Raw genomic sequence first — 144179 nt, 5'->3', positions numbered from 1 at the left:
CGGAAATTAGAGGCTCTAGATTTGACCCTTGCCGACCTTCTGCTTACTTACAATATATCTAAGCATGGGACCGAGCCTGGTCGCTTCTTTTTTACTTCTCCCCTTCATCAGAGGATATGCACGAACCTCCCTTCATCCGAAAAGAAATGGAAAGAAAGGATGGTTGTAGTTAAAGGAAAATGGTTCGTGTCCCAATCAATTGCGCTCCCTATCTCGCGCAAATTCGGGAAATTAGGTATAGAATATTTAACCTCCCTTCATACCAAGTGTTCTGGCTGCTTTCCTTGCCAAGTCTTAATATTTCGTCGTATTTATAAGTTTCTTGGTGTTTTTTCAGCTACATTCCCATCCTCCGCAGCAAGGAACAGACTTTCTTTTCTTGAGGAACGAGTCTGGAGTGACCCCTCGCCTATCGAGGACCTGCTAACTTCTTCAAACCTCAAGGACATTGCCTCCAGTGCCGTTGCTGCAGACCTCATGGATCTGTCTCTACCATCCTTTGACAGTTTCTCCATGACTGAGGAGGAGATACAGAGGGCTGAGGCTTTAAAAAAGAAAGCCGAAGATGCCCAACCCTTGGTCGTCATTGGATCAACTGAGGATGAAGTGGAGATTGAGGAACCACCATTGAAGAAATCTCGCCTCAACCCCTCATCCTCTGGCAACGGCAAGCTCCCTTCTAAAAGCAGAGGGAAAAAGGCTGGAGAGGCCGAACCTGAAGATGAAGTCAGGGCCTTTGTCTTGGCTGAGACTGGGGCTCCTTGGACTCCTTCCTTCACCAGGGCTGACAGGTCAGTCCTGCACTCAGGGGATTCTGTGATTACAGACCCTTCAGCTGCACTGGCGGTGGCTCGAGGGATGTGGCTCCCAAAGGACGAGGAAGCCATCAGCCAAATGGGGTTGGAGCAACTACTCCCCTCTGCCCCAGTCCGGGCCATAGAGGTTCGCATTGCTCCTTCAGCATTAAGTTACTCTTGCTTGCTTATGTTTCTCTTTATGCTTATATTTGCTTCCCTGTTAAACAGAGTCTATACCACACCATGGCCCTCTACGCCACTGCTGAAGCTCAATCCCTCTCCATCAAGAAGTTGGAGAATGATCTTGACAATGCAGAGAAGAGAGCCACTACTGCCTCTACCAATCTGAAGATAGCTTCTGAAGCCAAGGATGAGTACAAGAGGCAGTTGTCGGCCTCTGAGGCTAAGGTGGATTCTCTTCAGGCCGAGGTTCAACGCCTGACCGAGGCTCTTACTACTTGCTTCAAGGCGGGGAAGCAAATGCAGGGGCGCTACTCTTGTCTGGCGCACCTGGCTAGTGCTAAAGCGTTCCGGTCTGGCTACAATCAGGGCTCAGGCCCTAAGACGATGGATCCGGATGCTTTTGACAAGAAAGTGGGGGTGCACTTCCTATACGATGAAGGGCCAGAGGCTTTGGAAGCTGAAATCCGCTTTGCCGAGATGGTGAAGGCGCACCTGAAGGGTACTCCTAGCTCCCCTGCTCCTGCGGCTTCAACTGCTCCTACCTCAAGTCCTAATGTAGTGGATGCTTTTGAATCTACTCCCTTCGATCCGAAGAGGAAGTAGAGCCATGTATTTTGTTTTTATGAACAGCCTGTTTTGGGATAATGAATATAATTTTTCGTTTTAGGCTTTGCCTGACTTGTTTTTGCTGTATGCTCTTGATACTGTTCATATTTATCTGTCTGGTAATGTGTTTAAACACTAAACATTGTCTTTATGTTTCGGATTTATGCTATCCGTGAAAACGCAAGGATTGTGGGAAGAAGGAGATCATTTTAATAGTTTAGTTGATATCGCAGGATGATTCATATGGACAATGATTTAACTGTTAAATGAACCCTCCTTGCCTTTTACTTGCCTGTGGTAGACGTATACATACTCTTTCCTTCTCATGTGTTCCTGATGTGAGGTGGAGTATGATGAACTTATGATATATCCGCATCCACAGGGTTTTAAACACTTGGAGTTTGGTGGAAAGAGTCTTGATCCGGGTACCAGAGGTCTAAAGCGAATTACTCCTCGGCACTGAGTGCGGAGGACTAGTACTGAATAGGTCACTTAGGGTCCGAAGCTGTCTCGGATACTTAGGATCCGAGGCGAATTATCCATTCCCTGGCGTGGAGCCGGAAGGGGGGTTTCGCCGAGCCGAACACTTAGGGTCCGAGGTGAAATTTCGCCGAGCAGAACACTTAGGGTCAGATGTGAAATTTTCGCCGAGTCGAACACTTCGGGTCCGAGGTGAGATTTTTGCTGAGCCAAATACACAGGGTCTGAAGCGAATGACCTACTCTCCGGCGCTGAGCCTGAGGGGAGGTTTAAATGAATCACTCCCCGGCGCTGAGCCAGAGGGGAGGTTTTGCCGAGCCAGAGGGGAGGTTTTGCCGAGCCAGAGGGGAAGTTTTGCCGAGCCGGACACTTAGGGTCCGAGGCGAGAGAACTACTCCCCGGTGCTGAGCCTGAGGGGAGGTTGTGTCGAACCGGACACTTAAGGTCCGAGGCGAATGAATTACTCCCCGGCGCTGAGCCTGAGGGGAGGTTTTGCCGAGCCGGACACTTAAGGTCCGAGGCGAATGAATTACTCCCCGGCGCTGAGCCTGAGGGGAGGTCGTGCCGAACCGGACACTTAAGGTCCGAGGCGAATGAATTACTCCCCGGCGCTGAGCCTGAGGGGAGGTTGTGCCGAACCGGACACTTAAGGTCCGAGGCGAATGAATTACCCCCCGGCGCTGAGCCTAAGGGGAGGTTGTGCCGAACCGGACACTTAAGGTCCGAGGCGAATGAATTACTCCCCGGCGCTGAGCCTGAGAGGAGGTTTGTTTTATATTTTTCCTCAAACCACTTATCATGAGGCCGAGGACTCAAAAATGATAGGAGGCCAAGAAAGCGAGTAACAGTGGCTGTGAAGTTTTCCAAGTGTTGACTTTAGAGACCTGCCTCCACTGATACTCCCTTCTTGGCAACCAAATGTTGTGGACCACGCATATATGAACCGCATTTCTTTTCTATTTCTATTCGATGTGGGACATAAACTAAATTTTTTTGTCGATGTGGGATAGAAAGGTTTAAGCACAGGCCATAACTCATGTTTTGTTGCTTTGTGCTGGTCAAAAAATCAGACGAATTTTTGTTTTGTGTCAAAAAATCAAACGAATGCCATGCATAGTATGGCCCCCCATTTTTATAAAAAGAAACAAAAATAGAGGAAAGTGATACTGAATATAGAAGCAAAATAAAGAAAAGCTTGGCTGACTGTGGATATACACAGCTTTATTTGTGAAGAAGTTGTAGCAAAATGGACAAACTTAACTAATGGAAATACCTTTTCAGGTGTATTGCGTTCCAAGGACGCGCAATGGGACGTCCGCCAGTTTCGGCCAAACGATATGCTCCTTTCCCTACTACTTCGGTAACCCTGTAGGGGCCGGTCCAATTAGGTTCCAGTTTCTTTACATGAGCTGTCTCCTGCTTCAAAACCCAATCGCCTACCACAAAGCTCCTGAATCTGACGCGTTTGTTGTAACTGTTACACACCTGTTGTTGGTATGCCGCGAGACGAATTGTTGCTGCATCTCTCCTTTCGTCCACCAAATCAAGGCTATGTTCGAGTTGTTGCTCATTGTTCCCCTCCAGTACCAAAGATGTCCGAAGGGTTGGGATTATGGACTCGGTAGGAATGACAGCTTCGGATCCATATGCCATAGCAAATGGGCTTTCTCCCGTGGGTCGCCTTGGAGTGGTTCGATAGGCCCAAAGCACTTGAGGGAGATTCTCGTACCACTTTGTCTTCAACTTCTCTAACTTTTTCTTTAAGCACCCGAATATCGTGCGATTAGTTATTTCAGCTTGCCCATTGCCTTGTGGATGACTAACTGCAGCCAATTTTTGCAGGATTCCATGTTCGCCAAAGAATTTCCTTGTACTTCTGTTATCGAGGTTCTTACCATTGTCCATTACAATGACTTTTGGTACCCCAAACCGGCAAATAATGTTGCTCCAAATAATGTGCAAAATTTCGCCCAACCAATAATGATTGAGAAAAATAAAACAACTCACTCAAAAACAATAAAAATAAATAAGAACAGTGTGTAGAGAAGCGTAGAATTGCTTGATCCTTTATTGGAGGTCTTAGCCTCTATTTATATACAAAAGATTGTAAAATTATGGTAGGACTCGCGTTGCTTGCCCTCCAATTCTTTCTATATAACCATTCTTTTCTAATAGAGTTCTTTCCATTGTCGAATCTACCATACATAGAAATTGCCTTGTACAGAACTTCCTATCCGAATTTTCCTTCTACAGTAAATCCTTCAAATGGTAGGATTTGTGCATTCTTGGGCTGAATATATTTTGATCCGGCTGGGCTTGGGTAACAGGCCGGATGTTAAATACTCATACGCTGGGCTGACGACAAGCTGGGCTGATGACTTCTTGATTCGGCTTTGATGGAAGTTGGAGGATAAATAACAATGGTCTTGGGCTGTAAATACCCTCAATTTGGGCTTGAGCATGATGGGCCTTATATGTCCTTGGAATGTAGATATGGGTAGTGGTGACGTGTGCGCTTTTTATTGGAGGGAGTTTTTTTCCCTCCACAATTTCGATGTGGGACAAGTTACTGAACTAGCTTAGTAATTGTCCTAATCAAATACATTGATTTTTGGGAGTAAAATGCTAAGAACATTTGTCCCCACTTAAGCTTAGACCTATTGGTGCATCCTCGGACTCTGGAGGTCCTGAGCAGCAAATTCCTCGGTAGTTGTGTATGATTTAGAAGTTTTGTTGTTATCTTCGGACTCTTAGGATCCGAAGTGTGGGGTTCCTTGGCTATGAGCCTGAGAGGATTTTCATTGTATTGGACACTTAAGGTTCTAAGCATGCAGTTCTTGGACACGTAGGTCCAAAGATTCAAAAGTGGGAGAAGGCTAAGGAAAAGAGTAACAATAACCTGGTCAGATTCCCAAGCGTTTGTTTAGGGTCCTATATTTCACTAAACTCTATCCTTAGCGTTATCTTCTAGTAACATCTGCTTATATTAACCAACCCCACTTCTTGTATCCTTTTGATGTGGGACAACTTGCCTAAGAAACTTTAGGCAAATTGGGATAAATTCGAGATTGGTATCCTCATAATTTGAAGATTCTCCAAAAGGTGGGCTCACGAAAGAGATTCCCCTAATATATAGGTCTCTGATTGAGAGACTTTACTTAAAGATCCATTTATCAGGGGACTTCTTCCGTGGCGATCAACAGTCATAGGGTAACATCATATATTGTATTCCCTTTTCTTGTTTATTTTTGATGTGGGATAATTTTTCATGGGTTTTAAACTATTGGGCTGGGTACTAGGGCCCATAAAAAGTATTTGCCCCCTTTTGGATTTATACGTATTGCCAAAGCCCAATAGTAAAACATCCACAAAGAGTATTTGCCCCTATTTGGGTTTAGACATGTTGGTCTGTCATTGGCCTCTTGAGATCCGAGGTGTTGTATTCCTCTGCTATTCACTTGAGAAGAATTTATTGATGATACCTTTGGACAATTGGGGTCCGAGGTGGATTATTCCTCAACTATTCGCCTGAGAGGACTTTATTGATACCTTCGGACACTTGGGGTTTGAGGTGAGTTATTCCTCAGCTATTTGCCTGAGAGGATTTTATTGATACCTTCGGACACTTGGGGTCCGAGGTAAGTTATTCCTCGGCTCTTTGCCTGAGAAGATTTTATTAATACCTTCGGACACTTGGGGTCCGAGGTAAGTTATTCCTCAGTTATTTGCCTGAGAGGACTTTATTGATACCTTCGGACACTTAGAGTCTGAGGAGAGTTATTCCTCGACTATGTGATATGCCGCTGAAGAACACTCTGTTAATTATATATTCTCAGGGCCGAAACTTTAAAAAGAGGAAGAGACCAAGAAAAAGAGTCACCGAGACTGTGTAACTTTCCATACATGTGACTAGAAATCTTTTTGTCTCTGAGACTCGTTTTCTAGCACTTATTGATAATATGATATAATTATATTAACTACACATTCTTTTTGTACTTACTCGATGTGGGACAAAAGTAGTGTTTACATTTTGGGCCAGGAACTCTGGGCTTAAAAAAGAGAGAATTATTGCAAAGAATGCCCGCTGGTACTATTAATTACCAACGGGCCCTCTTTGCAATGCACTCAACTACTTTCACTGTTCCTTATATAAAGGAAAGCTTGGAGCTATGTCCAACTGATGTGGGACCGTAACCACATACACGCTTTGGACTAAAAATATTTGATCTTTATGTCAAAAAATGAGGGAAAATATTGCAAAAAGTGTCCTTTGGATACATGGCTTAAAGTGCATATTTGAATTTCCAATGGGCACTCGTTGCAATATACATTCATGTTAAAGTATGCCCCTATATAAAAGGACTTGTAGAATAATAATTTACCGATGTGGGACAAAGTTACAACTAAAAAGCCAAAAAATATAGTTTCTTTTGTCGTAATATCAATAGTAGGGTCGTTATATCTATAGTAGGGTATATGTGTTGCCCCTTATGACGGAAAAAAAAACTATTAAGCAGTAACCCACATCAACATCTAAGTCACATGTGACCGTTGGGAACATAGATCTATTGATCATTCGTGTATCTATCATACTTCCACATCATGAGTTTAGACAAAAAGTTGTATAGATTAATAAGAATCTTTTATTATGTGGGTCGTAAGCAACCATACTTGTAGAAAGATAAATTGACTATATTATCTAATGATAGTACCTTTGAGGTGTATTGCATTCCATGGGCGTGCAATTGTACGCCCATCAGCTTCGGCTAGTCAGTAAGCTCATTTCCCTACCACCTCTGTGACTCTGTAGGGTCCGGTCCAATTGAGTTATAGCTTCTTTACGTGTGTTGTTTCTTGCTTCAGCACCCAATCTCCTACCATGAAGCTTCTGAACCTAACTTGCTTATTGTAGTTGTTTCGCAATTGCTATTGGTATGAAGCGAGCCAAATAGCTACGGCATCTCTTTTTTCTTCTAAGAGGCCAAGGCTATGCTTGAGCTATGTATCGTTATTTCCTTCGAGCAACAGATGTGTCTGAAGAGTGGGGATTGCTGATTCCGTGGGGATGACAGCTTCAGACCCATAAGCCAATGCAAAGGGGCATTCCCCCTTTGGTCGGCATGGGGTGGTTCGGTATACCGAAAGTACCTCGAGCAATTTCTCATACCACTTTGATTTAAGCTTCTCTAACCTTTTCTTCAAACAACCGAAGATAGTTCGGTTAGTTATTTCAGCTTGCCCATTCCCTTGGGGATGACTAACCGCAACCAATTTATGCTTGATCCTATGCTCGGCGAAGAACTTTCTGGTGCTTCTGTTGTCCAAGTTCTTACCGTTGTCTAATCTGATAACCTTTGGCACTCCGAATTGGCAGATTATATTGTTCCGTATAAAACTTTTCACTTGCTTATATGTCACGCTTGAGTAAGCCTCTGCCTCTACCCATTTTGTAAAGTAATCCGTGGCTAGTAACACGTACTCCTTTTGCTCTACAACTTTGGGCAAAGGTCCGACCATATCAATCCCCCATTGTGTGAATGACCATAGATTCGCCATCGCGTGCAAATCTTTAGCAGGTTGATGTTTCATTAGGCCATGTCACTGGCACTGGTCGCAACTCCTGGCGTATTTTTTAGCGTTCCGAGCCAGATATGGCCAGAAATAACCTTGAGTTAAGACCTTATGCGCTAGAGACCTGCCGCCAGAGTGGTTGCCACAATCTCCGTCATGAATTTGCTTTAGTATTACAAGGGCTTCGATAGGGTTTAAGCACTTTAGGTAAGGACCTGAAAATGATTTTCTGTATAATTGATTATTGATAATGAAATATTTAGCTGCAACGAAACTTATTTTCTTCGCCTCGGCTTTCTAGTTCGGAAGAGTTTTGTGCTTGAGGTAAGCTTCTAGTGGATCCATCCAGCATGGTTCTCGTGGAATGTCCGGGATTACCATTACCTCTTGCTGAGGACTCACACTAGGTGCGTCTAAGACATTAATCGGCACTATCCATACCGATGGTGGACGAACGATACAAGCTCCGTTCGTTTCCTTGTATATTGGTGGAGTTGATACACTCCTTCCATTGATGCAGAAGAGCTTTCCTGAATTGGGTATGGTGAAAGAAGATGGTATTGAAATGAGCTGGATCGAGTCGATTCTTTATTTTGCAGGCTTCTCTAGAGAAGACTCCATTGATGTTTTGTTGAATAGGAGTGTTAATTTGGTGGGGAATTCTATTTCAAAGGGAGGTCAGATTTTGTGAAGGAGCCCATTTCAGAGAATGGACTAGAAGGCATATGGGAGAGGTATAATGAAGAAGAGGAGAATGGAACTGAGATGTTGTTGAGTCCTTATGGAGGAAGGTTGAGTGAGACTTCGGAATCCGAAACACCTTTTCCTCACAGAGCTGGGACTATATACAACATTGAGTATGCAGTATTTTGGGTTGAAAAGGGGTCAGATCGAGGCATTGGAAAGGCATATAAGTTGGATCAGAAGTCTTTACGGGTACATGACTCCCTATGTTACCAAGTCTCCAAGAGTTGCATATCTCAACTATAGGGATCTTGACTTGGGAGTGAACAATGTTAAAGGCAACACAAGCAAGTATTTGGGGTCTTAAGTATTTCAAAAGTAACTTCAAGAGATTGGTGTATGTGAAGACAATGGTTGATCCTGCTAATTTCTTCAGGAATGAACAAAGCTTTCCACCATGGGGTAAGAAGAGATAGATCAATCCCTTGGTCTACAAAAAGGTTAGCAACAAATATTTTTTATATATTGTATTGGCATAAATATATAAGGGTTCCAAGGAAAAAAAGGGTGTATGTTCATGTAATTACTGGGGCCAAAAAAAGTCAATGTTTTTTGTTGTTATATGTTATAGTCTGTTTTAAATACCTAATAAAGTTACTGTATGTTTTTGTGTAGTTGTATGTTATGGTCTGCAGCATTGGCCGGGCATGCATTAGACTCAGTAGGCAGTAATGCACAAGCAAATCTCACCATTAACAGTGGCCATGGTGATCTTGAACTATCAAACAAAAAATCTAGCACGTACTTGATTGTCAGATTGAAGGGGCATGCAGCACTGCGCGAGTGCCCCCGTGGTTTATCCGCCAAGAGTGGGTCTGTCTTGGAGGAGTTCCACCGTTATTATAAAATAAAAATAATAATTTATTTATTATTATACTTATTTGGTTAAATTACACAAAAGACCCATCAGGTTTTCAACTTGTACATATAGATAGAAGATAGCCACAATATAACAGAAATGTCCAAATTAACTGTTTGTGGTTAGTGGATTGATATGAATTTACATTTTTGTCCTTAGAGTTAAACTATTTGTTTAATAAAAAAATCTAAATTTTTTTGTGTATTGTTAAAGTTACAATTTTGCCCCTAAGACTCCATCACCAAATTGCAAAAACCACAAAATTATCTACAACAGAACCAATCATAGACCCAAATACAATATCTTTTATTTTTTTATCAAATATAAATACTTTAATTTTAAGGTTAAAAGTGTAAATTTGTATTGATTTTTTTTGGTCAAGCGGTCAATATGGACCTTCGTGTAATATTGCTATAACTTCTATCTACATGTATAGTATCGAAACTTCGTGGGTGGTTTGTGTAATTTGCCCTACTTATTTTTGTTTTCTTGTGTTTGGAACGACATTGTATTTTTTTTTTTTTTTTTAGGGTGAAATGCTCAGCAAAGGAAAGCAATTGTTTCTACCAGAATAGAGAGAGAGGACACATTACATAGAATTAGGCTGGTGGTATAACCCTAAACCTAGCCCAATCACGAAGTCGGCCTAACTTCCCAGTTGTAGCCCAACCCACAAATTTTTCTTGGGTCCCGGTTAAGGCCGTTAAGCTCATGGAACAATTTGCTCCCCGAATTTGGATGCAAAACTCTTTTTGTTTTTGCAGTCAATGCGGAAAAGAACTCGACGCGCTTTTTACTTGCCCATAAAAGTTTTTATCCTCTTTACTTTATGGGTTAGGTAGGGGTGCAAGTTGGGCAGGCCCAATCCAAGATAGAACGTCCAACCTAGGCCCGGTTCAACCCGACCTCAACCAGAATTTATGTTGGGTTTGTCCAGCCCGAATTTAGCCCAGTAACCTGAACCCAACTCTTTTTCTTTTCTTTTCTTTTTTTTTTTCCTTAACCTTTTTAAAAGACTAACAAATATGCAAATCACATTTTTCCTTTTCTAGAAAATTTAATTTTTAATTAATTAATACTCTGTTATTTTTTCTGTTTGAATTTATTTAGCATTGCAAAGGTAATTCATATATCACTTAATCAAGCACATCCTTTTATGTGTATTACAATTGAAATACAAGGAAATAAATTGAAACACTTTTAATGAATAAATTGAAAATCTTTTACGTCCCAGTTTATGTAACTTCAGCAGGTGCTTTTCCAGTGGCCAAGCACCAACACTGAGGGCAATTTTTCAACTTGAAAGAATGAAGAACAACAAATAAAAACATAAATGAGCAAATGTTAATCATATTTCAATTTTGATATTCAACGCAAAAGTGTGAGATTCTCATATTTCATATCTCTACCGAGATCTGAATCTCTGACCCTCTCTTTGAGGAAGGTGGGGTTGTACTAACTGGGCTATTGCCCACTAAATAAGAGTGTGAATTTATTGTGCCAACACACACTGTTTAATACGTTCTGCAGATATAACCCTAATTTCGAATGAATCAGTTTTGATTATTTTAGAGTTTCATCATAATAAACAATTTGAAGGCTGAATTTTGCTTGGATTGTATACAAAACCATGGATTTAAAATTCAGCATCATATGACCTCAGGTGGCGCAATTACCAGGTTCCATGTTTTCAGCAAGCGCACAAAACCCACTTCTTCTCTTGTTCTGGGGAATAAATCTGGAATGCTAAGCAATGGAACAGTAAATTAAACATCGATATGTATATATAAGTGGGAAGAAATATGCGCTGTTAGAAAGTCTTAACAATGTCTAGGACATTGATGAATTATTCTTGAGAAATGTCAACTATATTAGGTAATAATGGGTTCAATTTTCTTGTCCAAATATCACCTTTTTTGCTCATGTATTTAAGAAAATTATTGGTGAAAAAACTTCAAAGCTAAGACTATAAGAATTAAAAGATCCTCTGGCATTATCTGATAGTACGTTAAAATTCAGACCATTGTTTCTCCTCATTTTCTTCAACTCGTGCATGGTTAAAGAATGGATAAATTATAATAATGAAGAACACAGTGTTCAACTTACGTATGCCCTTACCTTGCCAAAAAGCCCCTTAGGAATGACAATGTCTCAATCACTGATGGCGTTAAAATTCAGACCATTGTTTCTCCTTATTTTCTTCAACTCGTGCATGGTTAAAGAATGGATAAATTATAATAATGAAGAACACAGTGTTCAACTTACGTATGCCCTTACCTTGCCAAAAAGACCCTTAGGAATGACAATGTCTCAATCACTGATGGCGTTAAAATTCAAACCATTGTTTCTCCTCATTTTCTTCAACTTGTGCATGGTTAAAGAATGGATAAATTATAATAATGAAGAACACAGTGTTCAACTTACGTATGCCCTTACCTTGCTAAAAAGACCCTTAGGAATGACAATGTCTCAATCACTGATGGCTTTTCAAGCAGCCTAATTGGACCAGAAAGACGTTATCTGGAAAGAAATTTCTATGGCCTGCAGCTTACTTATGGTCTATTGTATAATGAACTTGTTTTTCAAACGTTGTGCAAGGGATGGCAAAGTTTGACACGAGCTATCAATATGACTCGAACACAACACCAGTTAAACAGGTTTGGATTGACCTTAAATGGATTTGGATCATAAACAGGTCAACACAATTAATCGTGTTATGTTTGAGTTGAGGGGTTCAACCCATGTAACCCGTTTATACCCATTTAACTATACGTATTATAAACAAATTTCTATTTAAGTTCTAAAATAACTATCTAAACTTATATCTTATAATTTTTTTTCTTTTTATAGATTAGAGATTATTTAGTAATTTAGTTGGATTGAAACTTATATTTTTCTAGTATTTAATATTTGATAGGGTATTATTAATAATTTAAATAATAAAATATTTGATTTTATTAAACAGATCATTAAACGGGTTACACATGTAACCCATTTATTAAACAGGTCGGGTTAGTGTTGAGGATTCCTGACATGGTTATTAAACGGGTCGTATTCTGGTTAAGTTATTTAGTAAAATACCCTTATATCGACATGACACGATTATGACCTACGAACACGAATTACCGCCCCTACTTGTGATCATTGCCATCATTGCCTTAATCCGAATTGCTTCTCTCCAAACAATTCTATTACTATATATTTTGAGATGTGAATGATGTGAATCAAAAACCAATGTGCACTTACCTTCTCATTTTAATCCCTAAAGAAGTTGCATTTATGGTTTCAATTTGGGGTCACATGATATTGAAAAGTACTAATTAATTAAAAAGATACATAATTTAGGTTTCATATGATCTAAAATGTACTTTATAGTCTCAAACATATGGGTACAGCACGAGTGAGCTAACCCAACAAGATTTTTCACCTGGCAAACTATTTTTGGGTTCAACCCGAAAATGAAGATTGGACTTAGGTTAAGGTGCTTAGAATCCGAGCCCAACCCATACCTCAATTCTAATATTATTTATATACATATATTTTATTTTAGATGTTATTATATGTAATATTCAAATTATAATTTCCTTTTCTTTTCAACTTTCCTTCTTTAAATAGTAATTTATTTTATGTTAAAACTTTGATAATTAATTTCTTAAGAATTTGTTTGTAATTTTTTTTTTTTTTTTTTCCTATTTCACACACACTTGTCTCTTTTGAGAATTGAACCCCTAACCTTCCTTTGAAAAGTAAGAGACTGATACCGCTAAGCCACTGGTCCTTTGATAATTTGTTTGTAATTTTAAAAAAATTCACATTAAGTTTTTAAAATTTGTTGTGTTTAAGAGTAATTTAATCTGTAAATAATTAAATATCACTTTAAATTTTCAATCTAGACTTTGATTATATATATATATATAGAGAGAGAGAGAGAGAGAAATAACCCAAATTAACACGAATTTTTAGTCTAAAATTTTAATCCGAGTTGCAAACTCGAGTTTAAAAATTAAAAAAATGAATAGAGTTCGAATTAAATATTTAAAGTGTAATTAGAATTAACATTTCATATGTTGAATTGGACGTGAATAATGAGTTTAAAAAAGCGTCTTAATCCTTAATTTCTTCATCCTAATAATATAATAACAAATTGGAATACATAACCAAATAATAATAAAAAATAAATAAATAAAAACTAGATATGTCACATGATTGAAATCTATTGTTGACCGATGGCTGTAAATACCTGACCAATTCTCCTCACACACAAAATCAATGAAGAAGTGGTCACATGTTAAATTATGTACCCAATAAAAAATAAAAAATAAAAAAAATTCGTCATGACATGATTAAAATATATTGAATAGAAGATCAATTCTCTTCCTTATACACAAAATCATAAAAAATAGAATAACCTTGAAACTTGAATAATTATCTTAACTTGAAATTTGGAATACTTAATTTTGTCTAAAATATTTTTCCATTTTTTTTATTTTTTATTTTTTATTTTTTATTTTTTATTTTTAGACTATTTCTAAATTGGATATACTACCTTTTATATCATTCCTAAATTATCCTTTTGACATTTACTTTATTATACAAGTGCACAAATTTTGAAAAATATATATATATATTAAAACCTAACATACCCAAGATTTTTGGGATGAAAGGAGTAATAATACTAAAAGAAATAAGAAAATAAAACTAGATGTATCACATGATTAAAATCTATTGTTTGCCGGAGGGTTATAAATAGCAGACCAATTAATAATTCTTCTTATACACAAAATGTATATCATCAAAGAAGTGATGACGAAGCCACCAAGAGCTTCGTTGTTTTCGCTTTTTTATATTGTTTTCTCAATTTCATGGGTAGTTTCTGCTCATAGCCAGGAAGATTTTCTTCAATGCCTCTCTCTTCATTCTCAAAATTCCACATCAATCTCCAAAGTCATTCACACCCAAAACAACTCTTCCTATCTATCCATATTAGATTTCTCCAAACCTAACCTAAGATTCATATCACCAAGTACCCCAAAACCAGTGGCGATTGTCACACCTTTCAATGAGTCTCACATTCAAACAGCCATCTATTGTTCAAAAAAATATGGCATACAGATGAGAGTCCGAAGCGGAGGACATGACTACGAGGGCCTATCTCATGTCTCGGAAGTCCCATTTTTCCTGGTTGATCTCATAAACCTTCGAAAAATCACTATTGACACTGAAAGTAGCACTGCGTGGGTTCAAGCCGGTGCAACCCTAGGTGAAGTCTACCACAACATTGCTCAGAAGAGCAGAACTCTTGCTTTTCCGGCAGGTGTTTGCCCCTGGGTTGGTGTTGGTGGACACATCAGTGGGGGAGGGGATAGCACGCTGTCGCGTAAACACGGCCTTGCTGCAGATAATGTCATTGATGCTCTAATAATCGATGTTAATGGTAGAATTCTTGATAGAGAATCTATGGGGGAAGACCTCTTTTGGGCTATCCGAGGAGGTGGGGGTGCTAGTTTTGGAATCATTCTTGCATGGAAGATAAATTTGGTTGCTGTTCCATCCACTGTGACAGTTTTCACTGTCAGCAGGACCTTGGAACAAAATGCAACCAATCTTGTCCACAGGTGGCAATACATTGCGGACAAAGTTGATGATGACTTATTCATGAGAGTCTTCATAAGAAGTGTGAAGTCTAGTGCTCAAGATGGTGGAAGAACGATACGAGCTTCGTTCGCGTCCCTGTACCTTGGTGGAGTTGATACACTCCTTCCATTGATGCAAAGGAGCTTTCCTGAATTGGGTATGTTGAAAGAAGATTGTATTGAAATGAGCTGGATCGAATCGACCCTTTACTTTGCAGGCTACTCTAGTCGAGACTCCATTGATGTTTTGTTGGACAGGAGTCAGCTTGGCGGGAAATCCTATTTCAAAGGGAAGTCAGATTTTGTGGAGGAACCGATTTCAGAGAATGGACTAGAAGGCATATGGGAGAGGTTTCATGAAGAAGACGAGAATATGGCTGAGATGACGTTGAGTCCTTATGGTGGAAGGATGAGTGAGATTTCGGAATCCAAAACACCTTTCCCTCATAGAGCTGGGAATATATACAACATTCATTATGCAGTGGTTTGGTTTGAAAAAGGGACAGAAGCATGTGAAAGGCATATGAGTTGGATCAGAAGGCTTTACAGTTATATGACTCCATTTGTTACCAAGTCTCCAAGAAGTGCATTTTTCAACTTCAGAGATTTTGACATAGGTGTGGATGATAAAGGCAACACACAAGCAAGCATTTGGGGTGTGAATTATTTCAAGAGTAACTTCGAGAGACTGGTACATGTGAAGACAATGGTTGATCCTGCTAATTTCTTCACCAATGAACAGAGCATTCCACCTTTGTCATCATGGGGAAGAGGAGATGGAATATCCTTGGCTCATCCTGGGTTGTCTGATGCTCTCATTTGTGGTGAGATTTTTTAATCTCCCCAATAATGTTTTGTTTTTTTTTTTTTTTGCTTTTTTTTTTTTTTTTTTCTCGATAACCGTGGTATCGTGGGCTTTGTCCCAACTAATTAACTGGACCCGTGCAAGACGACACCCCACACAAATCGGGTAAAACTCGGACTGTGTTTTGTTAGATATTTTAATGATTTTTTTTGGTAAAATTATGTTCTTTATTTTTGCCAGGAAAGAAAAAAAAAAAAAAAATGTAACAGTGTAGTTCAAATTATCAAAATACCCTTGGGGGAGACAAAATGGCATAGTAGTGAAAAATATGTGTTGTATTGGCATAAATTAGGGTTCCAGGAGAAGATGAAGTATATGTTCATGTAAATTATTGGGGCCAAAGAAAGTATATGTTTGTGTACTTATAATTTATAGTCTGTTTTAGTTACCAAAAAAAAAAAAAGTTACGGCGGTTTGTTTATGTGTTGGTGTAGTTATATGTTATAGTCTGCACAATCCAAAATGGAACGGGATAAGAGTTGGCATTCCACATGCACTTATAAGTCAAGGAACATGTGTCAACTTCAGTAGGCAAATTTTGAACCAGCAATTCGGAGCATGACATCGATATATATATATAAATGACCTTCAACAGTCAAACAAATATCACACTCGGACGCAGAAAAAAATTCAGAGGGGGCTGGCTTGAACACAATAAACTAATATATATATATATATATATTCAAAATACCAGAAAAAAAAAAAAAAAAAAAAAAAAAGAAAAGAAAAGAAAAAAAAGAAAACAACAATAACAACAACAACTTCCATATAATAAATATATGTGTATATATATATAGAGGAGTAATAATATAAGGAAATTAGGACAAAGTTTTAGAGTGAGAGAGAGAAGGAAGGGAGAGAGAGGACGAACAGAGGGAGAAGCTGTATGTACAGCTTTTGTTTTTTCATTCATAAAAGCATTATATATGCATGGCCTTATATAGGCGTCCAGGTAAGCTTTCCAAAGAAGCCACTAAATGCAATCTTCCTTTGTAAAACTAAAATCTTGATGTCATGGATGACAATATACATTGTGGACCCCACTCATTTATTGGATATATACATAACACTCTCCCTTGGGGTTCACAAAATTACATTAAGAATATGCCTCGTTAAAACCTTGCTAAGAAAAATCCAATGGGACAAAACCCTAGCGAAGAAAAAAGAGTACAGTATTCTTATGTATTTGAAAATGGTATTGCATAGATTAAAACTGCCTCATTAAAATCTTGCCAGAAAAACTCAGTGAGACAAAACCTGGACGAAGGAAAAAGAGTACAGTATACCAATTACTCTTCGATCAATTGCTCCCCCTCATTAGATCAACCTTGAAGATCCTTTAGTTGACGCATTCCAATGTTGTGCACCAGCTTCTTGAATGTTGTAGTTGGAAGCGTTTTAGTCAATAGATTTGCTAGATTTTCACATGAACGTACCTTCTAAATATTAATATTGCCCTTTTTTCTAGAGTTCATTGCATAAAAAAAATTTTGGTAAGATGTGCTTGGTCCTGTCACTTTTAATATACCCTTCTTTCATCTGTGCAATGCATGCCGCATTATCTTCATATAATACTGTTGGGCTATCTTTTGTTGATGAGAGACCACATGTTGTTCGAATATGTTGGATCATTGATCTTAACCAAATGCATTCCCTACTTGCCTCATGAATTGCGAGTATCTCAGAATGATTTGAAGAAGTTGCAATCATTGTCTGTTTCATTGATCGCCATGATATAACAATGCCGCCACAGGTAAACACATATCCTGTTTGTGAATAAGCTTTATGTGGGTCAGAAAGATAGCCGGCATCTGCATATACAACTAATGGAGAATTTGGTGCCTTCGAATAAAACAAGCCCATATCAGTTGTGCCACGAAGATATCGCAATATGTGTTTGATTCCATTCCAATGTCTGCGAGTTAGTGCAGAACTGTATCGTGTTAATAAATTGACTGAAAAAATTATGTCAGGTCTTATGCAATTTGTAAGATACAAAAGAGCACCAATCGCACTGAGATAGAGCACTTCAGGACCAAGGAGTTCTTCATCGTCTTCTCGGGGACGAAAATGATCTTTCTTGATGTCAAGTGATCGGACAATCATGGGAGAGTGTAATGGATAGGCTTTATCCATATGAAAACGTCTCAGAATCTTTTTTGTATATGTTAATTGATGGATGAGAATATCGCTCGAAAAATATTCAACCTACAACCCAAGCCAGAATTTTGTCTTTCCGAGATCTTTCATTTTGAATTCTTTCTTTAAATAAGTGGCTGTCTTTTCGATCTCGTCTAATGTTCCCACAAGATTCAGATCATCAACATATACTGTAATAATAACAAAACCAGATTCTGATTTGTTAATAAAAATGCATGGACAAATATGACTGTTCACATACCCTTCTTTGAGTAAGTAATCGCTAAGGCGATTGTAATACCCCTAGTTTTCAAAAGGATAAAATGGGAATGGGAATTTAATTTTCAATTTTGATTTGTATTTCATTTTTTTTTTTTTTTTTTAATAATTGGACTTATTTGTTATTTGTTTAGCTTAATTGTTTTATTTGCTTAATTGGTAATTGTGTTTGTTTAAATTGATTGTAATTGTTTTAATTTAATTTTTGGTTAATTTAAATATTTGATTATTGTTTTAATTTAATTTTTGGTAGCTTATAAAATTATGTGTGTTGTATTTATAGTTTAGGGTTAGGGTTTTATTTCATATAGTAGCCGACATATCATTAGGCTGGATCTAGGATTAGGGTTTCATAGAAGGCTATATATATATAAAGTTATAAGCAGACTTAGGATTAGGGACGGCAATATATATATATATATATATATATATATATATATATATATATATATATATATATTCTTATATGTCTGCAACCCTATTCTCGTAATATCTTAAAAAGGAAAAAACAGAGGCTCTGGAATGTGAAGAGAGATACACAGTGAGGGTCTTGAGAGGTGAATTAAGGGGATTGTGCGTGAGTTGAACCAAGACATAACAAAGGTAGAGAACTGTGATGAGAGGAGGGAACAGTCTTGGAGAATTTAGCAACGGCGTTGAAAGGTTTCGAACCGAAACCTAAAGGCAAGTTTCCTTCTCTCCTTCCTGTAAACTTGTGTTATGTGCATTCTTTATAGTCTCCAGGGACTAATTAAACTTTTAAAAAAATTCATGATTGACGCATAATGTATCAGACTGTAATCAGTTTATGGTTTAAATCACTGAAATTTGGTTCTTGCATAAAACTGTGTTGAGTATGGTTTTAAACTTCTGTAAATTTATTCGTAAGGAGTTTCTTAGGATGGTTTGGACTACAATTTAACACTGAAAACTTTAAAATGAATTGTTGATATATGTTTCAGACTTTAAACTGTTCGTATGCTTAGTTAAACTGAATTTAGTTTTTCTTGCATAAACTGTTGTGTGTAGTTTAAGTTCTTTGTCAATCGGTTCACACTGGAATAAGAGGAGTCTCTAAGGGTTTAAGAACTTTAATTGACCTCTAATAATCTTAAGAAGTCTGGAATAGGATATTGGACGTCGCCGGAAACACAGAAGGTAACCGGACGAAGCAGAAAAGAAGTTAGAGCAGAGGAGAAGGCTCAAAGGAGGAGAGAGGCGGCTCTAGAAGGTGGGAGCCGGCTCCCCCCTTTATAGAGCCGGCTCCAAGGGGTTAGGGAGCCGGCTCTAAGGTAAAAAGAGCCTGCTCTTGATTTTTAGAACAGGCTCCTTTGGTTGGGTCTTGTTTGGGTGCGTTCTGGAATTTGTCTGGGCACTTTTGGGCCATGTTTGGGATTTTAAATGGTTTCAGGGACTGGAATGAAAATTCTAAAAGTAATTTCAAGGGATGTTAAACCATCTAAGTGTATGATTTGGTTCATAGGGCAAATGGAATAAACAGTGTAAAAATAAGCGACTTTGTACGCTGCTAATGGATCGGAAGGACTAAGTTGCTAAGTCTTGTTTTAAAATTTTAACGGATGGTAGCATGGACTTTAAACATGATATTGGGCTATATTGGAGCCACACTTGATAAATTAATGTTTTTATATTCATGGATTTAACCGTAGGAAAGTCCAACGGTGCAGCCTGTTAATGGAAGGAATGGGTTTAATTGCCCAGTTTAATTTCAGCAGTTTAACGGAGTATATATATCTTTATAAATTTTATTATAGTAGCATGCTAGGATCATTTATATATCATGGTTGATCTATGCATACCTTGGATATTAATTAATGAAATACAAATTCTTTTTCAGCGATATATAGATTTGAGCTTGGATAGTAATTGCTGTGATATTAAGCACTATTTTACAATTACTTGGGTTATAGTTTGGACTTAAATTTCTGAACTAATATTTGGGTTCTGTTAATTTAATTGGATGTTGGCTGGGAATTAATTGAAGAAATAACTATATATATATTTTCTATCAATTATATAAATGGATGTTGGATTTTAACTTGGTGAACTATTAAACCTTGTCTTGATTAGTTACGTGGATGGATTCTGGATTGCTAGTTGATGAACTGTTTAAATTATGTATATCAACTATTTAGATTACGTGGATATGATTTGATGAACTGCTTAAAATGTTGCATCATTCAAGGATCATTTGCATTATATGCACCGGCATGGGACGGTGACATATTAGGGGTGGATTAGATCAAACAGCTAAGTCCTACCCCTTCATACATACGGAATAGATTAACTAAAATAGTTAACTCCTACATAGATACATGTCTTGTCAACTAAAACAGTTGAACGACATAACGGTTGTTTGTTTTATCTTTCTGGATTTAGGAAGGAATTTATATATATATTTATGGTACCGTGATATGAGCTTGAGTCTCCTGATCACGGTTAGGGTGCGTATATTGCAAAGGTTGAGTAGCTAGATATAGCAAATGTTCCCTGGTAGGTCTAGGTACTTGGCCGCTGAAAAACGTGTTTTATAGGTCACCTTCTACTCAGGCTGAACTATGTTATAGGCTAGTGAGCATCCTATAGTGTGTATATATATATATAGACTATTGTAGATATTGCCGAGCTATCTAGGATGTATCTGCGTATCGGGTTTATGTACGGATTGTAGTAGATTGGAACTTGCATGTGGGCCTGACCCACTCCTATTTTTCAGGTGTTCGTGAGTACCAGGCTTAGGGTTTGATCATGGTGATGCAGATACAGTCACTCACTCTTCCGACTACATAGGATATTCTTTCTTATTTTGGTTTTGGATTTTGATTCTGTAAATGTTTTACCAGTTGGAATTATTAGGGGTCCACTAGATGGATTCCCGAGTTGTACAGATTTGACGGATTTAAATGTTATTAATTTATTATTTAAGGTTCGAGGATTTTCATTTTAGTTTCTTTCAGCGCATCATTATTTTATTCTTAATTCAGTTTTATTCTTACTTGGTTACATATTGATTGTTTGGTATCCCTCGGATCTGTGCTCGGACTTGATCACCCGTGTCTCTAGAAACGAGGGGTATCACAGTTAGTATCAGAGCACTCTAGGTTCTAGTGTCGTTAGGAGTGTTTTTTGTTAGAAGTCTTCCGCGTTGCGTCTCTTAAAAACTTAGAGCCATATTATTATTCGTTGTACTCTTTTACGGTTCATTAGGAGAAGCTCCTGATGTCAATTATATTCCATAATTATGGAATGGTTGACACTAGAAGGAGGATGGGGTCTGCAGCAACAGCAAATCAGACCGAAGGAGTAGAGGAGTACGTTATCGAGTTCTCTATCAGAAGCAGAACTTGGGATTTAAGGTTTTTTTCCGGTTGGCACTACTTTTAGAAGTATAAGCCAATGAAGGATGTAGGAGTGTGTTTTAGGTCCCCGTATAAAGGGACTAACACGATTTTAGTTTTTCTCATAAAGGAGACAACCGAGGAATAGGAGTCCAAAGAGGATTCTAGTGGAGGAGATTTCAACAAACCCAAGAAAGAGGGTATTAAATGTTGAAAATCAAGGATCACGTGAAAGTGATCTTGTTCGCTAATAGTATAGTGAACGATACTCATAGAGTTGAGGTGGATAGTTAACCTTTCGTGTTACCTTTCAAAGAGGTAGGTAAAGAAACTCTTTAGGGGTTCAGGAATTGGATAGAGTTCTTTTCGGAATAAGGCAATGATTTTATATAACGTTTCGGGAAGTATAGGGATTAGGTTGGGACAGTTTAAGTTGCTTTCTTAAAGTTACATTAGAAGGTTTGCATTCCGTGTATAAGGAGGATGAAGGTTAAGCCTTTGGCATTTGCTGAGACAAATGGAGTTTATTTTGAGCTATGTTTCGAGGTTGGATGATTACCTCCGAAATTGTAGAGTGGAGATTGTGAACCAATCAGGTAAAGTTGATTTCTAAAAGAGACTTTCTTTGCTAGGAGGAACGTTATTTTACATAGATTTTTTTTATTGTGTTTTATTGTTTGTGCTTTAGGTGTTTCATTTTTGTTAATTAGTCAGGATTGGGAATACGGTTTAATTGGGGGCACAAGTGAGTGATCAATCAACTACCGTTTGGAGGAATAACATTAATTACGCTAGGATTTTGGGCATGGGGTCCAAGGATTTGGTAGTATACCTACCCTTAGCCAATTTGGTGAACTTAGATATGCGTAGTTATAGTACGTTTTCAGGATGGGATAAGCAAACCAACAGTTCGAGTCAAATGATATAGATTCATTTGATAAACTGTAACGTCATGATAGTTTATCGGAGAAACTGACTTGGCTGAATTTTTCTCAGAAAATTTTAGACAGGTGTTCCCAAGTCAGCAGGAGGATTTTGTACTGGGTTAAGTACTTATTGGAACGACACCGACTGAGGATAGGATACAGATTAACTATTCATCAGTTTATCCTTCATTTAGAATTTGATTCATGAGGGCATGTCGTTAGGAGAAGTTACTGGGGTTGCATATCATGGGGAAGCAAGTCACTTCATTTGCACAAATAATATGGAATTTTTTTTTAGGTCACAGTTCACAACAAATAGTTGTTGCTCGAAAATTGTTGACGGGTTGGGAATGGAAAGATTTCATATGCATTTGAAGTTAGACAGGAAGTTTAACAGATACTTACTTGAGTTAGAGAAGTAGGATGTCAAAGACTTGAAGGTGAGACGAAACATTTAAATATGGAAGCTGGTGTTACCGGACTAATGATATGGTCGTTCATCTAGATGGACCGTCAGAGATCATTTGATCCTTGCAGCCACTTCTCATGCTGGAGCGGGACTGACAGAGTAGTTTCCACGGATCTAGATGAGAGATTGCTAGTTTTGCACAAGGGTCAGGATCTTGGTCGGGATATTGGTTGCCTGATACAATTAAATCAGCTTCATTTCGTTTAATTTTGGAACTAGTAAGATATCAGTTCCTACGAATAGCACGGATCATGAGACGGCTTAAATGGATTGCTGTGGTGATTCACACTTTGCATTAAGTTACGTCTAGTGGAAGTAATAGGAAGGAGGATGATCTTATCACCCGATATGGTGATTGAACCTTCGGTGATTTTTGCGCAATCCGTTGCATTTTAACATATGGAAATTATAACACCTGCTGTTACCAGGGAAATATAAGTGGTTAACTTAGAATATTTGAGCTGACCCCACAGGAGGTAGTACCTTACTCAGATGAGTTTAAGGTACTGAAGGAAGATTGGTAGTTATCTTTCTGCTTCTAGGAAGGTCGGAGTGACTGAGTTGTAAAATTCATAAATTTTACGGTGCAGTCAACTGGTTATGGTTTGCATCCCGACATACAATGTTAGTTTTGGTGCGGTACGGTAGGGACATGTCCATAACTGTCTCCAAGAGTATCATCTGTTAGTAAGGTGGAAAATTGATACTTGGATATCACTGGAGGTTTTAGTCCTTTCTTATATCGAAATGGGAGTAGGACTAATCAGGAGGGGATGGTTGGTAGAAATTACTGACATTTGTTGGAATTTTAATTCCATATGGTTTAAGAGTAGTGGATAGAGCAAGTTCGCTTGTGGACTACACTTTAGTGGAGTTTACTTTGGCATTTCTTATCAGTTGTACATTGCGCTGATAACTGAGAGTTATAGCATGTGGTTATTCAATATGGAAGATAACCGGTGCTATGTCAAAGGAGCTTTCTGAAGGTGTTGGAGCAACAACTATGCTTCGCATCTCTAGACGGGAAATGGGATCGTGATATTCTATTTAATCATGGCAAATATGCTTAGGATATATATCCTAGGTTGGCATGGGTAATTGAAAGCGTTACTTACCGTTTCAGATATTATCTGTGCTATTGTTGGCACAAGGAGGTTCGTGCGATAATGTTTAGGATTTTCGATAGTCGGGTTGTGTCGATCTCTTACTGGTTGATCCGACATGGAAGCGAGGTTATCTAATAAGACCTTGACTTTATATAAGGATACATTGGAGAACCATGCTCTCTTTTGGTAATGAGTGCTCACGGTTTGGAGGCGACAGTTGGATTTCGTAGCTAGTTGAACTCGTACATGGGAGTTTTCTATCAGGGAAGGGTTGTTTGAGCGGTTTTTCATATCGGAAGCAATGTGTTTTGGAGGAAAGTCAGTTTTATGTATCGCACTGACTCTTCACGGGTTTTGGTTATTGGTTTCGACAGTAGCCTATTGTTTAGCGTTACCAACTTGTTAAGCGCTGGATGCATAGGACTTTTATGTGTTAGTTCTATGGAATTGGAAGGACGAGGGATGGTTACCCTTCGTTAAATATTGGGTAAGATTAGATCGTTACTAGATACAATCTAGCAGTTGCACATTTATGCTATTTCTTAAACATAGGAATCTTGTATATGGTTGGATGTGTTGGAATTTGGGTGGCGCTCATCTAAAGGGGATGTGCCACACGAAAACGGAAATGAATTTTGCAAAGTCATTAATTCAGATTTTTGTGAATTCCGAGGATGGAATTCTTTTGTTAGGGGGAAAGAATGTAATACCCCTAGTTTTCAAAAGGATAAAATGGGAATGGGAATTTAATTTTCAATTTTGATTTGTATTTCATTTTTTTTTTTTTTTTTAATAATTGGACTTATTTGTTATTTGTTTAGCTTAATTGTTTTATTTGCTTAATTGGTAATTGCGTTTGTATAAATTGATTGTAATTGTTTTAATTTAATTTTTGGTTAATTTAAATATTTGATTATTGTTTTAATTTAATTTTGGGTAGCTTATAAAATTATGTGTGTTGTATTTATAGTTTAGGATTAGGGTTTTATTTCATATAGTAGCCGACATATCATTAGGCTGGATCTAGGATTAGGGCTTCATGGAAGGCTATATATATATAAAGTTATAAGCAGACTTAGGATTGGGGACGGCAATATATATATATATATATATATATATATATATATATATATATATATATATATATTCTTATATGTCTGCAACCCTATTCTCGTAATATCTTGAAAAGGAAAAAACAGAGGCTCTGGAATGTGAAGAGAGATACACAGTGAGGGTCTTGAGAGGTGAATTAAGGGGATTGTGCGTGGGTTGAACCAAGACATAACAAAGGTAGAGAACAGTGATGAGAGGAGGGAACAGTCTTGGAGAATTTAGCAACGGCGTTGAAAGGTTTCGAACCGAAACCTAAAGGCAAGTTTCCTTCTCTCCTTCCTGTAAACTTGTGTTATGTGCATTCTTTATAGTCTCCAAGGACTAATTAAACTTTTAAAAAAATTCATGATTGACGCATAATGTATCAGACTGTAATCAGTTTATGGTTTAAATCACTGAAATTTGGTTCTTGCATAAAATTGTGTTGAGTATGGTTTTAAACTTCTGTAAATTTATTCGTAAGGAGTTTTTAGGATGGTTTGGACTACAATTTAACACTGAAAACTTTAAAATGAATTGTTGATATATGTTTCAGACTTTAAACTGTTCGTATGCTTAGTTAAACTGAATTTGGTTTTTCTTACATAAACTGTTATGTGTAGTTTAAGTTCTTTGTCAATCGGTTCACACTGGAATAAGAGGAGTCTCTAGGGGTTTAAGAACTTTAATTGACCTCTAATAATCTTAAGAAGTCTGGAATAGGATATTGGACGTCGCCGGAAACACAGAAGGTAACCGGACGAAACAGAAAAGAAGTTAGAGCAGAGGAGAAGGCTCAAAGGAGGAGAGAGGCGGCTCTAGAAGGTGGGAGCCGGCTCCCCCCTTCGTAGAGCCGGCTCCAAGGGGTTAGGGAGCCGGCTCTAAGGTAAAAAGAGCCTGCTCTTGATTTTTAGAACAGGCTCCTTTGGTTGGGTCTTGTTTGGGTGCATTCTGGAATTTGTCTGGGCACTTTTGGGCCATGTTTGGGATTTTAAATGATTTCAGGGACTGGAATGAAAATTCTAAAAGTAATTTCAAGAGATGTTAAACCATCTAAGTGTATGATTTGGTTCATAGGGCAAATGGAATAAACAGTGTAAAAATAAGCGACTTTGTACGCTGCTAACGGATCGGAAGGACTAAGTTGCTAAGTCTTGTTTTAAAATTTTAACGGATGGTAGCATGGACTTTAAACATGATATTGGGCTATATTGGAGCCACACTTGATAAATTAATGTTTTTATATTCATGGATTTAACCGTAGGAAAGTCCAACGGTGCAGCCTGTTAATGGAAGGAATGGGTTTAATTGCCCAGTTTAATTTCAGCAGTTTAACGGAGTATATATATCTTTATAAATTTTATTATGGTAGCATGCTAGGATCATTTATATATCATGGTTGATCTATGCATACCTTGGATATTAATTAATGAAATACAAATTCTTTTTCTGCGATATATGGATTTGAGCTTGGATAGTAATTGCTGTGATATTAAGCACTATTCTACAATTACTTGGGTTATAGTTTGGACTTAAATTTCTGAACTAATATTTGGGTTCTGTTAATTTAATTGGATGTTGGCTGGGAATTAATTAAAGAAATAACTATATATATATTTTCTGTCAATTATATAAATGAATGCTGGATTTTAACTTGGTGAACTATTAAACCTTGTCTTAATTAGTTACGTGGATGGATTCTGGATTGCTAGTTGATGAACTGTTTAAATTATATATATCAACTATTTGGATTACGTGGATATGATTTGATGAACTGCTTAAAATGTTGCATCTTTCAAGGATCATTTGCATTATATGCACCGGTATGGGACAGTGACATATTAGGGGTGGATTAGATCAAACAGCTAAGTCCTACAAGGATCGAGGGGTATCACAGCGATTATACCACATTCGTCCAGATTGCTTCAATCCATACAAGGATTGTTGTAATTTTATCGAGTACATATTACGTGGTTTTGTTTCAGACATTTTAAATCCCTCTGAGATTTTCATATAAATATCATTATCTAGTAATCCATATAAATATGCTGTAACCACGTCCACTAGATGCATATGCAATCTTTCTATGACTGTCAAATGTATTATGAATCTAAAAATAGGTGCATCAATCACAGGAGAGTATGTTTTCTCATAATCAAAACCAGGTCTCTGTAAGAAACCTTGAGCTACTAGTCGAGCTTTGTATCTCACAATTTCATTTTTCTCATTACGTTTTCGTACAAACACCCATTTGTACCCAACAAGATTAACACCTTCAGGTGTCTGGACTACTGGCCCAAATACTTCACGTTTAGCTAATGAATTTAGCTCTACTTGTATTGCTTCTTTCCATTTTGGCCAATCATTTCTTCGTCAACATTCTTCGACGTTTTGAGGTTCCGGATCCTCATTATCAATATCAAGAGTAACGAGATATAAGAATATGTTGTCGACAACAATTTCATTTCTATTCCATCTCGTTTCATAATTTAATGAGATCTCATCATTTTCAGGTACCTTTGCCTCATCAAGGGCATGTGTCTCATCAAGGGCCACATCATCATCTGTTGCCTTTGTCTCATCAATATTTATTATTTCATCATTTTTAGGTATCTGAGACTCGTCAAAAGCCTCTGCCATATCAAAGGCTATTATCTCAAATTAATCAATAATATCTGTTGCTCCTTTTGTGGCCTCTTCAGGAGTGCCCGTTTTTCTTTGTGATTTCCTCTTACGAGGAGTGGTATCTTTTGCGCCAATTGGTCTGACACGCTTCAGGCGTGTTTTAGATACATTTGCTGCATTACTGACAGACGGTCCCTCAGGGACAGTAATTCGTGCTGGCACATTTGCAGCTAGTATATGTGATTTTATCACTTTCTTTGTATCAATAAATGCATCAGGTAATTGATTTGCAACATTTTGCAAGTGAATAATCCTCTGAACTTCTCATTCACATTGGTTTGTACGATGATCAAAATGAGACAATTCCAGGGCATTCCAAGTAAGATCACGTTGCTGCTGTGCCTTTTCTCCCCTTAATGGTGGGAAAATAGTCTCATCAAAATGACAGTCAACAAATCATGCTTTAAAGATATCACCTGTCAGGGGTTTAAGATATCTAATAATAGATGGAGAATCAAAACCAACATAAATTCCAAGTCTACATTGAGGACCCATTTTAGTGCGTTAGGGTGGTGCAATTGGAACATATACGGCACAACCAAAAACTCGTATGTCGGAGATATTTAGTTGTTGACCAAAAACAAGTTGCAATGGTGAGTACTTATGATAAGCAGTTGGTCGTATACGAACTAGTGATGCAGCATGCAATATAGCATGACCCCAGGCAGAAAAAGGTAATTTTGTTCGCATAAGCAAAGGACGACCAATCAACTGAAGTCTTTTAATAAAAGATTCAGCCATGCCATTTTGAGTATAAGTGTGTGCAACAGGGTGTTCAACATTAATTCCAACTGACATGCAATAATCATCAAAAGCTTGAGAAGAAAATTCAGCGGCATTATCAAGACGGATTGTCTTAATTGGGTAATCAGGAAAGTATGTCCGTAATTTGATGATTTGAGCAAGAAGTTTAGCAAATGCAACATTACGAATAGAAAGCAGACAAACATGTGACCATCTTGTTGAGGCATCAAATTAAGACCATAAAATAGCGAAATGGTCCACATGGTGGATGAATTGGCCCACATATATCCCCATTAATTCGTTGCAAAAATGGGGGAGACTCAACAATAACTTTTGAAGGGGATAGTCTGATAATCAACTTACCTTGTGAGCAGGCGGTGCATAGATGATTATTTGGCAAGATGATTTTTTGATCCTTTAGTGGGTGACCATGTGAATTTTCAATAATTCGATGCATCATTGTACTCCCTAGGTGACCAAGTCGATCATACCAAAATATAAAAAGTTTTGGGTCACAAGATGTTTCATGGATCACATCATTTGACTCAATTGTTCTAATGGTTGTATAGTATAACCCAGAAGAGAAAACATGGAGTTTTTCTAATATCAGCTTCTTGCCTGAGGTAATGGAAGTAATGTAGAGATATTCCACATTTCTTTCATTTGCGGTCTCAATATGATACCCATTGCGACGCAAGTCTTTAAAACTCAACAGATTTCTCCGAGATCTTATAGAATATAAGGCATCATTGATTTGTAATATTGTTCCATGTGGTAAAATGATGTTGGCTCGTCCAGAACCTTCAATCAAGTCGGTGGGACCTGATATGGTACTGACACTGGCGTCTGACAGAATTAAGTGGGAAAAATATTTTTAATCTCGAAGGATTGTATGTATTGTTCCACTATCTGCAAGACATATGTCTTCTCCATTTATATTGGAACTAGTCAGATCCATTCCTATTCATACAAATTTCTTTATCAGAAAAGAAACTTTTATAACAAAATAAACTTTAATACAAACTAGAGGATAAAAACTTTAATACAAGGAAAATAAAAGCATAGTAGACAGAATATGAAAAGAAAATAAGACTAATTGGTGTGGACATTTCCATCACTAATCAGGAAGTTTATCCTTTCATCACGGTTCTCAAAAAAATCTGATACATCCAGATTTGTGATGTTAACTGGCTCATCATTATTAATGAAATTCATTTCCAGATTTGTGGTGTCAACTGGCTCATTATGATCAAGGAAATTCATTTCCTTTTGTTTTCCCTTTTTCTTTCATTGAGGCTTGGTAAAGTTCAGCCAGATGCTTAGGTGTACGACAAATACTTTGCCAATGCCCTGTCATGCCACACCGATAACAAGTATTATCATGTGCCTTGGAAGGTTGACCCACATCCTTCCCTTTTCCCTGTTTTATTTCATAATGATCTCTCCTTTGAGGATATTGTGTGGATCTCTGATTGCGAAAATGTGAGGATTGATATCCTTCAAGATAATAAGAATGATTTCTACCACGACCATATTCATTATTGTGGTAGTTATTTTTGCCACGACCATATTCATTTCTACCACCACGACCACGTCCACGTCCGCATCCACGACCACGGGATGAGGCAACATATGTTTCAGGGATCGGTGTCATTCCAGTTGGACGGACTGGGGGTTTCTCAACAAAAGCTCATTATTTTGCTCTGCCATAAGCAAATATGATATCAGCTCTGAATATTTTTTAAATCTACGCTCTCGATATTGTTGTTGCAAGATTACATTCGAGGCGTGAAATGTGGTGAATGTTTTTTCTAGCAAAAGTTCATCAGTAACAGTATCACTACATAATTTCAATGTAGAGCTGATTTTGAATAGAGCAGAGTTATATTCAGTCACAGTTTTAAAATCTTGCAACCTCAGTTGCAGCCAATCAGCCCTGACCTTTGGGAGGATGACTGTTTTTTAATGATCATATCTTTCTTTCAAATTATTCCACAAACAAAGTGGATCTCTTTCAGTGAGATATTCAGTTTTCAGTTCCTCACTAATATGGCGCCGGAGGAAAATCATGGCATTTGCTTTATCTTGCAATGGTGCATCATTGTTTTCTTTAATCGTGTCTCCAAGGCCCATGGTATCCAAATGGATCTGAGCATCCAGAATCCATGATAAATAATTTTTGCCAGAAATATCCAAAGCCACGAATTCCAGCTTTGTCAGATTTGACATTTTCAGAATAACTAGATGTGACAACAATATAAAAATATAATTCAACATAGTATATAAATAAAATGATATTAAATGAAATAATAACATAATATAAATTATTAAATAACAAAGATGGTAAATCCAGTCATAGTAAATACATTATGAAACAATAAAGACGGTAAAACCAGTCATAAAACATTAAATAATAAAGGTGGTAAGACTGACCACAATTAGTGGATCAGTAAATAATAAAGGTGGTAAAACCGATCATAATATAAGCACATATATTATTTAAGTGAACAAATTTATTTTATGAATAATAATCTATAATTACAATTTTTTTACCCTTTGAAATCAGAAATATTATTTTCTTTAATAAAGCAAACCAACCTAACAATCTATCAAAATTAATTTCACCAAATAGATATATAGTTGGGATAGAAAGAATGAGAGAAAGCTTTTTCTTTAAATCTGAGATGGATGGAGTTCGTGCTGATAACGTATAATAAATATATATATATATATATATATATATATATAGAGAGAGAGAGAGAGAGTAACAGTATAAGAGAAAGTAGGACAAAATTTTAGAGTGAGAGAGAGAAGGAAGGGGGAGAGAGGACGAACAGAGAGAGAAGTTGTACAGATTTGTTTTTTCATTCATCAAAACATTACATATCCATGGCCTAGACGTACGGGTAAGCTTATCAAAGAAGCCACTAAATGCAATCTTCCTTTGTAAGACTAAAATCTTGATGTCATGGATGACACAATACATTGTGGACCCCACTCATTTATTAGATATATACATAACATTCAATTTTAATTGATATTTTTATTAAACTTCTTCATTGTTCCGTTTCAATTAGTTTTTTAGTCAAATAAATTTCAATACATAGTCATCAATTACAACTACCATTTAACAATGTAATCAAGCATGCAATAATTTAGAAGGAATAAACAAGGGTACGTGTTGATTTTAGTTGGTTCTGTTTTTAGAAGAGAAATGGTGGCGCGCGCAAAAAAATAAAAATAAATAAAAAATGAATAATAAAAAAAAAACACCCCGAACTTAACTGATTTTGGCTTCGTTTATATTTAATTTTTCATACCTCTTTGATTGGTAAACTTAGTCTTTATAATTCGTCATCCTCCTTCGAGATCTGATTTTGGCTTCGTTTATATTTAATTTTTCATACCTCTTTGATTGGTAAACTTAGTCTTTATAATTCGTCATCCTCCTTCGAGATCTGATTTTGGCTTCGTTTATATTTAATTTTTCATACCTCTTTGATTGGTAAACTTAGTCTTTATAATTCGTCATCCTCCTTCGAGATGTTGCAATTCTCGAGAGATTTTTTTGAAATCAAATTAGATTCACCCTCTTTTAAATTTAAATTAATCGTTAGTCACATCATCTTATGGTTCTTACTTGCCATCCTAATTTGAATCTAAACTGGTTGGCCTTTTAATTCCAACTGCTTACCCTATCCTTATCATTTAGAAAATTAAGGATTTTATAATTCTTGAGAAGTTGAATTACTGGGACAATTATTTGTTTCATTTTATTAATGAAATATTATATTTTACTCATGTATTTCAGAAGTATATCAAAGAAGGTTTCCATATATATATATATATGGGACAGAAATGTCAATAGCCATCACTATTGACTTATATTTATTTAATTCAATATATTACGACTTCTTCAAAATTTTGTGTAGTCCATAGTAAAATTCAACTAAGCATTAATAATGATGTTACAGAGCATGGAGAACATTTAATTTTATGCACCGCATAAGGCAACAACACAGTTGCTTCGACGTATGCAGGTTTGAATAAAAGATGGATGAGATCATTCATTAAAGAAAAAGTTATCGACTTTAATTTTTTTTTTATTTTTTATTTTTAATCAAATTTCTCAAGTAATGAATACTGAAATTATAGAAACTTCTATATGTACTGTGCAATAGGAAAAACCTCTGAGCTATTACCTTTTACAAATTATCTTTCTGAATTATAGAATAATTCAATTAACAAAATAATTTATTGCAATTAAGGACAAACTCAGATTATTCTACTCTTTCTCATTAAATTTTTCATTTCTTATTAAATTATTTTTATTAATTTTCTCTAATCCAAATATTAATTATACCATTTACATTTTAAAATATATATATACACCATTTACCTTAATTTTATTATTTGTATGAATTTATCATAAAAATGAAAACAAAAAATAGAGTTGTAACTATCATTTTAAAAAATGATTAATTTATTATTAAAACTTTAGTATTTTTAATAAAACTTATTATACTCTGTTTAAACTTTTTTTACCATAAAAAGTACCTTCTCTGTCGTGCAATATATTTATAAAAAATTAATAAATTACTTAAATAAAAAAAATACCTTCTTTTTTATGTAATATATACATTAAAAAATTAAGAAATTGCTTAAATTATTTTTTAAAAATTTACTTCATATTTTTATTTAAATAATTAATTTCATAAATTAAAGGTAAATTTATGCAAATTTAATAAAGAATATGTCATCAGATTAGTATGAATTTTTTCATAATTTATTTTAATAAGAAATATGGATTAAGTATAATTTAATAAGAAATGACATTATGGTCATTTAATGAAAATAACCATGAGAATATTTTACAATTAAATGAGATAATTTAAGAATTATTGAACAAAAAATATAATTTAAATGGATTATTTGCGAAATCAGGTATAGTTCAGGATTTTCTTTTTTCACTTTAACCTATAAGATATGTGATAAACTAAGAATAAACAAAGTAATATATATATATATATATATATATATATATATATATATGAAACAATAGCACCATTTTTGGACAATGACACCCTCCAAGTTTGCAAACTTGAATAATGACACCCCATTCTATAAAAAAAGTTTGAAACATAGCCTTAATTGACATGAAATGTTTAATATGCCTTAAGATATATTTTAATTCCCTCATAAAATGACTAAATTACCCTCTCTTTATCTTTCTATTTCAATCTTATTTTTGCCAAACACATATTCTTGTGTCTCTCTTTCAACCCTCTCATCTCGGTGGTGGCGGCGATGGTTGTGGGTAAAAATGGGTTGTCGGGTGGTCATGTTGCAGTTGTTGTTGTAGCTATTGCAGTTGTAACTATTAACAATTTGAAATTTTAAAAATGTGACAGATTACCACCATGAATGCTTTTTGTTCATTGTGAGAATTTATTGCCAGAACAATATATATATAATTAAAATGCATGTGAACACCTACTCTAATGATTAGTCTCTTGTATAAATTTTTTTAAACCTATTGTGATATATTTATTAATTCAATTTTAATACAACTTCAAACTTTGGTAGTCGATGATGAAAACTCAGCTATCAACAAATCTGTAATATACTCAACTATCAACAAATCATCATATTACAGACCATGGAGAAACTCCATCAGTTTCATATATTTCCACCAAAAAATCATTCTAGCCAGTTGAGCAGCACTTGGAGCTACAGCTTCATGAAAGTTCAAATTTTGCTTTATTATTATTTAAATTTAATAATACGTTTCTTACCCACATATATTTTCACTAAGACTCAAAATCTGACTTCTTTTGTGAAATATGAATATGATACCGTTAAATCACGTTGTTGTTGTTGTGGCTTTTTTTTTTTTTTTTTTTTTTTAAGTTATGAATATGTTGTCCTATCTGAACTACCATGAGCATTTAACATGTTACACAATATGTTTACCACAAATAAAGTTCAAACACCTTTTAGTTCCGTTTTATAAGACAAAGCCAGGCAGCTGAGGTGTGCAAAGACGTACGTACCCAAAGGGACCACAAACCTTAATTATCCAGCAACCGTGATTATGGCCATTTTCAATATCAAGAGGAATGAGTGATCAACATACTATGAGCTTGACCCTGCGGTTAATGTGCATGCGTTGGAAAATGATAATATAAGGCTTTGTTTGGTTGGTAGAATACATAAAAGTGGATGGAAAATGTGATTAATTAGTACAAGAGATAATAAAAATATGTGTGTGTGTGTGTTTGGCTATCGTGAGGTCCCAATGTAGTGGTCTAACCAACGTGGCCAATGTTCCTTTCCATTCTCAAAAACAGCACAAGCCCAACACAATTTATGGACCATTTAGTCGTAGTTTTCAGCCTTCGATCTAGAGGCTTTTCAAGTAGGAATATGATTAAGATATTTGCGCTCCAATAAAATACTCTGGCATTTCACTCCCACTCTTATTATAATAAAATGACAAAAGAGTCCCTCAACTCATATTTTTATGACAAAATCAAAACAAGCGAAGGGAGTGAATCGCTTTTGTGGTGTGTGTTTTCAAGTCCTTATTGTCACGGACTTAGATCTTTCCAAACTCACGTGCGGCCTTAGATACTTTCAAGCCCCTTTGAAGCGCTAAGTCAGCCTACTCGAGTGTGCTAGCTTAGTGGAGACTAAGACTAGACAAGTGTTTTTCTTACTTGAGTGTGTAGGAAGAGATTAGGCAAGTGAGCAAGAGAGTTTGAGAATGTATAGAACTTGTATTGCTTGAGACGAAAAAATTACAACTTAGTTACTTGGTGAGGAGCAAATGAACTCCCACCTCCTATTTATAGGCCCTTCGCCCTTACAAGAACATTATAGATATGTACAAATGTATGGCCTAGAATGAATGTCTAGAATCCTCCAAAGAAATATCTACATAATTCTAGAACTATCTATAATGTATAAGACAAGTCTAGAGAATTCTATACAACTCTAGACAAGTCTAGAAAAGGTTAGACAACTCCACTCTAATCTAGAGAATTTCGGAAAGTTCCATACTTGTGTAGAGAAGTCTAGAAAGCTCCGATCCATGCAGGCTCCATGCCATCTTCTGATGGGCATCCGCGTGGCGCCTGCGTGGCGTAGCCTCTTGGTTGTGGGGCGTGACATTCTCCCCCACCTAAGCTCGCGGCGCCCTCATCGCGTCTTCTTGCTTGAACCGCTGGATATGCTCCGCGAACTACCAAAGTGTATCTTCATGTTCCCAGCTCGCCTCGCTATCTGGCAGGTTCTTCCATTTCACTAAGTACTCTGTATACTTGGGCACACCTCTCCTGCTTATCACACGATCTGCAAGGATGCAATCAACTTCCTTGTCAAAGGATGTGACAATAGCCGTGGGTGCCCTATGCGATATGCCCCGAGTAAGGTCTTCCGTATCTTCATGATAAGGCTTGAGCATGCTAACATGGAAGACAGGATGTATCTTCGACTTGGGTAGAAGCTCCACCATGTAAGAGACCTTGCCTAACCACTTGACAATGGGGAATAGGCATTCGTACCTCCTTACCAGCCCCTTATACACGCTCTGGAAGAACTTAAACTGTTGGGGTAGTAATTTAACCATCACCTGGTCTCCCACTACGTACTCCACCCGCCTTTGCTTGGTGTCGGCCCACTTCTTCATCTTCTTTGCCTCCTTATCAAGATACGCCCTAGCCAAGTCGGACTGCTCATGCCACCTCTTGGCAAATTTGTAGGCCGCCGGACTCTTACCATCGCAAGTCGAAGCAATGGTGTTGGGTGTCATAGGCTGCCGTCCGGTAACAACCTCAAATGAACTGTAATTGGTAGCTTCACTCCGCTGCAAGTTGTAAGAAAACTGTGCCACCCCAAGGAGTTTGGCCCAATCTCGCTGGTTGGCACTCATATAATGCCTCAAATAAAGCTCCAGGAGAGCGTTGATGTGCTCCGTCTGCCCATCTGATTGGGGGTAGAAACTCGTAGAGAAGCTGAGATCCGTCCCCATCTTCTTGAAGAGCCCGTCCAAAATCTACCCGTGAAGCGCGGGTCTCTGTCACTGATAATGTTTTGCGGAACTCCCCAAAGCTTGACCACATGGTCAACAAACTGTTGGTAAAAATATATGCTTAATGTGACTTTTAAGATATAACAACCCTTATACTAATATGTCATGAGATAATTAACAATATGCTAATAAATCATTAATTAAATATGCAAAATAAAGCAATAAAATAATAATAATATGCAAGGAATGAACCTGGACCGAGGCTAGTATTGGATACTATGTCCTTAAGACAGATTCGTCCCGCTATGGTGCTAACGGACTCAGTGACGTCTATCTCCCAGGATACAACGGTTTACATCCACCAGTAGCAGCACTACAAACTCGTGGATACGGCGAACCTCCTCCGTGTAATACTCTCTCTGACTCAAAAATGCATCTATATACTATATAAATGCTGAATTGGGTGTAATCCGAACCAAATGGTTCGGACCAATCTTAATATGGCTCGATGAAATTGGATTAGGATCGAAGTGGCTCGAACCACTTAACCTATGGTTTGAACCCATTTGGGTTGGGTTCCAGTCTAGAGAGGGAGATAGAAGAAAATGAAAATGAATTAATTGTAAATGATCCAAAGGGGGGTATTTATAGAAACAGATATGCCTTTTCAGATTAGGTGTATCTCTTCATTATTGGACACAACCATTGCAATAGGTTATAATAGTTCACATGGTGTCTGTTCACCACCAGACACATCTATTCCAATAGGTTGCAATGGTTCACATGGTGTCTGTTCACCAATAGACACATCCATTCCAATAGGTTGCAATGTGCCTTTTCGAGTGGGTACAACCATGGGTCATGATGGTTCGGAAAAAGGTGTAACCCTTTGAAAAAACTAAAAAGTGGTTTTTTAATTTAAAAAGTGTAACCCTTTAGAAAAACTAAAATATGGTTTTTTAATTTAAAAGGTGTAACCTTTTAGAAAAACTAGAAAGTAGTTTTTTTAATTCAAAAAACCAACCACCCAAAAAAAACCCACTCATTTGTGAAACCCATTTAAATAAGCCCAGCCCAAAATTAGGCCCAATCCAAAATTTCAAAAAAGAATAATCTGGACTTTACAATCAGGCCCAAGCCCAAGCCCAAATCCAAATCCTAAACTCAGCTTATTTAAATTTCAATTTGTTTCAACATTTTTTCCATGTGGGACAAACATTTTCCAAATTTTGCATACCCATTTAGGCTTATCAAAACACCACACTTTGAAGCTAATTTCTCATTCATCCGAAAACGGATTTCAGAAAGTAAATATACCAGGTTCATCTCCTTGCAGAGAGAAACGCGCTTGTCTAGAGATCCGTAAAAAATTATTAGCGGAATCTATTCCAAATCTCATCCAAAGTTTATGTTTTTAATGCCCCCGTTTTCAACAATCCCCCACATGAATGGAAATTTGCATAAAATGCAAAAGATGATCATGCAGACACTATAGAGAGTATAATCGAAAAGATACTGCATCATGATAGGTAGCTTTTGGCTTTGAACCTTCCCTAGTGTATTGCTATCGGATTTACTGGCTAACCAGTGAACACGATGTCTTGAACTGTTCAGCCGTTTGTGTAAACCAAGACAATAACAAACACACAGTAGCTTTCCTCACAAAGTTGGTTCTCATTGTTGTGTTCATTTTGGCCCTGAACAAGTCCTGGTATTCAATGAATGCTCCAGAAAACTTAGCCTTTATAGTTCTCATAGAAGCGGCCCCACTTCACACTCATATAGGTGACTTCTTATTAAGAATATCCTACCATACCCCACTTGAAATTTCAAGGTATAAGAGTCGTTAAAAGCATAGTTTATCCTAATCATCGCTGTAGGTGGCACTGTCTCATCATAGAAATGGGTAGAAGATTTATATCTTCCCAGTGCTTCTGGTGAGTCACTCAGAATTTCTGTTGTCCCTTTGAACTTAGATCTTGGGATCTCCAGTCAACTAGGTTGGGTTTCCATTAAGGTGACTCGTTAGCTTTCGGCTTTAAACCCCATTCCCCTCGATGAACTGTACAATTGCTCTCTAATACAACCTTCAATTTTATATGTGGCCACAAGGTTGTGTTTAGAAATATTACACTCTGCAGAGATTTCTCCAGGTGAGAGCAACTGTATACTTTGTGCCCTAAAATTGCTTATTGTTAGCAATATCATTTTCTTTGGTGGCATAGGTGTAGACTTACTTTGAATTGTCCTCTAGGTGAAGTCTATTGACTTCCCTATTTGATTTATTCAAAGTTTTTAACTTTGAGTTATATTAAGAACATAGAACTACACCTTTAATATAAAAGACATATCCACTATTGGATTTGAAGTCTTTAATATCCCATATCCAGATTGCAATATTGGATTTAGGGTGTATCTCAACTACCCAATTTATTGTTTTTCAGTGATCCGATCCTGGATTGAAAATGTGCAATTAAACACAATTATTAAGTTGCCTTGCAATCTCAACCAATGATATACTTTGGCTAGTATTTATATTTGAGATTTACATCTACAAAAGTTAGCTAGGCTTTTGTTATCATAACTAGTATTATCTCAATCTCACTCTATTGAGAATATACTATATTATCAGATGTTAAATCTTTCATATCAAATATACTAATCAGTATATCATTTATATTTTAAGGCATACAATGACTTACGCATCACATTTATGTCATTGTCTCGGTAGTAGCTTTAATCCATTCAAGGACTTATAAGCTTGCACACTTGACTTTTCAACTGGAACAAATAACTCGGCTCTTCCGCTGGAAAAAGAACTTTTCTAGTTGTTCCATAATATTTTCCTCATAGGAAACAACATACACTATTGTTATAATACTATAAATAATTTTTGGTTCTATCCAAAATTTCTTAGGATTAAGAACCCCACATTTATAAGTATTTCTTATTTGGTGAGGTAACTCATAGCAAATTTTATCTATGGACAATATCCCCCCACAACTTTGGGATAATCTTGAAATTTTATGTATGATATATTTCTTATGATTTTCCAACTCTTGAAATACCATATATTAAATATTTTACCTCATCTACCTTTCCAAAGTTCTATATTCGCTTCTCAACAAGCATATATAACAGTCTCTAGTGCATATGTACTCACTTTATCTCTAGCATATTCTTATAATAATTCACCGACATTACTGTGAATTAATGCTAAAGATATTAATTACAATGGGCTCTAATTAATTATTGCTTTTACATCTTTTATATTTATAAATTGAGTTATTCATGTTTAAGTTCATGTTAAGTCAGTCATATTAACATATTATAACCTTTCATGTGTCACACATCACATAACTCAATCATTTAAGCAAATAATTATCTTATTATTTAAGCTTTGGATACAATCACCACAGAGTGAGCACTCACTTCTCAGCTATCATTACTAGTTAAAAATGAGTTCTTAACTATCATTACTAGCTTAGATTAAGTACACTCTTCTCAAATCTCATTACTAGGTTATGATGAGCACCCACTTTTCAGCTATTACCGCTAGCTTGAAGTTAAGTTTGTTTAGCTATCAATTCTAGTGGTTCATAACTTTAGTACACACTTATCTAAGTAGTCTACCTTGGTAGTAGAGTAATTTGTTTTGAAGAATATTCTTCAAAAACTACTACTTTACAAGTAGTATTATTCTCTCCTACATGAGCAGATATGATGAATAGCTCAAATAGCTTATGGCTAAAATAACTACTCATCACCCTCGTGTTTTTTACTATCAAGTTAAGAGCTAGAACCAACTGACAGTTTTTCATCTTCCTCTTAAGTTCTGTGCACCTCATTAATCATTTTAGCTTATAGCTAAACTACCTTGTTTGCAACTCAGTAACATTTTAGCTTTTAGCTAAATTGTACGTTAGAGCTAACTAGTTTGATTTAGCTTGTCTCAGTGTACTAGCTTAGTGTATCCATAACATTTCCATTAAACTCTTTAGAGTTATCGAAAAATCTTTTCTTATTTAGCCCATTCACAACTATACGTGTCTTAGACACTAGTATAGATCTTGCTCCCTTGACTATTGGAAGAATTGACATACTTAGACTAATCAATTTTTGTCTGTTGTAGTAAATACACAAACCAGTCATGAACTCTACAAAATTAATAATATCACACATTAAATAAGCTATATTGTAAAATTAAATTATTACGTACACTAAGTAATTCAACTACATATCTCAATATTATAATCTCAAATAATAAATTTTTGTAAAAATAATATTGAACTTGCATAACAATATATTTTCATATTATATCACATGATTAATTATATCACATAATTAATTTAAGAAAAAAGATTTGTGGCTCATTTTCCAATAAACATACTAGAAAATTAGGACCAAAAGATATAGACGTTCTAGTCTACAAGAAAATGATATGCACTGATGTTATAACCTATCAAAGGTTTTATGTAACGATTCACTCTATCACATAATATGATATTGTCTACTTTGGGATCAAGCCCGCACAATTTTGTTATTGGGTTTTATCTCAAAAGGCTTCGTACCAATTGGAGATAACACCACTACATAAAATCACTTTACCTTTCCCTTACGTAGGTGGTGAGGGACTGTGCACCTATAACTTGTTCAATGTGATAGCATGTTAGTGCCTCTTGCACCCGTCCACGACACACTCACCTACAAGGTTGTCACATTTTAGGTCCACTCTAACCTTTCATAGGTGTAGGATCTGCAACCTTAAATAAACACCCCCACACTTTTAAGAATTTATAGAAAGGTTTTCAACCTTTCCATAATTCATATGATGTCACATTTCTAAGGTTTCATCTTTGCTTCGTGGCAAATACACATAACGGTATCTTGTGCAACCAATGATAAAAGTAACGAAGTACTTTTTTCCACCTCTAGTTGGTACATGTTTAAGGTAATGTCATATACTTCATAATATCATTTTACAAAATTAAATAATTCAACCAATATTGAATAATTCAATAATCCACTTATATAACATGCTTCAATTTCACATAATATTGAATGCATTAATATTTAACATATTATCATATAATAATGTAAATAACATTATTTTATTATATCTCAACTATTAGTATAATATCTACTTGTTTATATCTTAAATAGAAACATATAATAAAATCTACGCAAGGAAGGATTCTGTCTTAAGATTGTTGGTAAAAATATATGCTTAATGTGACTTTTAAGATATAACAACCCTTATACTAATATGTCATGAGATAATTAACAATATACTAATAAATCATTAATTAAATATGCAAAATAAAGCAATAAAATAATAATAATATGCAAGGAATGAACCTGGACCGAGGCTAGTATTGGATACTATGTCCTTAAGACAGATTCGCCCCGCTATGGTGCTAACGGACTCAGTGACGTCTATCTCCCAGGATACAACGGTTTACATCCACCAGTAGCAGCACTACAAACTCGTGGATACGGCGAACCTCCTCCGTGTAATACTCTCTCTGACTCAAAAATGCATCTATATACTATATAAATGCTGAATTGGGTGTAATCCGAACCAAATGGTTCGGACCAATCTTAATATGGCTCGATGAAATTGGATTAGGATCGAAGTGGTTAACCTATGGTTTGAACCCATTTGGGTTGGGTTCCAGTCTAGAGAGGGAGATAGAAGAAAATGAAAATGAATTAATTGTAAATGATCCAAAGGGGGGTATTTATAGAAACAGATATGCCTTTTCAGATTAGGTGTATCTCTTCATTATTGGACACAACCATTGCAATAGGTTATAATAGTTCACATGGTGTCTGTTCACCACTAGACACATCTATTCCAATAGGTTGCAATGGTTCACATGGTGTCTGTTCACCAATAGACACATCCATTCCAATAGGTTGCAATGTGCCTTTTCGAGTGGGTGCAACCATGGGTCATGATGGTTCGGAAAAAGGTGTAACCCTTTGAAAAAACTAAAAAGTGGTTTTTTAATTTAAAAAGTGTAACCCTTTAGAAAAACTAAAATATGGTTTTTTAATTTAAAAGGTGTAACCTTTTAGAAAAACTAGAAAGTAGTTTTTTTAATTCAAAAAACCAACCACCCAAAAAAAACCCACTCATTTGTGAAACCCATTTAAATAAGCCCAGCCCAAAATTAGGCCCAATCCAAAATTTCAAAAAAGAATAATCTGGACTTTACAATCAGGCCCAAGCCCAAGCCCAAATCCAAATCCTAAACTCAGCTTATTTAAATTTCAATTTGTTTCAACATTTTTTCCATGTGGGACAAACATTTTCCAAATTTTGCATACCCATTTAGGCTTATCAAAACACCACACTTTGGAGCTAATTTCTCATTCATCCGAAAACGGATTTCAGAAAGTAAATATACCAGGTTCATCTCCTTGCAGAGAGAAACGCGCTTGTCTAGAGATCCGTAAAAAATTATTAGCGGAATCTATTCCAAATCTCATCCAAAGTTTATGTTTTTAATGCCCCCGTTTTCAACACAAACAACTCTGCTGCCCTTTCTGCCGTGCAATCTGCTAGTGCGGGTATGAAGGTGGCATACTTCCTGAACCGATCTACCACCACTATAATGCTCCCACAACCCTCTGACTTGGGCAAGCAAGTAATGAAATCCATAGAAATGCTTTCCCATGGTCTCTCTGGAATAAGCAATGGCTCCAGTAGGCCTGCGGGATGCTGTTGCTCAATCTTGTCTTATTGCCACACAAGACAAGTCCTCAAATATGTCTCCACATCGTTGCACATCAGAGGCAAATAATATGAATCTTCAAGGAGTGCTAGTGTGCGCCGCATACCTGGGTGACCAACCCATTTGGTGTCGTGGCACTCCCGTATCAACTCATTTTGCAAGTTGTCCCACCTGGGCACAAAGAGTCGGTCCCCTGTTGTGAGAAGTAAATCATTCCTTAGCCAAAAGCACTGAGTCTTCCCTTTCTTAGCCAGCTGAATAAGGCTTTTGGCTAGAGGATCATGCTGCAACCCCTCCTTGATCCACTCCACAAGAGGGCGCTGGGGCCGACTAATAGCTGCGAGTTTGGCCTTGCGACTAAGTGCATCTGCCACAACATTGGCCTTGCCCGGCTTGTATTCAAAATGATAAGTGAACTCCGCTAGGAAGTCCTGCCATCGAGCTTACTTGGGGCTGAGCTTCTTCTGTGTCTGGAAGTAACTGGTGGCAACACTATCTATCTTGATCACAAATTGTGCCCCGAGCAAGTAGTGCCTCCAAGTACGTAGGCAATAGATGACCGCCGTCATCTCTTTCTCATGTACCGTATAGCGCTGCTCGGTGTCATTAAGCTTACGGCTCTCATAAGCTATGGGGTGTTCTTCCTGCATCAACACACCCCCAATAACAAAGTCCGATGCATCCATGTGCACCTCATATGGCTTGGAGTGGTCGGGCAAACTAAGTACCGGCTCCTCTGTGACTGCCCTCTTCAAGTCATCAAATGCTCCCTGTCATGACTCTGTCCAACTCCAAGCACGCGCCTTCTTGAGAAGGTCTATCAACGGGGCTACTCTCGCCGAATAACCCTTGATAAAGCAGCAGTGGTAGTTGACAAGCCCAAGAAATGAGAGTAGCTCTGTCACCTTAGTGGGCGGCTCCCATTCTTGAATGGCCCTTACTTTTGCCTCATCCATCATCAGCTTGCCATCCCGTATCTTATGCCCTAGGAACAACACCTCCCCTTGGGCAAAGGAGCATTTCTCTGTCTTCACATATAGGTCGTTCTCCCGTAGGACTTAGAAGACCGCTGTAATACCCCGAAATTTTAAAGAGTTTATTTAAATTAATTTTGTGTTAGGTTAATTCTTTAATGTGTAGATTTATTCACCTTTTAATTATATATGTTAAATTATTTAATTAATTTTATTTATTTGTGCATGTATTATTGATTTTTTTTGTTCTATACATTATAATGATCAGTTTAGACATTTTATTGGTTAGGTTTTAGATTAATTAATATTATTTAATTAAAGTATTTAATTTGTATTTAATAATAATAATATTTATAATAATAATAATTATAATAGTTTATTAATAATAAAAATAATTATAATATTTATAATAAATAATAATAGTATTAAATCAATGTAATGATGAAGAAATTAAATCTTAGGATAGGATTTACCTTAGGACATCTTGCTTGACTTGGCTTGCTAGCCTTAAAGCCTTATGGTTGGGAATGTGGTTAATTAAATGCAAAAATAGATATTTGTAATATTTAAATTATATAAGTTATCTATATATAGAAGTTAGCCCTTTAGTTGAGGATGCACATAAGTTGAAGAAGGAAATAATAAAAGTGAGTTCTTGTATAAGACCGAAAGGAAAAGAGAGAAAGAAAGGAGCCTGGACCGGTGTAGGGAATTTACCCGACTACGCACAACCGGCGGATTTATTTTAAATCCATAAGGCAAGTTATTATCTACTTTTCCCCTTTGAGTCCATAAATTATTTATTACATTTATTCGGCTATTTTTTTTGAGGTTAGAAACCATGCTAGGACAATGAAAAATTAATTATTTAATTTATTAAAATAATGAGATATTAATTATTTAAGGGTTAAATAACTTATTATTAGCCTAGGTAATTATTTGAAACTTAGGAAATTGTTATTTAAGGCTTTAGAATTTTTTTTAGAATTTTTGGGCAATTTTCGGAATTTTTCTATATTTTCCGACGACCCTCCGGCGAGTTTTCCGGTCGCCGGCAATGGGGGAGATGACCGGAGTGATCCGGTGTGTTGCGGCGTACTACAGGTTGGTGTGCGAGCACATCCTGGCCCTTGGGAGTGTTAGATTGATCCGGTGCATCGCGGTCCATGTTAGCGCGATACACCCGGATCAATAACCGTTGGATTAGGTGTAAGGTGATAGATGGATCCGGTGTAGCGCGCCTGCAGCAAAGCCCATGCAACCAACGAATCAGGATCCGCCACGTCTGCAGGAGCCTTCAACGCGCGCGTGGGAGCGCGTGCGCGCGCGTGGCTGATGCCAGACGCGCGTGGAGGCGCGTGTAAGCGCGTGCGCGTGAGGAAGCTCTGGGAGGCGCGTGTGGGGTCTCTGCAGCTGCTGGAAAAGTCCAGAATACCCCTAAGGACTGATTTGTAATTTCCAGAGTCTTCGACTTGCATTTTTAGGCGTCGGGTTGGTATTTTCGGGATTAGTGGGACATTAAATTATTATTGTACTACCCGTTAATTATTATTATGTCCGATTACTATTTCTAAATATTAATTGTATCATTTTCAGTACGGGTCGCTATTAAACAGATGTAATTAATTTAATGACATTGTTAAATATTAATTGTGTCATTATTTTATTAAATGGTATTAATGGTTAATGTTCAATTAAATGATTACCTGGTTTTATAAATTGTCCATTATACATTACGGGATTATTTATGTTGTTAATGATATACAAATCATTATTACTATGCTGTGTGCATTTCAGAAGGTAAATGGACTGCTAAATAAATTATGTCGCATTTATATTATATGGATGTGTTGCCATATAGAACCATGTGAGCTGACTAATAAGTTGAGACTCATTTATACCTTATGCATTCGTTGCCATAGACAGATGTGTGGCTGTCGGGGTATGTGGTTTAATATTATTGGCATGTGTTGCCTAATTTATATGCTCAGTATATTCATCAGTGCTTTGAGAAGTGTTATCACTGTATAGTTCGTTATAGTCTGTGTTGTCAGTACCATGCACCATGTATAATAGCTGATTTCCCGGGTAGGGAAAGGCGACACTTAACCACCTAGTGTGAGTCTAAGTGATCACCGTCTATTCTGGTTGAGGTCATGTTATACATTGGATAGTTTCCCTTAGGATGTATACAGATATAGTACTCATCCGGATATAAATGATTAATTTATTTGATTCTCTGATCTGGGTCATAGTAGAGAGGACTTGCTCGTGGGGTTGACCCACCATTGTTGTTATTTCAGGATACGGTCAGTACCCGTTCCAAGGTTGAGGTTAGCAGTGAGGGACCACCATCCGAACTCATCTACTCTTACGATCCAGTTCAGGGTAGAAGTTTTATGTATTTCTTCAGTTTCAGTTTTTATTTACTTTTTACGTTGAACTCTCAGGTTTATATTTAGGGATCCTTGACATAGGATTTCCAAGTTGTAATGGAGTACTGTATTTAAATAAAGGATGGATGGATGTTGTATTATTTAGTGTTCCTTTCCTGTCTAAATTCTTTTATTATCATCATTTTGTATTCCATGCTTGTATATTGCCAATTGTTTTTGATATCCCTCGTTTTTCGTGTATAAGCCTGATCAACTTATGCGTGGAAAATGTGGGGGTGTTACAACCGCCCTCAAGTGCTGCAGGTGCTCCTCTAGAGTGGTGCTATACACAACAATATCATCCAAGTACACCACCACAAAGCGATTCAAATAGGGATAGAAGAGCTTGTTCATCAAAGTACAGAAAGTAGCAGGTGCATTGGTAAGGCCAAATGGCATAACAAGAAACTCATAAGAGCCATACCTTATCACACATGTAGTCTTAGGCTCATCCCTGTCTGCTATCCGCACCTGGTAGTACCCCGAGGGCAAGTCTAGCTTAGTGAAGTAGTGTGCTCCACCAAGCTGATCAAAAAGATCGGCAATGAGAGGGATGGGATACTTGTTTTTTATAGTCACCTTGTTAAGCGCCCGGTAGTCGATGCACATGCGCAAGGACCCGTCCATCTTCCTCTGGAACAGCATCGGTGCGCCATATGCGGCCTTCGAGGGTCGAATATAGCCCGCATCTAACAGCTCCTTGAGTTGCCCCCGCAACTCCTCCAACTCTGGGGTGCCATCCGATAGGGCACCAAAGCAGGGGGTTTAGAACCCGGTTCCAACTCAATCTTATGATCCACCTCTCTCCTGGGTGGAAGCTTCTTGGGCAGCTCCTTAGGCATCATGTCCGTGTACTCGTCTAGCACGGCTCGTATCTCCTTAGGCACCTCTTCTTGTGGGGAAAGGACTAGCTCATCATCGGGCGTCGCCATCAACGTAACAAGATAGCTAGTCTCCCCCTTCTTAAAGCCCTTCTTGAACTGCATAGCTAATAAGGCTTGGGCTTCCAACTTGGCGCCTCGCTCCACCGGCACCATGCATGTTGTGTTGCCTTCCATAATACACATAGTGTTAGCAAAAGGAATGGGAAAAGCTCTCACCTTGTCTAAGAACTCCAAACCAAGGACTAGTTTGAAGTCGTCCATGGGTACAACCGATAGATCTATGTGGCCACCCCACTCGCCAATGCATGCTTGGACGCCATGTGTCATGCCATGTATAGCCTTTGCCGCTGAGTTAACTGCCTTCATGGAGCCCCCTTCTTTGCTATACTTGAGGCCCAACCTCTTGGCCTCATCAAGGCTCACAAAGTTGTGGGATGCACCCGTGTCCACCAAAGCACGTGTGGGTATCCCATTGATGCTCGCCTCTACGAACATTAGCCGCCGCCTTAGGGATTTCAATTTTAGCCTTGATGGCATTAAGAATTTGCAGTGAACCCATCTGCGCCTCCTGTTGCTGTTGTTATTCCTCGTAGTGGTTTGTCATGGTATTGAGGGTCTTCCTCTTAGGGCAATCTCTCACCCAATGTGCCCCGTCACATATGAAGCATGAGCCCTTAGGCTTGGGTGCTCCTTCCTTGTTCTCCCTTCCCTCTTTGCCACCATGGCCACCACCTAGCTTACGAGACCAATCCTTATGAGGTGTAGTGCCCTTGTCTCCCCCACCTTTGCCGGCATACCTCCCCTTGTCCTTGTCTTTGTCTTTTGGCTTGGACGAGGGTTCCTTCTTGGAGCTGAAATCAATAAAGGACTCTGTTTTTGCAATAGTCGTGGCAAGGTCTTGCACGTTACGCCGCCTCAACTTTGTTTTGGCCTACAACTGCAAACCATCCATGAAGAAGAAAAGAGAGTCCTTGTCGGATAGATCCGGGATCTCAAGAGTCAAGTTAGTGAATTCCTTCACATAGTCCCGAATTGACCCAACTTGTTTTAGCCTTCGGAGTCTGCCCCTGGCTTCATCCTCGGCATTCTCAAGATAGAAATGCTTCTTAATTTTCCTCGTGAAATCAGCCCAAGTATCAATAGAGACCGTACATTTGCCCATGTCACCATACTTTTTCCTCCACCTTAGCATGGCATGGTCGGTGAGGTAGAAAGTCGCCTTCCGTATCTTGATGGTCTCATCTGTCATACCCGTAGCCTCAAAGTATTGATCCATGCTGAAGAGGAAGTTCTCCAACTCCCTCGCTACCCGGTTCCCATCATAGTACTTAGGCTTGGGAATATCAACCAGGGGTGCTATTACCCCCGCAGTAGCTGTACCAGACGCCACCGCCCTTTTGCACAATGCCCAGTCCGCTCGCATTTCCTCCATTTGCTCGCGAAAAGTGTCAAGTTCCTGATCAACATAGCCACGTAAGGTGGCAAACTCGCCCAACATAAGTTCTCGAAGTACTTGGAGCTCCTATTGAAAGTCACCACTTAGGGCATTGAGTGACCCTTTGACAGCATTCTGGACCTTAGCGTCCTCCGACTCCAGCCCATCCATGCACTGGTGAGCATCCACAAGCTGCTCAAACACGTTGGCTATGGTCCCCTCCATATTTGCCACACGTGCCTTTAAGCCAGCCATAATGTCCTTCGACCTAGCCCTTGTCCTCACTCCGACTGGAGGGAGATTTGCATCCCTTCCATGTAGTTCCTCCTCTTAGGTGTTACTTAAGTCTGATTGCTCCGCCATAGTCTCCTCCACACAAGGTGTGACGCCTCACGACCTTAGCTCTGATACCAACTGTCACGGACTTGGACCTTTCCAAGCTCACATGCGGCCTTAAACACTTTCAAGCCCCCTTGAAGCGCTAAGTCAGCCTACCCGAGTGTGCTAGCTTAGTGTAGACTAAGGCTAGACAAATGTTTTTCTTACTTGGGTGTGTAGGAATAGATTAGGCAAGTGAGAAATAGAGTTTGAGAATGTATAGAACCTGTATTGCTTGAGAGGAGAAGATTACAACTTGGTTGTTTGGTGAGGAGTAAATGATCTCTCACCTCCTATTTATAGGCCTTTGGCCCTTACAAGAACATTTTAGATATGTACAAATGTGTGGCCTAGAATGAATATCTAGAATCCTCCAAAGAAATATCTACACAATTCTAAAACTATCTACAATGTATAAGATAAGTCTAAAGAATTCTAGAGAATTCTATACAACTTTAAACAAGTCTAGAAAAGGCTAGACAACTCCACACTAATCTAGAGAATTCCGGAAAGTTCTATACTTGTGTAGAGAAGTCTAGAAAGCTCCGGTCCATGCAGGCTCCATGTCATCGTCTGCTGGGCGTCTGCGTGGCGTAGCCTCTTGGTTGCGGGGCGTGACATTACGCTCTTTTATGGTGATCCCTCTCTGAAGATATATCTTTTATATATAGATACAGAGAGAGCATTCACTGATTAGTGGCAACAGAACGTGTGATGATTTTTATTTTATTTTTAATTAAAAATAGAAAACACAGATTTACTCCTCTCATAGGTTTATATTTAATTCATCAATGGTGGTAGAAATTTTGCTTTGAAATCAATTACACACTCCCTTTTTAAGGTGAGGGAGAAAGTTTTCATAACCAGGGACACTCTTTGTTAGATTTGTTAAAGAGAGAGAACAGATGAGAGAATATAAGAAAAAAGATGCAGCAATATGTTTCTGTCACAAGAGGGGCTCTTTTGTCAATTTAATAGGAGTGCTTGTGGAACACGAATTTCCCTTTTAGGTAGGACAGCAAGTTGGGTTGGCCCAACCCAACTCGGTCCCAATCCGATCTCAACCCGAAGTTGGGTTGGGCCGGGCTGTTCCGACCTAATGTCCAAAAAAGTTGGGCTCCCACAATAACCTAAACCTGAATGCAATCTTTTTTTTCCCAGTTTAAAATATCAAAATTTTCAATAATTTTTTTTTTAATCTTATCAAACTATTTAGTATTGTGATTGAAGTATTCAATTATAAATTTAATTGTTTATATATATATAAAAAAAAAAAAAATCTATATAATGCCCCCCTAAACTTTTTAATTTTTAAAATTTTTTCCCTTACTTTTTAGATTCCTTTAATTTCCTTAAAAGATAAATTAAATTTTCTTTCTTCTTTTAGACTCTGATTTTTATTTTTTTTCCTTTAAAAGATCTCTCATTTTTCTTCATTTTTTATTTCCTGCTTCTTAGAATTCTTCTTTTTTCCCCTTGTAGTATGTAACTTTGTTTTCCATCTTCTTATTCTTTTTATCTATTTCTCTTATTTAAATTTAATATTGTAATTTTATGAAGGAAATACATGGTTTTCAAATATGAAGATTTATAACTCTATTCAATGAAAATATTAACAAAAATCATAGTAATTCGACAATGAATTTTTTTTCTTCTTTACCCTTTTCAAGAATCTATATGTCATACGATTATTATTTTTATTTTTTTTTACACTATGCTCCTGAATCAAAATCCTAGCTCGCTCTTCTCTTGTCAGTAAATGATACAAACACTTCACGTATATATAGATACATATATATCAAAGATTTGGAAGTTGGAAAACACACAAAAAAAATAAAATAAAAATAATAATTTGACGTTTTTTAAAATTTTAAATTTTGGGTTGGGTTGGGTTGGGTTCGGGTCAAGCCCGAGCACAACCTGACCACGTCTGGGCTTTGAAAAATTTTAACCTGATTTATGTCCGATTTGTGAATAAAAAAGTCCAAGTCCCAAAAATTCTGGACTAATCTCGAGTTGGGCTGAGTTGACCCGCCCAAGTTGCACCCTTACACTTTCAAGTATCACAAAACAAAGTATATTATATGTTTATAAGAAGAATATTCCACATCTACAAAAAGAATATTAGTAGACAACCCCCACTCATTATTAAAGTACTCATTAAAGTGTTCTGGAACCATAAAATAATCTCATGAAGAAATCTGGCTCCAATTCCATTGAAGAGTTTCAAACAGCCACTTGTATATAATTGACCTGGATTAGGCAAAGTAAGATGAGCTCTCATCAAACAGTGTTATGTGGATAGAGATGTTGATTTGATCTGCAAATTCCAATTTAGCCTTATTGTTGGAAGATGGTAGCTTCACAACGATGCAAAGAAGCTGATTAGAGATAGAAAACAAGAAGAATACTGACAAGCAGAGTCTAGTTTAACAGACACTTTAAGAAGAAGTCCTTTGGTCATGTCCTTTAATGATATGACAAGCCTGTTTCATTTATCATGCCATCTAAATACCAGCAATCTAAAGGGAGAAAAAAAACACAAACACACAGAAATTTAAATAGTATTTATTGATTAATAATTTTATTTATATAGTATTAGAACTTAGAAAAACTGGATGGATAACCTGGAGCAGAATGATAATCGTTCACTGATGTGAATGAAAGAGAAATTTTTTACAAGGGCATGAAATGTCAATACCTATGACTATTGACAATTAAAAGATTCACTAGCCTCCTGTGGAGAAAATTCAAAGAGCCTAGAGCATCTCCAATATGCTATATATAATTAGGCTCTCTGAATTTGTCATATTAATATTTTTCAATAGTTACATCAGCATTTTTCATAACCGCGTCAGTATTTTAAAGTCTCCAAATTTTAGCTATCGGATGTACTCCAATAGTGCATTTTCACTCTCCAAAAATATTAATATTTTAATATTTTTTAAATTTTTAATAAATTTTATTTTTTAACTTTTTCCTAACGGCTATATTTTTAAGACAACTATACCAAACAAAATAAAAAAAAACAATACAATACGACATGAACTTTTAAAAAATAATAATAATACAATACCATTATTTTAAAATCAACTACGAAAAACATAACAACTAGGAAACGTCAATAGGAATATATAATTATTTTTAAAAAAAAATAATTGTGCCAATATAGCCATTAAGACACTGTTTGGGTAAGCTTACCCAAACAGTGCCTAAAATACGGCTATAATGTCATTAGGAATATTTTAAAAAGTAAAGTTAAAAAAAAAAAAAAAAAAACACTTTTCTCTATCATTTTAACTTTTTTTGCCCAAAAAAGCCTTTAAGGCACTATTTATGTCAGTCAAACAGTGCCTTAATGGCTCTTTGGTTCAATTATTATGAGGAATAAAAAAGCAAAAAAAAAAGACCAAAATAACCCAAAAATAGAATTTTTTACTTTTATTTCAGCCAAACATGGCCTTAAAAACAGTGTTGTGGGCTACAACAATTTCCATTAATTTTTTTGGTTTCTTTTTTTTGTTTCTTTTATTTTATTCGAAAAAGTATATATATATATATACAAATCAAAGCTCTTATATATATATATATATATATATATATATATATATATATATATATTATATAAAGGTGCTTTGACCGGTAACATATGAAAATTTTAATTAGTTGGTGGTGACTTATTTTTATATTTTTATGAAAAAAAATAAAAAAAGAGAGAGAAGCAGGTAGAGAGAAAATAATAGGTGGTTCGTACCCACGGTGTAATTTATGGTATGGATCAAACAAAAAATGAATAAAATTTTACAAAACTTCACACGTTATCAACTAAATGACATATCCTTTTGACTCTGCAAAAATAATAATAATAATAATTATAAACAAAAAAAACAATCCTGTTGACTTTTCTCTTTTCAATTTGTCTGTCTACAAGTCCAATTCTCTCTCTAACACCCCTCTTTCCCCGTGTCCTCAATTTTTTTTTTTTATTTTTTTATTTTTTTTTCTCTCTCTCTCTCACTCTACAAGTTGAAAATTATAACGATTATTTAGGTTTTAATTTGAGCGGGATAAGATGGGTATCACTTGTACTCATTATTGATCCTACTCACTTAAATTTAGGTATTCAAATAATTTAATTTTAATTGATAAATTCAGACTGTTTAAGGTTTAGCTTTTAAATTATCACCCCGAACCATATCTCCACCACAAAGATTTGCATCCCCACCAAACGAAGCATCAACATTTAAGACAATTTCTATGACTGAGAAACAACAGAGACACCGTACCACTCAAAAGAGAATCTGACTTGATAGCTTCATGAAACTCATGGAAATAAAAAGCTGCTCTCTCCATTATAGCTACTGGATCACATGAAACACCATTAAACAGCTCCTGATTCCTGCTCTTATTTCCATATTTGCCAAAGAGATAAAAGATGCCAAACTAAATAAATTTGCAGATTCTTGAGCTCCACTCCAAAGACTACTCAACCAGTCCCAACCCACCATAGTCCCACCCCTAATATCTGGCAGGACTAATGCATATAATCTCAAGGAAAATTTGTTACCTCAAGATGAAAATTCATTAAATCTGGTTGACAATATTATGATGTGAAAATGGCATGAAGCGGGGATGCCTGGATCCTTGGTTCAATTCACCCAGGTACTGATCTCAAGATCCAAAGATAGTATAGGTCTGAATAAGGATCTGGATAGACAAAGTAACAAACTGTATTTTGTTGATAGAGATGTAGTTTTTTTTTTTCAATAACCAGGGTGTTCGGGATTTTGCCCCGACTAATTTAAAGGGGGGTGCAAGGCACTCCCACGGATTGGATGAAGTTCGGACTTTGTCCGTAGGCCTAAAGATGTAGATTTGATCTGCAAATTCCATAGATCTTTATTGGTGGAAAGGAAAAGAAGGTATGAAGCTTTACTAAAGATGGTAGCTTCACAATGAAATGTGTATGTTGCAAAGAAGGATTAGAGATGAAAAACAAGAACAATAATGACAGCAGAAACTAGTCTAACAAACACGGTAAGAAGCTGCAATGTAGTCAAGTCCTTAAAATATATGACAATCTTTTGTTTAATGACATAAAAACACGATTTCAGGCAATGTGCAATGTGGCCCACCATAAGCTGCAATGTGGCGATGCAGATTGCTAGCACAATGTGCTGGCCCACCATTAGCCAGCACCACACCATTCCTTACTATCGCATTATTGACTCATTTGCTAACAAAAATCTAATCATACGTACCGGTTGCTCTTAGTTGCCATTGCTTGGGCAATACCAATCCTCTTAATAAACGATTTTTGTCCTTGGTCTCACACAACATATTCAAAGCTTTCAAAATCCCCACAAGATGAATTGGATTTTTGGTGATTAGGGTTTGTAGTGAGAGAATGGGAGTGTGTGAAATTTGCAGAGAGGAAAAGGGCATTTTAGTCATTTTAGTTTTAAAATATTTTATAATAAAATGCATTAAAAAAAATTAGGGATAAAATTGTTTTTTTGCACATTTTTAATGGTGTCATTGATGAAAAAGTCATTTGAAATTTGAGTGACATACTTTTCGAAAGATGTTTCAATGTGACGTTTAGCCAAACCTAAGTGAGTGTCAGTGAAATTAACCTAATTTTAATCCCTTAAGATATCATCTCATATTTTCTAAATGAGATTCAATGATCAACTAAGAAAGAGAAGAGAAGTGTGGGAGGTGGAAGTAACTAAGGACGGTAAAATAGTCATTTTAGTTAATTGATATTTTTTAATAAATAGTATTAAAAAACTAGGGTAAACTTGTCTTTTTGCACAATTTTAACTATGCCAGTGACTTAAAAGTAAAATTGGACTTAAGTGATAGTAATTTTTAAAAGATGTTTCAATATGATATTTGGCCAAACCTAAAGGGGTGCCAGTGAAATTAATCCCTAAAAATAACATAAAATTAAAGGTAAATTACACTAACCTCCCATAAGGTTTGGGCAAATCTGACACAAGTGTCTCCCCCCTCTCCATCAAAACTTATAAAAAAAAAATTAATAAAATGACCAAATTGCCCTTACACTTTTTTTTTTTTTTTTTTTTTTTTTTTTACAATATTTTTTTTAGGAAAGGGTAACAATAGTGGAGAGGAGAGAGAAAGTAATAAGAGAGATGAGATAGAAAATTGATTTTTGTAGATTTTATAATATATTTTGTATAATAAATATGTATTACATGTAAGGGTATAATTGATTTTTTATAGTCTTAAGGAGAAGTCAAAGTAATAAACCTCAAACGTTCCATAAATGTGAAATTTGTCCAAACCTCAAAAAAGATAAGTGTAATTTATCCTAAAATCAACACAAATTTAGTCTCGTTTCTCTAATCTAGTCCAATTTGAAAATAAAATTATGAACGTGAATTTTATCTAAATGCACATGTGGATGTGTGCAATATTGCAAGACCGTTTAATGGCAAAAATTGAATTGTCCCGAAAATTCTATCCAATTTGTTTAGAGCCTTGAAGGGTTTTTTTATTTGCGTTACAAGGAAAATTAAATAACAGAAAAGAAAAATCCAGCCAATTTGACTAGATTGGATACCAACCCAGAGAGCTTGAGCCTTACCAACCTGACCATAACATTGCTCAAGTGAGTTCTTTTTAACATGAGGTTGGATTCAGCCCAAGAGACTGACAACACTGCTTATGGAGTAAGTTTGGCTTGTTGACTCTTCAATCCATCTAAATTGCACTCATAAAAATAGCCTATTTGCATATTTATTTTATACTATTATTAAAAGTATAAAAAGTTTCAATACATTATTGAGTCTCAACAAGTTATTGAATTTCAGTACATTAATAACTAAATAAATAAATATATAAATTAGCATATAAATTTAGCTTGTCCAATTAAACTTCCTTTTCAATTACTATATTTTTATTAACTAAAATTAATAAGTTTTTAATAAATAAGTCCTTTCATATTTGTAAAAAAAAAAAAAAAAAAAAAAAAAAAAAAAAAAAAAAACAGAGAGATATTTTTACAGAGAGTGTGAAATAAATTTGTGAAAGAGACCAAAAGAAAAAAATAGTGCACAAAGTGCAAAAAAATAATAATAATAATAAATAAACCAAAATCTCTTTAAGAGAGGAATGAAAATATAACAAATCAGTTTATCAAGAGCAGTTTTAAATCGTTCCTTCAGATTCTAAGACTCATTTGATTGTTTGGTATTAGTAGGGGTATAGCAATGGCATGGTACTCCTCCAACTAAGTGAGAGAGAGTTACAATTAAAAGAGATACAACAACATTGTTTGTTTTCAATTATAATTACTTATGAACACGTATGATATGAATGATTGATAATTTATTCTATTATAATTACGTATGTGTTTTAACCAATTTTTTATTTTATTCTTAAAACATATGCAAAATTTTAGATTATTATAATTAGGATATGAATAATCATTGGTGCATTAGAAAGTAGTCAAATGCTCCCGTCGTTGGAATATCACCTGTTGCATGTGAAGCAAAACAAACACGTTGTTCGAATTTGAAACCTTGTGATTGCCAAGTTGTCTTATCATAATTGATAATCCACCAAACACATTATGTCACGTTGCAACGTGAAAATGGAATAGAATGGATTGCCAACGTGTCACATTCACTAACATTCGATCACATCAGATAACTCATCCAACTCTATATCTACAAAAACACAACGTCACGCTATAAATACCCTTTTCCAAAGTTGTGAATTTCTTACCATAGTTTGTATCGATTTTTGCAATGGAGGTTGCAAAGAGGACTAAGGCAACCGAAGTAAGGAGGGGCAACGCGCGATAGAAAGAAATCTGTGTCAACGTCCGCCGAGGCTGGTCTAAAGTTTCCAGTTAGCCGTATCGCTCGCTACTTGAAGAAAGGCCGGTTCGCTAAACGAATCGGTACCGAAACTCCGGTATATCCAACTGCTGTTCTGGAGTATCTCACCGCTGAGGTATGTTTAATCACTTTGTTTTTGCTTTTTTGTTCGCGTTTCTCTGTTTTTGTATTTGTTAATGTATTCGAGTTTAGGATAACTTTTCTTTCTATTATTTTTGCAGATTCAAAAAAAAATTATCTGATTCTAGTGTGGATATCCTCTTTTCTCTTTCACATTTTGTTCTGATATAGTATATAGTATCATATTTGTATTTCTCTCGAGAATTGAGTTTTCTCTCTAGACACCCTCTCTCTGTTTATTATTATTATTATTATTATTATTATTATATATATAAATATTTTGATCAAATTAATTAGCTTGTGATTATCTGTATTTGTTCATTGATGGATCTGGTGTACGTGGTTGGTTCGAACAGGTGTTGGAATTGGCGGGAAATGCAGCGAAGGACAAAAAGAGGAATAGGATCAACCCCAAGGCACGTGATGTTGGCTGTTAGGAACGATGAGGAGTTGGAGAAGCTGCTTCAACTGCTTCAAGAGATCACCATTGCCACCCTGTTCTATTGGGGAAGAAATCTTCTCGGAAGCGATCTGCCCCTAAGAAGATACAGCTTTAAGTTTATGCAGGTGATACGTTGAAATGTAATCGCAGCTAATAATTGAAGTTGGGTGATTAAAAGAAAGCCCTGTTTTTGTCTTTTATACAAAAAAGCTTATTATCCCCACTCTAAATAGTTTGTGGAGAAACGTTGGTGCAAAGAATACTAATAATAATAATAAATGAGGATGTAGTGCAACAGGTTCTGCAAAATGAGGATGTAGTGCAATAATAATAATAATAGTAGTTTGTGGAGAAACCGTTGGTGCAAAGAAGAATAATAATAACAATAATAATAGTTTGTGGAGAAACGTTGGTGCAAAGAATAATAATAATAATATATGAGGATGTAGTCCAATAATAATAATAATAATAATAAATGTCAAAATTTATCCTAAATTTTTTTTTCAAAATTTACCGAATACATTATGCTATGTTTGGAGCATTGAATTGATGCTTTATATTTGGAATTCGAAAAAATTTAATTCAAATTTCAAATTAAATTTTCTTCAATTTTAGTAATTTCAAAGTTCATTTTTTATTTTTTTTCCTCTCTAAAAAATGTACTTTATCATGTTCTTTTAAAGTATATAAATCATTCGTTTTTATTATTAGATTTGCTTTGTTTCTTTCTTCTTCTTTTTTATTTGGAAGTTGGATCCTATCCCACAATTTTTTATTGTAGTGAATCTCGGTGATATTTGAAAGCAAAAAAATAAAAAATAAAAACTAAAACAAAACAACTGTATGGGTATGAACTTAGTTACTTATCAAAAAATAAAAAGAGGGTATGAACTTGGTTAAAATTCAAGTTTTCTTAGTCGTTTTCATTGAATTTTTTGTTTTTGGAGAATTGTGGGTATTGATAATGGGGAATTGCATGGTACAAACTAAGAGCTAAATTCCCTACTTTTAGATTAAGGGAGGTAATGAGCTATAAATGAACTGAGGTGTTCATGAACAGCTCGGCTTGGGCTCATTCGTGAAATAAACGAGTCAAGCTTGAGCAATGTTGAGCTCGGCTTGTTAGATTTGTGAATAAGCTCGTATAGTAAAGGCCCATTTTTTTTATTAAAAAAAAAACTCTTATACATAATTGTTTAGCCCATTCCATATAAATTCAGCCCAAACTTACAAATCTTTCATAAGCTCGAACTCCTTTACTCATTGCAAGCCCAAACTCCCACACATTCAATCAAGCCTAACTATTATTAGTGTTCAAATTTTGTAAATATATATATATGATACAACTGAAAACACTATGGATAAGATTAGCTAGTAGAGAAAAGAAAATAAAGGAGATGAGAGGATATAGTTAATGTAATGTCTCGAATTTTTTTAGATTTTTTTTGAATTTTTATTTTAATTAGTTTTCGTGCCTTGTTTTGCATGCCATGCGGGAGCCGAGGGCCGTTTCGGTCATTTTTTTGAGCTAAGGGTTTTAGAAATATATGTTTTATTTATTTTAAGTCAATTAAAAGTGACAATATCATTTTTAGAATTTTTCGAAAGTCGAGATGATTTCCAGACTCTAGAACTTCTCTCGGTTATGCCATTTACATTGAGGGGCATTGTGATCTTTTCACACAATTATATTAGGAAGATATTTTAGGGATTTGTTTGGGAATGCAATGGATGCATAAGGGCATATTAGTAACTTGACCATAAATAAGTATCATTCCAGTGCTTAACAAGTGGCACATTATAGGCCATGGAAAAGAATGCAAGAAAAAGCCACTTCCCCTTTCTTCCCCATTTTCGGCCAACACTTCTTCTCCTTCTATCTTTTCTCTCTCTTTCTCTATGTCTATACATCTATATACATAGATGCCTCAATTGTTTCAAACCTTGATTTGAAGAGGTTAGAGTGAGATTTTGAAAGTGACCAAGAAGGGAAAGTTAGAGAGCTTGGAGAGAGCTTTCATTTGAGACCATTGTTGCTAGGGTTTAAAGGATTACGAATTTTGGGCTACCAAAGAGCTTGTTTGGTTGCACTAATTTGAAGTAAGAATTTCTAATGCTCTAAACTTTGCCTTTCATTGAACATCCTTGTTTGATTTCTCTTAATTTCATTATTGGATGTTAAGTTGTGGATTAGATAGTGATATGTTGATGTGGTGAAAACTTGCTATTATGTGAATAAATGTGTATTATTCTCATGCTAATGAAATGTATGATGTTGTCTTAGTGTAGAATTACATGAAATGTAAATATTAGCATGATTTTGAGATGATATGAAATTATATAATGAGCATGCTTGTATCTACATTATGGTAAATGCCATGGTTGTGTTTAATATCTATGAAATGCCATGCTTGTACCTATTATATGAAGAATGCAATGTTGATGTCATTACCATTGTATAATTAAGAATTAAAGTTGAATTAATGCAATTGAATCATAAGCATGGCATGGTGAGGAATTTGAATGAGATGAGCATTTAAAGATCTTAGAAAAGGCAGAAAAATAGAAATTTATAAATAGACCGAGTATCACGAGCCTGGTGCTAACTCTACCTAGAGGAAACGTGTGCTGGACGTGTAACGTTAGTACTAGGCCCCAAATGATTGTCGGATTTGGAACCAGGGTCAGTATCAATCTCAGCTCGGTAAAGTCGATTAGCGTAGGTTGGAATTGGGTTAAGATCAAGTTTGGAAATGGGTATGCATTGCATTACATTTGCATTCATAATGTGCAAAGTTGTGTCTATGTCATTGTTTGGATTTAAAGGTGGTTTAAATTCCGTAAAATCCAAAATGCATTAACCCGATTTTCTTTTATCCCCAACGTGTGATGTGTGGCTCAAGGGAGTCCAAAGTTAGCGCCTTAGGCATCTTCTATTGAGGCTCCGTGCTCACCCTTTTTATTAACATTTTTCAGGATATAGCAAGGATGTTGCGGACGACGCACCATCCTAGACGTTGATGACAAACCATTTCTTTTGTAAATCTTGTAAACAATGCTAGTAAGGTTGACCACTTTTGTAAAATGACTATAATTTGTTTATTTTTGTAAAGAGCATTGTATTTAAGACCATAGGGTCTCAAACTTGTATCTCTACTCTTTTGTGACTACTTTTGTATGTAAAGGGAGCGTGAGAATGATGAATAGTAATCATTTTAGCATTATTACAAGTTAGAATGCCATGGATGCCTATTTGATTCTATAAATGTTAAATTGATGTTTTAAGGTCGAAGTCTAGACTTCATTCATCTACTTGCTCGTGTGTATAACTATATTTCGGGACGACTTTTAAACTATGAGAATGCACCCAAGTCCCTAAGCAACTTATTTAACCCATACCATAGTTTTGTAGGGGCATTTTACCATTTTTCAGGGCTAGTGTTCGAGCACAGGGCCTTGGCCAAGAATCATTTTCTGCAGGGTGGCCAATGCTCGAGCACAAACTTTTGAGCTCAAGTACAAGGTTGAGCTCGAGCACAAATGGGTTATGCTCAAGCACAAAGTGGCCTAACACTATACTTATGTTAATCCAAACTTCAACTGCCCATTACTTTTTAAATCCAAATGGTGTCGTTCTTAAGCTCAAAGTGAAGGATATTTAGTTAGTTTTCTAATGGTACCAATACCATTATCAGATTCCTACCCTACTGGGAGATATTAATGTTTTAGTGAGACATTATCGAGAAATCAGTTAAATCAAAAGTGCGTATTTGTGGGAAACCAAGTTCATAGCCCTTAGAACTTTTTGGATTATTATATAATGATTTAAATGAATTGAATTTACCTATTTAGACTAGCTTAAAGTCAAATTATCCATATACCTATGTGTGTCCTCGGGTTCGAGCAAGGACCCGGTTAGCGATTTGGATCCTCGGATTTGGGTTCTCGGATTTGGGTCGTTACAATTAACCACTTATCGTGTTTGGTTGATTAATAAAGGAAATGATAGTAATCATGTTTGGGGAAAGAAAGGAAAGGAAAGTATTATAATAAATTTACTGTTATACCCTTTTTCATAGATATTGTTATTATAAAAATAAAGGCAAATTTGGTATTAACAAATTAGTTTCATTAAAAATGCTAGTGTTTCCTTTCCTTTCTTTCCATTTCCTCCTATTTTTTGGAAGAATAACAAAACCAACACATCATATATAGTTTGTTTCCTTTTGAATCCCTCTGTTTCCTTTCTTTTCCTTTAAAAATTCATATCGAGCACAACATTTAATTTCCATCCATTGCCTTTCTTTTCTTTTCCTTTCAATACCCTCTAACCAAACTCAGCCTAAATATATACAGTCACAAAGACACCCTAATCCTTTTCAACACCACCATCGCCTCCTCTCTTGCTACTATAAATATATATAGCCGTAACGACACCCCTAATCCCTTTCAACATAGCATCGCCACTCTCTTGCTAGTCGGCAGTGGTTCTCCAACAGATCTTTCTCTCTCTCTTTGGTAACCATTCTCCAACAAAGATCTATCTCATGTATCTCAATCCCGTTTTAGTGTTGATGGAATTATTATTTCCATTGACTTCTTAAGGAAAATGATCAGAGATCGTAGTCGGCGAAAGAGAGGAGAATGATTTTCTTTTATCTTTGAATATAGTACTATAGAGATTTCTTTGATTTTTTTTTTTTTTTTTTTTGGATTTGAAGGCGAACTCGCTCCCGAGCTTGCCAAAAATCCGGCGAGCGGAGCTTAAGTTTACCTTGACCAAGCTCACTCTAGCTCGAGCCAAGCCCAAACAACCTTCTGGCACTAGCGAGCCGAGCCCGAACAAGTCTCGGCTTGGCTCATTTGCAACCCTGGTGATGGATGGGATTATTTCAGACTCACGGAATGTCTCTGTTAGAGGTCTTCAAATTTTGGATTCAATCCTTATTAGGCGAATGCATCGATTCTAGATGAGTAGTGGGGTTTTTGGGGTTCTATTCAAGCTTGATAATGAGAAGGGTTACGGTCATGTGAGTTGGAGTACCTTGCTTTATTAGCTGGAGAGAATGGTTTCGGGAAGAGATGGAGGAGGTGGATTGAGTTTTACATTTCCATTGTTAGATTCTCGATCTTGGTTAACAATTATCCTATTGAATTTTTCAGGGTCTTGAAGTAGGAGGATCCGTTATCTCCCTTTGTGTTACTCATTGTGATGAAGGCTCTCAATAGGATGATGAGGAATGCTGTGGATCTGAATTTTATTAGAGGATTCAAGGTGGGTTAGGACTCTTCTAGGAAACTAATCTTCAATCTGTTATTTGCTGATGATATCTAAGTTTTTTTAGATAATTAATTAAGATATTTGAGATGTGCTTTGATTTGGTTTCAAGCAGTACGTCTCTGGCTTGAATGTGAATGCGAGGAAGAGTGTTATGGTTCTAATTGGGGAAATCCTTAAGAATTCATCGCTTACTGACATTATTGGGTGCGGTGTTGATTTATTTCCCATTTTGTATCTAGGGTTTCCCTTGGGGGCGCCTTCAAGAAGAGCAGATGGATGGGACCCATGGTGGAAAGGTTTGAAAGGGGGCTGGCAGAGTGGAAAAAACAATATTTGTAAAAAAATAGAAGGGTCACCTTGACAAAGAACACATTGTCGAGTTTACCTACTTATTTCCTCCCTCTTATGTGGCTAGTCTAATTGAGCAGCTTCAGCATAATTTCCTTTGGTGTGGTACAGGGAGGAATTTATGTACCATTTGGTTTGTTGGGAGAAAGGTTCGTAAACCGATTCAGTGGGGAGGTCTGGGATCAAGAGACTAGAGCCTTTAAATAAGGACCTTTTAGGGAAGTGGTTAAGAAGGTTGGTGTGGAGAGACACGAACTTCGGGGGAAAAACTCTTGTACCATTTGGTTTGTTGTGGGTAAGGTTTGTAGACCAATTCAGTTGGGAGGCCTGGGATCAGGAGACTAAAGCCTTTCGGCAAAAACCTTTTGGGGAAGTGGTTAAGGAGATTGGTGTTGAGAGAAACAAACTTTGGAGAGGAGGGTGATTGCTTGCAGATATGAAGAGGAGATCCTGGAAAGGGATGGGTGGTGCTCTTTTGAGGTGACGATACCAAGCAGTGTTGGTGTTTGGAAATTCATTTAAAGGAGTGGGATGAGTTTTCTTAACACATCATATTCAAAGACAATTATGGCAGGGAACTTTTTCGGTTGGAAAGTTGTTTTAGGAAAGGTTTTGACTCTGAATAACCTGAGAAGAAGAAAATTTGTTGTTAATTGTTGATGCTTGTGCAAGAAAAATGAAGAGACAGATGATTATCTTCTATTACATTACCCTTTGGCTCGGGATAGTTGGGGCATGTTTTTTGATTTGTGTGGCGTGCAGTGGGTTACGCCTAGGTCCTCCAAGGGTTTGATTGAGACTTGGAAAGGTTATATAGTGAATGCCCAAGCTCGTGACTTTTGGAGGGTAAGCCTATGTGTTTTTGGTAGTGTTTATGGAGAGAAAGGAATTGGAATAGGTATTATATATATAAATATTTGAATGTGTCATTGATTTGTTGTATTAAGGACTACCACGAATTATTTTTCTAAAGCAAGAATAAAAAGGTGTTAATGAATTATTTAAGGAATAATGTGGAAGCTTTTTAAACTCGACATTAATAATTATTAAGAGACCTATAGATTTTTCAAAAGAATTTGGTGGGGCCAACATATTTTTTTTTTGTAAAACCCACCAAGAATAATTGTTTTTAAAACATAAAAATAAATAAATAATTAAGAATCATAGTAGAGTGTCTTGATTTGTGTCATGTAAAAAAATAAAGGATAATTTTAAAGCAACCGAAGAAATAATAGTCACGAAACCAAGTCAACAAATACACCTTAAAATAGAATAAAACTTAACCAGAATACCATTAACAAGTCTACATCATCAAATCCAAAGGGTTGGCCTAATGGTAAAATCACCTGAACTTGGTTGCTTATTAACACCAAGATTTGGGATTCGATTCCCACAAGGAACTTACGACAAATTGGGACCACGCCTTCGCTGCCATACTCAGCGACTTACCCAGCCCGAGTTCTTGGGTCTTCGAGGATTAGTTATCCCTTATAAAAGGTCTGCTTTATCAGGAACATGGCAACCCGAAACTTTAAAAACCATAATAATGAAAATTTCTACATTTGTTTGATGAAAAATGTGAAAGGAAAAAGGAAAGAGACAAGAACTAGGGGAGAGTTTTTTTTATGATGGGGCCCGCAGCTTCCCATCTTGAATGGATGGTGCATGAAGGTGTGTAGAGAAATGTACCTATATAGCAACGTAACCCGAGCAACCATTGTAGTTGGCATAATGCCGAGTCACGGACTCGATATTAGCAATTAGGTCAAGCATGTCACTGCGGACATTGTAATCTTTCTCAACTGTGAATACAGTGCAAACGGCCATTGTCAAGGGGCGACCATCAGGACAAATATTAGACTAAAACAAGCAGAGTCTACCACCGGCTATATGAAACAAGTAAACAGTGTTGTGAACAGAAAGGTGCATATCCTTCCTTGGAAGACCCCTAACCCGCTCCGAGAACCATTTACGCTTCAACAAGTCATAGGCATAGACACGGTAGCAGTAGAGCACGCCATCCACAACTACTGACATGTCTCTAAAGTACTCATTGCCAAACCATTCATCGAAGATGTCCCACGATCCGGTGTTCAGATTGTAAGAGAATAGAGTTTTTAAATCAGAAGGTTGAAACAGAAGTAAGCGGCTGTTGTTTTCGTCTGAGAGAAGTGCATGAAGGGGCATACAAATGGCATCAGGGGGCGAATAAGTTTAGGCAACAGTTCCCATTTATCTGAGAGGGCATCGAGAACCTCTGCATATGGCTCCTCAATAGATTTTACGCCTCCGAACACATAAATCTTACCGTCGACGACGACAGCGGACGCCTTCAATTGGGGAATGATCATAGAAGGGCCTTCCTTCTAACCTCAGCCGGGCGCATCAACATCAAAATAGAACACATCAGAATTGTATAGAGTGTCCGGGCCGAAACTGGTACGACCACCAGTTGTGTAAATTCGGTTGCCCAAGGCTACTGCAACGAAATGTAGGTTAACCTTGGACAGCATAGTCCTGGTGATAGGAGAGAGGATAGCTCCACAATCTAGACGAGGACAGACGGTAGAAGCTAATGGAGATGAAGAATCCGTTTTTCCATGAAGTCAATGGTATGCCAGTTGAAAAAGAAAGAGTAGACATCACGAGTTATAACACAAAATTTTAAAGACTTGACCTAGTTTGGTGATGATGAACAAGTCTCCCTCTCTAGGGGCATCCAAGACCATCCAGACAGAGCCAGTTGATCATACTCTTTCCTTGTGTGAGGTAGGGGTTTCCAGAAAAGCTTTTTCCCACTCGTCATTCTGTGGCCAAAAAAATAAAAATAAAAAATATTCATCATAAAAAAGAACCGTTGTGCTTAATTTGGATAAGTAGGATGGAAATCAAAGTAAAGATGATGATTGTTATGAAATAATCAATACAGAAAATAAGGATGAAAATATGTGTGCGAGAGAATATATATAGGCATATGGAATCAATCACCTTACTGACAATGCCTGCTGCTTCTCCTGTATCATGCCCTCCCTCTCGCCTTGTATTGGTCCTTCTCACAAATTCTTTCAAACTTTTTACCAGGCTAAACTCGTCTTTATAAACTTTTCAAAACTTAATTTCTTATTAGACAAGAATTCCATAACTCATTCGAAACTAAAAAAGAAATTAATTATAGAGATTAAAAAAAAAAACATGATGTCTAGTTTATTATAGAGATTCATTTGTAAACCATTATTAATGCATATGCAGAAACTAACCTCGACTTGATTTTACTTAACATTGACATGGTACAGTTTTAATATACGTTAAAAAAAACCAGTTACTGTGTTACTGTGTTTGGATATCAAGATAACGTTATTTGAAATTCGGAGGATATCGAATTCCGATGACATACAATGTGAGAGTGAATGGTCGGGCGCAAATCCTCTGCTGTTTATAACCATGCGGTCCCTTGGAATTCACATTCTTGAGGCGTTATTTTGGCCACGTATTTTGTAGTTATAATATAAGAAGTGGGGTCCATTTTAACAATAGAAATGGCTTTTTCCGTTATCCTTAACGGAGAGAACTTTTTATTAAGGGTTCGTTTGGTTAGCGTAAAGTAGGTAGAAAAGAAAAGAAACGGAAAAGAAAATTAATTTTTGGGAGTTTGATTACCTAGAAAGGGAAAAATTTTGGGAAAGTGGGATTCCCACATCGATAAATTTTCCCAAAATATTTCCCCGCATAAAACACAAGAAAGTTTAATTTCTCGCACCAAACTATCATTTTATTTCCAAAATTCCTATTATGCCCAGTTGTTTCTCCATTTTTTTTTTCACTAGTTATTAAATTCAGACTTAGAAAATATTCCAACCACTATTATATATTGGGACACATAATTTGATTATATCCAATACATCGTTACCTAAAATTTCTGGAAATAAATTAATAGTGGAATGGTAGAATATTAAATAATATAACTTTTAATTTTTATCAATATCTCAATAGAAATATAAGGAGAAATTAATTTGAGTCATCATACTATTTATATGACATAACAATTTCACATGGATGGAAATCCATATAATATTTATTTTTTACTATCTATGCAGCTTTGAACTGAATTGAGTTTTATACTGTGTGATTTTTGCAAAGAAAAATTTGCATAGAAGTGGTTCATATTCATAAAAAATATGAAAGGGGACTACTAAATTATGCATAAACCATAAAATTATTATGCGTGAATTATAAAATATGTTACTTTTGCATGACAATTTTTATCCTAGAGTTACATTTAATGTTTCTTCGAGAGGGCTTAAAAAAAGATATATTTAATAATTCAATAAAATATGAATATGTGTTATCATAAATGAACTATATTCTACATATAAATATAAATAATTATTATTGAAAACACAAAATAAAAAAATCTGGCGACTAAAATGCAGTCCTCCTAGTTTTTCTAATTTAAATATGAATAATCCACTATTTTATGATAAAACATGAGTATGTTATGATAAATGAATTATATTCTACATATAAATATAAATAATTATTATTGAAAACAGAAAATAAAAAGAATTTGACAACTAAAATGTAATCCTCCTTAGTTTGTCTAATTTAAATATGAATATAAATAATTATTATTATTATTATTAATCCATTATTTTACTATTTAATTGCTAAAAATTAATATAAATAATTGGGTATAAAGATGATTCATCCAACACAAAATTAATTTATTTTTCAATATTTAAAATCATAAGGGTAGTTTTGGTAAGCAAATCATTTTCTTTTCCTTTTCATGCTATCCAAACTAATAAAATAATATTTTTCCACAACTTTCTTGAAAAAATTTCTTGCTAACCAAATGCATGTAGGAAACTTGATTTTCCTTTCTTTCACTTTACTTTCTTTCACTTTCACTTTCCATCATAAATTTCCGTCTAACCAAACGGACCCTAAGAAAAAAGAAATAACAATTGATGAGTCATCAACACAATCACTAAACAAAACAAAAAGCTAAACTCATCAAACAAAACAAAAATCCCTCTTCTGCCTTTCAAAGAACCCTAAACTCACAAAAAGCCCTTTTTTGCCGTCCAAAGAATCCTAAACTCAAGGAGCGACAGAACCTTGAAATTGGACGCATTAAGGAAGAAAAAGTTCCAATTTTGCAACAAGTGTTATTCAAATCTTTGTTTGTTGTATCAACTTCAGCAACCCACAAACCTTAAATTCAAGTAAGGGTTTCGAACAAAGAGCAACAAAACCATAAAGCAAGATTTTAGCAAAAAAGGTTCAAATTTGCAACAAGATTACAGGTGAGTCCCTTGTAGCATTGTCTATGTTTAATTTCATTTAATCAAATTTAATCAGATTTTTTATGGATATCATAAGCATACAAAGGTGTGTTTGTATGTATATATACTCTAATCTGGTGTAACGTTAAAATCTTGTCATATTAGTTTATCCGTTCTTCTATTTAAAACAAAATTCTAACTGACCCATTTGATCTAGAGAGCAGAGAGCAACAAAACCATAAAAGCAAGATTTTAGGAAAAAATGTTCAAATTTGCAACAAGATTACAGGTGAGTCCCTTGTAACATTGTCTATGTTTAATTTCATTTAATCAAATTTAATCAGATTTTTTATGGATATCATAAGCATACAAAGGTGTGTTCGTATGTATATATACTCTAATCTGGTGAAACCTTAAAATCTTGTCACATTAGTTTATCAGTTCTTATATTTAAAACAAAATTCTAACTGACCCATTTGATCCAGAGAGCAGAGAGCAACAAAACCATAAACCTCATAATCCCTTTCAAAATCCTCTTTAAATTAACATGTGACTGTGTTTCTTTGGATGCTTTTTTTATATGATAAAATTTAACTTTTAATTTCAAATAAAATATAAATAATTTGATCTTTTAAGCTTTTAACTTTTAAGCTTCTAAATTTATTTAAAGTCTTGTTATGATCTCTGTTTTTATAAGTGCAACATCTCATTATGAACTCATAAACTAGGAACATCAAATGGGAAGGATTAAGCATGTGGCCAATAGCGCTGAAAAAAAGGGAAAAAGTGCAGCAAAAGCCAAAGAAGATGAACAAAAAAAAAAAAAAAAAGATGTGGCCAAATGCGGTCTAAAAAGGCAGACTAATGTGTCCAAACGCGATGGAAAAATAATTGTTTTAGATAGTGAAAGTAATTCTGATGATGCTTCATACTCTCCTTCTGCCAGTTCTCCGTCTCAATCATCAAGTAGTACCGATGAGATTGAAGATAGAGCTCATTTAAAGCGTAAAAAGGTTATTTGTCGATCGAGACAGAGTGAGAGTTTGAAAAACAATGTAGGAAGTTCAAAACTGAAGCGGAAAGGAGGAACTACAAGCCATCATGGGCCTTGCTTCTTCAAATTTAGGTATATTTTCAAAACCCTGAATGACAATGAGATCAAATTATTATAAATTTCATGTATTTTGTTATTATTTTAAAAAATTTCTTTTTGTAATGATAAATTATGTTATTGATATATATTTTTTTTATTGAAGTTATTGATTTTATTAATACAAAAATTGATTAGAAAGAAATAGAATAAGAAAATATTGAGACTAAGGTACTGAATATATATTGATTAGAAAGAAATATAATGACTCAATATATGTATATGTATATGTATATACAAGAATGCTTTGAGACTAAGGTACTGAATATATATTAGTATATAAGTATATATATAACATCACCATGTTGAATTAAGTTAGATTTATGTGTGACTATTAGTTTTTCAACACTATGTGAATACCTTATTTTGATGGTGAAGGTGTTGAGTGTGGCAATTAATAATAAACTTTGCCAATTTTTTTCTTTTGACGGTGAAGGTGGTGAGTGTGACAATCAACATTAACTTTGCCCAAAAAATTTCAAAGATATGTTAAATAATCTATACCTAAGTGTATGTTTTCTTAATATTTGAAAAAAAAAAAAAAAAAAAAAAAAAAGAAGAAGAAGAAGAAGAAGAAGATGTGGCTCTTTTCATTATTGCACTTCAGAGGATTTAAAAAAGCACTTACAAAATTGTTTGTGCTGGACTTATTTTGTGGAGTGTGATGTTATCAAGTAATGTTATGAAGATCCTTGGTACTGATTTTAACTTCTTATTTTTTTTATTAAACTTGATTTAATTATATTTTTATGATATCATAAAGCATCAAGATTTACCCGTGCAGCCTGACCCGTATCTTTAACTTTAGACTTTTGAATTTTTTTGTTATTTAACTTATTACCTATATGTTTGACACGAACTTCCTCAATAACTATCTTATACAATTTTTAATTATTGTTCAGACATTCATGTGGACTTTTTCTTATGAGGTTCATGGAGTTATGGGATGGCAAAAGATTATTGGGAAGCTTCAACGTTAGTATAGTGTCATTGTGAAATATTTTTCTATTTTACAGTTGTTTAAACATAATATATATTTTTTCTTAATAGTATTTTACCTCTATGTAACAGTACAGACGAACTACTGCAACTTTTGACCGATCCTTTCAACGAATGTAGGCAAGAGATTTTGAACAACAGCGCTAAACATGGGAGAAAAGTTAAATTTGTACCAGGTTACAAGCTTTAATTTTAGGTGGTGATGAAGCTGGTGTTATGTTAAGGTTTAATTTTTGTCGATAGAATGCCTTTTGTCATGAAAGTTACTCCGTTTTATTTTTGTCCTACCTTGTAACGATGCAGACTTGTATGGGGCTGTTATGTGAATGTTTTGTATAGGTTAGTTTTGTATAAGTTTGGGCTTTGTTTGGATTGTATAGGTTAGTTTTGTAAAAAATTGGGCTCTGTATTTGTATGGTGAATCTGGTGAATCTTTTAAACTAGTTTTCCTAGATTTTGTTGCTCCAATGTGCTTTACAAGTAAATGGTTGCACCCACTATAGTGTTTTTGAGTAGTTTACAATTAATAATGACCTATCAAAATAAATAAATAAATACCTACTAGTGAGGTCTGAAACACACTCTATCCTCTGCATTATTTTGAAGGCCTTTTAGGACTTCAGGTTTATTCATCTGGATTTTACACAACATGGGACATATTTACCTCATTAACATATATCCTTTAGCAAGTCTCTACTATGTTAAATTCTTCTCCATTTTCAGAATTGAAAGCTTTCACGTAAGGCTGTCTTAAACTCTTCTCCGTTTTTAGAACTAAAAGCTTTCACGTAAGGGTTATGTAAAACTGATGTAATTGAATACAAGGACATAGGAAATTAATCTTTTTTGTTTGAAATTATTCTGCAGCTCCATTTGTTATAGCTTGATTAAAGCTAGTTTGATATGTGATATTACTTATACAGCAGGGTGTGAATACTTAGTTGAGAAGGTGAATGTAGTATTTTTTTTACTTCTTTTTTTATTTTTATTTTATGCTTTCTTATTAATATATATATATATATATATATACACACACACACACATAGATATTATTTTTCTCTATTTTCACTTCAAATAAGAACATAACAGTATGGTGAATTCAGATACTTTTATATGGAATTCAGATACACACATAGATATTATTTTTCTCTATTTTCAAAGGACTTCTAACTCCACAATTGCAGTAATATTTTTTCAAACCAACTTCATAGGGGTAAGAATGATTTCTTGAGGTTGAAGATGATCCCATGTGAAATTATTGTACACCTCTTGCCTAAACAGAGAAAGAGAAATGCACTATCAGAGGCCAAAAAAAATACTAAATATTTACCAAACTAATGAAAGGGGCCAAAAAACCCTACAATTATCTAAGATTTCAGATACACTAGAATGTTTAACCAATGTCAATGTCAACTAAAAAATATCATAATTTACATTAACAGATAACAAATGAAAGAATTAAAAATTCTTTAATTTATGTGTGACATTAGTTATTCAGTACTATGTGAATACCTTATTTGGATGGTGAAGGTGATCAGTGTGCCTATTTATTAAACTTCACAATTTTTTTTTTTCTCATAAATATCAAATAATAACTTGTGAAATGTGTAATTGGCGCATACATTTAAAACCTAAAATTTTGGATAACACATTGGTACCTAACGAAGCCAACTCAGTTCAAAAAATCAATTATTGAAGATTTTACATTTACTAGAATGCTTATTAAAGATTATAGAAGAAAACCCTACAATTATCCAAGATTTCAGATACACTAGAATGCTTAACCAATGTCAATTTCAACTAAAAAATATCATAATTTACACTAACAGATGACAAATGAAAGAATTAAAAATTCTTAAATTTATGCGTGACATTAGTTATTCAGCACTGTGTGAATACCTTATTTGGATGGTGAAGGTGATCAGTGTGCCTATTTATTAAACTTTATAATGTTTTTTTTTTTCTCATAAATATCAAATAATTACCTGTGAAATGTGTAATTGGCGCATACATTTAAAACCTAAAATTTTGGATAACACATTGGTACCTAATGAAGCCAACTCAGTTCAAAAAATCAATTATGGAAGATTTTACATTCACCAAAATGCTTATTGAAGATTATAGAAGAAAATCTTACAATTATCCAAGATTTCAGATACACTAGAATGCACAACCAATGTCAATTTCAACAAAAAAATATCATAATTTACACTAACAGATGACAAATGAAAGAATTAAAAATTCTTAAATTTTTGTGTGACATTAGTTATTCAACACTGTGTGAATACCTTATTTGGATGGTGAAGGTGATCAGTGTGCCTATTTATTAAACTTCACAATATATATATATATATATTTTTTCTCATAAATATCAAATAATTACCTGTGCAATGTGTAATTGGCGCATACATTTAAAACCTAAAATTTTGGATAACACATTGGCACCTAATGAAGCCAACTCAGTTCAAAAAATCAATTATGGAAGATTTTACATTCACTAGAATGCTTATTGAAGATTATAGAAGAAAACTCTACAATTATCCAATATTTCAAATACACTAGAATGTTTAACCAATGTCAATTTCAACTAAAAAATATCATAATTTACACTAACAGATGACAAATGAAAGAATTAAAAATTCTTAAATTTATGTGTGACATTAGATATTCAGTACTGTGTTAATACCTTATTTTGATAGTGAACGTGATCAGTGTGCCTATTAATTAAACTTCACAATGTTTTTTTCCTCATAAATATCAAAAAATAACCTGTGAAATGTGTAATTGGCGCATACATTTAAAACCTAAAATTTTAGATAACAAATTGGTACCTAATGAAGCCAACTCAGTTCAAAAAATCAATTATGGAAGATTTTAGATTCACTAAAATGCTTATGGAAGATTATAGAAGAAAATCCTACAATTATCCAAGATTTAAGATTCACTAGAATGCTTAACCAATGTCAATACAGATGATAAATGAAAGAATCATAATTTTTTACTTTTATGTGTGACATAAGTTAGTTAGCACTGTGCCAACACCTTGTTTTAATAGTGAAGGTCATCGGTGTTCTAATTTATGAAATTTTGTAATATTTATTTCCTCATAAATATCAAATAATAACTTGTGAAATGCGTAATTGCCGCATACATTTAATACCAAAATTTTTGGATAACGCATTGGTACCTAATGAAGCCAAGTCAGTTCAAAAAATCAATTATGGAAGATTTTAGATTCCCTACAATGACAGATGACAAATGAAAGAATCGTAAATTAAGTTCTAAACCTACAATGTTCAGTTCAAAACAAAAATTTCACTATATTTTGAACAAATAATGAACAATACTATTAAATGCACAATATTAATAACATGTATTAAGACTTACCAACCATCAAGCATTAATTAGGTCAATTGTAGATACCAGCTCAAGTCCATTGTAGATTTCTTTCCTGTAGATGAAGAGGAGAATCTTATTAAAGAAATCACCAATTTCTGGAAGGAAATCACTGGGTTTTGATTCAAAAAAGGAAATAAGAAAGTAAAAATAGAGGAGGGAGGAATTAGTGTTTTAAATAAAAAAGGAATTTCAAAAGCAATATGTTTTTTATGGAACAAGGAGAGATGAATTAGAGTTTGGATTAAAAAAATTAAAAAAAAATAATGAACAAAACGAAAAGGGAAGGAGGGAAGTAACAAAACCAAAAGGGAAGAAAGGGAAAGTGAAAGTGCAGAAACGCGCGCGGGGGTGTTAACTTATTTCGACTTTCCTTTTTCGTATTTTCTTTCTTCTTTTTTTTTTCTTTTTTTTTTTTTTTTTCTGGTTTACAGTTGGCACGTTAAGTTTACTGTGCCGTTTGTTAACTTTTTTTTCTTGTGCCAAGCCAAACAAGGCATTAGGCACTAAACTGCTGGAGACTGCAGGGTTAGGAATAGCAGAGGATTCGCACCCGAATCTATCGAATGAGGACAAATAGTTCTCTCCTCATGTTTTTTTTCTAATTACAGGAAAAGACACAAAAAAATGTGCAATATTAGAAGAAAAAAAAAATAGTTTTCTTTTATGTAATTCCTTCAACAAATACTGTACCAATACAGTAAATTCAGTAATAGTCTCATAATTATTCAAAATGAATTCTCAATTATCCGGAATCATCAATCTGTAGCTTAACATGAAGACTAAAACTTAATATCAACTCCTTTTCAGAACGGGACATATAATTGAAAATTCATAATCACTAGAAATTATAGAAATAAAATAGTTTTTAACACATGCACACATATATATATATATATATATATATATATATATATATATATATATATATATATATTCTTTTGTCGGAAAAATAGTTTTTAATATAGCATGATTGAAAGTAAATGTATTTTTTAGAAACACTGAAATACATATATAAAGTAAAATACATATTTGATGATAACTAATTTATGAATACATTGAACTAATTAATAACTATTTTTATAACTAATTTAGTGGAAGTCTTCACATCCGACCACAAAAATAAGAATGGAAAATAACAAGAAGACCTTGAAAATGAGGATTTATATCATTAGTTCAATTTTTCAAGTCTTTGGAGAGATATGGAATGATATTTGTAATGTGGATGTAAGTGAACCTTAATTTAAAATGTAAAAGTTACTGGCAATGATTCTCAATAACCAACAATCCTACTGTTTTATGAGGAGCAAAAATATAGCTAGGAGCCCAGGGATTATGAAAGACATGTTAGGGTCTTCTTCAAGCACCTGCAACACCTGTGAAAAAAAATATACAAAAAATAATAATAATAATAATAATAATAATAATAAATAGAACAAAATTTGTAAAACATCTTCTACTCCCATTAATAATCCCTAGCTATACAGACCGATGAAAAACTTCCCACTTAAGAGGAGCACAAATGAAGAAAAGAAATCCGGTCAACACACGTTCTTTTCCTTCTCAGATGATCTATAATTCCTATGTGAAAATTGCTAGAGAGCTTGATTATACGTAACTGTCGTTTACATATCTGGATTTGCCTCCTCCGGTATAACAGTAAGAGTTACCGAACTATCCTTGGCTCTTTTCACAACGGCCTTCAAGGGTTTCCCGACGTTGTCCCCCAGTATTTCAACAATCTGCCATAAACCCAATAATAATGTCAGCAATCAGCATGCATAATCATGCAAGTGGCTTTCAACATATAATGTAGTGAAGCCAAAAGGTTGAAGGCAAAATAGGTTTTCTAGACTAAAACCTCCACTAGTTTAAACAGACAGTCAATGCACCAAGTTTCATTTTTAGCACATCCTTCTGTTTTATGTCTTAATACTATCCAGTGATAATCAATCATGCAATCGGGTAGTTTAATGGGCCCTACTGATATGATGTCGAGCAAACTCCCATTGGAGACCTCTAACGCGGAATTCATATAGTTATATGGAAATCACAAGCCATGTGCACATCATTTCTAAATAGAGAGTATAGATTCAATTAAAAGATGCTCCTCATTGCACCTAGTTGGTGGAAGGAAAAAGTTCTCCGTACCTCCTTAATGCTCCCAACAGGCCTCCCTTCAAATTCAACGACAACATCGCCTGGACGAAATCCAGCACGGTCAGCAGGGGAACCAGGAGTTACCTGGTTAAGGGAAATTATCAAACATTAGTTTGGGAAAGCTGCATCTTTATGAAAAATTTATGACTAACCTTATCTCGTGCATTTCAACATCTATACACATGCATATCAGTTGCAGTTGGTGCATAAATTAGAAATTAATAACAGGAAATTTACTAAAACCAATTTACTATTGAAACAAGGTTCACCTTAAAATGTTGAAATGATAAAATACAGAACATAATTGAATAGAAATGAACCATAGCCAACTATACATTGCTCTTGGGCCATAAACACTTCCCAACACACTTCCACTTATATCCTTGCTACATGTAAGGACTACAAACAGTCTTTTCCCAACTTGGGTTCAGCTACATGAATCCTATTTTTCCATTCTACTCAAAGGCCATAACCTCAATGAAACCATGTGTTATCGTATATTTCCTTACTAATTCTACCCATATTACTTTTGGTCTTTCCTTCCCCCATCATTACCCTCAATGCGAACCTTGTCACTCTTCCTTACTACTGCACGTAATGGACTCCTTTGCATGTATCCACCCACCTTAAATCGATTTTCTCTCATTTCATCTCCAATCTGTGCTACTTCAACCAACCATCCCACAAATGTTTTCATTTCTAATTTAATATTTTTTGTCTTGCCACACATCCATTTCAACATTCATATTTCCGTCATGCACATTTTGTGCATTTGTTATTTCTTAGTCATCCAACGTCTTGCCCACAAAGAATTGTTATTTATAGAACTTCCCTTTCAAGCTTAAAGGAATTTCCCTTGCTACATGCTATATTAAAAATTTTATTGCAAAAAAAAGAAGTAACAATAATTTTCACCAAAAGATGGAAGCTTTAGCATATCCAGCTTGTGTATAGCATGAATTAATGCATGACTTTCCATGAAAAGCCATGGGTTGAAGCTTTGTGACACCAAAACCATTTACCATGCAACTAAGTTAAATTAGCCTCTGTGTATATAAGACTTCTAATGAATACTCTACTCTTCAACTACAACATTTATTGCCACTAATTGTATAACTTGTATCAACAATAAGGAAGTTATCACTAAGACCAACTTTTAACAGCAAACAGCGGCTGCTAAGAATTTCTACCAACAAGCTTGTAGAAACAGGCGGGCAGCTTAGCGGTGATTTCAACCTCTGGCAGCAACAGAAATAGCTGCTGGAAGTCCCCCGTTTGTTTGGTATAGACAGCAAATGGCGAAAGAGATATGAAGCGGGATGGGAATGCATGGTTTTGGGTGGGATTTGCGGGACTAGGAGAGGGAATGACACTTGTCAAATTTGAACAAACCAAACCTATTTTCAGACAATTAAACTTCATTTCCCCAGCCAAAGATGCGCCCGGCGTGAAAACTTGATGTTGGCTTGCAACATATTAACATGTCTGTAGTAATCTGAACCCCCAGCATCTACAAACCAACACCATAACAAAACCTACGAAACTTCAAAAAGAAAAAAATAAAATAAAAATCATGTCACCAACCATAATCAGCAAGAATAAGACTAATACTAGAAGTAAACTCATTTTCAATCATATGTAATATTTTGCAGCAAACCCGGTCTAAATCAGCAGTGCAGGCAAATATTTTCCTACCAAATAATGCACTGCAGCCATTGCCAACAATGCCAAGGAAAATCAGATTCCATTCGACACCAGAATTGATATATATATGTATATATATATATATATAGAGAGAGAGAGAGAGAGAGAGAGAGAGAGAGAGAGGACATACCATTGGCACAAGAATACCTTTGTTGACATCAGGGAATGTGGAATCCTTTTCCTTAAGCTGGGCAACAATCAAATCATTAAGATCAAGCATTTTCAATCCAAGCCAAGGTCGAACAACTCTCCTGCATATAAAATCAGTATCTATCACATGTAACAAAAATGCAAAGATGCCCTCAAATGCATCTGAAATGAGATTGTTGGGTTTAATTCCACAAAACCTTGATTAAAACAAACCATTCTGAATAATAATTGAGCTTAAGTTAGCTTCCTATAGGAAAAGGGAGCATTAAGTCGCAAAAACACCATAGGCTAAATTGCACATATCCGGAGCTTGCAAACCATTCTACAGTCCAAAGTGGCTAGCGGATGGGTTGATTCTTTGCTACCAAAAAGGGGAGGGGTGGGGGAAGGGAGAACATTAAGGACTGGAGTTTCTCTCCCTTCCAGGTAGAGCCCTCGTGGCACAAGCTAAATTTCAGACCCTGGTAATCATTTCATATAATAAGACATCAACTAACTATCCTTTCAGGAAGGCATTTGTAATACAGTCATGATGGAGAAAGAGTTATGATCTTCATGGATGAGCCACATGTGTTCTGCCTCTACTTTAGGAGAAGGGGTAAACGTAGATGAAAATAGGGATTTGATGTGATTAGGTTTTATTTTTATTTGTTTTTGTTACTTGAGTCTTTTGCTCTTGCTTGGAATTTTCGCTTTGATATCAATAGAGGTAGAACAAATAGCACTCTGATACCAATTGATAACAAACCAGAAGGAAAAAAGGGGATGAGATGAGACTAAACGAAAGAGGTGAGAAGACAGACGAATGGGATGAGAAAATAGACTGAAGGGGTAGGCTAGAGAGATTGAGGTATTAAGAAAAGCCACAGAGGGATAGTTTTCGAACTCAAAATATTATTTCAATATTCCAAAGCTAAACTGTCATTATTACATATGAGCCTTTATATAGGCAAAAAACATAAACAAACCCTAAAATATTAAAATACTAAAATAATCCTAAAAATAGAACACTGCCAAAAATTACAAAAATAATTAAAAATAAAACCTAATTACATCAAATCCCTATTTTCATCTATCTTTGTCCCTTCTCCTAAAGTAGAGGCGAAACACGTGTGCCTCATCCATGAAGATCATAACTCATTCTCCATCAATTATCAGGGAACAATTTAATTGATGGAGAACAAGCTATGATTTTCATGAATGGGCTGCACATGTTAAGCCTCTACTTTTGGAGAATGGGCAAAGATAAATGAAACTAGGAATTTATGTAAATTAGGGTTTTTAATTGTGCTATTATTTTTTTGGTAATGTTTAGTTCTAGGTTATTTTAGTATATTCCTATTTTTAGGGTTTTTAGTGTTTGGCAATAATTTTGCCTATTAAGGTTTTTTTAGCTTTGGAATTTAGTGAGTTTGAAAACTCTCCCTCTACGTCTTCTTCTCCCTCGTGTTCTTGCTTTTCTTAATTCCTCAGTCTCTCCATCCTACCGCTTCAATCTATCTTCTTATCCCCTTCGTCTGTCTTCCCATCTCTTTCGTCTAGTCTCATCTCATCTTCTCATTCTCATTCTCATTCTCACTCTCATTCTCATCCCCTTCTTTCCTTCTAGTTCGTCATCAATTGGTAGCGGTGCATTATTTGTTCTACATCAAGTCAACGTCTATCTCTCTACATGTGTATATACGCGCATGTACGTGGAAATTTTTCTAAAGATAACATTGTAAGTGATTCCAAAAAATTGAAGACAAAATCCTGCCTTGCGTTTAATCAAAGATGGAACTAACAAGGAAAAAAAAAAAAAAAAAGACACCTTACAGAATTATCAAGACAATACGAGGGGTCATTGCTTGGCACAATGGTGAAGAGTGAGCACATGGATTCGAGTCTCAAAACAGCTACTTTGTACAAGAATAATATAAAGGGTTACTTATGTTTCCCTTCTCAAAAAAAAAAGGTTACTCATGTTTCCAATCTTCCCTTCTCAGAACGCCACATTTGTGGTCATCATACTCGTACACAGTGTAAAGCACAGAATTACAGACCCAATAGCAATTATGCATACATGAGATCAATAATTGAAATTTATACAGGGTTCTCGAATGGTATAAATAAGCATAATCAATGCATTATTAAAGCGTCCATTGCAAAATTCTTTTCCTTTTTTCTTTTTCTTTCTCTTCTTCTAACACCCCCACCCCCACCCCCCCCCCCCCCCCCCCCCTTTTTTTTTTTTTTTTTTTGAGATTAAAGAAGGAAGAAATAATAGAGGCGCTGAACCAATTTAGGTTCCACAAATTACTAATTTGTGCCCAATAATTTTGTAGACTTATAATGTTAACTGAGAGTTTCCCTCAACGAAGTATAATTCATAAATGGACCCAGAACGTAAAATAAGAAAAAGATCAAACTTTAAGACTTTAACATCATGATTTTGTTCTTGCTAGATAGACCAAATGCAGTTTGAATGAGGCTATAGCCTTATACAACGCAGAATGAAAAAATATGATTCATGTAGCCAACCCCAAGTAGCTGGGAAAAGGCTTTGTTGAGTATTTTGTTGTTCATATATCAAAATAGTGAAGTAGACAGTGCTTGCATAGACTACATTCACCAACAAAATTAATATATGACTTGGTAATCTAAAGAGACTTGGATGTGTATTAAATTAAAGAACCTATACCTTTTGACATTCTCACCTATTCAAATGTGAATGTGTGTGCGCATGAGAGAGAGAGACACCCGTGATTCCAAAACAAAATCATTAATATTATGCAATTTAACAGTTACAGTTACAATAATCTCATATAAAATTTGAAACATACCCATTTTTCTTGAAGTGGTCTATAATTTTGGAGACTGAGTCAATTGGAACAGAAAAGCCCAAACCATCAGCCGCCAATACTTTCATAATATTAACACCGATAACTTCTCCATCAATGTTAACAAGAGGTCCACCAGAATTACCCTACAACCAAAAAACAGAGAAAAAAAATTGATAATACTAATTATTATAATCAATATATATGAGCAATAAACTAACAACTTCCCAGCAATAATTACAAATAAAAAAATTACTAAACAAAAATGCCAGCAAAAATATATATACACGCAGACCAGTTACAGGCTTGTAACTAAAACATCTTAGCCTGCTATTCTACTAAATCAAAATTGATAATTTTAAAATAAAATCTCAAATGATTTTTTGTTTTTTACAAAACCAATGTCCTTGTCAACCTTATTCTGTGGTCCCCCTTTATCTTGATTACTTATAAAGGATATCTTGGTATCAAAGGCACACATATAGCAAATGTTACCCTTTTTAGAATCATCCATCAAAAGATCCAAATCTGCAATGGTTTGAATACATATGCATCTACCATATAGAGAACCAAAGCCAAGACACAAATTCAAGACCCCAAAACAACATGTGAGAACAAATCTAGGAGAGAGTATAATTTACATTACCGCATTGATTGCACAATCTGTTTGTAAGTATTCTCTCCTCATCCCTCCAAGACCCAAATCGCTGCTTTTACGATCAACACAACTAGATGCAAAGAGAAAAGGCCAGAAAGAAAAAGGGCATCACTAACTGTAATGGTCTACTTTATCTATCAATACGTAAGATGTACTCTATTATATTTCTACAATGATCAAGTAACACATTAAAATAAACAATAAGTTAATAACAATTATATATTTAATTAAACATGCAATAAATGATTGATTATGTTTACAACTCGGTTGACATTAGAATATCTCACAAAGAGCAAGAAAATATATTTAACCATTCAGACAGTTGGTACATAAGAACAACAAAACCTTTTTCCAAACTACTTGGATCTGCTACGTGAATTTTATCTTTCCATTCCGCTCTAAGGCCATAGCCTTAGTCAAACTACATGTTATCATATCCTTCCTTAATAGCTCAACCCATGTTAATTTTAGTCTTCCCTTTCCCCTAGCATTACCCTCAATGTGGACCATGTCACTCTTCTAGACCCATACACTTAATGGTATTCTTTGCACAGGCCCAACCCATCTTAAACAATTTTCTCTCATTTTATCTCCAACGGTGCTACTTCAATCATATCACGAATATGTTCATTTCTAATTCTATCATTTCTTGTCCTGCCACACATCTATCTCAACACTTGCATTTGTCACTCATTTTATGCATATGTTGTTTCTTGATTGTCCAACATTCTACAATTTCTACCAAATAAAGAATGACTGGTCTAATAGTTGTTTTGAAGTTTTACTTTCAATCTTAACGGGATACGCTGATCACACAATATATTAGATGAACTCCTTCATTAACTCGTCATGTCCTGATTCTATCATTATTGTCATCTTTAATTTCTCTTTTACCATGGATAATTGGGCATATATTGAAAGGGTAAATTACACTTACCTTCCCTCTAGTTATGGTTTATTACACTTACATCCCCTGTGTTTTGGATTATTGCAGTTACCTCCCATCTAGACTTCTAGTTACATGTGTGTAAACAAAACAACCCCTCCCGTTAGTATTATTGATGGACAGAGATGGTCAACACTGATGTGACAAGTTATTTTCGCTGTGAATACATTTTTGACCAATGTTTGTTGTGAGAAGACAATTATACTCTCAATTTGAAGTGCATATTTGTCATGTGAAGCAAAAAAACTTGCCACGTCAGCGTTGACCATCTCTAACCATTAGTGAAACTGACAGCAAGGATCATTTTGTTACATAAATGTAACTAGAAGGGAGATAACTGTAATAATCTAAAACACAGGGGATGTAAGTGTAATAAGCCCTAACTAGAGGGGAGGTAAGTATAATTTACCAATAATGAAAAGGTTCACTTTTATCCTCAATCTTCAAAAAATCTCTGTATATGTATTTTTTAGATTTACTAAAGCCACACTCCTTATATTTAGTTTTATTATTATTGTCTTAAACTCTTTAAATTCTAATTTTTTTCTTCAAACATCCAATTACCACCGAATCCTGTAGTTTCATCTAAAAACAATATCATCAGCAAATAACAAACATCAAAGAATCTCATTCCAAATGTGTCTTGTTAGCTCACATCTATAACTAAGGAAAAAAAGGTATGGGCTTAATCTTGAGTCTTGATGTAAGCCTAGATTAATTGAATTCACTTGTTTCCACCATCGTCGTTCAATCTATGGTCATGTATTCATCAGACATGTTCTTTGTTGTGTAAGTATAACATTTTGTGACTCTTTTATTTCTAAAATCCTTCATATTAGATGTCTAGGTATCTTATCATAGGCCTTCTCTAAATCAATAAAAATCATATGAGAAGAAATATCTTCTTCTATTTGTATCTTTCCAGAAGTCTCCTCAATAAGTAAATAGTCTACATTATTGACCTCCTTGGCATGAATCCAAATTAGGCTTCACTCTCTCCCAAAGTTCCATGATATAACTCATTAATATAATACCACAACAATTATTACAACTTTGTATGTCCCTTTTATATTTTATATATAGTATTAAAATACTTTTACGCCACTCATCAGGCATTCTCTTAGTTGTTATTATTTTATTAAACAGTTTTAGTAGTTAAGACAATTCATCCTCGCTTCCAAAGCTCAATAGGGATGCAATCTAGCCCTAGAGTGCTTCCTGATATAATCATCCTTAATGCATTTACTCCTTGACCCTACAGAAAAATATGTTATCCTTAAGGTTACTATACTCTTCTAAGCCAAATTTCCAAGATGATTTTCATTTGATAATTTCTCAATATAATATTTCCATCTTTCTTTAATTTCATCATCTACTAAATCCCTTAAGTCTTCACTCTTGATGCATTTGATATGGCTAAACTTTTCTAGTTTTCCTCTCCCTTAGTTTAGCAAGTTTATATATACTCTGCTCCACATCTTCTGCGCCTAATTTAGAATAAAGATCATCATATACTCTGTTTTAACTTTGTTATTGACATTATTGTATTTTTCAAAGGTTTTTTTATTTCTAGTTTTAACAAACCTTTATAGGAATCCAATTTTGTTTTTACGATATTATAGGGTTGTACATTCCACCACCAAGTTTTGTTAGATAATTGTTACGTTACTTCTAATTCTCCTATGACATCTTTTGATGCTCTTTTAAGACATCCTATTCCACATTAAATCAGTTTCATCTTCTACAATCCATGTTGCTTTTTTTAACATCCTATTCTTAAATAATTTTACTTTCTCCCCTCTTGAATTCCACCTCCTAGTTCTTGGGTTTAAGATTCTATTTCTCCTTTTAGATTGTCCTTTTATATATACATCTGAAATTATTAGCCTCTGTTGTAATGTTAAACTCTCTCCTAACTTTAAAATCTTTACTTGTTAATTGATTGACCTTTCTAGTTAGAAAGAAACAAGTTTGACTCATATTTGATCCACTTTTAAAATGATTAATGTTCATATTTATTTATTTATTTTATTTTTTTGTAAAAAAAAAAAGGTATTCCCAATTAGAAGATTATATGCCACTGCGAAATCTAATATAGCCTCCTATCATCCTTTCTATCTCCAAGTCCATGTCCATCATCTCCACAATCTTTTCCTAAATGACCATTAAAGTTTCCTCTGAAGTATACTTTTCTCCTTCGGATATCCCTTTAGCTAATTAATCCATAGGTTCCCAAAATTGTGCTTTAATGTGTTCGTTTAGTCCCACTTAAGCTACATAAGCACTAACTATATTTCCTCCAAATACAAGTTCCTCGGACACTTGGCAGAAAAACCAAATTTTGTCACATTAATTTACGAAAAATACCTTACAATACCGGCTGTAATTGTATTTTGAAGGGAAAGGGGACAGCCCACAGCTACCACCCAATCCCCAGGACGAAGCTTACTAGAGGAGCCAAGTTTTGCTGTTGGAAGGGGAGTTTTGGATTTTATCCTTACAAGAGCAATATCAGAATGTAAATCAGCATTCACCACTGTACCCTCAAATGTCCGACCATCTTGCAAAGTAACATCAACCTGCAGCAATAAATCATTTTAATTTCATATAGTTTTGCATATACACATTCAAGTTTATACATGTATCTAAAACAATAAAAGGGTATCTTATAGGCAAAACCATTGTAGCACATTGGTGTCGGCCCAATTTAGCAACCGCTTCTGCTTCATGTTTTTTGCTTCGGACAATGTACTATAGTGAAGCAACAAATATAACATTACCAAACATGCATCCAAATAGTATTGAACACACTCTAAAGTAGAAACGTTGCTTTTGTTTCAAGTCAAAACAAAGTAAATTTGACTAGCCCAACATGCCCATGACTGTTCGTGTGCATTTTCAAATGAGAAGGAAATTTAAGGGATTTTATCAAATAAATTACCAACGAACTATTTTATGAATTTCTTGGGAATATTGTTGAGTGAAGATGTAAAGCTCTAAACTGAAAACTCTTTTGATGGAATTCTTCAATTTGGTGGAAGTGACTTCAAGTAGATACATGTACAAGCATCATGTTGTAACACTAACATTTTCTGCTTTTCTCGCCTTTTCTTTGTAGGGGAAAAAACATATGTATAAACTTTTCATTACATTAAAGTTCAAAAGGGGATAAATACAAACTTAAAACACTCATTTAATACATGCGGTTAAATATAAAAAATTGAGACAAACCATAATCTAACCAACTATACAGTGCAGAGCACCACCAAATATTGCATGATTGAGTTCCACATATTATATGTGTATGTGCAAACGTATGGTTTAAAATTCCAAATTTTGCAAGCACAATATAAATCTGACACTTATAGATGTGTTACTCAATCTAGAATATAAATATTGGGGAACAGTGTTGAGGTCCTTGAGGACGCCGATGCTAGAAGTGCTTTTGCATAATATTTGGAAACAAATTTCAAAATGATCTAAAACATTTAATCTTAAGATCACAAGCAATAAAAAATATGACCACTGACCTTCCCTTTGGATGAAGAACTCAATCCTTGAAAATCAACCACCACATGAGCACAAGTCAAGATGGTACCATCTGCATCTATGATAGTTCCAGAGCCTATACTCTTTCCTACAGTCATCCCACGAAAACCTACAAATGCGTGGTTTATAAACAGTCTTTCCAATCAATTTCTAAGCAGATTATCTCAGACTGCACATTATTAAAACCCGAATGCATACCCTGTGGAACAGATAGATTGACAACAGCTGGACCAATCCTTGCAGCGGCATTAGCAATGGTATCTCTACCCAAACATCCACAACAAGGTTTCGGTCCAGCTCCAAACTCCCCAGAAACTTCCTTCTTTATATCCGCTGATGGGACCGAGCCAACTCTAGAAAAAAATAACGGAAGAGTTCCTACAATTACACAACATGGATTGAATAAAACAACTAAAAATTTGAAGATGAGCACAAAACATTGAAAAATAAAATAAGTAAAAGTCTAAGCAAATGGCAAACCATGTGATGAAGGGTCCAAGGATAAAAATGAAGGACGGGGAAGCATCTCTTGCATAGTTCTCCATTGCCACAATAATGAATCCCGAAATGACGGATGAATTGAAACCGATGTTCCTGAATTTAGAATAATAAATTAATTAATTAAAATGTGTTTGAATTAAGTTTTCCTATTGTTGGATATCAAAGCAACAAAACAGATCGCTCAGAAATAGCTGCTGAGTAAAATTAAGTGCTCACTTGAATCTACGCCAATGTTAGAATACAGCAGACCCGAACCAGCAGTAGCCAATGCTATTAAACGTATTAGAGAGTTTTTCTTGAATACTGGAACCGTTCTCTGCAAATGTAACATATAATTGAATCAAAATCTAAAGAAGGTAAAATTTTGATTAAATATGAAGAACGAAATAGGGATATTAATTTGACTGCAAATGAATTTATAAGAACAAATGATGATTTGGAATTTTATGACGGGTTAGGATAGGAGTAGCAGTTGTTAGATGTTTTCTTTTCTTTTTCCTATGCTTTCCCGGGAATCAGACAGAAAATTAGAGGGAAAATAAAATTTTCTTCCACGAGGAGGGGATGCATACCAGTAAATGTCTCATGAGTAGATGTGTCTGTCGTAATTTCGTTTCGCTTTGCTCTGTGTAGTTTTAAATGTCAGAAGCTGTTGAGAACGAACACAAAACCCTAACAAAACCTGTGAGTTTTTACTCTCTCGTCTTCAAGGCTTCGCCAGTACAATTGTTGTTGTGCTGTACTATTGTTTGCATATCTTTTAAAACCCGATTTATTTTGGGTGAAATTTAAATAAAGATTATAAATTTCATATATATTTATATTATATTTTTATTGTTATAAGTTATTTATGTAAAATAAAATAAGCATGCACACAATCCGGTTCTTTTAACTATTTTTAAAAATTATAATAGAAATAATATGAGCAAGTAAGGTTAGAAATTAGATTAATAAGTGTAAAAAGTCAAAGCATGGTATTCCCAACATTCACATAAAGCACTAACCACTTGACTATCAAGACTTCATATATATATATATATATATATATATATATATATGTAATTATAGGCATATATATTAGTAATTATATAATTAAAAAAATAATATCATGAAGTTTGGTTCCTAACTGATGGGGAAAATCAAATAATTTAATATTTAATTATTTATTGTGAGGCACGCCAACTTTGACACACTTTTTAAAAATATTAAAATAAAAACTTATAATAATTGAATTATATAATTACAGAAACAAAAAAATTAAAAAATATACTATTTTAAATTCTTTTCTATTTATTAAGTTCCCCATGTTTTAAATTTTAATCACCCAAATCCTAAATAAAACTTCATGATGGTTTCCTCTATTATCATATTTTCACAGTCCCAAAGGATCATTTATGTTTCTGAAGAGTTTGTGAACGCCATTGAAAATCATATGAAATAAATTGTTGCCGTTGGTTTTATATACTTAAAATAAAATAAAAATCTTTTGTGATGTTCATTTATTAGTAAGATATTATAATTTGAAATGATCACATAAATCAAAAAAATATGTTTAATATGATAAGAGATGAGATGTGATAGTTATTCAATACTTGATTTTGCACGCTACTCCTTAATATTTTGTTAATTGCTTGAGTAGTTGAACTGTTTAATTATTTGCAAATAGTTGAAATATTTTAAATTGGATGATTTTCTAATTCATTAACAATTTAATTTGATAATTTGTTAGAGTAAACTTACCCATAATGAATACTATATAATAATATGAAGTACAATTGGACTACAGTCTTATGACTAATCAATCAATAATCTACCATAATATAATTTGATTAATATGGTGTATGTATACAATATACTATCTCTAATTGTATAATATATAGTATTTCATATTATCGTATTATTTTTCATCTAAACTAAAAAAAAAACTATAATATACTATCTAATAATCTTCTTTTTTTTTTCCTATCTAATAATCTTCTTTTTTTTTTCCTTTCTTCTTTCTCCACATTTTTTTAGAATCAAAAGATCATGCTCTCTTTTTTCTTTTATTTTTTCCCGCATTCTTTTGTCTTTTATTAAATGTAAATCTCATTAAGATAGCTTAGTGGTTTACTCTACAAATTTACAATAAAGTTTGAAGGTGTAAATACATGTTCAAAATTTGAGAGAAATTGAAGGTAGAAGGCTCTTATCTCTCAAAGGTAGGTCAGGTGTTCAAATCTCAGTGGAGGCAGTGTGTGTGAGTTTCCCAACTAAAAAAAAAAAAAAACAAACAAAAAAATAAATAAATAAAAAATGATAATAATGGAATAATTACAATGAATAAAAAATGTAAAGGAGAAAAATAAAATACAAAATCAGAGAGTAGATAATTATAATTTTTTATATTAATACATTGTCGGTCAAAATAGCATCATTTACAACTTTTGCTTTTGTAAGAGTGGTTGATGGAAGAATTAAATTATAAAGACATTTTCACGACTTATAATTATATTTTTTCTGTCCCATTTTATCTTTTACATTTTTTTTCCTACATCTTTTTATCTATATATAATTATTTTTATATAAAACTAAAATAGCAGCAAGTTAAGATAAAATGAGAATAAATCAATTGAGATAGAATATAAGGAAGATCAAATAATCTGAGTTAAAATAATTTGGAATTATTATTTGTTTTATTTTTATCTAATTTGGAATGGAATTCTATTTACCATTTGGTCAACTTTTACTACGAAGATATAAGGCAAGCTCATCAAAAGCCATAATGCGCATCTGGTGTAGTGGTATCATAGTACCCTCCCACGGTACTGACCAGGGTTCGATTCCCTGGATGCGCAAGTTGTTTTGTTTAATTTTTATGTTGCCTTTAAGGGTTGCTTATTTCCGCTTGTTTTGTTGATTCTATATTTTGTAATTCCGTTAATCTTTTGTCATTTTTGCTCTGTCAAATTCATGCATTATAATTTTGTAATTCTCTATTTATTTATGAATAATACCATATTATTTCTTTGTGGAAGAATAAGATCACACGTTATAGTTTTAGATGAGAAACGGGGAATAATTCATATTGATGAAATCGTTTATTTGGTATGTATTATTTTTTAATTTCTTCATCCTTGAAATGTAATTCTTACTTTGTTGTGTTATTTCATCTAATGTATAAGAAGCGTAATGAATACAACAAAAGGATATTTACTTTCTTTCAACAAATAATCTATTATTGAAAATAAGTATTTGAATCCTCACAAGTAATTGGGACAAAAAGATGCTTGAAACTTGATACTAATATAAGATATATTACACTTAACTAAAGAAAAATTCAAAATTTTACACAAATGTTGAAAATTTATTATCACTTAGGTAAAGATAATTTTATTCGATATAAGTTTTGAATTAAAATTGTGGAGTAAGAATTCAATTTTAAGTTCAATTTTAAGAATAAAGACAAAGGGCTTGAAGATTGATTCTGATTTATTTTTTTTTTAAATATTGTATTAATTTCTCTTTTATTGTTTTCAAGTTTGGATAATCTAAAATATTGATTTAAAATTATTATTTTTATCTAAATTTACAATTCTGATCACCATCACATCAAATTTATGAAGTAAAATCACGTGAATTGCACATGTTTTTTTATCAATATTGATAAAACTGCGTACATCTTACAATTTCTTAATTTTTTGGATCAATATTATCTTAAGATGCAATTTATAATTTAAACAAAATTATATTTTATTTTTTTATGAACTTGAATTAAAAACATACAACATATCCAAAATTTAGAATATAATAAACTCGCATGCGAATAATCATTGGTCCGAAAATAGTCCATACATTAGTCATTGACACATGTCTACTTACATTGTTCGAAGATCACCCATTGCACAAAACAAACACGTTGGTGGAATATGAAATATACAGATTTTGTTAAAATGGAATACCACGAATTGCTAGTGTGTTAGATCCACCAACGTTAATTAATTTCACATAACTCATCTAACTCCATACATGCAAAACATGTTGCGCTATAAATACTCATTTCCCCAACTCAAACGTTTGCATTCAAACAAACAAACAAAAACTCTAGAATCTCTTATAAACTCATCTCTTACAACTATTTTCTAAAATATTAACTTATTATTAAGATTTTATTATTTATAATAAAACTTATTATACTCAATTTAAATTTTTTTAACATAGAAAAATACCATTTTTCATACAATATATTGATGAAATATTAATAAATTACTTAAATAAAAAATACATTTTTTTCACGCAATATGTTCATGAAAAATTAAGAAATTAATTAAATTGTTTTTAAAATTTTTACTTAAGATTTTTATTTAAATAATTAATTTCAAAATTTAAAATTAAATTTGTGCAAATTTAATGGAGAATATTTCACGAGATCAGTATGAAATTTTTCATAATTTATTTCAATAATAAAAAATATATTAAGTGTAATTCAATAAAAAAAAAAAAAGGTATTATGGTTATTTAATGAAATATAATTTAGATATTGGGGCAATTTGTAACAAAATGTGATAATTCAGGGAGTATTATGCGCAAAATATACTTCAAAGGGGTTATTTGCAAATTGGAACATAGTCCATTTTTATTTTTTTGCACTTTACCCTAAATAATAATAATAATAAAATGTCAAAATTTACCAATGAGTATATAAATGCTGAATTGATGCTTTTGATTTGGAATTAGAAAAATTTTTTAGTTCAAACTTTAAACTGAATTTTTTCTAATTCTAAATTTAAGATTCAGTACTTCCAAACACAACACAAGGTAAGTTTTAAATTTCACTATTTTCAAAGTTCACCATAATTTTAGATTTATTTTTCTCTAAACAAATGTACTTTATCATACTCTTTTAAATTATATAAGTCATTCATTTTTATTACGGAGTAAATTTTTTTTCTTCTTTCATCTCTTTCTTCTTCTTCTTCTTCTTCTATTTTTTGGAAGTTTGGATCTAATCCCACTTTTTTTTTTTCCTTGGCTTTAATTATAAAGATTAAAAAGAGAATGATAACATATTATTTTATAATCTTTAGTGACAATGCAAGATGCAGAGGAAGAAAAAAAGAAAGAAGTTAAAATTCATAATTCGGTTGTTTACAAATTTTTAATATTAAGGGGATTATTCCACCAAGAATATGTATTTTTATTAAAAAATGGGAAATACTAAGTGCAGTTGTATCAACTATATTTAAGTGGACACAATAATCAAATATATCTATGTGGAACTCACAAAATCTAACTGCAGTTGCGAATGCATGATATTAACTATATCGTCATCAATTATATTTACGTGGTACTCACAAAATCTAGTGAATGAGTTTGCACAGTTTTGGTTGTCACGATTAAAGAATTTATAATTTAAAAGAATGGAGACACTTTTTTTTTGAGACAGTGCACCTCACAGGCAAATAGTGCACCTCATTGCTATGTGCATTGAATTGTTTAGTGCATCAATTTTTTTTAGTCTAGTGGGTATTAGTGAATTTCGTTGTGAATTTGCATTAAACAACTGAGTTTGCACAGTCTCGTATAAAGTTAATGTATAGCATGGTTCTTAAGAATTTTATAATTTTAAAAAGTAAAGACACTCATTTTTAGACATAACAAACTTACTGGGCAAAGAACGAACCTCAATGCATGTGGGGTAATTTCTACCTCACGTGTGCATCAAATTGTTGAGTGCACTTGATTTTTTAGTTTAGTTAATATCATTCATTTAAAAATTTAAAGATTTTACATGAATGTAGTGAACTTTAGTAATATTTGTTGGCACAAAAATGAAAAAAATTAGAGCAAAACAACTATGAGGGTATAGACTTACTTAAAATTCAAAAATTTTTAGAGTCACTCCCATTGAATTTTTTTTTTTGTTTCTGAATAGTTGTTAATATGAAATATGAATAATTGCATGTGTCCAAGGGTGAATTATGAAAAAAAAAAACTCACTTTAAACATTAAATTTTCTTTTGATAGACTTGCTCTTATTTGTGGGTATGAAACATGGGTAATTGGGTTGTAGTTCAATCTATTGGACCAAATTACGATTTACCCATTTTATATTAAGAAATGATACCAAATTATAATTTACCATTTTTTATTAAGAAAATGAATGATGGATCTTTTAATTCACTCATGCTACTTTTACATTGCAGCGATAGCAGAGAAAAGCATAATAGTTTAAAACGGCGCCGTCCTGTTTCCCGGCAGATCATACTACACTGACGACCATACTCCTACGACGTCGTCTTCTGCTTCTCCTGAAAGCCCTCCCCTAATTCCAGTTTGGCGCGTTCACCGAAGATTTCAGAGACAATGACGCAGCGTCCTCTTCGTCCTAGGGTTTCCAATTCCCTCTCTTTCAGCTGAACATTCGCCACAGGTAAACTTATCCCATTATCCCCAATCACTTTCTCATTCAACCTTCTCTGAACATATCAACCTGTTGATTGTAATTACAGTATATATATATTTTTTTCCTGCTCGCTAATTTTGATTTATTGAATAATACTGATCTTTTCAATGCACTCGCAACCCTTTTCCGCTTTGATTTATGTAATTGTTTGTTTTTGGCAGTTTGCAAGTATTCATTTTTGCTTTCAACAGTATGATTTGATTTTTCTCTCCGAGTAGCAAAATAAATACATTCTGATCAGTGATCATAGCCAAGCTTTTACCTGGAACGAAACAGATAAAGCATACTGGTTGTAATTTTTATTTGCTCACAATTTCCTCAGTTTTATATATGCTGCCAAATTTAGGGCAATGTGATTCATTGAATGATCTAGCATTTGAGCTGATAGGCTCATGGGATCTTATGAAACCCTATTTTCCTTGACTCTCTCTCTCTCTTGTTTATATAGATATATCAAATCTCTGCTATATTTTGCTTCGGTAGTCACAGTTACTCAATTTCGTCCGGCTTGTATAGATCCCCAACCTTCTAGTCTTTTATGCCAATATAGGCTTTTTTATATATGTATATTTTTTTGTTGGTAACAACTGAGAGAGTGTTAAGCATGACCAACATAATCAAAATTTTTTTTTCCTGCAAGTCAGGAACATATATGACTTCTCCTATAGTTCTTATCACTCTTTCAAACATCCCAATCTTAATTGTGCATGTTCTAGTGGCCTTACAGGCGGCATATTTTTCGATTAGAATAGCTCCACTGTTGCATGTTTGCTACATATCAAACCCAATATTAATTTAGACATATCTGATAGGAGCAACTCATATCCAGAATTCAAGAATCTGCGACTTCTTGTACATGAGGAGACTCCAAGTAGTTCTTCTTCACATTTTGTGTTCTCAGCAGACGACAACCATCACTCGCTGAGTTTGTGGATCTTCCTTGTTTTCCTCTTCCTCCAATCCTCTCTTGGAGTTCTACAATCTTTTTGATATAACCTTCCTTGTTGCAGGGGCAGCACTTCACTGTGATTTCATACAATTGGTTATCTTGTTATTCTGCTTGTATATATACCTCGATTCGGTTTCACTTTTCCAATAATCCGCCATCTTGTGACTTTATCCCAATAGGTTCGCTTCTAATTGTCAGGATGGCTGCAATGACCATAGTCAACATGTGATTGTCCTTAATCATCATCATCATCATCCTCCTTGCCTTTGTCCCATGCAAATGGGCCAATGGGGTCAGCCCATGTGGTTGTCCTTGATGAATAACAAAATGCCACTAAGTTGCCATAGGATTGGAACAATGAAGTCTATGGAAGTAAGGTTTCGTTTTGTGTCTATTTTTGATTTAAAAGTCAGCAACTAACTGTTTCGGTCATTACACACGTTGAGATGCTTCAAGGAAATCATATTCTTTTCCATATGAAGGCCATGCTTCATAAAGCTTGTTTGTCAAGGACTTCAATATGTACAAGCTTTTTGGTTTCTTTCAAATCTCTAATGCGGTATCTCTGCTGATCATGTTATATGTGATCTCATTTTAAAGATTGAGTTGAATGGCATTGGCGGCTTTCTTGTCCAATTGCTACTAATTTTGTTCACTTATCTTCTCAGGTATCTTTGTTCTTCCTTGTAGTTTTAGTGTGTGAGTTGATTAACCTTGTATTTTGTAATTGCCCTTTGCGATTACTTATCTAAAACCAACAACATGACTTTGATACCACTGGTTCGTTTTATATATGTGCACCATACACACAACCTTCACAATTTTGCAATTAAAGTAAAGATGATTTGCAAACAAGTGAGAGAACACATATTTAATGTGGTTCCACAGATGCCAGATTCATGGAGGGAGGGGATCAAAATCCACTAATTATGAAATCAAAGAAGGTTCAAAAGAGCATTTAGCTCATTTAAACCTTACTCTCAAACTCTTACAATGACTCCCTCAACTTCGTACCCAATCACATTGTTTTGACAACAGACTACTCTACAAGTCTTTTTGTAGCAACAGAACTCCTATTTAGAATAAGAAACGCGTTAGAAAATCGATTCTATACAAGTGCGATCTATCCGAGCCTTAAAAGCGATTGATCTTTTATATTCTTTGAGAGTATCAGTGACTGAAGGGGAGAGAGAGACTGGTTGTTCACCTTCCACGGCGCCGCGAGCTGTCAAACATATGAGTAATCTTGCTTTCTCAGATTGTGTCGTTTCTTCAATTGATTGTTGGTGACCCTAGTGCAACTGGTCCTTGATACCTCCAACTGCAAAAACAGAACCCAACATGCATGCAGAGTCCAACAACACCCAATCACAATACATTGAGCCTCTAAAGTTACCATTTTCTGCTTCCCAAGATAATGTAAAATATTAGTTTGAAATTTAACTTTCTTATTAGCAGAGACCGTGTCAATAGTTTAAGTGTGCTGGCTGAGTCTCAAGTTGAAACCCCTGTTAACTGTGCTTTCTGTTGTAGCTACAACTAATAGATTCATGAATATTATTTTTCCAACAGTTCTCAGAACACGGACGGCAACGACATGTCTTCTGATGAAGTCATTGCAGAGTTGATTGGAATGGGATTTGAGTTTTCTGATGTTACCGAAGCGATAGAAGCCGTGGGTCCAAAGTTGAATGATGCAGTTGAGTTTATTTTAAATGGTTCCCACAGGAAAAGTAAGCACGCATCAAGTAGTTTTAAATGTTCAACTAGCAACAAGAAAGCACTGGGCAGAAAAACCATGTCATCACCAGGTTCTTTGCGACAATTGAGCATAATGGAACATCTCAAACCAGCAGCTAGACCAAAACGAAGCAGGACCAGTGTCAAACCCGATGTATTGGTCTCTGGATCAGAGGTCTCACCCAAGTTTGTGGAAGGACCAAATGAAACTCTTCCTGTTTTGGATTCTAATCGAAAACCCACTGCACAAATGCCCATGCTTCCATCTTACTGGAATAAAGAATTGGACATTGGACCAGACTGGGAGCAGAAAGTCAATGGTCTGTTGCACAAGCATTTTGGATATTCATCTCTGAAGAGTTTCCAAAAGGAAGCCCTGGCTGCTTGGTTAGCTCACCAGGACTGTCTTGTTCTTGCCGCAACAGGGTCTGGTAATGCATTCTGAGCTTATTTCTATGTATTCTATCATTCATATAAGTGCACTTGTGGGTAATGGTCTTATAAAAAATTACCTTTTGTAGGGAAATCTTTGTGTTTTCAGATTCCAGCATTGCTAACGGGGAAGGTTGTGGTTGTGGTTTCACCCTTGATAAGTTTGATGCATGATCAATGCTTAAAGCTGGCAAAACATGGGGTGTCAGCCTGCTTTCTTGGATCTGGACAAACTGACAGTAGTGTTGAGCAGAAAGCAATGAGAGGCATGTATGGAATTATTTATGTCTGCCCAGAGACAATTTTAAGGTAAGAGATTTATCATTATCATTCGACAAGTGCTTTAGAGAGAGTGCCTGTGAAGTTTATACACACACAAACATATGCTCAATTTAAGTCATTTCTTCTTGCAGACTGATAAAACCACTTCAGAGCCTTGCAGAAAGCCGCGGAATTGCACTATTTGCAATTGATGAAGTTCATTGCGTTTCAAAGTGGGGTCATGATTTCCGACCTGACTACAGGTTTATATCTCCATTCTAATCCACTTGGTTGTTCTTCCTCCCTCCTCTTAAATACATCAGCTGATTTTCCTCATCCAGATTGCTAGCATTGGTATAACTGTGATTAGATCTTTGTATAACATGCATACAGTTGCATAGTTAGTTAAGATAGACAAGAATCTGAAGATGGCGCATAGTTAGTTTAGTTGGTGTTGCTCCAACTTGCTCATAATGATCCAACTTAGAAAATGTGCAGCTTAAATACTTAATACACACAACCAGAGAATCATTAGTTCAATGCAACTTACTGTTTTAGTTTATTTTCATCTATTATATTTTTACAACTGTACCACTGATTGATTTCACTTCTGAACTATATATATTATTCTGGCACATTATTCTGCAGTTCAAACTTCTGCACATTGTTCCCCTGACAGAATTTGTATATATATTATTCTGGCAAGATTCTTGTGATCTCTCTCTCTCTCTCTCTCTCTCTCTCTCTCTCTCTCTCGCGCGCGTGCCACACTCAAAAACAGAACCTCCCCCCCCTCCCCCCCAAGATTTTGGATTTCATAAGTAAAGTTATCATGATTCATTGACTAGTATTTTCTTGCACATTTTAGGCGAATGTCTGTATTGAGGGAGAGCTTCAGAGCTGACAATTTGAAATTCTTAAAATTTGACATACCATTGATGGCACTGACTGCTACTGCTACTGTTAATGTTCGAGGAGACATTTTGAAGTCATTGTGCATGTCAAAGGAAACAAAGATTGTGCTTACTTCATTTTTCCGGCCAAATCTTCGGTTTTCAGTGAGTTCTTTCTTCCTCAGTATGGTTTCTAGGATATATTTGTTTGCTAAATTTTCTTTGTTTGCTTGCATGCATGTGCATGTTTTTGTGCACTTGTGCACACATTCGTTAATTGAAGTTTCTATGCATTAAAAAGAATTAAAAGTAACACCTGATGTATCTTTCCTGAATCCTTTGTTGGTATTCTCGAATTTAAATTCAAGTGCTTGTTATTTTCTGAATCGCTTTATTGTGTGAAGGTGCATTTGTATTTATCTCTATGATAATCTCTGCTATTCATTTTCTGATTGCAGGTAAAGCATAGTAGAACATCTTCTCCATCTTCTTATGAGAAGGATTTTTGTGAATTGATAGATGTATACACCAGGAAGGAAAAGTCTTATAAGAAGAAACAGAATATGATCTCACAAGATCAAGGAGATGCTTCTGATAATTCGACTAGCAATCTGTATGGTAGCATTTATGAGGCAGATCATGGGGATAGTATTGAAAATGATCCGTCTTTTGGAAGTGATGATGAAGTAAGTTTTAGAAAGGGAAGTTGTTCTACTTCTTCAAAGGAGAAGGAAATGTCTGTGGAATATCTAGAAGATGAATGCGACCTCTTCCAGGGTGTAGATGATTTGGATGGTACCATTCTTTCATGGTCTCTAATATATTATTCTGCTGTTACAACTTGTGTTCATCAGTCATGCATATACTTTCATCTTTAAGCTAGGATTTGATTGCAAATCACAAATGCAAATCATACCATCATTTTATGAATTTTATCATCATTGCATTATCTGAATCCTCAATTGAAAAAAAGAGGAGAGAAAGTAAATAGAGGAGAAGAGAAAAGGAGGGGAAGGCTTTGAAAAAAATTCTCCTTTTTATTTATGCGTAGGGAAGTAGTATTGCACATAAAATTTAGATGGGGATAAGCAAAAAAAAGTTTGATAGTTATGCTTGCTTTATGAATTTAATAGATTCTGGTCAATAGATGATTGTTGTGTGTCTACATAGGTATATATATATATACACCTTGGATTAAAATTTCCACTTCTCTAGATATCCCCCAAACCACCTCACTTTTGTGGTGATATGTCTTATGGGCCTGAGAGATATTCTCTTCTTTAAATCACCAAGCAAGGAAAAATGAATATATATATATATATATATATATATATATATATATATATATATATATTTTATATTTAATTGTTTATTCTTCTTTAATCCCAACCGAACGGGGTGAATTCTAGTATTACCTATATATTATTGATTTATTTTTCTTTTCCTTGTTAATGTGAAACCATTGCATCATACACATTGCTGCAGTTCCCTGTGGTGAATTTTGTGGGCAATTACCTGCCAAGGACTGGAATTTTTGTGGGTCATCCGAGAACAATGATTTACTGAACATACCGGAAGAAAGACTAAAACTTCTGCAAGTGCCTTTGGGACAAGGATGTACAATTATATATGTACCTACAAGAAAAGAAACATTAAACATAGCAAAGTTTCTTTGTCGGTTTGGTGTAAAGGCAGCTGCTTATAATGCAAAGGTAGTTCTCTTTCATTTCTTTCTTTTTATTTTTATTTGTTAAAATTACATTTGATAAATTTGGTGGGCATATGATGCTTTAGTTTGATACAAGAATTAACTCTCTTAATTTAACCTTTTAATCTTATTATAGTTTCTACCATTCATAACTAACAAAATCTATAATTCTTCATAAGTCATATCTGATGACATTGGAAGCGATTTCTATCATGTGGATCCGTTGTTAACTTTGGAGAATTGGTTGGTTGCATGGCTCTTTAGGGTGCAGAAACATCAAAAGATATGGAAGTTGGATTCACGAGAAAATAAAGTATCAATGTTTTATGTTTTCTCAACCTCTGCGTGCTAGTTGTTTTTATCACTAATAATATTGTCAAAGTGTTGCGTAAGAGTCCCAAAGATATAATCTTTACTACACTGCTTCATTGAAAGTCCCTTTTTTCTGTTTGATTGCGACTATTTTATGGTTTTATTTATTTTCTTTGCAGCTTCCAAAATCACATCTGAGGCAGGTGCACAAGGAATTCCATGAAAATGCGTTACAGGTATGGACTATGAAACTTCTGGATAGATCCAGGAGACATGTTCTAGATTGTCTTCTTCAATCATTAGTTAGTGTCTAAAAGTTACTAAACTATGCTGCATCTATTGTTCTATCAATAATACACCCTTGAGGGTGGATTAAGGTGCTATTGATATGCATGAACTCTGTTATCATTTGTACTCATAATATTAAAAGCAGTGTACATAGATTCATCAAAAGGAAACAAGACACAAGAAAAGAAAGTGCATGTGATACTCCTACAGGTGAACCTATGGGGAATTGATCATTAGCTATGTTAGTTATTTTCAACTCCACAAGTTGTTTCAACTGTTTCCTTGTTCCCATATCAGTAATGAGAGTTATAAGCACTCTTTAATATAAAGTTCCATGAATAAATGGTTTTACAGAATTTTTGTTCAAAAAAGCATGATAAAGAGAATGGTTTGTTTAACACAGAGAACGGTAGATGAAATGATATCCATAGTTTGCGGGTGATTGTGGATATCTGGGATTTACGTTGTAGCCATGAGTACAAAGAGCACCTGGTTGCAACTTGCAACAGTTCCTCGTTACCAAAAAGAAAAGGTGAAGTGTGCATTTGTTAATGAGGGCAAAGGCCTAGTATTATATACAATGGTTGCTCCTTCGGGCTATAACCAATTATTTATGTCTATAGGTATACATATATATTTTTCCTAGTTGGTACTCACACACACACGTCTCTTCTGAGACTTGAACCCTGACCTCCCTTTGGGAAGTAAGAGGCTGATACCGCTAGGCCACTGGCCCATTGGTTATGTCTATAGATATATCAACTGTATCAAATAGCCCCAGTTTTGGACTCACACTAATTGGGCCTTTGTGAAGTCAGAACAAAAATCTCTAAGATGTAAGATTTGGTGAGAAATGGGTGGCTTAAACTTAACACTGGTTGTCACATGATTACTTAGAATGGGGATTATTGTGGCGACCTTGTGGGCGGGTGCAAGAGGCACTGACAGGCTATCACACTGGGCGAGTTACAGGTGCACAATCCCACATTGCCTGGGTGTGGAAAGGGAAAGTGCTATATATGTAGGATCTGTACACTCTAAGTAGGTATGAGTGTGGGGTAAAACTCAAGAGAAAAACTGTGCGGGCTCGAGTCCAAAGTAGATTATATCATATAATGTGGTGGAGTGGGTCGTTACTAATGGTATCAGAGCCTGACCCAGCCAGAAGTGTGACCAACAAGGACGTTGGGCCCTAGGGGGGGGGGGGTGATTATGGCGACCTTGTGGGCGGGTGTGCCGTGGGCGGTTGCAAGAGGCACTGGTAGGCTACCATACTGGGTGAGTTATTGGTGCACAATCCCATATCGCTTGGCTGTAGAAAGGGGAAATGCCATATATGTAGGATTTGTACACTTCAATTGGTACGAGTCCATTTGGGGTAAAACCCAAGAGTAAAACCGTGTGGGCTCGGGCCCAAAGCGGATAATATCATACGATGTGGTGGAGTGGATTGTCACAATTGTTGTGCAATTCAAAATGGGAATATGATATGTTACATTCTCTCTAATGGGGGGGTGATTGTGCGATATGGGGGGGTGATTGTGGCGACCTTGTGGGCGTGTGTGCCGTGAGCGGTTGCAAGAGGCACTGGTAGGCTACCACACTGGGTGAGTTATTGGTGCACAATCCCATATCGCTTGGCTGTAGAAAGGGGAAATGCCATATATTTAGGATTTGTACACTTCAATTGGTACGAGTCCATTTGGGGTAAAACCCAAGAGTAAAACCGTGTGGGCTCGGGCCCAAAGCGGATAATATCATACGATGTGGTGGAGTGGGTTGTTACAATTGTTGTGCAATTCAAAATGGGAATATGATATGTTACATTCTCTCTAACGTGGTACAATAGGGGTAAACTTCATGTTGCCAAAATCCATTGTAGCATAGTAGTAGAAGTGTTAGCATGACATCTAAAAAGAAGAGGTGGGGTCAAAAGGTCCGTTTCTTAGCTCCATTAATAAAAAAGTAGGGATAAGTTTATGTAGATCATGGCATCTAAAAAGAACAGGTGGGGTCAAAGGGTCCATTTCTTAGCACCATTAATAAAAAAAGTAGGGATAAGTTTATGGTGAAATAGGTTTGACAAGTGATTTAATTATACCAACAGTAGATTAATGACCTATATTGTTTCTAGAAAGCAGTTCTCTTTCAGTTATTATTGCATATTTCTTATTCGGAATTCATCATGTAAAAAGTGTGGAGTTAAGATTGCCCTCTATACATTGAACTTTTGATCTCACATAATTTTCTTTTTTGTTTTATCTTCTCCTCAGAAACTCTCTACTTGATTGGATTTCTAATCTTTTTCAAAAAAAAAACTAAGGAAATAATTAGGATAATTTTTTTTTGGGTTGTGAAATTTAGTGTTTTGGGCAAAAAGTGTACGATTTGTGGAAGTATGTGATCAGAATTGCAGATTGGTATGGTGTTAGGTTTGGTTGATTTTTGGTAGTCATATATATAAACTGGAAATAACTTGAGCATAAGGCCAAATCTGACAAGGAGATGATATGGCAGGATGTGACATTCCATTTTAAATTGTTTCATGGAAACTAATTTGTTCATACTTTTCATTCTTCACTGTTGCACGAAAGACAATTTCTCCATGCTTTAAATTCTCTAACTTACATTTTACAAGTTAGTATGTCTATATTAAAGACCATTTTGGATTATGACTCTAAGTATTCTTTTCCTAACCTCCAGATTGTTGTTGCAACAATTGCTTTTGGTATGGGGATTGACAAGTTAAATGTCCGAAGAATTATACATTATGGCTGGCCTCAGGTATATATTGGATTTGACATCTTGGCCTTATGTTTTAAAGTTTCTTAGTTATCTTAATCAACTTATGGCTATTTTGTCATAAAAACTGTGCAATGTTTTTGATTTTTTTTCCTTGATGTTGATTGTGGCTTCTGCAACAAACACTTTCTGAGAGTGTTAAGAATCACGTTTGTCATGTTTGCCATCATTTATCTTGTTTATGTAACTTTTTTCCCCCTATTTGTAACTCATGCATCCACTTTTGTCCTAATGAGACTTGAACCCTAGAACTTCCACTTAAGAAGGTAGTGGAGATACCACTATGCTACAGCCGTCATCGTTTATCTAACTTTGCATCTTGATATACCCAGAACATCTATTTCTAGGTACTTCTTTTCATTTTTATGATGTTGAAGCTTCTCATACTATTTAATTTTATTGGAGAGTTTGGAAGCATATTACCAAGAAGCAGGTCGAGCTGGAAGGGATGGGAAATTAGCAGATTGCGGTGGGTGCAATTTTAATTTTTCTTTCTTGTGCACTTCTATTTTATGTTAAATATATTTCAATTTTGATAAGCAAAACAACCCAGGGCTGGCTGGAGTCTTAGGTGACTCAGGCGGTCGCCTAAGATCCCAGCCAATAGTATGCATTAATAGTGGGCCCCTAAAAATTTAATTCATCTTATATTGTTAGGCCCTATCATGTATTAATAGTGGCCCCGATAAAATAATTTAACCTATATTCATTCCTATTTAAACAATAACTATTGAAAAATGATAAAACTTTTAATCTACTCCTAGTCTTTTTCCACTTTCTTACCTTTTCTATTTAAACCCCCCCCCCCCCCCCCCCCCCCCCCCCCTTTTTTTTTTGGTGTTCTTACCTCTCATCACGTTTTTCCCCCCGAATTAAATTATAGTCTCTCCATATGAACTAAAATCCTCTCTATCTCACTTTCTTGGTATTTTTGGACTCTTCTATAATTGTTTCGTTTCAAACTTTCACTTTGTGTGCCCCTCAACATAACACTCTAAAAGATTTGAAGTTAATATTTTGTTTTCAAGCTGCTAAAAAAAAAAGTAGTTTGCCATAACTTCACTGGAAGCTACAAAAAGAATAAAAAATTAAAAATTAAAGATTAAAATGGGTTCGGAATTTTTAGATAAAAATTATTAACTATTATTTGATATTAATATATTAAATATTAAAAGGCCAATTTTAGGTTTTTTGCCTAAGGCCTCAAATTATATTGAGCCGGCCCTGACACAACCATCTATGAATTGATATTGTTGGCAGTAGCCGCCAACATATCCCATAATATATCTTTCTTTAAAACCTATAACTCAGAAATCTTCCCTCAGGCTTTGTTTTCCGGGAAATGTTTTATTTATTTTGTTGCACATTGCCAACTCTGAAAATATAGACAAGGCGCTGCATATTTCTTAAATCTGATTTATTTTTTCAAGCAGTATTATATGCAAACATATCAAGAACTCCGACACTTTTGCCAAGTAAAAGAAGTGAAGATCAGACAAAACAAGCTTACAAGATGTTATCTGATTGCTACAGGTTGAGTAGAATTATTTTTGCAAAGTCTCATATCCTTCACAACGATGTCTCACAAATGTCAATTTACATTTCCTTTGGTTCTTTGCAGATATGGAATGGCTACTTCAAGTTGTCGAGCCAAAATTCTTGTGGAGTACTTTGGAGAGCAGTTTAGCTATGAGAAGTGTCTCTTGTATGTCATTATTATTTTACTTTCAGGTGTGCTTTATTAGCTTCTGTGATAGGCTTCTTTCCATGAAGAGTGTACTCTTTTGGGAAAAACTGTATGTATTGATGATTTCAAGTATTTCGCTTTGCAATAGTGGGTTCCACTTAAAATGCTTGAAATTGTTGATTAAAGGACTAACATTGGGCTTCATGTGATATTCAATCTCTTTGCTTGCTAGTTGTCTTTTTTGTTGCGTGTCTAGGAAATCTTATGAAAGATCCGAGCATGTCTGTTATCAGATAAGTCCTATATGTCCCATAGGCGTAACAACAGAATTCCTAATTCTTCCAAAATACCATTTTCAGTAAACCACAACTTTTGCAGGCTTTAGTGGAACACTTTGATATTTTGTGTACAATGTAGCATATAATTTATCATGACTACAGCTGTCGTTTCTAACATGCATGACCACTCATGATTTCTGGAACGTTATTTTTACGAGTATCTACAACTAAAGCTTCTTCTTCATCTTGTTATATTCCTTCTCAATTTCTTCTTTTTGGATGACATGCAGGTGTGATATCTGTGTGAATGGACCTCCTGAAAAGCAGAATTTAAAGGCTGAGGTAGATATTTTCATGCAAGTTGTGGCCACTCATTATGTGAGTAACATCGACATCTCATTTGTCTGCATTTTTTATATTTATTTTTCTTGTTTTGCGCTTAATTTTATTATCAGATGTGTCATTTTTTTTCCTTTTCAATTTAGCAATTAATTGTTGTTTGTATGTATTTAGCATTAAGGCTGACTAATGCCATCTATTATTTGTTTTCCTTGGGTGTGAACTAGTTGATACTGACAATTATAACCTTTTCCTTTTGGAGCTATATCTTTGTACTTACATTTATTTATCACTCTTTTAGTGAACTTCTTATTCTTACATCTCCTGAGATTTCTTACTACTACAGATTTTCACCTAACTTAGCGAAGTTACTTTGACCTCTCAGTTTATTGTCAATATCATGAACCTCTACTCTGCTTTTCAGAAAAAGAAAAAAAGAAAAACCTGTCTTGTTTGCTTCAGTCGCTGAACAGAAGCAAAAGAAAATAAGTTCATAGCAGTTTCTTTACCAACCAAAATAAAAGTACCGCATTATTTCAAATACAAAATATGGTGATTGAGCCATTTTCATAGCAGTTTCTTTACCAACCAAAATAAAAGTAAAGCATTATTTCAAATACAAAATATGGTGATTGAGGCTTTTTCTGTTATTGAATTTGATGAGCAACTAATGGAGGAGAGATTTGTGGTAGTGATGTTTTCCTGAAAGGGAGTCGTCGTGAATTTACTAGTTCATGAAAGTCGTTTGCATTTCTAGGAACCCCAAGGTTGGTCAGTATAATTCATCATACTTCATATTTGATCAATGGTTTTGAGGAAAATGTGAAGTGAAAGTGTCAGCCATTTTTGCATACAAGTAAAGGCGAAAAACTGTAATGCCAGGAAAATTTGGAAGCAATATTGTATGTTTAATCCTGTTAGTTTCTTATTATTTATTTAATTATTATTTATTTTTTTAAAAAAATAAAGAAGCAGAAGCATTAAGCATTAAGCATTCATGTATTGTTTGTACGGTTTAAAGTTTAAAAAAGAGCAGAGAACTAGAATGTCAACAAGCTTGTGAAAGCAGTTAATCGAAGTTTGCAGGATTCTGATAGATTGTTAAGAAATCCCAATGTGATTTAGACATGAATGTATTCATTACAAAAGAACACTTCCCTCCTTTTAATTCCATTTGTTTGTTGTCCTAATGAAGTTTCAGCTTCTAATAAAGAAGCAATGGATGTTAGGTGCATCATTTAAAACCATAGGTGCTTGTTGAATTTCAGGCACAAAGCAGTTTTGCAGATGGATCAAATGACATTTTAACCCGTAATGGTAATAAACGAGAGAGATTCATGGAGAAACCAAATATTCGAATGTTTGTTAGCAAAATAAGGGAACAGGTATTCCTTGGATCTAATTAACAACTCTCTCTCATTTGTGTATCTCTGTCTATAGTCTGTCATCTATCTACATGTATGTGTGTATGCATGTGTGCCTGCATGTAGGGCAGTTGGTGTTTATGTATGTATAGCCACTATGTGTATATAGGTGTGGGTGTGCAGGCATTTGTTTGCATTTATCAAGTTTCTTTTTTTTTTTTCTTTTCTTTTTTCCTAAGCCTCATTTTATTAACAACCAAGAAAACTTACAACCAAAGAACAAAAGCCACCATCACAAAGAACAGAATGTAAAAACCATTTCCACCAAACTCCAGAAATAAACAACAAATCAAATAAAGCAGCAAAAGGAAAATGTCTCCACCAAACAAAGGGAGCAGAGCTCCAAACAACCAACCAGCATCACCAATTACAGCAGCAATGCAACACGTCAGCTTCCCAAGAGTTCCAGGACCTCCTGCAAATTGCCTCCTAAGATATCAGTAACATTCCAAATAATGCTTCTAGCAGTCTGACTAGCATTTTTAGAAAAAATCATGATGTCAAATTTGATTCCGATTCCTGCAGATATGCCATAAAGTGGAAGTAAAAGTCACTAAAAATCTTGCTTATCCAGGTTTTTTTGATCAACTAGAATTAATCAAAACAAACTCGGTGAAAGATGCCCAGAATCTCATCATTGCACTCCAACTTGATTGTCTCCTTAGTTCTCATACCAAGATTTGTTAAAACAATTTGCTGCATGTTCTCTTCTCTAAGCATATGCACATGTGTAGATTCAAATATCAAAATTGACTTTTTGCCATAAGAAATGAAATTGTCCAATAGGACATAAAGCAGGATTATAGATGCAAGGTTAGGGATCTTCAGGAGCACAAAATGAGACTAAATCAACAGGAAAAGAGGCCTCATATATCACTACCTAAGGAGGGTAAAGTGGCATCCAATATCAAAACTATGACTATCAAAATATTATGAAATACTTGAGTCATGGATGGAAATATTATAATATAGTTACAGGAAAAAAGAAAAAAAGAACTTGCACATCATATACAAGAAAAAATTGCAAGAGGGAAGAATAGGATAAACAAAATGATTTGATTATTATATACATTCCTCTTTTTTTTTTTGACAAGTAAGATTTGCTCAAGAGGTTAGCGCATCCACAGCATTACAAAAGACCCTATATCCAACGTACAACCGTATACTCTATACTTTCAACTACCTACAAAATCAAATATTTCCGTTAATGATTCACTTATCAAAAAAAAATATTTCCATTAATGATTTACAATTCCACCCTTTGATCCAAAAAAAACAAAAAAAAAAAAAAAACAAGAGCTCAGAGCCTCATATATGTTTAGATTATTTGTTTATTTTATTTTATTTATTTAATTTTTATTGTCATCAGAGATTAATATGGAATTAGTAGACAGTTGGCAATATTTTAAGATTCTCAGAAAAGCCCTTTCTCCTTCCCAGAGCTGAAAATCTCTGCTAATGGAAAATGAAAGAAAATGAGATAATTTCAAAATTTATGTGAACAACTTGACAGAGGGCTTTTTGACTGACCTTTAGTTTCAAAATCTTATTGGCTTCTGTATTCACGTCTGTTGTAGAAAAATTATGGGCACAAAAATATTTACAGGATGAGGATGATAAAATCTATTGTTGAAAAAGACAAATTCATTCATGTAGTGAAATTAACTCACACAAAAGTTCATACAGTTAAAAAAAACTCAATAGTCACCTCATGTATGCGCAACTCCAAAGAGGAAATTGATGCATATTCATGTTGAACAATACATAACACAGGTTGGCTCCACTCTCTTCCATGGGTTATGGTTAGATTAGGCATGCACCTAAATCTTCTTGCTAGATTGGGTATGTCCCTGAATTGTTGTAGATGGTTTAAAATAAATATAGATAACGTGTTGTATAAGTTTAGAAGTATTCTTTCATTCCTGAATTTCTCCATAAGTTTGAATTACATTTAATAATTTTAGAAAGTCCACAACACATGAAACTTTTGGCCTACACAAGCTAAGCATGCAAATGGAACTAATAGTGTCGGAAAAGAATATAGTTGTAATATATGTGTGTGTGTGTGTATATATATATAAGAGCACGTATGCTATCTTTTGAGTCGCATTTCAAAATTCTACAATATCTAATACAAGAACCTAGATATTTAGTAAGAAGTATAATATGTATCACATAGATTCTCCAATTCCGCTCAACGTACCAGTACCAACACGGCACTATATGGTTATGGATATAAGATGTGTTCAATACACGTACATGTGATTCAGGAATAAGAAAGAGCTAAAACTTTGATTGCAGAAAAAGATTTATACTTCTAAGATATATTGAAACTTTCTCTGTGTATCTCTCACCACGTTAAATTCTTATTGAGTAGAGTAATTACCCAGTGTGGTCGTTAATCAATGGTGTCAGAATGAGTAGATTGGACTTCTGGCATTATTTGCACAAAATGACTGCTTTCAAGATTTGAATGCGCCTTCTCACTATTGACAGCCCGCGCATTTATTAGTGTACCAAACTGACCCTATTAAATTCTAATTTACTATATTCTTGAATACCAGTAACATCATTACACTTTAATATAAATAAAATATAATTAAATGTGCAGGGCGTATTTGGTACCCATACCCAACCCTTGGGCACATGCCTAATCAAGTTCTCTTGTCCTAACATTTGATAGTTAGGGAGGTCCACCATTTAACATATACCCATACCCAATACATTTGCTTGAATACTTGTAACATAGTGTATATGTGTATATATAATTTTATATTTGCATGTGTGCACTTCAGAGTTTTATTTGTTTTACTTTTGTTTGGATTTGTTGTTTCAATTTATTCATGTCCAGTCGTTATCGTTTCTCGTGTATGTATTTGTACTACGTATGTAGGCCCTCTTTCTCTACATGTACAAAATTTTGGTGCCTACAAGTATTGTTAGATTCGGCTAACAATTGGATCCGGGCTGGGAACATGCAAAATTTGATTTTTTTTTCCAGAAAAGATTGAATGCACCATCTATGGATCAAAACTAGTCCTAAGATCTTATTTGGTCTCAGACACAGTAAGGGGAACGGAAAAAGAATGGAAAGGGAATTTGAAAAAAAAAGAATGGAAAGGGAATTTGAAAAGGAATGCTAAAAAAAGAAATGGAATGGATCAAGAACGAAAGGAATCCATTTTTACCTTCTGATTTCTGAGTTCCTAAAAGAGTCTAAGAAGAACAGGAGAGAGGAGTTCTTAAATTGAAGTTCTATTTTCCAAACATCTTCACTAAAATCTCTGTTGGACGAGGATATGTCTTCATAGTCTATGGTGATTTTAAAACTTAAAACTTTTTCTTTTCCTATTTGAAACTCACACACTTAATTTGCCTCTTTGGGGACTTGAACCCCCGGCATTTTACAAGGTGAGGAAGTACCATTAGGCTACAACTCTTGGATAAAAACTACTACTTATACTTGCCTTCCCCTCCTCCTCCTCCTCCTCCTACACACACACACACACCAAAAAAAAAAAAAAAAAAAACGTGTGCAACATTTAAAGTTGTTGTATGAGTGTATTTGTAAACTACCCCTGGAGGATGATGATTTTGTCTTTAGAGGACGGAGTATTTCAGTCATGCCTCCATCAAGTGAAATCTTTGGATGAGCAACTATTTATATAATGCCTCCACTAAGGTTGTCTAGTTATGCATGTCTCAATCAAACATTTTTTTTTTTGCTTTTCATACACAAGCCTTGGGGAATGATGGTTGTGTCTCTATAGGATAGAATATCTCCACCGTGACTCCATCTAGTGAGTTATTTAGAGGAGAAAGTGTTTCAGTCGTGCCTCCATGAAGATTTTATTCAGTATTGCACTGTAGTCCTGAGATAGAGTAAAATGGTTATGTGGATTGGAATGAGTTGCCTAAATGGAATGAGTTAGTATCAGATAGGACCCTGTCCAACTATGGCCCATCCCTTCAACTTGTTCTGATTTGAATCAGTTCTTTTCAAATTAAGATAAAAAAAACATTGCAGAAGTTTGAAATAGAAAATCTTGAACATATTTGAAAGCGAGTGCTACTCTCAAAAAGAAAAGATAAATGTTGGATGTAGGCTGATTGAGTTTAAGAACAAAATCACTTGCTATCTAATACTGGTGGGTTGGCCAGTTCAGGCCACACTACCCCCATTCTAGTTTCAATGGGGAAAGTCCCAAACCTGCATTGGAAACAGAGGTGCCTCTTGATGTTAATTAACCTTGATTCCTTTATAAATATAATTGCTGTCTGTATGCATAGTGATTCTCGAGCTAACAATTTGGAGGAAGAAATGGACTTGATATTAGCAAAATATAAGAAAAAGGATTTATTTTTATTTATTTATTGCTAGTGGATGGTATAATTGACATGCTACAATGCTAATGCATTGCTTCTAATAATGGTGGACTCAATTTATTTGTGTTCTCTTGCCGGAGAATATATATCTATATATTACTGTTTCTATCTTATTGGTCTTTGATTACTCCTATTTTCATGATCTTGCTGATGATTTTTCATGTGGAAATTTCCAGTTTCTAAAATTTTCAGCAAGCGATTTTCTATGGTGGCGAGGTCTTGCTCGGATTTTAGAAGATAAAGGGTTCATCAGAGAGGGAGATGACATGGTATGAACTCAAGAATTGTAATTATTATTGTTATTATTATTATTATTATTATTATTATTATTATTATTATTATTATTTGTTATAGTTAGCAATTTTAGAGTTGGTATATTCAGTATCGAGTACTGGTTCTGTTAAATCGTTCATGTTTAAACGTTGCATGCTTCTTCAGTACCATGTTAAGCACAAATATTACTGGCAGTCCAAATGTAAGCATAATTATTAAAGTTCTACAAGGCTCACTAAATTGCAGTCATCTTGTGGAGCTTAGACACAAAGTGCAAATACAGGGAGTAGCTTTGAGCGGAAGAACACGGATGTTTTATAGAAATTCACACAATGAAGAAAGATATACAAACACATGTGACTGTTTAAAAATCAAAATATTGAATATTTACCAAGTCTTTTCATACTATTTATTTAATATGAACCAATTAGAAATAATAGAACAAGAAGATCAAAAAGGGTATAAAGAATCATGTAATTTGGTTTGTTCCTTTGTTTTTGAAAAGCTATATATATGTGTAGTGGCATAGCCTTGAGCTTATTATTTATTATTTATTTATTTATTGCTTCAGTTGTCTTGAGAATAATAGTGGGTTTCTTGAACTCATGAGATCATTCCAACATATTTTAGGAGATAGAAAGAAGAATAATATGACAATAAAAGCATGCGGTTGGAGAGGGAGGGAGAATTCTGAAATTGTGGAAAGATAACAGAGAGAGTATTAGATTTAGAAAGGGGTGAGGTTCTACAAGTTGCGGTCACACCTGTGTGTGTGTGGTGAACGATCGGACTGGGTTATTGGGCCCCATTCCCGATGACTAACAGATATGGATTCCCACTGCACTAACTCTGATCCAGTGAATTGTCAAATCGGATCTGATGATTTTTCTTCCCTAATTGGTGATATTAGGTTCACCCCATGATCTTGGTTTGAATCCATTCGTTGACGGGCCTGTACCGAACCGAAGTTTAGGGTTCCTCAACTTGAGCCATAAATAGGTCAGGTTGAGGAAAATTGTTCTCCGGGTCTACAACCTAAAGAATCATATACATCAGAAGTTATTTGAAATGAAAACTTTTAAATGTACAAGTGTGTCACCATAATCTCACTTTAATGCTTCAGTAAATGGTTAAAGCAACACCACATATAAAAATAGCTATAGAAGAACTAACTTCAAGAAGGCCATCCTAGCTTTGGACTTACTAAAAGAAAGGCTCACAGTTTTAAGCCTGCCGCTTGATCAAAAGAACCTGATACTGGACGTAGTGCTGCTTGTGCACTTGGTTTATAACAAATATGAGTTTGCCCGTTGGGTAAATGTGAATGTGGCATACGAGTTTCCTAAATTTAGTTGCATAGGTGTAGGAGTAAGAATGTTTGATGGCTAGTGTGATTTTGTTATTGCAATGGTGCTGCGATGGAAGTTCTTTGGGAGTCTGGGAAACCAAAAATGCTAATAAAGGGCATCTTTTTTATTTTTTATTTTTCAGATATATTAAACAATTAACCAATTTGGAACAATTGCCAGTACATTTCTCCAGAATTTGGAGAATTTTATTGTGCCCCACAATAGAAGGATTGTTGGACAGATTTTTTGTATTTTGGGATCAATTAGCATGTCACTGACTTAGTTTTCTTGTTTCATGAGCAATTTTTTTTCCTTCTCTCTCTCACTGCATGTATATGTAGTTGTCTTGTTTTCATTTTTATGATTTTTGTCTCATTATAACAACTTCACTACGTTGTGCAGACTCGTGTTCAGATAAAATTTCCAGAGCCAACAGAATTGGGGTTGGAACTTTTAAGTTGCCGAGAGGAGCAATCATTCGATGTGTACCCTGAAGCAGATATGTTGCTTTCAATGAGAACCCCCAAATCTTTTTCCACTTTCTCAGAATGGGGAAAAGGCTGGGCTGATCCTGAGATACGTCGTCAGCGCTTAGAAAGGAGGAGATCTGGAAGAAATCCACGCAAAAGAAAATCAAGAAAACAAAATCCGGATATTAGAACAGTTCGAGGAAGGTTAGCTGCAAAACTCTCAAAACAATCATGAAACCTCGGCAATTAAATTATTTCACCTTTGCAATATATGTTTTCTAGCAATCAATGGGTTGTTTCTTATCCTTGCTTATCAATTCATTTGAATTCCAAAGATCAAAACTGTTAAGGTGTATTTCAGAATTAATTTGAAGTGGCAAAAATTTTGTTGATTTCCTCCAGTTTTCAACCAATATACAGTTAATTTTGGAAAATATATAAAAGCCAGTTGCAATGTGTGAATAATGAGGAAATGGACATTGGATCAGTTCTATCTTTTGGCGGCTTTGTTAATGGTTTGATTTAGGGTTGAGAAAGATGGTGACAAAAAAGGGAATTTTTTTGTCCATATCATTAATAAGTACTGATTTTAGATTTGTTTTATTTGGTGGCGTTTGATAAAAATGAAATTTGGCATTAAAATAGTTTGGAACTACCAGTGTTGACAATTAAGCAGCAAAAAATAAATGCTTCACTTTTTCTTTTCTTTTTTTTTTTCTTTTTTTTTTTAAGTGCCATCCATTGGTTGCCATTGCTAAAACTTAAAAGCTCACGCCATTTATGAATTAGGTGATCGGATCAGTTGTAATTAAAATAACACAAATGCTCTTTATAAAAACTAGCATTTTCCTTGATGCTCCAGTTTCCACTGCCTTTCAGCAAGAATATGCTCAAAATTTCAATGTCCAAAATAAAGTAAATTCAGAAGGGGAAAAAAAAAAAAAAAGAATTCAAAATTGGCCAATTTGGAAAGAGAAAATGTTAAAAAGAAAACACAACTCTGAAGAACTTAAATTTGAATAGATTTGGGTTTTAATTTTGTAGAAAAATTTTAGCCAAATGATTAGAAAATTTAAATAAAAAGTAAAAATACTGACTATTTTGAAATATTCAATTAGTTTGGGTTGTCAAAATTCATTTAAAAATAATACATTTCAAGAGTTGGGATTGAAAATCCAAACTTTCTTAAAAAAATGTGTTCTTTCTGGCAGAATATTCTAAAAGCATAAACATTGAAATTTGCTGTTTGAAGTATTAACCTTTTGTCTTGTTGGAGTAGCAATATGATACTCTGATCTATGAAAGTACAATGCAATGTGCTTAGGCCAATCTTTACATTGTGAAAGCTTGAATAATTTATTTCAATAAAAAAAGAAAAGAAAATTTGATCATTTTCTAGGCCTGTGGAATATATAGCATTGTGAAAAGCCACAAATATCTTATGTTCCTTGTATACCCCTGTTGCCAAAAAAACTAAAAAACTTCACACTTTATATACGTGCATGACATGAGAGAAATTTAGAATCCAAATTAGGCTCATTGAAGATGTTATTAATGATTGTTACAACACTCTGTATCCCAAAAATTTACAAAAAGTTTGGAAGATGTTACACAGATTTGCAAATTCATAATGCAGTAAACTCTGTATTAGACTACAGACATGCCAAGCCTCCTAATCTATCTGAATGGAGCTAGAGGATTTGGACTTCTTGGGACTTTCAAGCTTCTAAGCTCTTTACACACATGATCTAACATCCCCAAAAAGTCTCTGACAATCACGAAAATCCGAAGTGGATTGGATTCATCTTTGCTCACATCTCCATGAAAGTATTCTGTGATTTCTCTAACATGTAATAGGACTCTGTTTTCGTCTTCCTGCAATTCCTTTATATTCTTCTCTGCATGACCAAGGAAGGATCTCATGGAGTGCACAAAGTTCCCACTTTTTTCATCCATACACAAGTCCTTGTGTACTAGATGTTGCAGCTTAGCCATTCCATCTGACAGGTTAGAGACCGAGCTTGCAAGAACATCCAAGTCTATCGCGGCTGTCTTCTTCACGTTGAAGAGCTCGTTGCTCAGACCAGAAACGAGTTCTAGTCCCATCCTTCTGTAATCTTCTTCCCTTTCTTCGGCATTTCTGCTTCTACTTTTCTGATTTATTTTTCCCACAATGCTCTCCGAGACTCTAATGCCTTCTGAACGAGAAATTTCTTGGACGACAAAGTGAAGCAGTGTAGTTTTCCCATTGGTTCCTTTCACATCAGCAAGCTTAAGGAGGGCGTCGAGCTTGAATGCTTTAGCACCTCCTCTGATTGTTCCAATGTTCATCCTGTTTCCGGTTTTGAGGACTGCTTCAAGTAGTTTTAAGAAGAGCCGACTTGATCTGAGTTCCTTGCAGGCTTCCTACGAAAAAATGGATCAATCATTTCAAAATATCGCTATGCTTAAGAATAGGTGTGATCTATGGTTTGATGGTTACCTCTAGCATTGAGAAAGACTTTCTGAGATGAACTACTTCGTCTTCAAAAGTTTCTTTGTAAAGCATGGCTTCAAACCTTGTAAACGCAAAAGGTATCTTAAGCATTGCCTTAACGAATCGCTCTGCTGAACCGAGTTCAGTAATGTCTCCTTTATAGTTGGAGAGTTTATCCTCTTCTTCCTTGGTGGGTACCATCTTCACCAGTGCCTCTAGTTGTTGTAAGCACAAGCCATTCCCTGCTCATGGGGAATTTTCAATTTAGAACACCAAATACATACGTGTACATGTTTATTTGTGTCATAACGAGGTAAAATTCTTTTAGTAATAGTTTACTTTAAAATCATTTGTTCTGAGAATGAACTTGAGACTTCAAAAATCTGGATTTTTAGAATGGTATTGTGATTTTGATTTGAAGAAATGTTCTAACAATATCGACTGTAGGTGACTTGTAATCGAGTGGAATCTCGCATCACAATGCATTGTAGCTCTCCTAATCCTTAATTAGTACTACCTCAAGTGCATTCTTATAATGCAAAATATCTAACTAACTTTTGATTGTCAATAGTTATGCAACTATTATATAAGTTTAGGATTTTAACCTCGTATCAGAGCATCACAAACTTGCTCGGAAGTTGCATTCAGAGCTTTTGAGAGTATGGTTATGTTCTGTAGTCTCTTGGACTCGAGGACATGCTTGCATGGAGAAGGGCTCTTACTCTTTGCTTCATCGTTCTTCATAGAATTTTGTAAGTTGTAACCGAAGAGTGATTCAATCATTTTCTCATCCAATCTGTTCCAAGCCTCAAATTTTTTTAATCCCAAACATAAAAGACATGAACTGAATTATAGTCGATAAAATAAAATGTCTTACTCGAATGAGCTTGATCTCATCTTATCCCACACCGTGGAACGGTTTGGTGCAGCTCTGACTTTGTCCCAGTGAAGTGGCTTCAATTTTGGCAGTGGAGCTCCATCTTTACCCAATGGTGTATACCGAGGAAACTGAGATGGTGGAGGAGGTGGCCCTTTCAGAGGATTACCATTTCTTTTTAAAAATGGAGGTGGGCAGGGTGGTGGAGGAATTCCCACAAGAGGCTTTGGAGGATTAGGAGGTGAAGGTGGCATGTCACTTTTTGGCGTTTGGTTTGATCCTGAAGAAGAATCTGAATTTCTTGGAGACAAAGAATTAGGCAGTGTAGAAGAACTCAAAGCTTTAGATGTGATCTTAGTCGAACAAGAAGAAGAATGTGAGGGAGAAATGTGTACTCGTGGTGGTGGAGTAGGTGGAGGTGGAGGAGGAGGCGGTGGTGGGGGCACAAAAGTGTTTTGGCAATTGGAAGAGTTTGAAGTTGCTGCCTGCATATTCTGTTTTGTATTGCAGGGAAATTGGGGAGAATGTGACTCTAATTCTGAAACCGAGGTTGAGATGGAATCCGGGGTAGGTGATGGAATTGCTAAGTTCATAGGAAAGGTGTTGGAACAAGGTGTCTTTGACACATTTGGGGAGAAAATTTGGGGAGGATGTGACTCTAAATCCAAAACCGAGGTTAAGATGAAATCCGGGGTAGGCAATGGAGTTGCAAAGTTCATAGGAGAGGTCTCAGAACAAGATGTCTTTGACACATTTGGGGAGATAATTTCTGATTTTTCACTAAGACTACCCACTGAGGCATTGGAAAGCCTCACATTAGGTGAATGTGAATCACATAAAGAATGGAAGGACTCATCATCAGATGAATCAGCGTCAACAGGAATTATTTTATTACCTGATGAAGAATTACATCCATCAGAATCATACTTAACCGATTCTTCTATCCCATGAAGGGACATGATTTTACCAGCAGCCAAACAATTAGCAGTACTAGACTCCGAGTCTTCTCTTTCATGCAATGTAGAGTTTGATGTTTCTTGATTGGTTAATGTGTTCACAGGTTCTAAATCTTGTTTGACACAAAATGGTTGTGATTCTAAAGCAGTTCCTAGTGATTCAAGGTAAAAGAGGTCAGGGGTTAAATCAGAGTTTACCTTTTTCAATGTATTTTGAGAACTCACATACTTTGATCCACCTCTAGTTGATCCTCCTTCAGTGCTATGTGTTGTTGACACTATGCTTGTTGATCTCTTTCTTTGTTTTCTGAACTTTTGGCAGACACAAAATAGTCCAATGCCACATACTACAATGGTAGCTCCAACAGACACAAGAGCTGCAACCAGAACTCTTTTGCGTCTACCTTTGTCTCCTTCCTCCTTTTGAGCCTTGTGGGGTGGTGGTGGGACCGGCCGAGAACGCGGCGAGGGAGGATGAGAGTGGACAAGGATTGGCAACACTGGAGCAGGAGATGGAGCTGGAGGTGGAGCTGGAGCTTCAGCTTCAGCTTCTTCAATGGTGGATGATGGAGAAGGTGACGGTGATTCGTATTCAAAATCACCATTAAATGGACTTCTTGCATTGAAGCTCTTCAGTCCAAGCAAAGTTCTGAACTTTTCCAACATCAAAGCTTTCTTTTCTTCATTCTCATCCTCTCCTGAGACCTTCTCAACATGATTATTCTCTTTCTCATACACCTCTTGTAGGCCACAAACAATGTGGATACAATGGAATGTCATGAACATGAAAATGATGATAGAGGGCATGTGGAGATTCATAGACCCATAACCCATCTTTTTGTTTTTCCCAACCCAAAATCATCAAGAAATCAATCCACCTTTCTACATATAAATCTATCCCATTTTCTTTTTCTTTATATTTTTGCATATAAAAGTAAAAATTTGATTTTTGGATGGTGGAAGTGAAGAAGATCTAATGCAGAGTAGTGTCTTTAATGCTACTCCAAGGAACCCCTGAGCTTGGCAGTTGTAGGTGTATTGGGCCTTCACCTTCATTAATTCCCTCTCCTAGGACATTGTTTATTTTTGTATTGGATATGTATTATCAAATTTAATATAATTCTTTTGTTTTTGACTTATCTTGTGTTATATATGCACTTTGCAAGTGGTAAACCTGAACATGTTTTGTAGACTTTTGCTCACTCACCCACCTCATCATTTTGTTGAGTTTAGTGAAAGCTTTAGAGTGGAAAAATCTGAAATCAATTTGAAATCAGATTCATGGGGTATTACAGGTGAATCTAGCTTTATGTAGCTAAAAGTCATCAATCAATCTAAAAGTGGCTTGGTGGGTGCCCATTAGTTAGACTTGCCTTACCTCTCAGGAGGGGGACATTGTAAGTTTTCTCCAACCCCCCAATTATTAAAGGAAGAGAGAGAGAGAGAGAGAGAGAGGGAGGGAGATTATTTTGATCATACCAAGTTTTTTTTTTTTTTTTTTGATAGTTGAATCATGTGTGATAAGAGACTGTGTGTGTCCCTTTCACTCACTTTTTATAACCACATTTGGAAGTGGTTATTGACTTGTTGATTTGGATTTAGAGTGTGGTGTCTTCAAGTTGATTTTCTCATATTTGTAGGGTAATAACCTTTTTTGTTGGTTACTTTCTCTCTCACCTAACCACAATGGATAGAGAGAGAGAGACCGACAACATACACGATATAAAGGGCCATATGCCTTGGCTTAGCCGCTACTTGAATCTCACTTAACATGCCATGTATAGTCTCACCTTACGCAGTGACTGCTCTTAAGGGACCACATTGGGTACCAGACCCCTTTGTTTCTCTCTCTTTCTTCATTTTGTAAAGGGGAGCAAAGCCCCCCTTTTTTTGCTCACTCTGTTGATAGATCAAGGGCCCTTCCGCCGTTCGTTTCAGCGACTCATAGCCTATGAGTCATAGGGCTTCCCTTTGGCTCCGAGTCTTTTTGGGTCTCCATAATAAAACAAATCCATACCAAATTTTTTTTTCCTATGACGATTTTACCCTTCCATGGTATAAAATGCAATATAATATATTATTATAATATAAGGGCATTACTGACTTTTCATACTCAAAGTCACTTTTCGACGGCCGACGAACAGATTCACATGAGGTCAAAGTAATAAACACTAAATGGTTTACCATATGTAATTTGTCCAAACTTCAAGAAAGGTCAATGTAATTTACCCTATATATATTGACCCTCACAAGTGATCTAGTGAATAAGAAATCTCATACAGGAAACTATGTATTGGTTTCGACTTTAAATAATGTTTGAAGCGAAAATTTTCGGGATTCGAAACGGCAATACAAAACAAAGGGATGATATCATTTTGTAAGGTACTGATGTGGTGCCGCTCGAGGACACCCTGATGATAAGTACTGTATTAATGATAGGAAATATATTTTTCACATATCTCGTTAATTGTTAGACATTGTATTTATTATTATCCTCGTGATTAAATTGGTTGCAATTTAATACTAAAACTTCAAAGTGATGGGACTCTAGTGAGCGCATATGAAATTTGTCGTGCTTATCATTGTTTTTGTGTTGCATATCATGTGAATTTTAACTGAAGTAATGAGATTGAGGATTACCCACTAAATTTTTTTCATAAACTATAAACAAATTATTTATTTATTTTTATTTTAAAAATAGTTTCAACTTCTAATGAAATTTTATTTATTTATTTATTTATTTTATTTTATTTTTATTTTTATGTTTTCTCTCATTTACTTAAATTTTGTTACATTTTAATGTTAAGAAGCCAGGTTTTTATTACTCTTCTTTGCAGGATAATGATAGGGAGACAGATGAATTAACCCCGAATAAGTATGAAATCTGATGTATTTTTGTCCACCTCATCCACTTAAACAGTTTACAAAAATAATTATTTAACACGTGATAAGAATGACTAACCACGTCAAAATCGATACTAATTCGATGATTCTTTTTCGATTCCCCTATCATTTTGAGTAATGATAGGGAAACTGAAAGGGAATTCCCGAATAAGTTCCGAATTTAATGTGATTGGCTACACTTATAACGTGTTAAATAATATTTTTTTTGAAACTGTTCAAATAGGTGAGGTGGACAAAAAATACGTCAGATTCGGGGTTTATTCGAGAAAATCATTCGGTGATCCTATCATTTTCCTTACTCTTTTTGGTATTCTTGTAAGTACATATTGAATTGGATGAGAAGTTATATAATTTAACTAACCAACGGGTCAGTAACTTAGCGGTACCTTCCTCTTACTTTCCAAAGGGAGGTCAGGGGTTCAAGTTTCATAGGAAACATGTGTGTATAAATACCAATTAGAAAAAACAATATAATTTAATTATGATCACAGAGTAAATTCAGAAAGAAAAAAAATCAATCTCCGGCTTTAGTACTATTTATCATCATGGTCATCATTCTTGTCGGAATCCCACATGATTAAGGCTAGGCTGTATGAATTTTTTTTTTTCCAATTTTCTATTATATGTCAATTCACCAACCATAATTAACCTTTAAAAATTATTTTTAATAATCTCATTCCATGTAATTTTTGACCGTCCTTTTCGTTTCTTACATTCTATTATAAGAAGTCTTTCTCTTTTAACTGATACATCACTAGATCTCCAACACACACTCTCTCTCTCTCTCTGTGGCAAACTTGTTAAATTTGATAGAGTTTTTTTTTTTTTTTAAATTTGATAGAGTTTTTTTTTTTTTTTTTTTTTTTTATTATTATTATTGGCAAGAAACTCACACACATCACTCACATACTTATTTTATCTTTTTGAAGACTCGAACTCTCACTATCCATTTTGAAAGATAGAAGAGATACTACTACTGAGCTACAACACCCTGGTAATACAATGCTACATTCTCAACAAAACCCGCATAAGGTGAAAATATAAGAGATAAAAAAAGCCTGCAAGTGTCTTAAGACATGTAAATGAGTGTGTAGACTTAGTTGGGCCTCGGATCTTTCATAGTTTTGTAATCTCAGTGGCCCATGCGTATCTGGGTACCTCCCACTTTGGGCCTGTACATTAAGCCCTCTTTGATCACTGGTAACTCTGAAAAGCAACCCATTCATCTTCCCAAAAAAAAAAGGGAACTTTAGAGGGTCAATTTTTTTGATGCCTACAACTTCCTCAATGACTCCAGCCCATAGAGCATCATCATCTAACACTTGCAAAAGTGTGAAAATGACATTGGCGTGTATGAGCTTGCGCGCCAAATCTTAAAGTAGACCACCAAGATATCCGTCGGTGGTAAGCTCTCTTTGATGAATGGTAACTCCAAAAAACAACCCATCCATGTATCCAAACAAGGGAACTTTAGAGGGTCAAACACTTTGATGCCTGCAACCTCCTCAACCACTTCAAGCCATGGAGCAATCCACCCCAAGACAATGTACTAGTACCCAATAGTTTCACCTCCAAAGACCTTCTTACCCTTCAGCTCTCCTTCCATGAATTCCAAGGCTTCTTTGGCTTGGACCACTAACTTTTTCTGTTGCTCTCCATCAAGAGATACTAATCTCCTCATCACTTCAGTAAACTATAACGATATCAATAGAATTATTGTTATTGAAATAATATGCAATTTACCATGCACTAACTAGAGGATTTTAGGCACGAGTCTTGGAACCTCAACTCAGTGATTGAGAGTTAAAATCTAAAGTTACTAGGATAGAGGTAAGTCTCACCGGTCTTAATTAAGACCTGGATCTAGGATTTGGGAGTTGAGACCCAAAGCCACTAGAATAAAGATAGGACATCAACCACGAAATAGATAAAAAAAGGTTAACTCAGTGCATGAGATTTTTGTCATTGCAAAGTCTAGGGAGGGTCAAACATATGCAGCCTTATCTCCGAATGCGAAAAAACTTTGGTTGTTTCCTTGTTTCAAAACAATGACCTTTAGATTACAATAAAGTAACTTTACCATTATGCCAAGCCTCAATTTGATCCAACTCCCCTAACTAATTATTCAAATCTCTTCTTTCAGATCTGTTAATGATTACATTTTGTTAATGACATGATGGAAGGGATTCGCACTCTTGATGCATCTAATATTCTATTCTTTCTTTTAGCAAGTGCATCTGACTATAAATCCATTGTTTTGACTAGATTAATCAAAGAAAATAGGTCATCTTGAGCACAAGCACCCCTTGTTAGGAGAAAAGCTTCCTTGCGCCTGTTGCACCTCTCAACAGATATATCCAATACACTCATGATAATTGGCTGCGCCCATTGCACTGTGTCACAGGGGCAAGAAGTTTTTCTCCCTTGTTAGAGAGAAGTGACCTACCTTTTCATCAAAAAACTTAGCCCAAAATCTAGCCATGACTCTTTGAAAAGGGTCCTTAGGCAATATGGGATTATGTTTCCAAGTGTCATCAATGTACTCAATGATGACCAGTGACTCAAAGATTGGTGATTTGTGTTAGGGTTGGAGTTGAGGAGAAGTGGGCTGTTGTTCTATGTCTTGGTACTGGACTCCCTTCATCTTCAGACCCCATTTCACCCTCTGAACAAATGGACTGAACCATGCCCCCAATAGCTACCTCCGCCTCTCCCTCCACATATGACTTTCTGTGATTTTATAACACGCTATTTCTCATCCTCTTATTATATAGCTACAATTACATACATTTATGGTTATATTAGTTTTACTCTTTTTTCGGAAAGTATTATATTAGTTACTCTCTGTATATCATTGATATGCATGATTAACAACTCAAATAATGTTTAATAAGTCAATTGCTTAAACCACATGTTGAAAGCACAATTAAGTGGGATTGATTGGACAAACAAATACTTATGTTGTAATTGGAAGCACGCAATTGACGCATTGGAATTGAAAAAAAAAAAAAAATGAAGAAGAAGTTTAAACAATAAACTAAAATTTGTCAAATTCTAAATTTAAGGCGCCGATTCGGTATTCCCAAATATACCATCGGCTTAATTAAATTAGACTTATTTATAATATATTTATTCTCGTCTAAACTCATTTATGCAGAGATAACAATAACCCAAAATTTGAATTTGGATTAACACTAGTTAAATTTATGAACACAAATCATGAAAATTGGCACCCTCTTCTTTTTCTCTAGCTGGAAATTGCTAAAAAAGTTGAAAATACACCAAACAATACCCATTGAAAATATTACTGAATAATAAAAAAATTTAATCATAGGTCACTGTTAGTAAACTAGGAATAAGAGATATGGTGTTGCATTCTCAACAAAGCAAAAAGATGGTGAAAAGCCTCTTAAGTGTATTAAGATAATAATATTAGAAACATGACATAACTAGCTCTTTATTTTTGATTCAGTAATTTTCTGTAACAACACCGTGTTATATAACACGAAACGACTTAGATCGTTTGCACGTGCACAACAAGAATTCGTGTCGAAACCTCTCATATTTGAGCAGGTAAAGCTAGTACAAGTTGACAGAACTTGTGGATGTAGGCTACCAAGTCATCCCTTGGTGGTAAGCCCTCTTTGATGAATGGTAACTCTAAAAAGCAACCCATCCATGTATCCAAACAGGGGAACTTTAGAGGGTCAAACACTTTGATCCCTGCAACCTCCTCAACCTCTCCAATCCAAACAGCAATCCACCCCAAGACAATGTCCAAATACGCAATGGTGTCACCTCCAAAGAACTTCTTACCCTTGAGCTCTCCTTCAATGATTTCTAAGGCATCTATGGCTTGCATCACTTCCTTTTCTTGTTTCTCTCCATCAAGAAATAGTGTTTTCCTTGTCACTTTAGTAAACTACAACAATATCAATAGAATTATTATTGTTATCCAAAAATAATATGCAATTTAAATCTAGGATTTTCAGTTCAGATTGACAAAATTGAAAATGTAAGTTTGCTTTTTGTCTTTAAGGAGGAGCAACCATTTACTATTATCAATAATTTGATAATACCAAAAGACATATAGGACAATGGTATTACTTTTTAGGATTCGAGTCTGAAAATCGATAAAAGTATGTGTAAGTACTTATCTAATTAAAAAAAAAAAAACAATAATATGATAATAAATTTTGATCTGAAATAATAAACATTCAAAAAGGTGTGAGTTTTGCATTTTAAATATTTTATGGAATCCATTGGAGGAGAAAAGACACGAATCCTTTTTTCTCTGAATTTTGATAATCATGTTGGCAAATGAATTAAAATATGAGGAGTCTTTCTGAATTTTGAAAGTTTTTTTTTTAAGGATTTTTATAAATTTTTTACTAGTTCAGTGAGGGCACTTTTATAATTATCAAAATATGTGTATAGAAAATACAAATAGCAAAAAAATTCAAGAGGGACAATTGCCACTACTGTAGTGTACCCTACTACCCAACTGGAATATTAATTTGCAACACATATAAAGTGGAAGTTTGCAAGAAAATAAATATTGAAGAGTTCAAAGATACGAAAAGATTCGTGAGAATAAAAAATAGGAAATAAATATAAGAGAATAAAAGACAGGAAATAAATATGAGAGAGATGGATAGGAATTTTAGTTAAATGGGGAGACATTAACAAGGAGAAAACATACAGGAGAGTTTAGTATAATAGAAAAGGTAGCAAAGTGACTAGGTGTCACTTGTGGATACACATGCATCTTCTTCATGGAAATTAATATAGCATGAATTAAATTGTATGGCCCACTATTAATATATTATGTGTTGAAGCTAAAGAATATAAAGATTCATTACAATTTTAGGGGCCAAGTTTATTAGGCATTAGAGACTGTCTAAGTTGACTTAGACTCCAACTGATCTTGAACATATAAACATTTTAGATTTATTGGATCAGCAATGAAAAATTGGCACACTGGATCAACCAAAGAATATAAGATGAAACCTAAAATTGCAATGAATTTTTATATAAAAAGATTCATTATAATTTTAGGGGCCAAGATTACTAGGCATTAGAGACGGTCTAAGTTGACTAAGACTCCAGCTGATTTTGAACATATGAACACTTTAGATCTGCTCGACCAGCAATGAAAAATCAGCACACTTGATCATGGTGTGCTATATTGACCATTTTTTAAGTTCGATACGCGATCCATATCGATCAGTTTATACTTACTTTGTCCGAATCTGTTACAAAGTCATCGATACCACGATCGTAACCGAAATTACAAACCATGCGCTTGATACATCTAATTTTCTATCTTTTTTTCTTTTAGCAAGGTTCTGTACATTATAATATGTAGCATCTGACCATAAATCCATTGTTTTGACCAAATAAATGGAAGAAAATAAGAGACACATACATACCTTTTCTTCAGCAAACTTAGCCCAGAATCTAGCCATGGCTCTTTGATAAGGGTCCTTAGAGGCAACAAGGGGTTGTGTTCCCAAGTCTCATCAATGTATTCAATGATGAGCAGTGACTCAGAGATTGGTGGTTTGTGGGAGTGAAGCAGGACAGGTACTCTCTTGTGTATAGGGTTGGAGTTGAGGAGAAGAGGGCTCTTGTTGGTGAGGTCTTGTTCTATGTCTTGGTAATGGACTCCCTTCATCTTCAGACCCCATTTCACCCTCTGAACATATGGACTGAACCATGCCCCCAATAGCTTCACCTCTGCCTCACCCTCCATATGTGTCTGTCTGTGATTTTATAACAAGCTCCTCTTTATTACGTAGTTGCAAGTCAGTCCACATGAGACCATCCCATGGTCCCGCCTAACACTTCGGTAGAAGTGGTGGATTATATATGTATATATATATATATAGAGAGAGAGAGAGAGAGAGAGAGAGCGAGCTAAACATTGTCACTTTCACGGGAAAATTTAAATAAAATGAGAGAAGTTTGAAGGTAGATAATTAAGGCCGGTTAAGCAATCAAATAAATTTGTAAGGGAAAAAAGAGTCGTGCAAAGATAGAAGAAAAGAAGAAATAGAAGATTTTATAGAAAAGATGATTCTAGAAGAGTATATTTTATAGAATTTCACAAAAATAATATTAACATTATTTAGGATTTAGGATTTAAGGGGAAGTTGCCAACGCTGGCTTTGTGCTGGCTTCCATCCCTTCTCCCTCATTTGATTTTCGATATTCGAATTTTAAATTATTTTTTAAGTTTTTATTTTCTTCTCCTCCCAACAAACAAAGACAGCATTAAAGCAAGTGGTGTGGACACAAAATCTTATCCATCTACTTTTTAAAAAATAGAGTGCCACGTAAACAAAAAAATAATGACGCGGTACTCTATTTTTTGTTATCCATGTGTTCTATAGTGTGGATACCAACTGTCTCATTATCTATTTATTATTTTATTATTATTTTATAAATTTAATTTAAAAATTAAATAAGAAATTTGAAATTGAATTTAATAATTTTTTGTCTTCTTCCCAACGGCTATATTCCAACGGCTATATTTTCAACGGTTATATTTTAATTTCTATATAAACCACTCATTCTAACATTTGTGGATGAAATTTGGTGATGAAGATGCTTTAAATTTGTTGTAGTCAAATAAAATGTAATTTTCATATTGCTGATGAATAAAAAATATTATAAAAATTATTTATTTCGATTAGATTTGTCAAGAAATTTTTAAAAAATCCATTAAAAAAAAAGAAAAAGAAAAAGAAAGAAAAAAAAAAAGAAAATTACATTAAAGAAAAAAAGAAAAAAATTATTCATTGAAGCTGTTTTTTTTTTTTTTTTTTTTTTTTTGCTTTTCTCTTGATCAGATTCTTTAAACAAAGAAAAAAAATTATGGAGAAGCTGCCTTTTTTTTGCTTGGTCCAGCATCTATCAGATTCTTTAAACAAAGAAAAAAAATTATAGAGTATTCTCCATTGGCCGCTCCATCTGTAGAGAATGGTATAAATAATGTTGGTAGGGCCCACAAAAAGTCACGCCACTTCATTCTACACACCGCCCCCCTCTCTCTCTCTATACTGACACAATTTCACTCTCTCTAAACTGACAATTTTACTCTAAAAATAGTTACGCCCCGGATACTCTTAACTAGAACAAAGATTACAATAATCCTTGGTAGCAAGATTCAAAATTATTTAACTTTCCAAAAAAAAACAAGATTCAAAATTATTTTCCGAGTCATGTAAAACACTATGGGTGTCACTTATTAGACGCTGATGTGGCACGTTGACAAGTCAATACAACCCTCCGTGGCAAGTTGAAAAGTCAAAAGCCTCGAAAGATCAAATCTTGAGCACTCTAAGCCCTGGCATCGCCCCAGGCCCTCAAGCCTCGAAAGATCAAATCTCGAGCACTCTAAGCCCTGGCATCGCTCCAGGCCCTTAAGCCTCGAAAGATCAAATCTTGAGCACTTTAAGCCCTGGCATCACTCCAGGCCCCCAAGTCTCGAAAGATCAAATCTTGAGCACTCTAAGCCCTGGCATCGCTCCAGGCCCTCAAGCCTCGAAAGATCAAATCTCTAGCACTCTAAGCCCTGGCATCGCCCCAGGCTCAGTAAGCCTCGAGAAGCTGATCTTCGAGCATTCCAAATCCTGGCGCCACACCAGGCCCATCACGTCTTGAGAGATCGATTCTCGAATATCACGAATCCTGGTGTTACGCTAGATGATGCTGTCCTGAAAGATCGGAGCTCCTTAGCACGAGATAAGGTAGGATCTTTGTGTTATAGGAATCCATGTTTAGGAAACTTAGGAGGATCTTGGATTGGTGGATGAGAAGTCAAGAGGTGCCTTCGCTCTCGGCAAGGCCCAATTAACAAGATGACGGGATTATACACGTTGTGACAACAAACTTTAAAATCACAATTAATGTTGTGTCAGGCTTGACCAACCGACGGCCAAGCAACATTTAGTGCCCCTGATTAGGGGAGAAGTGACATGGCAACATGGGACAAGGCTCGAGGAAAGGATTAGACCCTTTAGACCCCTAAATCTTCAGGATTACTCACGTAATCTGGATTGGGGGTGATACATGCGAGGAACCATGCATAGAGGGAACTATTGGATAATGACCAATGGAATCTTGATCTATAAATGGCACTGTCCTATAAAGAAAGAAGGAACTCTTTCGAACAAAAGAAAAGCTGTCATGCTGTATACTCGCCCTACCACCATCTTGATCTTGTTAGTTGGTCTTCTTCTCCTTTTCCTACACTAAGCATCTCCTCTGTTTTCCTTCGTATTTGTATTCTTGATATCTCTTTTAATTGCTATTTCATGAGGAGTTGTTGCAGTCCAACCGTGATCTTAACGACCGCCTTGATAGGTTAGAAGCCTTGATCATGAAGAGTGCACGAGCCAAAACTGTTTCTCCCACTAGAGTGGTCCTTCCTGAGCATGACCAGCCAGGTAGTTCATCTACTCATGTGCCATCGCTATGGTATCCGCCGACGCAAGCCCAAGCAGCCCCAAAGCCCACCCCAGTTCAAACAGTTCCACTGGAAAACCCCTCCCCGGAATATGTCATTGAATCTATGCTACATGATTTTTTCATGATGCATGCCCCATCGGCTGTATGTGCGTTAGTTTTGCGTACTGAGCCTCCATACCCAAAAAGCCTGGCTCAGACACCGTATCCACAGGGGTACATCATCCCAAAATTTCCCAAGTATGACGGTGTCAAAGGGGATGTCAATGAGCACTTGCAAAAATTCGTGGAATCTCTAGGCCAACATAGCCATGACGAAATCCTACGCCTGCGAGAATTTTCCAAGTCTCTCACCGGGCTCGTGTACAAATGGTTTCGTAGTCTCGAGCCAGACTCGGTCACCACTTGGCAACAACTCTCCCAGAAGTTCCACGATAAGTTTGGTCAAGCCATCGAGAGGGTCACTACTCTCTCTCTCACCAAAGAAACGCAAGAATCTCACGAAGAGCCCCAAGTTCATTTCTCGTTTCCAGACCCGTGCGAGGGAATGCTTCGAGGGTAGCAGTGAAAGGGATCTGGTTGATATTTGCATATAAGGCATGACTAAGACCTACAGGATACACTTAGTCAATTTGGGTCTCAACAACTTCAGTGATCTCACTACAGCTGTACGGAACATTTTATAAAGATCTTGCATCTCCCAAGGCAGAGGTCGTTGGACAGGTCACTCGCAAGGACACGCCGGTTGCTCCTAGTAATGACAGGGAAAAAAGCGTCGCGAGACAGATGTTAGGGCCAAGGTATCTCGAGCTGAGCGAACAAATGATCCTCCCCCATTCCCGGTATGTATGGAAGAAGTTGCCAGTACTCTCGAATAGTGGGTTAAGCACGGTGTAGTCGTGCTACCCGTTCCTCACAAAGAGCCAACCGCGTAGGATCGTGCGAGTCCAAATTTTTGTATCTTTCACCAAACCACTTCACATCCAATAAGTGCATGCAGGACTTTGAGGCGAATTTTTCAACAACGGCTCGAGGGTGGTGATCTCGAGTTGACCGCGCCAAAGGATATGCAGCGTAATCCGTACCCTTATCATCGCGGTGTGGCTGTGGTCATGTATTATGACGAGTTGGAAGAAACCAATCCCATGCAATCAAAGGTTCAAGCGCAATACAGCGAGGAAGAGTGCTGTGCAGCCGCTCCGTCAAGTCAACCCTCCTCTCACCAGGCTTCATTGACCATTTCTTTCTCTGAATCTGATAAAAGGGTCTCTACCCCTCAGAATTGTCCACTCTATGTCACTACGCAACTCAATGGTAAGGAATTTCGGCGCGCTTTTCTAGATAACAGGTCTTCCATCAACATCATGCCATGGGCCACCTTTCAGAAAGCTGGTTTGCCCCACGATCGCCTTGTCAAAGAAACCATCGAGGTCTATAGTTTCGGCAACGAATCCCACCAGACTCTCGGTTATATAAATATTGATCTCGCGGTTGGTAGATTTCGAGCTCCCACCAAATTCCATGTCATCAAGGCTGATACATCCTATCATGTGCTCCTCGGGCTGGCGTGGATGCACCGTTTCAGCATAGTAGCTTCTACCTACCATCAATGTTTCAAAGGCATCTTGGGTAACAAGGTCGTCATGGTTCCGTGCTCTGATAAGCCTTTTGCCAAGCATGAGGCACACTTTACTGAGGCTCTCTTCTTTGATGAGTTGGATGACGAGGATGAAAAAGCAGAGGCGCATATAATTCGTACTCCGTTACCCAAATGGGAGGAGGTATAGTAGGGCATTTTTTACCCTCCATAGCTGTATGTTCTTTGTCGCGGTGCAAAAGTCGCTACCCCGTGGGAGTGTAAACGAGTGAGGCTGCCGGATGGGCGATATGTCTATCGCTTATGATGGTGTGCGGGCTCCACCTTGGTGAGCCTAGTTATTGAGCCTACGAGTGTAAAGGAGGAGCCATTGCAACTGCCGGATCTCGAGGAAGTCAATCTCGCCCCTGTAGGACGAGAAACACGGGCAACTTTCGTTTCCTCGCAATTGGACCCATCGTTGCACGATGGCCTTATTTGCCTCTTGAAGGAATTCTCGAACGTCTTCGCATGGACCTATAGCGAGATGCCAGGACTTGATCCCCAGCTCGTGTAATACCCCTAATTTTAAAAAAAGATAGTCCTGGTATTTTAATAAATTATTTGAGTGTATTTTTGTTTGTTAATTATTTATTTATGTTTATTAGTTGCTTTTAATTGCTTTAGTTGATTTATTTGAGATTGTTTGCATTTTGTGACTTATTTGATTAGTTGCTTTTAATTGCTTTAGTTGATTTATTTGCATTTTGTGACTTATTTGATTTAATTGTATTTAATTGAATTACTTGTTAAATTGTTTGTTTTAAAAATTAAATTATTTGAATTTGGTAATTGTTACATTTGAATAGGTTAATTATATAAATACATTAACTAAGGTTTTTAATATGTTTTCAGTTAGGGTTTTCTTGGAGCCGTCATACAAGTATCTAACGTGTATGTGATTTAAGTTTATGGGCCGACTCTAGTTTAATTAGGGTTTCTGCCTTAGCTCTAGTTTAATTAGGGTTTTTCTAAGGGCCTATATATATGTGTATGAGTTTCACTGAAGGTTTGGAGAACCCTATTCACGGCACAGTGAAAATAGAACGTAACAGAGAGAGAATTGGAAGAACAGAGGCAATTGTAAGAGCTACCAAGGATAAGAACAGAGAGGAACAAAGGAGGGTTGTGGTGGATTAAAATCACACCCATAGGAGGCTTGAAGGAAGTAGTAGTTGCCGGAAAATTAGAGACGATGCCGGGATTTCATAACTGAAATCACATGCAAGTTCTTCTCTTTCTCCTTCTCTTTGGCTCGTGTTCTGTGCACCTAAATAATCTCTAGGGTTTAATCAATTAATAACTGGAAGTTATATGTTTAATATATGTTATATGAATGATCTGTTATGTTAAAAACTAGTCTATTACAGTTCATGCATGTCTCGTTCCAGTTGTTTTTCTGTAAGCATGTTAACTCTGTTGTAACTTTAGACTTTGTAATTGATTTTTAACTACTGTAAACGAACCATGGGGATGTTACTGGGATGAGATAAGATCCTTAGGTTCAGTGGTGAAGAGGAACAGAGGGGTTGGAATAGAACTGAAATTTCTTAAATTTGTTTCAGTGTTGTTTTTCAAGCATGCTAGTTTAATGGTTTTGTTTAATCTCTGTAATTGATGTCAAATTATTGTAAAAAACTCTTAGGGATGATTCTAGGCTTAAATAAGACTCTTAAATTAGTTTTAAAACCAAACAGAAAGGTTGCAATTGGCCAGAGTTGGAACAGAGGTCAGAACGAAGCTGAAACGGAGAGAAAGATCACAGGGGGAGAGAGAGCCGGCTCTGGAATGCCAAAAGCCGGCTCCCACCTGTTTAGAGCCGGCTCCAAGATGGTGGTAAAGCCAGCTCTATACTGAATGGAGCCTGCTCCATTTTTCCTAGAGCATGCTCTTTCATTTTTTGATGCATATATGTACCCTATAGGATGGCACCGGTGGAGATGAGAGAGTTAAGGGATTAGATTCAGTAGTTACTCAGCCAAGGTTTTATTCATAGGAGTACATCACCTTGGGGGGCACCTGTTCTATTTGTGAAGAAAAAGCATGGTTCGCTTCGCCTGTGTATAGATTACAGGGAGTTGAACAAGGTTACTATTCGTAACAAGTACCCTCTACCCAGAATCGATGATTTGTTTGATCAGTTGCGGGGCGCCACATACTTCTCCAAGATTGATCTGCGTTCTGGGTATCATCAACTGAGGGTTAGGGAGCAGGATGTTCCTAAGACAGCGTTTCTTACGAGATATGGATCTTATGAGTTCCGTGTCATGCCATTTGGGACGACTAATGCACCAGCAGTGTTTATGGATTTAATGAACAGGGTTTTCCGGGCTTATTTGGATCAGTTTGTCATTGTCTTTATTGATGATATCTTGATCTATTCTCGGACGGAGGACGATTATGCTAGACATCTTTGGATAGTCTTGCAGATGCTTCGTGAGCACCAGCTGTATGCCAAGTTTTTAGAAGTGTGAATTTTGGCAGCGGCAAGTGAAGTTTTTGGGTCACGTGGTGTCAGAAGGGGGGATAGCGGTTGATCCAGCCAAGGTTTCAGCTGTGGTAGAGTGGGGACAGCTTACTTCACTTACCGAGATTCGGAGTTTTCTCGGTTTGGCAGGATATTATCGTCGGTTTATCCAGGGGTTCTCTAAGATACCAAGACCACTCACTCATCTGACCAAGAAGGGTGTACAGTTCGTGTGGGATGAACACTGTCAGCGAGCTTTTGATGAGCTGAAAAGGAAGTTGACTTCTGCACCGGTTCTGGCTATTCCTCAGAGCGGGATCGAGTATCTTGTTTACACGGATGCTTTGTTGCAGGGTCTTGGATGTGTTTTGATACAGGAGGAACGATCGATTTCCTATGGATCTCGGAAGCTTAAGCCTCATGAGCTTAATTATCCAACACATGATTTGGAGTTGGCAGCTATGGTCTGCCTTACGTATTTGAAAGCATTATCTGTTAGGTGAGTCCTTCAGATTATTTAGCGATCACAAGAGTCTGCAGTACTTGTTCACTCAGTGGGAGTTGAATATGAGACAGCGCAGATGGTTGGAGTTTGTGAAAGACTATCACTTTTCGATACAGTACCATCCAAGGAAAGCGAATGTGGTGGTGGATGCACTCAGTCGCTGACCTGTTGGTAGTCTTTCCGCTCTATTCACTACTGAGTGGAATGCATTGAAGAAGGTGGATGAGTTATCAGATGCTTTTATAACTTGCATGGTGGTTACACCTTCCATCATTCGCAAGGTTCTGAAAGCTTAACTCACGGATCAGCAGTGCATGGACAAGGTTGCAGAGATAGCTTCTGGGGAAGTTCCATTTTACTATGTTGGGACTGACGGAGGCTTGAGGTATAAGGGACGCTTAGTAGTACCTTCTGCTGACGATTTAAGGAAGGATATGATGACTGAGACTTACCACTCTGAGTTTTCTGTGCATCCAGTAGGCGACAAGATGTATTAGGATATGAAGCGGCAGTTTTGGTGGGCAGGTATGAAGAGGGACGTTGCTCTTTTTGTTTCTTAGTGTAGTACTTATCAGATGGTTAAGATTGATTATCAGAGGCCGCCAGAGCTCTACAGCCACTACCAATTCCGGAGTGGAAATGGGAGAGCATATCTATGGATTTTGTGGAGGGATTGCCGAATTCTTTTAAGGGTCATAACTCCATTTGGGTCATTGTGGATAGGTTGACCAAATCAGCGCATTTCTTACCTATTTGCACTGACTACACCTCGGAGCAGTTGGCAAGGCTTTACATTTCAGAGATTGTGAAGCTGCATGGCATTCCATTGTCTATTATATCAGACAGGGATTCGAGCTTTGTGTCTGGCTTTTGGAAGAGTTTTCAGCAGGCTTTGGGTATGAAATTGCACCTTAGCACTGCCTATCATCCTCAGATTGAGAGGGTTAATCAGATCATGGAAGACATGCTACGATCGTGTGTTCTTGACTTCAAGGGATACTGGGAGGATTATTTGCCATTTGTGGAGTTTGCTTATAATAATAGTTTCCAGAAGACTATTGGGATGATGCCTTTTGAGGCATTATACGGCCGACCGTGTCGATTGCCCGTTTGTTGGATGGAGGTTGGCGAGAGCAGATTCTTGGGTCCTGAGTTCATCAAGGATACTTCTAAGAAGATAGCTCTTATTCGAGATCGCATGCGTACTGCCCAAAGTAGGCAGAAGGCTATGCTGATCGTTGCACTCGGGCATTGGAGTTTCATGTTGGGGATCAGGTTCTACTCAAAGTGTCTCATATGAAGGGAGTTATGCGCTTTAGGAAGAAAGGGAAGTTGGCATCGCGGTTTGTGGGTCCATTTATAATTACAAACCGAGTTGGCGCTGTTGCTTATCGGTTGACACTTCCGGATAATTTGGACCGCGTACATAACGTATTCCATGTGTCCATGTTGCGGAAATTTTTGCAAGATGAGGATCGGTATCAGCATATAGAGGTTGAGGAGATTGAGTTGCAGCCAGATGCAACTTATTTTGAGCCACCTTGTCGTATTGTCGACCGTCGGGATCAAATCTTTCGTAACAAGGTTATCCCTTTAGTTCGTGTGCAGTGGAGTCATCACAATGAGGCTGAATCCACTTGGGAACGGGAGGATATCATTCGCTCACAATTTCCTCCAATATTGGAAGAAGGTCAGAGCAAATTCCGAGGACGGAATTCCTTTTGTTAGGGGGGAAAAATGTAATACCCCTAATTTTAAAAAAAGATAGTCATGGTATTTTAATAAATTATTTGAGTGTATTTTTGTTTGTTAATTATTTTTAAAAAAGATAGTCCTAGTATTTTAATAATTAATATTTTCAGTTTGGAGGATTTTATTTTTCTTTTGGTTCTTTATTTAAATTCTTAAATTTCTATTATGTGTTCGCTTGAAAATACTTTAATTGTTTGATATTTCCCTCGGGTTTGGGCCTGGGCCTGATCAACCCGTATCTCAGATCCGAGGGGTATCACAGCTCGTGACACATCATCTCAGTACCATCCTAGGCTCGCGCCTTGTCAAACAAGCACCTCGCGTCTATAGACCTGAGCTCGAGCTTCAGATTAAGACAGAGGTCAAAAATTTACTCCTTGGAGGATTCATTAGGCCAATCTTATATCCAACTTGGCTGGCAAATATTGTTCCTATAAAGAAGAAGAATGGACAAATTCGGATCTGCGTCGATTTTCGCGATCTCAACAAGGCATGCCCGAAGGATGATTTCCCTCTTCCTATCATTGACACTCTAGTTGATGTAACGGCCGGGCATTCACTTTTCTCCTACAAGGATGGGTACAGCGGCTACAATCAGATACGGATGGCTAAAGGAGATGCCCACAAGACTGCGTTCCGAACACCACTTGGCAATTTCCACTACACTGTCATGCCCTACGGGTTAAAGAATGCTGGAGTCATATATCAAAGAGCCATGACTGCCATCTTTCACGATATGCTGCATCACACGGTGGAAGATTATGTCAATGACTTGGTAGTGAAATCCAAACGGCAAGAGGATCATCTCCACGATGTGCGTCGCGTTTTTGAGCGATGCCGTATGTATAATCTACGTATGAATCCCCTTAAATGCGCGTTTGGGGTACGTCGCGGTAATTTTTTGGGCTTTTCGGTGCATCGCCAGGGAATCAACCTTGACCCCACCAAAGCTCGTGCAATTATAGATATGCCCCGCCTTTGCTCCTTCAAACAGCTCAAAAGTTTTTTGGGCAAAGTTTCATATTTGCGTAGGTTCATACCAGCTCTCGCTAAAGTCTCTCATCCTTTCAACACTTTGATTAAAGGCAATGCCAAATTCCTTTGGACAGCGGCTCATCAAGCAGCCTTTGAGAAGATTAAGACCATTCTTGCCTCCTCGACCACAATGCACCCACCTGTTAGGGAGCAGCCTTTGCTTCTCTATCTCACTTCAACTGACAAGTCTATTAGGGCCCTTCTCGCGCAAACAGTCGACGGGTAAGAATGACCAGTATATTATCTTAGTCGCCTTGTACGCGAGGCTGAGGCTCGCTATTCATCCATTGAATGCCACTATCTCGCCCTTGTTTTCGCTGCACAGAAGTTTAGACATTACTTCATGGCTCATTGCATCCATTTGATCACAAAGTACGACCCATATCGGCACCTCCTCTCTAAGCTAATCATCTCAGGGAAGGCGTCGTGATGGCTTTTAGCTCTTTCGGAGTTTGACATTACCTATTATGCACTGCAGGGTATTAAGAGCCAAGCTTTAGCAGATTTGCTCGCGCAGTTCCCTGAACAGAGGCATGAGCCCCTCGATGAAGCATTGCCCCTTGACGAGCTTCAGGTGGCTGCTATTACAGACAGTCACGGCGAATGAAAACTAATTTTTGATGGGTCTGCCACTAGCACGGGTGGAGGGGCAGGCATTGTTCTCACCTCGCCAACTCAGCAGGTCACTGCAGCTTTAGTGATAGTGGTTATTGCATACTCGAGGGCTCTGATTATATCCCCATTAATAATGTCTAGCTCAAGCCTTACTTTTGTTAAACTTGGCTATCCTGAATGAAAGTTACTAGTTTTATTTAGCTTGGTGCACGACTCGAGTTCTTATACAAAAAAAAAAAAAAAAAAAAGAAGCCCCGAGAGTGGAATAATCACAAATTTTCTTTCTTTGCATTCAAGGTTGTTCGATTACAATTGTGGAGTTCTTAACTCATGTTTACATCAATAATCAAACAAGCAACCTACAAGTCTAATCCCTATATGATGACAGCAGCGAGTAATCATCATCGAGCTCCTATGAGTACGCTGTCAATACTTCCAAGCTCTTTCGCTCTTGTGCGAGCTCCCCCTCCAATTTGCCAATATGAGCCAGTACTTCTTGAAGGCGTGGTACGAGCAGTCGCTGTTGCAAACACTTCTCAGCCACAAATAATCATCTTTGCAGCCATGAAACCGGAACTTCGAGCCTCTAAACATCATCTAATAGGAGTATAGCCTCCTGGATGAGGTTTTCATTGGTCGCGCCCTGCTCGATTTCTGCAAAAACCTCAAAAATTTTGCCAAGGCATAGGTACATTGAGTGCCGCACATATGTATGGCGCGATGATAGAAATTGCACAACCTCGGGATGATGTGCAAGGCCTGCCTCTAGGAATTGTACATAGGCGCGAGGGAATGGCATACCCATCCACTCCACATCTACGCTAGCAGCTTGTGGCCCTGTGGCACTCACAGCACGTTGCTCAGCCCCCAAGGTTGGCTCGCCAAAAGGGGGAGGAGTCCTTTCTGCTGTAGTTTGGTTAACAGTGAGAACTGTGGACCGCCTTGCTGGGGTAGCAGTGGCATTCACCACAGTTGTCTCCGCTTGTGGCACCGGGAAGACTGGTGAAGGTTGCAACTCCGTCAAATGAGAGGTTTGAACCTTCTCATCTTGCAACACCTCCTCACTTACCAGAGAGACCTGTTCTATCTCCTGTGTTTCTAAAGGCGAGGCTTGGGGGTCTCGCTCAGAGGCCTCGCCCCTTTCAGAAGAGACGTGCTCTCCCATCTGTTCATCTCTTGGTTGTGAGGGTTCTCGCATTTCTATGGGCGAGTTCGAGATTGTATCTGCATTACCTCACGGGGCCACCTCTACATTTTCGCCCTTGGGTGATCCAGCTGCAGCATTGCCTGAACAACTTGTCACCTCAGGGCTTAGGGATCTTGACCCATTCTCAGCCCTCACTGGAGCATTATCTCGAGACATATCCTTCCCCTTTTGGGGAAGTACTGTGTCCTCGGCAATGTCAACGCTTGCTTGAGGTGGCGCTGTAGCACTTACATACCCTCATATCATTTCTGCTACCTCAGCGGCATGCGTGTAATACCCCTAGATTTTAAAAGGATAGTCTCGGTATTTTGATTATTATTTTATGGGATTTTTATTTGTTTAATTGTTAAATATTTGTTTAATTGGTTTTTCTGGTTGTTTAATTTATTACTTGCCTTTGTTTATTAATTTGGTGTGTTTAATTGATTAATTGGTTGATTAGGTTACTAAATGGTATTTGAATTTAATTGTTAATGATATTATATTTTTGTTTCATTCACTGTTTTATTTTATTTCTTGTAATATATTTCTGGTAATGATAATATTAGGTTGTTAACTTAAGGACGTCGTTTGGTGTAGCCGATATAGAATTTAATCGTAGGTTTTGTTATGGGCTGACTAGGATTAAGTTTAGGGCTCTATCTCTTTTATGACAAGGATTAGGGTTTTAATATTAAGCCTATAAATACACCATTATGCTTTAAGCCTAGGGTTTATGTTATATCACATAGCACATACACATAGAATTGTTTTGTAAAAACAGAGGGTAGAGGAACAGAGCGTTGTAAGGATTGGCAAGGAGGAAATCAGAGAGGACCAAGGAAGGATTGTGGTGAATTATCTCGGAGTACTAGGAGGCTTGACAGTAGTTCGGTGTTGCCGGAACAGTGGACACGACTCCGGGATTTCATTACTGAAATCACAGGCAAGTTCTCTTCTTCCTCTCTCCCGTTGGCCTGTGTTCTGTGCACCTAGATAATCTCTAGGGTTTAATCAATTAGTAACTGGAATTTACCTGTTTAACATATGCTATATTGATGATCTGTGGTGTTGAAAACAAATCTCTTACAGTGCATGCAAGTCTTGTTCCAGTTTTTTGTCCTTTAAGCATGTTGTTTCTGTTGTAACTTTAGTCTCTGTATTTGATTGCAACTACTGTAAACAAAATATAGGAACACCACTGGGGTTATATAAAACTCATAGGGTTGTTATTATTATGTTTTAAATATGTGTTGCAATTTGTTCCGTTTCGATTCGTGCATGTGGTTTCAGTTGGTACTAACGCATGTTAAGTTCAGTAGCAAGTTTAATCTTTGTAATTGATTCAAGTTGTTGTAATCAAACCTTGGGGATGCTATTAAAGTGGTATTAAACCCTTAAGATCAGTTTAAGAAGCCAACAGAGGGGTAGGAATTGATCAAAGAATGAGCAGACAGATTGAAACGGAGCAGAGACTGAATTGGAGGCTCTCAAGGGGGAGAGAGCCGGCTCTGGAAAGCAAGAGCCGGATCTCCTTCAGCAAGAGCCGGCTCCAAGGGAGTTTGGAGCCAGCTCCAAGTGAGAAAGAGCCTGCTCTTTCATTTTTAGAGCAGGCTCCAACCTTTTGTACGTTTTGAAATTGGTTTCTACGGCACTGTTTGATACTTTTGACACTGTTTGAGCATTTGGATGGTTCTGATGGGTTGTAGGGACTTCACAGAGGGTTTAAAGGGTTAACTTTAAGTAATATTAAACCTCTTGTTGCATGGTTTAAGTCTCTGTGATAAAGGGAGAAGCAGTGTAAAAATATGCAACCGTGCGTGCTATTAACAGAAGAAAGAAACTGAATGGCTTGATTAAATTTCAGAAATTTAATGGAACTTCACAAAGGGATTAAATAGCTAATTTAGGGTGTGATTAAAACCTTGAATTGATTTAAGTTGATCCATGGGACAATAGTATAAAATTGATAAATTTTTTACGCTGATAACGGATGGAGGACGGATTAATTGCTTAATTAAATTTTAGCAATTTAAGGAGATCCAGTATGCTAATAAAACTTACTTTAAATACATGATAGGGTCATTGTTATATTAAATTTGAACTATGAATGTTTTGGATGTTAATTGTTAGAATATTAAATTATTTGATGCAATTACATGGATTAATATTGGATTTTAATTGCTAGATTGTTAATCTTCTTTCTGCAATTATTTGGATATTAGTTTTGGATTGTAAATTACTAAACTGTTATATATATGATGTAATTTACAAGGATATGGAGGATTGTATGCACCGGTATGGGACGGTGACATACTAAGGACGGTTTAGCTCAAAACGCCTAAACTTAACCTAACGGATTAAAGGAATGGATTTATAAATATTGAATCCTAATTGTGTTTAAGTCAAATCAACTGCAACTAAGTTGAGTGGCTTCTTGGATTAATGGATGATGGTTAAGTCATATCAACTGAATAAGTTGAGTGACTAACTAATTTGTTTTTGTATGTCAGTTCAATAAATAATTGAACTACATACCCTGGTTTTGGACGGACTTTATATATATGTTTATGGTACCACGAGATGAGCTTGAGTCTTAGACTCGTTGGTTAGGGTGCGTATATGCAGTGGATGCGTAGCTGGTTATAATAGGTTGAGGTGTACCCTGTTAGGTCTAGGTACTCATGCCCACCTTTGGGTGCGTTTTTGCATGTTGCCTTCTATTCAGGTTGAGACCCTTATTATAGACCAGTGAATGTCCCTTACTGTGGATATATTTATATGTATGGACTAGATAGATATTGTGAGGTGTCTACGGTGTATCTGCGTATCGGGTCACTGTATGGATTGCAGTTAGATTAGAACTTGCTCGTGGGCCTGACCCACTCCCTTATTATTCTTTTCAGGTATCGAACGGTTCCAGTCTCGAGCTTGATCGTGCTAAACAGGGACTCTTATTCATTCTACCGACGATGTAGGATTTCACTTCATGATTTAGTTTTGGAATATCTTTACTTTCAGTTACTCAGTTTTAGTTGGAGTTTGGTTTAGGGGTCCACTAGTTGGATTCCTAATTTGTAACCTTAAAGGTTTTTGGTGAATTAATTTATTATTTAACATTGGAGGATTTTATATTTAAATTCTTTGTTTTTCTATTCTGTGTTCGCTTTAAAATACTATTAATTGTTTGATATTCCCTCTGGTTTGGGCCTGGGCCTGATCAACTCACGTCTCGGATCCGAGGGGTATCGGAATACGTGCGCACAGGTATGTCTCGAATGGTGATGAGAGGCAAGACATCCAGCGTGAGCTCTTTCATTTCTTCCTCTCTCACACCCGTTGAAGTGTCCTCCTGACTATAACAATACAAGGCACTCTCACCTAAGGCTTTCATAAAATCAAAAGTAGGTAAATTTGGAAATTCACTGTTAGAAGCTAGTACCTCGCCTGAGCTTATATCATGGACAGTGGCGTCAATTCCATCATCTCGCACCCGGTGAAGCTTGCGCGACCCCCCTTGCCCTGGCCCAAAGGCTGCAGCCATCGAGCCATGCTCTCCAACGAGAGGCTGTTCGCCATCATCTTCAGAAGTAATTATATCCTCACTCTCAGTTGGTTCATCCACGAGTGGGATTCTGCTTGCGGAGGCCGTGGGTCGAGATGTACTTGGCGCTGGAGGCCTTACCCTCTCCTTCCTCACGCTAACAATGGCTAGCTCTGCAGCACTTATAGCTGCGCGTTTGCTGGGGGGGGGGGGGGGGGAAGGTTTGCGTGTGAAATTGCCCTCATCTTGCTCCTACGAACAGGCACTGGGGCCGCCTCGACGGTAAGATTAATGGTTGCCGCGACGGGTTAAGAGGATTCCCCTTGTTGCGTTGCAGTGGGTGCAGGGTTAGGCGCGAAGCTGCAGAGGTCCCCCCTGTCAAATGCTAATGGAGGCCTCAATGAATGGTCCCCCGAATATATCACCAACGCCTTTGCACGATGGGCAGGACTCTGACAAAAATCTTTCCAGCTCACTAACTCTATTGTCCATAGCGAGAGAGCCGTCTTTGTACATCTTGGGACCTTGCCTCTTCCTTGCAGGAAGATACCGCTAATTCCTTCGCGGAGTAGCCTAATGTGATCCGCTACAAACCTCGCGAAGCTACTCTTGTAAGAGTCCTCGCCCTCCACAAAGATGTATTGCGAGTGTACCCCCCTATTGTAACCAAATTGCAGAGGGACTCTGCGAGGGTTATATGTCTTTGCTATTTGGCCCCTTTTCCATATCGCGGGCAAGTAGCTAGGGGTGCTCATTAACAAGAACACCAACACTTCGCTTGCATTCAGGCAATGAGCACCCGCTGGAATATGCTCATTATCATCAAAATACATAGGCAGAGTTTTAGCCCCAGGCAGGTCCACCACATAAGGGCGACTGATGAATTGGAAGCTTTGGTCAAAGGTATATCCTAGCCGTCCTCGTGCCGACCGACCATGCCATCTCATGCCTCGCACCACCTCCTCGTCCACGGCCAAGTCTGCTGGGATGGGAGCATAAAATTGGAACCTCTCATACAGGAACATTTATAGAAATATGGTAGATGCGTACGAGCAATGGATATAGCGCCCCGTAGACCGTCCCATGTCTTCCCACACCATGTCGAGTTGGTGGTATAATGTTCCCAAAAAGAGAGGTGCGAGGGCCACTTTCACACCACTCGCCAGCTTCACCGCCAGATCCACAAGTCGTGGCTGCGGAGCATCCTCCGGAGTCCCCTCGAACAGGTATCTCGATAGCCAACATAGTAGGTAGGCCGCGAGACTGGAAGAATGATCAGCCCAGAGACCTGGAATCCCTTTTCTTCCTTCCTCTGAGAGATTCTTTTTTGTCATGGGGAAATCCTTAAAATAGTATCGCACCAACGCCCCAAGAGTGGCCTTGTGTGTACCCCTGTTTCCCTCAGCATGGCGAACACCCTGTGCACCCCACAGTGACTTAAAATCTTTAGTTTTCTCCAGTGCCATCTCGAGATCATGAGCCAAAGTCTCTTCAGCTTGCACGAACTCCCAAGAGCTAGGATTTTCTACCCCTTGAAAAGGTAAGCCTAACAATTGGCTCATATCTTCAATCATGGGAGTGAACTCTCCCCACGCAGTAATGAAAGTGTGCGAGCTTGAGCTCCACCGCGAGGTTAATTCCCATAAACCTGCTATGTCGCGAGTAATGTGTATTTGGAGAAACAGTCTAATACACGGTGTTAAACTCGCTGCATCCAAGATTGACTCGTATTCCGGGTTTTCAAGGATCGCGTCCGTCCATTTTTCCCAACTATAGGCTGGACTTATGTGATTATTGAAGTTCACATAGGACTATGGATATTGCCCTTGCTCGACCCTAAATCGCAGGATCGTGTCCGTAGGGATGTGACGGGCTCTAACCGTTCCTACATGCCAAAATTGATGTAGTGAATGTGCGGTTCGAGAAAAGCGTTTTTGGTCAAGTTTAAATTTATAAAAGCCACTACCAACACTACTACTAACGTAGCAAGAGTGAGTAGGGATCGTCCCAAGGGATTGTGGGGATTAAGCAATGTCGTGGAATCACAATTAGGGCTAGTAGGTCGAGTGATCAAACATTTGGTTGGTTGGTTGATTAGATTTGAGAGCAACTAAATTAAACTAAGTAATTGAATACAATGGAGAGTAAGTAAGAGAGAGAAGAGTCTTGGGGTTTAGAGATCACCACCAAGCAATGCATTTCTATATTATTGACAAGTGATTAATGAGGGCAATTAGGGTGTTGCAATATTAGTGTGTGTGTATTTGGTTGATTCAACAAGTAAGGATGACTAGTTAAGCATGTAATGTCTAAACATTATGTGGAAAGCACAATATATCTAAGCAATGAAGCATATATTGTCTAAACAACATGTGAAAGGCACAATTAATCAAAACAAGTCATTAATCCTTTCATTAGGCTCACAATTCAAATACAACACAAGATTAGAGACATATGCTACTTGTATTCAAAAGCTTGGAACATCAAACAACAAGCATAGATTGTCCTCCCATTTAACACTACACTACAACTACACTACATCTAAACTACTAGCATGAAAGTAAACTAGGGAAGAGGCACAATCTATCAAGGAATAAGTATGAACCATCAAGAGAATCACAATAGCATTCCTTTAAGCACTATGTTTTGACATTCTCTAAATCCATGGCATCAATACACATAGACATGCATCAACAACACAAAATCTAGAGACAAGAACATGAACATCTATTCTAGCATACATAGACATATGAATAGAATGAAATGATCAAATGGAATCATTAAACCACACAAATCATTGATTAAACAAGATCTATATATATCAAAGTGTCAAGACATTAATTACAACACTAATCCCTCAATAATACACAAGATTAAGATATAGAAAACATACTTGGGGCTAACTCTAGCCCCAAGAGGAT

General features: G+C 36.0%; 5 protein-coding genes and 1 non-coding gene across 7 annotated transcripts; 3 read left to right on the top strand and 3 right to left on the bottom strand.

Annotated features, from left to right (window-relative positions):
- The first annotated feature begins 14043 nt into the window (after positions 1–14043).
- LOC132286416 (tetrahydroberberine oxidase-like) lies at positions 14044–16135 on the top strand. Its single transcript, XM_059788748.1, has one exon. The coding sequence runs from the start codon at positions 14044–14046 to the stop codon at positions 15709–15711; it is 1668 nt and encodes a 555-aa protein (XP_059644731.1). The 3' UTR covers positions 15712–16135.
- A 59573-nt stretch (positions 16136–75708) lies between these two features.
- Positions 75709–87543, bottom strand: LOC132294602 (putative protease Do-like 14). Of its 2 annotated transcripts, XM_059792509.1 has the most exons (11): positions 87370–87543; positions 87014–87113; positions 86777–86890; positions 86495–86674; positions 86278–86405; positions 85115–85326; positions 81790–81871; positions 81147–81289; positions 78305–78425; positions 76462–76554; positions 75709–76052 (listed from the first exon to the last, which is right to left on the bottom strand). In XM_059792509.1, the coding sequence occupies exons 1-11, from the start codon at positions 87382–87384 to the stop codon at positions 75936–75938; spliced, it is 1305 nt and encodes a 434-aa protein (XP_059648492.1). In that variant the 5' UTR covers positions 87385–87543; the 3' UTR covers positions 75709–75935. The 2 variants fall into 2 exon arrangements, with proteins under 2 accessions (XP_059648492.1, XP_059648493.1); XM_059792510.1 differs by lacking the exons at positions 75709–76052; positions 76462–76554 and adding an exon at positions 76576–78013.
- A 2020-nt stretch (positions 87544–89563) lies between these two features.
- Positions 89564–89634, top strand: TRNAG-CCC (transfer RNA glycine (anticodon CCC)). The gene has a single exon. It is a non-coding gene; the product is annotated as a tRNA-Gly (tRNA).
- Positions 89635–92978: 3344 nt separating this feature from the next.
- On the top strand, positions 92979–113228 carry LOC132294601 (ATP-dependent DNA helicase Q-like SIM). Its single transcript, XM_059792508.1, has 16 exons — positions 92979–93209; positions 95764–96362; positions 96453–96672; positions 96777–96887; positions 97493–97682; positions 97976–98312; positions 99003–99229; positions 99717–99773; positions 102529–102609; positions 103033–103096; positions 104061–104160; positions 104249–104332; positions 104883–104970; positions 106200–106316; positions 110918–111010; positions 112766–113228. The coding sequence occupies exons 2-16, from the start codon at positions 95789–95791 to the stop codon at positions 113066–113068; spliced, it is 2646 nt and encodes an 881-aa protein (XP_059648491.1). The 5' UTR covers positions 92979–93209; positions 95764–95788; the 3' UTR covers positions 113069–113228.
- A 1098-nt stretch (positions 113229–114326) lies between these two features.
- On the bottom strand, positions 114327–118251 carry LOC132294600 (formin-like protein 11). The gene is made up of 4 exons (XM_059792507.1): positions 116187–118251; positions 115915–116105; positions 115316–115551; positions 114327–115239 (listed from the first exon to the last, which is right to left on the bottom strand). The coding sequence occupies exons 1-4, from the start codon at positions 117974–117976 to the stop codon at positions 114511–114513; spliced, it is 2946 nt and encodes a 981-aa protein (XP_059648490.1). The 5' UTR covers positions 117977–118251; the 3' UTR covers positions 114327–114510.
- A 5190-nt stretch (positions 118252–123441) lies between these two features.
- Positions 123442–126091, bottom strand: LOC132294599 (probable glutathione S-transferase). Its single transcript, XM_059792506.1, has 2 exons — positions 125479–126091; positions 123442–123968 (listed from the first exon to the last, which is right to left on the bottom strand). The coding sequence occupies exons 1-2, from the start codon at positions 125512–125514 to the stop codon at positions 123606–123608; spliced, it is 399 nt and encodes a 132-aa protein (XP_059648489.1). The 5' UTR covers positions 125515–126091; the 3' UTR covers positions 123442–123605.
- Positions 126092–144179: the final 18088 nt, after the last annotated feature.

Source organism: Cornus florida, unplaced genomic scaffold (assembly GCF_030987335.1).
Source record: "Cornus florida cultivar Cherokee Brave unplaced genomic scaffold, ASM3098733v1 CherokeeBrave_3.0.0_Hap2_Chr02, whole genome shotgun sequence".
Lineage (NCBI taxonomy): Eukaryota > Viridiplantae > Streptophyta > Magnoliopsida > Cornales > Cornaceae > Cornus > Cornus florida.
Note: the sequence above shows the minus strand (reverse complement) of the source record. Positions and strands in the feature narration are given on the sequence as shown.

Excerpts from the sequence above, each read along its gene's own strand:
- LOC132286416 (XM_059788748.1), top strand. The coding sequence starts at position 14,044 with ATGACGAAGCCACCAAGAGCTTCGTTGTTTTCGCTTTTTTATATTGTT.
- LOC132294602 (XM_059792509.1), bottom strand. Across the intron at positions 86,406-86,494 it reads CAATCTATCTGTTCCACAGG|GTTTTCGTGGGATGACTGTA; the intron begins GTATGCATTCGG and ends ACGCATTTGTAG. Across the intron at positions 81,290-81,789 it reads CAGATTGTGCAATCAATGCG|GGTAATTCTGGTGGACCTCT; the intron begins GTAATGTAAATT and ends TTTTGGTTGTAG.
- LOC132294601 (XM_059792508.1), top strand. The coding sequence starts at position 95,789 with ATGTCTTCTGATGAAGTCATTGCAGAGTTGATTGGAATGGGATTTGAG. Across the intron at positions 97,683-97,975 it reads GGCCAAATCTTCGGTTTTCA|GTAAAGCATAGTAGAACATC; the intron begins GTGAGTTCTTTC and ends TTCTGATTGCAG. Across the intron at positions 106,317-110,917 it reads TTAGCAAAATAAGGGAACAG|TTTCTAAAATTTTCAGCAAG; the intron begins GTATTCCTTGGA and ends GGAAATTTCCAG.
- LOC132294600 (XM_059792507.1), bottom strand. The coding sequence starts at position 117,976 with ATGGGTTATGGGTCTATGAATCTCCACATGCCCTCTATCATCATTTTC. Across the intron at positions 116,106-116,186 it reads ATGAGATCAAGCTCATTCGA|ATTGGATGAGAAAATGATTG; the intron begins GTAAGACATTTT and ends GGCTTGGAACAG. Across the intron at positions 115,240-115,315 it reads AGTCTTTCTCAATGCTAGAG|GAAGCCTGCAAGGAACTCAG; the intron begins GTAACCATCAAA and ends ATTTTTTCGTAG.
- LOC132294599 (XM_059792506.1), bottom strand. The coding sequence starts at position 125,514 with ATGGCTAGATTCTGGGCTAAGTTTGCTGAAGAAAAG. Across the intron at positions 123,969-125,478 it reads CTAAGTTTGCTGAAGAAAAG|TTTACTAAAGTGACAAGGAA; the intron begins GTATGTATGTGT and ends ATATTGTTGTAG.